The 142661-nt window shown below is 48.4% G+C and overlaps 3 protein-coding genes across 9 annotated transcripts; 2 read left to right on the forward strand and 1 right to left on the reverse strand.

Annotated features, from left to right (window-relative positions):
* Positions 1 to 6727: 6727 nt before the first annotated feature.
* CIBAR2 (CBY1 interacting BAR domain containing 2) lies at positions 6728 to 17905 on the forward strand. Its single transcript, XM_019747096.3, has 9 exons — positions 6728 to 6888; positions 8702 to 8936; positions 10744 to 10812; positions 10893 to 10994; positions 11101 to 11106; positions 11909 to 12013; positions 15207 to 15320; positions 16633 to 16734; positions 17568 to 17905. Exons 1-9 carry the CDS (start codon positions 6869 to 6871, stop codon positions 17709 to 17711), a joined length of 897 nt encoding a protein of 298 aa, XP_019602655.3. The 5' UTR covers positions 6728 to 6868; the 3' UTR covers positions 17712 to 17905.
* Positions 17906 to 19349: 1444 nt separating this feature from the next.
* On the reverse strand, positions 19350 to 76499 carry KIAA0513 (KIAA0513 ortholog). Of its 6 annotated transcripts, XM_019747109.3 has the most exons (14): positions 76341 to 76493; positions 75449 to 75588; positions 44317 to 44802; positions 42081 to 42180; positions 41153 to 41226; positions 38119 to 38189; positions 35887 to 36094; positions 35031 to 35071; positions 34459 to 34537; positions 32469 to 32546; positions 31183 to 31212; positions 28027 to 28107; positions 27417 to 27511; positions 19350 to 26342 (listed from the first exon to the last, which is right to left on the reverse strand). In XM_019747109.3, exons 3-14 carry the CDS (start codon positions 44643 to 44645, stop codon positions 26293 to 26295), a joined length of 1236 nt encoding a protein of 411 aa, XP_019602668.3. In that variant the 5' UTR covers positions 44646 to 44802; positions 75449 to 75588; positions 76341 to 76493; the 3' UTR covers positions 19350 to 26292. The 6 variants fall into 6 exon arrangements, with proteins under 6 accessions (XP_019602668.3, XP_019602667.3, XP_074170594.2 ...); XM_019747108.3 differs by lacking the exon at positions 75449 to 75588 and having other exon boundaries at positions 76341 to 76499; XM_074314493.2 differs by lacking the exons at positions 75449 to 75588; positions 76341 to 76493 and adding an exon at positions 76210 to 76340.
* Positions 76500 to 85596: 9097 nt separating this feature from the next.
* ZDHHC7 (zDHHC palmitoyltransferase 7) lies at positions 85597 to 114778 on the forward strand. Of its 2 annotated transcripts, none has more exons than XM_019747114.3 (8): positions 85597 to 85859; positions 99315 to 99400; positions 102476 to 102807; positions 110008 to 110132; positions 110366 to 110462; positions 110965 to 111046; positions 111856 to 111986; positions 112646 to 114778. In XM_019747114.3, exons 3-8 carry the CDS (start codon positions 102493 to 102495, stop codon positions 112820 to 112822), a joined length of 927 nt encoding a protein of 308 aa, XP_019602673.2. In that variant the 5' UTR covers positions 85597 to 85859; positions 99315 to 99400; positions 102476 to 102492; the 3' UTR covers positions 112823 to 114778. The 2 variants fall into 2 exon arrangements, with proteins under 2 accessions (XP_019602673.2, XP_088656333.1); XM_088800207.1 differs by lacking the exons at positions 85597 to 85859; positions 99315 to 99400; positions 102476 to 102807 and adding exons at positions 103596 to 103652; positions 104000 to 104026; positions 107743 to 107751.
* Positions 114779 to 142661: the final 27883 nt, after the last annotated feature.

Here is a 142661-nt window from a genome sequence, read left to right on the forward strand (position 1 = left end):
GGATACTGTACGGGTGTTTAGACCTTGTACCCTGGTGTATGGGATACAACGGGCTGTCCAGGGTCAGAGGAAAAAGCCCAGGTGGAGGGAGCATTGGAACATGGCCCTAAAGGTAGGAACAAGAAGAGCAGATTGGCGGTGCAGTGACATCATCAGGCACTGTGACAAAGAGCTTCACGGATATTATTTTACAGACGGCCCCACATACTGACCCCAGTGGTGCAGGCACATTCCCTCTCACTACTCGGGTGAGGAAACCAACCTCAGAGAGGGTAGGTGCCTCCCTAAGGCTCCCCACAGAGCTGGGTTTGGACTCTGCACTCTGGCTCCTTCCTGAGGGTCTGTGGGCTGAGAACAGCGGCTCAGGCAACGGGAAGAGCAGGAGCAAAGGTCACCCAAGAACACACCAGGGGAGTGGTCTGGAGCTTAGGTCCAGTGCCCAGGAGGGGGGAGGTGGGATAGGCCAGTGAGGGAGGGCTGGGCCCCCAGGATTTGAATTATTTCTGTGTCCTCTTGGGTCAGCCCCAGAGATGGGGTGAATGACCGTGCTTTGAATTAAAAAGGAGTTTCCTGTGGCTGTTGTAGCACATGAACCTAAACTTGGTGGCTTAGAACAACACACATTTATTACTTCATGTCCTGGGGGTCAGAGTCAGAGCAGGAAGCAGAGTCTGAGGGTGGGAGGGGCCTGGAGAAGGAGACCCCCTGCCTTCTGGGGCTTCCCATTGTGTGGAATGGAGACACTCTACTTGGTTCTTGAGTACTCTTTGCCAATTCAAGGCCTGAGGTTGGGAAAGCACCCCCTGCCTATGCTTGCTTGACCTGCCTCTGCAGCCACACCCCCTCCCTGAGCTGCCCCCCCAGTGCAGCCCATCTAAGGCAGAGCTATTTCCTAGGGCCGGACTATCCCATTGGTTTCACCAACAGACCCAGCTGGGTCCTCTCAGCATATGCCCTAAGCTGGACTCAGAATCAGAAAGATGTTGGGACTGATTGTGGATTCTGTAGCAGCCCTGGGATGAGCCCCTTCCTGAGTTCATGTACCAGCCTGCTGGCTTCGTGCAGTCTGAAATGTCAGTACAGTGTGATGTGCCGTTAAAAGAAAAGCTAGCTCAATCTTTGGCTGCATTAAAAATGTCAGAGCCTTGGATCCCGGGAGGGAAGAGCTCCCTGAGTCCAGGGTGGTCAGACCCACATGGAGCTGGGGGTCCTCCCGGGCACTGGCAGGCCATCTGCCAATTGGCCCCTACGCCTCCATCCTACCCAGGGGTACTATGGGGCCCCTCCCAGCACCATCTCACTTCCTCCCTGAGGTGACGCTATCAGGGTGGACGATTACTGTCCCCACTTCACAGGTGAGGAAACCAAGGCTCAGAGAGGAGTCCCGGCCTGCCCCAGGGCCCAGCTAGAAGTAGGGAACCTGGACTCAGTCCCCTGGGCAGGAAGCTCCATGAGGCAGGGACCTGTCCGCCTGTGGAGGGCTGTATCCCCGCAGCAGCCCACGACCAGGGTGGAGGAGACGCTCAGCAAACACCTAATGGTGGACGGACGATGACTGGGCCCAAAGATGATGCTTTTCGGGGGGTGGGGGACAGGGCTGGACCTGCGGGGGTGTGTATGTGTGATTAACCTGGGAAAAAGCAAGTCTTCCAGGGAAGACTGTCGTAACACAGGAGGACCCAGGACCACCTCTGGGGGCTCCAGGCTAAGTGTTTAACCTGAATCAGTGTCCCAGGAAACATAATGGCGCCTAAATGGAGCGATAGTCCCCAAAGCAACTGGCCCGGAGTCTACAAAAATGTCAGCACTGCGCCCGCTAAAGACAGCAGGTAATCCTGGCCTGGGTCCTGGACCAGGAGAAAACTGCTTATTGACTAAAATGATATGATTGGGGCAAGTGTGAAATCTAAATAAAGTCTGTAGATTAGGTCATAGAACCCAGTAATACGTAACAGTGTTAATTGTCCGATTTGATCTGTATAGTGTGGCTGTGTAAGAAGCTGGTCCCACTCGAAGGAAGCATATGAAATACTTGGGTACAGGGGCATGGCCTCTGCCACTTGCTCAGAGGATAAAATACACATAGAGAAGGAAAGGGAGAGAGAGAGAGAATGATAAAACAAACAGTAAAATGCTAACATTCAGGGATTTGGGTAAAGGAGTTCTCGTGTTATGAGATGTCAGCCCTGCATCCGTGTTAATTTCCTGGGTGGTCACATTAGGTCTTGCAGGAGGATGTCCTCCTCTTCTGAGGTGCTCGCTGGAGTTTGGGTAAAGGGTCAGAACGTCTGCAACCCTCTCTCATGCGGTTCAGCAAAAAATACACTTATAGGAAAGAGAATGAGAAAGCCTATGTATTCTACACAGAGGGTGCCCTGAGGTTCACGCAATTTTTCTCAAGGACACAGACCTGCACGCTCACTCCTGCAGCCTAGGGCAGGGAAGGGGTCTGGGGTGGGGGAGGCGGCCGGGAGGGGGCCTCTCTCTCCCCGCCCCCAGCCTCTGCAGGCCCAGCCTGTCTCTTAGCCTTTCTCTCTCTAACCACAAGATGTCTCCGTCGGGCCCTACGAGAAGGTGTTTTGCATTTATTAAAATTTCTTAAAGTTTCTAAGATGTGAATTAAACCATTGCCCTCTCTCTCCCACTCGCTGCTTTTTCTCCCATCCTGGGTGAAGAGTCTTTTTTCTGGGATGTGCTTCCCCTGGTGTGTTTCCTGGGGCTCACCCAGCCCACTTTTCCCTCCACCATCGAATTCCCCATTAGCAGGTCTCTGCTGCCCTCTGGTGTCCATTGCCTATAATACCAAACCCAATAATCCAAACCCACCCTCTGAGGGGCAGAAACCTGAAAAAGCTTTGCAGTTTTTCCTTGTCCTGAAGGAGTTGGAGTCTCCAAAGAAACAGAACCAATGCGATACCTGAGGAGATTTACTTTAAAGAATTGGCTCATGCGATTGTGGAGGCCGGCAAGTCTGAAATCCACAGGGTGGGCTGGAAACTCAGGTAGGAGGTGACCCTGCAGTTTTGAAGCAAAATTTCTTCCTCTAGGAAACCTCAGTTTCCTCCGGTGACTGGGTGAGACCCATCCCCATTGTCGAGGGTCACTTCCTTTACTTAAAGTCAACTGATTGTAGATGTGACCACTGCTACCAGATACCGTCACAGCAACCCAGGTTTGTGTTGGATGAAATGATTGGTACTATAGCCCAGCTGAGTTGACGCCGAAAACTGACCATTGCAGTTGGTTAACAGAAAAGATTACATTTTAAAGGGAAATTTCCTGTCTCAAATTATGTTTTTCTGCTGGTTTCCAACTTCCACAAAAAAAAGAAAAAAAGAAACCACCACTCTTTGCTAAGAGAAGGTGCCTAGTATGGCTTCCGAGTGTGAAGGGTGAATGAGAAAACAGACGAACAGGGTTCCGAGCTGCCTGTGACAAGGCTGGCCCAGTAGATGTGGCCCAGTATTATTATTATTATAATGGGAATTTCCTGTTTGAGTAGTTAATGAAGTGGGAAAGAGGGAAGGAGAGAAGAAGGGAGAGCGCGAGAGAGACATCATAGTGTCAAGGCTAGGGGTCACATTAGAGCTTTTCTCCAAATGTGCAGAAAGTGAAAAATACATGGTATCAGAACGACTCCTCTATCTCTGGCTCAATCAGAGATATAAAGCAGCGAGGTGAGGGGAAATGGAGCTGAGTAAGTTGGGGCCCTTCAGACATGCTAAAATCCACTTTGAATTTTCAGGGCATGAGAAGGGTCCTGGCAGGCTGTCCAGTGGGCAGTGGGCATGTGCAGAGGCCTGGGGAGTTGTGATGGGAAGGGGCCAGCGCCTCCACCCACTGGGGGAGAAGGAAGAGAGGGCTCAGGAAGGTGTGATTGGCCTAAATGCTAGGGGCTGGGATCAGGACTGAGAAAGGACATTGGATTTGGTGACTGGAGATGGCTTGGTGACCTCAGAGGCAGTGGCTGGAACGGCGAGTGGGAGGGGAGGGAATGGCGAGCGAGGAAAGGCCACTTGTTTGCAAAGTTCTTGTGAGAAAGGGAGTCAGAGGAAGAGGAATAAGGAAATTGTTTGGGGAGAATTTCTCCCTACGGAGAGGATGCTTGTGTTGAAGCTGATGGGAGGAGCTCGTAGGGACAAAGAGACAGAGCAGAGATGCTTGTTGGACCAAGGACCTGAGAAGGTGCCAGGGGTGGGATCCAGAACCCCCCCCCCCCCCGCAGTGGGAGGGTGTCTCCTCGGCAGTGGCACTTCTTGACGCAGAGGAGACTCAGCAAGGCTTGTGAGTGAGGGAATTAACCAACGGGATAATCAAGAGTATAAGGCACAGTCCTTTCTCTCCAGGAGCTGGCCTTTCAGTCTGGAAGTTAGAGCACCGCCCTTGATGAAAGACAAGAGGAAGCCCAGTGGAGTGTTCCTGGTAAGTGGGTGCAGGGGACGGGGGGGCTGCAGGGAGCCGTGGCATTGGAGGGGAGCCGGAGAGGAGAGGAGAGGACAGGGGACTGAGGTGAAGTGAGAGGTCCCAGAGAAACTGCAGGTCGGCCCACCCCTGCAGGGAGAGTGTGAAACGCAGCAAGAGCATCGTGGAGCTGTGGGCAGTCTGCTCTCCCTGCACCCAGCGTGAGTGCCCTGGGGCTGCCATAGCAAACTGCCACTGACTAGGTGGCTTAAAACAACAGACTTATCCTCTCTCAGTTCTAGAGGCCAGAGTCCAAAACTGAGGTGTCAGCAGGGCCGCGCTCCCGCTGAGAGCCCTAGGGGAGGGTCCTTGCTGTCTCTTCCAGCTCCTGGTGCTCCTCTAATACTGGTGCTGCTTGGCTTGTGGCTGCATCCCTGCCGTTTCTGCCCCTGCTGTCACATGGCCGGCTTTCCTGTGTGTGTATGTGTGTGTGTGTGTGTGTGTGTGTGTGTGTGTGTGTGGTGTGTGTGTCTGCTTCCTCTTCTATAAGGACCCCAGTCAATGGATTAGAGCTCTTCCTACTCCAGTATCCAGTATGACTCAGCTCAGCTAATCTTATCTGCAAAGACCCCATTTCCAAATCAGGTCACTTTTTGAGGTTCTGGGTAGATGTGCATTTGGGAGACACTATCCAGTGCGGTGCAGCCCCCAAGGGTGACAGGTCCGAGACTGTAAGAGGATTTGGTTGTGTGCAGGAACAGTTGTGCCGCACAGAGCAGGGGCACAGGACACCCCCCCCCCCAACACATAGGAAGAGCCATGTAATGACCCATAGAGCTCAGGGGACTGGTCAGAACCACCATGTGGGAAGTCAGGGAATGTGGCATGCCCAACACAAAGCTATCGCAGGAGGAAGAAGCTAAGTTATGTCTATACATTACTCAGTGCTCCTGCAGGGAGCACCAGACACAGAGAAGTGTGGGGAGAGGGCTGGCCACCAGCACAGCATGGGAGGCGCCTGGGACCAGCCACGGGGGAGCCATCACCACCCTGAGCCCACGTGCAAGGAATAGCAGGGCTTTCTGGCCCATGCCCTGTCCTTTTGCCCTCATACCAGGGACTTCTCCTAAGAACAAGGCAAGTAGATAGTGTCATGATCCCACTAATAGGGGAGAAGACTGATGGCCAGAGAGGTCAAGTGACCTGCCCAAGGTCACACAGCAGGGCTGGGGTCTGACATTTGAACCTGTGTTTAGCTGACTCTAAAGGCTTTGCTTTTATATATGCTTTTTAAAAAAAGGCTCTTCATTATGAAAACCTCCAGACATATGCAAAGTGAACAGACTTATACAATGAGTCCCACACAGCAACAGTTACCAGCATTCTGCTATTCTTGTCTCTCCTGTACCTCCTCCCTCTTTCCACACAATCTCTTATCATCATTGTGGTTATTAGTTTCTTATTTCTTTTCTTTAGGTAAAGTGTAGGTACACAGAAATGCATAACTCTTGCAATTAGTAAAATGTACTCTATTTAATTAGTACAATTTTATACATGCTGTTATATTTTCTTTTTGTATTACCTCTATTTTCTTACTTTTCTAACTAAACAGGTAGTTTTTATAATAAGGAGGAAAAAAACAATAAAATGATGATAAAAATGTTTAAGATGTTCCTTTGGGCATGTGCCCTGTCCCCTTCATCCAGCTCTAAGGCCTTGAGACATTCCCTCCCCCCCCAAATTTACTCTGTACTTTTTCACACACCCCTCCTGAGAAACTGGGTCTCCTAGGACCCTACCCACTAGCCCACCAGGGGAAGGCCAGATGGCCTGCTAGCAGGAGGAGGGGCCTCCACACACAGGACCCACAAACATACCGTGTTTCCCTGAAAGTAGACCTAGCTGGACCATCAGCTCTAATGCGTCTTTCGGAGCAAAAATTAACATAAGATCCGGTCTTATATTATATAAGACCGGGTCTTATATTATAGTAAAATAACACTGGGTCTTATATTAATTTTTGCTCCAAAAGACGCATTAGAGTTGATGGTCAGCTAGGTCTTATTTTGGGGGAAACACCGTAGCTGGGCCCAGGACAAGTTGCCCTAAATCCAATCCCTGCCACCTCCTGGGGAACCACAACACTACCCGGTTCCACAAAAACCTCCATCTTCAAGGGGTGAATAAGTGGCTCTCTGGGCGCCCCCTGAGTCAATGCAAGTCTGGGCGAGGCCCTGCTAACCTGCTGGGAGAGGCTGGCCTGGGGAGGGGTTGCCAGGCAACCAGCCTGAAGCTCCTCCCAGGGCAGCTGTGCGTGGCCCTGTTGCCCTGGAACCAGGTGGCAGCGTCCCTTGAGCCTGGCCCAGGCAGCTGCTCCCAGCCCCGCCCTGCTTCCTTGGGGCCTGCAGGACCCCTGGGGCCCTGTCCTTATTTCTCAGGACCAGGACAGCTGGTGCCTCTGGTCACAATGAACACTGTTCTCTTCAGGTAAGTGGCCCCGTGCTGCTGCTGGACCTGCTGGGAGGGAGAATGAGCGGGGTTTTCAGGGCCTGATGTACCAACACAGATGGGGCAGCTGGGATTGCTCGGAAGGGGTGGGGGTGGGGTGATAAGGATGGGCTCCCTCTCACACCACACCCACTGCAAGGTTGAGGGATCACAGAGGCTTCCAGAATCTGGCCTCTGTTTCTCCAGCACTACTGCCCACAGCTCTGGGTAGCCAAATTCCCAGAGTCCATCTCCACCTTCCCTCGCTGGAAAACCCCTCTTCATGCCCCAAAGTCCCACCAGGCATCACCCCTTCTGTGGGTTTGTCCTGACCCCACTGCCTCCAGCCTCATCCTATCACCGCTCTCTGGCAACTCGCTGGGCCCTCATCCCATTGTTTCTATGCCTGTTTCCTCTGAGGGTGGCAAATTCGAGGGTGTCTCTGCAGCCCCCTGGGCCTCACTCACGAGGATTCTGATTCACAAGTCTGGGCTGAGGGCCTGGGTAACTGCATGCTTCACTTGGGCCTCAGGTGATTCTGATGGAGGGGGGTCCAAGGACCCCACCTGGAGGAACTGATACTTCAGATAGCTGTGTGATCCGGAGCAAGAGACGTCACCTCTCTGGGCCTCAGTTTACTCATTTTAAAATGGTGATAGTAATACAGCCTTACTTACGGGTAATGCATGTGGAATGTTCTGCAAACTGGGAAGTGGTGAATGAGTTAGGATTTGTTAGGAGGAGGACACAGGGCCCTCCTCAGAGTTTCCAGCTTTAGGGATGTGATTGGAGGGCTGTGCACGGGGACTTTGGTCAAGCGGAGGAGCAGGGGCTGCGCTAGAGAGGGGCCGGGAGGGAGGTGAGTACCAGCGGCTGTTTAGGGAAGACGAAATTCAGCGGGTCCTCCACTCTTTCCACACACTTTCACTGAACACCTGCGATGGAGAGACCCCAGGCTGGCAGCACAAAAAAATGAGGCAGGAGGCTCCCGTCCCACAACACTGAGGGTGACAGAAACCAAGCACAACCGGAAGTGATCAGGGACGTGCAAGAACAAACTAAAGCTTCAGGTTGGGGGTGGGCGGCAGGGGAGTTGGGGACACATGGAGGGAGCACGGGATTGTAAGGCAGTAAGACTCCTCTGTATGACACTGTGATGGGGGACCCAGGGCATCAGGCCTTCGTCAGAACCCACAGAACGCACAGCGCCAAGAGTGAACGCTCGTGTAAAGTATGCATTTTAGTGAATAATAATGTGTCATCACTATTGGCTCATCTTTTGTACAAATGTCTCCAAGTCATGCAAGAGGTTAGTGACAGGGCAAAGTGGGTATGCTGGGGGAGGCGGTACACGGGACATCTCTGTACTTTCCACTCTGTTTTTCGGTACACTTAAACCTGGTCCCCAGAAAGTTCATTAATGTAAAAAAAAAGGCTTCGGGATTCAGAGAAGGGAGAGAAATTTGACAGCTTGGGGAAAAGTTAGAATTGGAGGAATTTCAGAGGGAAGGGGCCATGGCAGCTAGGGAATAAGGAATAACTCTGCCAGGGAGACAAAAGGTCCTCTAAAAGGTTGCAGGGAGGGAGAAGGCCCGGTTTGGAGCCACACCACCTTGGCATTCCCGCCTGGCCACGGGCCAGTTCTCTGACCCAGTGGGTCTCCTGCATCCAGCTTGCTGAGCTGACACCTAACCTTGAGTGTTGTCCCAGGGACCAGATGTCTGGCATGGCGCTTGCCACCTGTAAGAGAGGTGGTGGGTGGGTGAGCCCTGTGTCGCTGCCCAGACGACCCCTCAGGCCCCTGCCTTCCCAGGGACAGCCAGGTGAGGGTGATGGAGAACACAGTGACCAATGCTGAGAAGTACTTTGGCCAGTTCTGCTCGCTCCTGGCTGCCTACACCCGCAAGACGGCCCGGCTGCGCGACAAGGCCGACCAGCTGGTCAAGCAGCTCATTGACTTCGCCAACACTGAGAACCCCGAGATGCGGGTCACCCTGAGGAACTTCGCCGAGGACCTGGCCAAAGTACAGGATTACCGGCAGGCCCAGGTGAGTGGGGTGGCCGAGGACCTGACCCCATTGCCAGGGTCGGGTCAGAGGCTTGGAGCCGCCCTGTGGGAGCCACAATCCATACACATCTCCTCCCAAGGTGTCCCCAGAGGTTGGGCACTTAACACTATTCCCTCCCTGGGTGTGTGTGTGTGAGGGGGGAGGTCACACCTCCCTTTACAGGACTGGGAGCCGGGAGGCTTTGCAGAGTTGGACGAAGGGTGGACAAGGCAAGAAGACCCAAGAAGCTAGTTCTAAGGGCTGCTGCTGTGGGCTCCCCGAGTGCCAGGCAGGAGGCACATTCCCCAAGGCCCAGAGGACCTGGAGACGGGACAGACATGGTGGGGGCTGAGGCTATGGAGGCTGCAGCATGTTAGGAAATCATTAAAAACAAAAATCTGCCAGCCCAGAACACTCCTCTCTGTGATTGTCGAAAAGAACAAAACAGCTTTTCTTCTGAATGAGCATTAAACCAGACAGGCGATCCGATTAGTGACGGCAAAGATAGACAGAAACCTCACTCCCCACACAGCCAGGCCAAGAGAACCCCTCCCATGCACATTCTCCAGACAGGTGGTAACTTGTCGTCAGGTGAGGGGACAGCACCATTTGTCACACAAGACTTCCTAGTTCCACTTGGTGATTGGGCAGCCACCTGTATTAACTAACCACTGTTATCGGAAGGAAAAGTAAAATTTCTCACCACTTCTATGACAAGCAGGGGGTTATAGCCTGGAGCCAGGCACCAGGGTGAATCTCCTTAGCCACTAGCACCTTGATGTTTACCTTTCAAAGATATGACTGCCATTCCTGGGTTGTAAAACCAGCAAGAGTTTTCTTTAGCTTTTAAAATGGTTTAGATCTGTCTCAAAGGGACAGAGAATGGAGTCACAATGGCAAGTTTTCTAAAAGAAATGCTTTAAAGCAAGGGATGGGAAGTCGCTTTCCCTTTTGGCACCTGGGAAAATTCATTTTTTTAGATGTGTATTTACCTTTCGAGGGTCATAAGCCTTGGTGAAGGAGCAGGGGCTCGGTGGGGAGCGCAGCTCTCTTGGTTCAGCTGGTGAGCCAGATTTTCAGGGGCGGCCATCCTCAAGGCATCAGCCTCACCTGGGAACTTGTTAGAAATGCAGATTTCCAGGCCACACCCTTGACCTGCTGCTGAGTCACAATGGCTGCCGTCCCACAATCAGGGTTTTCAGGAGCCCCTTGGGGGCACCCCTAGGCCTGCTCTAGTGTGACACGTCCTGATTCCCAACAATGTCGGCAGCAGGGTAAGCACTTCCTCAGCATTAGCTTTAATTGTGATTATTACTATTACTGATGTTGTTTATTAAAGTGCCTAGTATTAGGCTTGGCATGGAGACAGTAGCTCAGCGCATCCCCCTTGCCCCCTGCTGCGAATCCCAGGCTGTTCTGTGTCCTGAGCAGGTCTGTCTAGCCCCCCCCCCCTCACCCCCCCGGGGCAAGATCCTAAGGCAGTTTGGAGAATGGAACTAGTGATGGGTCTCATGGAGCTGACATGGTGCCCTGGATGGATACAGTCATTACACCCATTTTACAGGCGAGGAAACAAGGTTCGTCAAGATGAACTGTATTTCACGAGCCCTTGGGAGACAGAGCCCTGAGCTAGACCGGTACTCCCAACCCTGAAGGGTGAGGGAGGGTGAGGGTGCCCCCCACCCACACACACACAAGCTCCTACCATGCAGCTCTGTGTGTGTAGACGGCTCTCTATACATGCAGGCTGGAGGCCACGCAGTCACCAGGCATCTCCCTGGCCCTGCCTGCTCTGATTCTCCCCCAGGTCGAGAGGCTGGAGACTAAGGTCGTCAACCCCCTGAAACTCTATGGGACGCAGATAAAGCAGACACGGGTGAGCAATGGCACTGCAGAGCGTCTGGGTTTGAATGCACTGAATCCCTAGAAAACGGCCCTCTTTCCTTCTGCCCTTAGGCCGAGATCAAGAAATTCAAACATGTCCGGAATAATGAGATCAAACAACTGGAAAAGCTGGAGAAACTGAGGCAGAAGTCGCCTTCCGATAGGCAAATGATTGTATCCTTCCCTGGAGTTGGGCCTGGGGCCTCTGGACCAGGGTGGCCATGGCGCCCTCTGGTGGGGGCTGCTGGTTAACCTGGCTCCTTAACAGCATTTTTCTTAGTCTCAGGTGAGGGCCACATGTCTGTCTGGGCAAGATAGAATTGCACACAGGTAATGAATGACCTCACAAAATGGCGAGGTGAGCTTTTCCTTGGGCAGGTGTGTGCTGGACCCTGAGCTGGGGATGGGAGAGTTGGAGGGGGTGTGGGGGGAAGCTGGGGGCCAGGAGCCCTGGGCTCTGTCTCACCACTGACACTATTCAGCAGGTCAGCAGTCACTCCCCTTCTCAAGTTACCTATTTAACACTCACTCCAGGTAGGCACTTCTAGATGAGGAAATCCAGGCTAAGAATGGTAACTTCTCCAATGTCACACGGGTGAGTTAATAGGCCAAACCTGAGACTCAGCTGAGGCACCTGACTCTAAAAATCTGGGTTCTTCATGTGCCTGTGTAAAGTCGGGTCATATAGATGTCGATGGAAGGAACCAAGGAATTAATTACCTTAGAGTGTTCCACAGGCTAGAATTAATTATTGTCTAACGTGAAGCCCTGTTGTAATAAAAGCTCAGCTAGTGCCCACTGTTGAACTCTTACAACAATCCTCCAAAGCAGGTCTTATTACTGTCCCATTTATAGGCCAGGAAATTGAGGCTCAGAGAGGTTAAGTGAGTTGCCCAAGGTCACACAGCTAGCAAGCAAGTCTGTCCAAGCAGCACCTGCCCCTTTAGCGGTGGTTATACTTGGCCATTCCTTTGATGACCAAATTGGCAAAAAACACCCAGGAGGCAGGAGAGCTGGCCCACAAGCAGGGCAGGAGACAGAATGATCCAGAATGGAACCACTGCTGATACTTTTTATCACTGGGGCAGGCGGAGACTAGTGTGCAGAGGGCCTCGGTGGATGCCAGCCACACCACCCACCAGCTAGAGGAGACGGTGGACGCCTTTCAGAAGCAGAAACTGAAGGACCTACAGGTAGGGGTGGTCGGTCCTTTGTTGGAGGTACTGGGGCCTGCCTCATGCATGTGTGTGTGCCCATGTTTCCCCTGTGTGAGTGTGCACACATGTGTATGTGTGTGTGCACATGTGTGTGTATGCTGTGTGTGTGTGATCGTGTATGTGAGCTTGTGGCCACTCAGCTCCAGGACAGTTAATCCTGGTCTAATCCTGGCTGCAGGGGTAAGAGGCCGGCTGCTCAGGGCAGCTGTCCTGCACAGCTGGCCTGCCCGGAAGCCAGCATTCAGCAGCCCTGCCCTCTCAATACCCAGGCCCAGCTCCCCACCAGGAGAACTTGGCAGAGTTTATCTCCCCGGGCCCCTTTTGTTTCCACACAAGGACCCACATAACTTGGCATGACTTCCTCCATGAAGCTCTAAGCGCATGGGCGCTTCCCTCCTTCCCCTGGATGCTACCCCACCGCAACCCAGAACCCTGGGCCCAGAGCCTGGCCCCTTCTTATAAGAGGGCCTCAGAACATTGGGATCTTGAAGGACACACTGATCACAAAGGCCCCTCACCCACTTGACCCCTCTCTAGTCCATTTACCAAATTGCAGCCCCAAGGATCTCACAAAAGGCAGCTCCAATTTGTCACTCCTGGGTTCCACACAGCCCCGTGGCCTCCCTTGTGTAAGGATAAAGGCTGAAATCCACCCTGTGGCTCCCGAAGCCCCAGCCCAACCCTCCAGCCTCATCATGGACACACCACTCCAGGCTCAAGTGCACTGAGCCCCTTGGCACCTCAGGGACTTTGCACAGGCTGTGCCCGGTACCATGAAGTCTCTGCCCTTACTCTGGCTTGAGCTGTAACACTCCTCATCCCTCAGGAAACTCGCCTGACCTCCAGAGTGGTCCAGCCCCGTTGCTGATACCATGCTCTGCTCCCTCCGGGGGCAATTAGCCCAGTGGGTAGATTAATTGTATCTTTAATTCACTGATTAATCTAACAATCGTTGAATACACACCTATTATGTGCCAGTCACTATGTCTGAAGCTGAGGACACCATAGCCAGCAAAGTGAGGCCCCTGTCCCCATAGAGTTAACACCCTGCCTTGCCACAGGCCCCCAGTGTGCCACGTGCCACTCATCAGGGAATGGAGGGCATAGTGGAAAACTTGCTGTCCCATGCCTGCCTCCCACACCACATGGCCACAAGGCAGACCCCTGCATGTCATGTCCCCTGCTGGGTCTCGGGCACCAGGTCCAGGGTTTGGCACTTAGCGGTACTCAGTTAATATTTGGGAAATGCATGAATAAATGAACAAATACACAAGTGAGTGAAACAGTGGTAATTAATGCTCCAACATCTACCCTGTTTCCCCGAAAATAAGACTTAGCCGGACAATCAGCTCTAATGTGCCTTTTGGAACAAAAATTAATATAAGACCGGGTATTATATTATATTAGATCCGGTATTGTATGATATGATATGATATGATATGATATGATATGATATGATATGATATGATACTATATGATATTATATTATAGACCCGGTCTTATATTAATTTTTGCTCCAAAAGATGCATTAGAGCTAATTGTCCGGCTAGGTCTTATTTTCGGGGAAACACGGTATGTTGCAGGCAGGACCTAAAACCACCAGCTGACCTTTTTTAACCCCTGATGTTTGTGAGGCCTGAAAGCGCGGCCCCACGGGGTGCCAGTCAGAGCACACCAGATTCTCAGCCCCCCCCACGGTAAGGGCCCAACAGAAGCATGCCGTTTAAAGTGGGTATCCTTTCCACTTCTGGGGTTAACTTTGTAAGAGAAGCTTATCCAAACCACCCGCTAAAAAGCCTTCCAAATTTTAAGAGAGAAAATCCAGACCTTGAAATAATGATTACCACTATATTGGTTTTCGGTCCCACTTCTAATAAAACGATTACATTTGCAGAACAGCTCTCCAGCTTATATAAAAGGATGTAAATGACGCTTTCATACAGGGGTTCACATACCTGAGTGCACATCAGAAGTCACCTGGAAGCTTCCTTAAAAATGCAGACGATGGGTCCACCTTGGATTCCCATTGGGTGGGTCTGGGTGGGCTGGAGAATTGGCATTTCTGACAAGCTCCCAGGGGGGGCTAGTGCTGATGTGGGGAGCACGGACTGAGGGCTAACTAAATCTCTGTGAACTGGGGCCACCCTATCCCTAAAGTGCAGATAAATAAACTGGGGCTGGAGAGGGAGAAATCATTCCCCAGGCCCCATGCCAGTAATGGCAGGATGAGGCCTTGACCCCACCTCTTGATTCACAGCTACTATCACCAGCACTGCCTCCCAGGGGCAGGAGAGGAGGAGGCAGGAGGCAGGTAATTCCATGAGTCTTGGGCCTGTCTTCTCTTACTTCTCCCAGGCTGCCTTGCAGACTTCCTCTGGCCCACCTCTCCCAGGTGCTTCCCATGTTACCTGAAGTGCCCTGTTTCCAAACTGCAGGCTCCTCTCCCAGCACCAAGCCTGTGTCCTGGTAGGACTCCACACACAGTGGGAGCTTGTGCCAGGTTCCCCCACACACATACACATAGTAGGAGTCTCCTCTCAGGCCTGACACACAGTAGGAGTTTGTGCTAGGCTTGCACACAGTAGGAGCCCACACTGGGGCTGAACATGCCGTAGGAACTCTGTAAGAGCTTTCTGAGCCAAGACAAACCATCTGATCAAAAAGAGGCCAACATCTCTATCACTAATTACGTTTTGACAAGCCAACTCGTCAGGCTGCAGCGGGGCGGGGGGGGCACTGGGCCGAGCAATGTCAATCAGCAGCAACCCCTCCCTATCCTGGAGGACCCACTCCAGCCCATGGATGACAGAGGCTGAGGGTCTGTAGCCATCAACCTTTGCAAACACCTGTCCTCAAAATGAGAGGAGCAAAGGCTGAGTGGATGAGCCCAGGTTGACAGAGCAGAGAAAAGGATGCCCTCAAAAAGTCTTTGCTGAGAAACAAGGCCTCTACATTTCTGGAACAATCCCTGTGCAAGGCAGCTTTTGAATGGGGATGCATTATCTGTTCAAACAAACACAAATTAAAAATGACATACTGACCAAGGGCCTGTCCCCATAAGGACAACTAACATCCCTCACCCGCCAGTCTGTCTACATGCGGGGTCACCGACCCCAGGACTCTCCTTCTGAGAGTGTTCCTTCTGTGTTTTGGGCTTCTCTCCCCATAGAAAATTTTTTCGGACTTTGTAACTATTGAGATGGTCTTCCACACGAAAGCAGTGGAGGTATATTCCAGCGCCTTCCAGGCCCTGGACAACTATGACCTGGAGAGAGATGTAGAGGTAGGTGACACACGCCCTCTGTTCTGTTTGGTGGCACCATGGGGCTGAAGTCGGTTTAGGTTCTGTCTTGATAGAAGCGGTTTCTGTTGGCAACATTTTGCAATTTTTATAATATGGAAGACTCATTTTGATGAACTATTTTAAACATCTGCCCCTGGGTGTCAAACCTAGAGCTGGGGAATTTCCAAACACGTTCTCGCTGGAATATCTATGTGTCTGTCATCACTTGGGTGTTTAAATCCAAACAAATGAGTCAACAACGACAGAAAGCCTCTCCAGACTGATGATGCTCAGTATTGTTTGGATATAGACAAGGTGCTTGTTACCCTGCCTGAGCGGGTGAAAATCCAGCATGCACTGTCTGAGTGACTATTGCGCCCCACACCGCACAGCAGTCACTCGTGATTTCCGTTTGTGGCTCCGAGGTTGATAGGACCAGCTCCAGGTCCTCCTTTGCATCGGTTTTCGGTCAGTAGCTGGGGCTGCAGTCCTTTCACAGGCTTCTTCACGCATGTCTGGTAGATGATGGCTGTCACCTGGGTCCAGGACGGACCACATGATTTGCAGAGCTCAGTGGAAAATGAAAATGTAGGCCCTCTGTTCAGCAATTATTAAGAATTTCAAGATGGTGACAGCGGGTTCCTTCTGAGCTTGGGGCCCTGGACGACTGCAGGAGCCATACACCCACAAAGCCCGTCCTGTCTGGGTCCTCAGTGGGGTCTGCAGCTCAAAACCTACCTGTGGCCTCTCCATGTGGCACGGGCTTCCTCACAGTGGATCTTGGACGGCCACTGGTCCAAGATCGATCATCTGAGAGAGCCAGGCAGAAACTGTGTCACCTTTTATGACCTAACCTTAGAAGAAATTTAGTGTCGTTGCTTCCGCCACATTCTATTCCTTACCAGTGAGTCACTACGGCCCCATTCAAGGGGAGACGTGAATTCCAAGACTTTGTAGGTAAACTTTAAAACCACCCCAGGCAGTTAAAGGCAGATCGAATGCACTCTTGTGCATTCACTCATCTCTGTGATATTCCTTTAGGGGTAAGAGTGACCTCTCATTTTCCCTGTGCGACCACGGGCATGTTACCTAGCCTCTCAGGGCCTCCGTCTATAAAACGGGATGAAAATGCCCACTGACCGGGCTGTTGTGGATCACACAGAATAACCAACAGGAGGCTCTCAGATAGGTCGGTGCAGGTGGGGGCTCCAGCAGTGTTAGCTGTGCACTGGCCTTCTTGGCACCATCTTCCCTTCCCAGCCCCTCTTTGTTTCCTGATTGGATCTAACCCACCTGGGTCTCTCCTCGTCAGGATTTTAGAGCCAAGATGCGTGGAGTTTGTGGCCATTACAATGCTCAGCCGCTCACGGATACCACCCTCTCAGCAGCGGTCCCATGGTCTCTCCCAGCCCAGGTGAGCACTAGGGGTGGGGCTGTCAAACCTGTGACAAAGTGAAGTGACCTCGGGGAGGCCTGCTGAGAACATGGGTTGGAAACGAGTCGCTGAGAAAGAGGCGCTCCTGGAGGAGTGGGGAGGGCTGCTGGCGAGTCTGAGCTGGACTTATCTGGAAGAGCGGAATCAATAAACCTCGGAACCCAGGGTTGCTGCCGCCACGTGTCCCGAGCGCCCCCTAGAGGCATCCTGTAGTATGTCCACTTGAGGAGAGGGCTCTGGAAGGCGCTCTTCCGCCTCCTAGCGCTTATCCCGGTAGGTGTCAGAAGCCAGCATTTCTCAGACTTTAGGAAAGTAATACGGTGCATGTACTACTGTGACCTCATGAGCCCAGTGAGGCCTGCGATCAGGCACATTTATAGTTCTGCAGGAAAACCTCTGAGAATTTAGCCAAGTAGCTGAGACTCTAAGCACCCTCCGGACAATTGGGTAGGTTCACTCACTCAGTGGGTGGGAGGCGAGGCAGGAGCTTGCCCCACAATGTGTGAAGGGGGTACAGGGTGTCTCTTAGCTTTCTGAATAATTCTCTCTAAAGGCAGTGGCGGAAGTACAGCCCTCAGCCAGGTTGCCTGGGTCCACACCCACTGCTCCAAGCTGAGTGACATTAAGAAAGTTCCTTAACCTCTCTGTGCCTTAGATTCCTTACCTGCAAAGGGGGTGGGGGTGGGGGGCTGATAACAGTACCCCCCTCATAGGGTTGGACAAATCTACACGAAGCACTTAGGAAATGCTCGATAACTTGTGGCCTCATTATCACTGATGTTGCTGTGGTGATGCTGCTGCTGATGATTTAGAGGGATCGGAGCATCATACGGAGCCAGAGGAGAGAAGAGGAAGCGAGTGAAGACCATCCTGCCGAGGAGGACCCCGTGGAGGACCTCAAGGGACTGGGCCGGGACTCCATCAATAGGATGAAAACTCCCCACATGGAAAAATAGGGGCCGACCCTGAATGCTCAGGGGGCTCTGCTGTGTACCCCCAGCAAGTCACATGTCCTCCGAGCCTCAGCTTCCTCACCTGGCAACAGGGACAATAGTACTCACCTCCCAGGTCACTCTGGGGATCACTGTGCCTCGCATGGTGCCTGATGCATAATAGGTGCTCAATAAATGTGGGGTGCACCTCAAATTGACTTGGGCTGGCTCTCATTTCTCATCTATGACCTGGGGATTTGGGTGTTTAAACCCTGTGTGCATGTCAGCGTCCAAATTCCCTCCTTTTATAAGGACACAAGCCCCAGTGAAGTAGGGATCCACCCTATCTAGTATGATCTCATTTTAACTAATTACATCTGCAGAGACTGTGTTTCCAAATAAGGCCACATTCGGAGGCCCTGGGAGTTAGGACTTCAATGTATAAGTTTGGGGGGGAGACATGATTCACCCCATAACACATGAACATGATATGCAGGGATTACCTTGGGACAAGCAACACATCATAGAAGTCCAGGGAGGTGGAGGGGTTAGGCAGGTGAAGGTAGGGGTGGGTACATGATTTTCTCATCAGCAAAGTGGGGAACACAAAACCTTCCTCATGGGATCATTGCAGGATTAACGTCCTCACCACGGTGACTTTTATTACCCCAAATTCAGGTCCATGGCACCTCCTCAGGGAAGCCCACCCTGATTCTACCCAGGAGAACACTCCAAAAATAACTAAAATATTCTGTATTTTCTATATAATAGATAACTTATAGAATAACATATTCATTGATTGTATTATGTAGTACATATAGTCACATTTTAGGCTATATGTTTTCTCTTATACTTTATAACTGTAAGCATATGTATGTGCACACACACACACACACACACAAATGTACTTTTTTTTAACCTCAGCTCTGTCCCAACCCCACTGCTAGTTTCTAAAGGAAAATAACCTTGTTTATTCATCTGGTGGTCCCGGACCCTGATGGTGCCTGGCACATAGTAGGTGTTCATTAAATGTGCCCTCTGGCCCAGTGCACCCAGAGACCAAATGTTCCTAAGTGCAGGGTTGGCTAGTTGGCCAAGAGCCTTCTCCTGCACTACTATCTCCTTGCGGGGGGGGGGGGGGGGTGTCACTTGGAAAGTGGCGACAAAATTTCTACTCTTTTTTGGGGCCACCAGGTGGGAGGTGGCATGGGCAGGGACAGAAGGAGCATGACTTTTGGGGTCTCTCTGAACTACTGGATTGACCGTCTTCCTCCCTGTGCATTTCTTGCTTTTCACTCCTAGTTACTGAGAGCAAACTCACCCCACTTCTCCCTGAGCAATCTGTGCAGATATCTGAATATGGGAGAAGAGAGCAGTCACTTCTCATGACATAAAAAATGGCTTCATGAGTAAGACCCTGGTCCCACATATGGGAAGAGCTGAGATGTTTCTTTAAGAGAAGCAGAGCTTTTCTGGCGCTGTGGCAGGAGAGAGCCTGGTAACATGGGGCAGACAGGCGCGTTCCACAGGAATTTAAGGGGAAAAAGTCACTCAGAGTGTTCCAGAAATATCAGTGCAGTTTTAAGCTTCAATAAGGTCAGAAGTAAAGGTTACAACTTGAAAAACAAACAAACAAACAAAAAACCCCCACCATTTGAAAGCTTGTTTAAATTTCTTTTATGTTTAGTGTTGTGATTTTTGAATAATACATTTTAAATTTGTGCCTGTAAAATTTAAACAGAATACTTTGGTTCTTTTTCTTTTTTCTTTAATGGGTAGGACCCTTCCTATGGGTACACCTCCCTGGGTTTATCCTCATCGGGAAAATGAGGGAATGGATTGGACAGTGATAAGCACCATTCTGCCATTTGCAAAGTACGTTTGCATATACTGCATTTGATTCTCACAGGAGCCGTCAAGGATAGGTGATGATTTCCTTCCCATTTTACAGATGAAGAAACTGAGGCTCAATTATTTGGTGAAAGGGATACAGTCAGTTGTGCAGGAAGTAGAACGGGACCTGACCTACCACCCTGCCCCTGCTCTGCAGGGTTTTAGTGCCCATCAGAAGGGTCCTCCCCCTTCCGTGACGTTGCCTCTGAATCCAGTCCTGAGCTACTGCTTGTGGGATTCTCCTAGCACCAGAGGAAACATCCAGATGTGATGTCCCAGAGCTGGGGGCATCTGCCACCTGGTCCCTCCCCTCCATGTTTGGTTAAGAGCGGGCAGGGTGGTAGGTCAGGTCCTCAAGACTGGGTGGGAGAGCTGGGGCCATGGAGGCCCCGTCTCCCCGAGCACAGGGAGAGGTACTCCAGCCTATCTCAGACAATGGGGAGGAAGGTAACCTGCCTGTACCTTCGTCTGAGCCTGTTGCCCGGGTACCGAAGACTCTTCTCCCAGGCCCTTTGCTGCTCCTCAGCGTCACCGCTCAGATCTGTTTAGGCCAGAGCATTAGAATGCGATGCAGCTACTGACCTCCTCTAATCAGAAAAAGAGAAAGCCCAAACATTTCATAAAATGCATCTGTCGCACCAAGTGGGAAAGGACTGATAAAGGCGTCCTGTTTGTATGAGGTAGGAGCTGTCATCAGTTTCCATTTACAACACTCCAGCCCCCAAACGCAAGAGGTGAACAGCTGGGGCTCAGCGGATAAGCAGGGTCAGGATTCCAGCTGGAAAGGGTTCGAGGCATCTTAGAGGCCTGGACTGAGATCCCGTCCAGGAGCGGGGCCACCCAATCCCTACGATACCCCCAAATGCCCAAACTGACAAGTCTGGGCTCCATAGCATTCAGAGGAGTGCTGCCTTTCTTAGCATTTCCCATGACACACACACACACACACACACACACACACACACACACACACATCTGGACAAGACCCAAACACTCACCCTAAGTGACAAAAACATTCACCCCACTAAAAAAAGTTTTCTTCTGAAAAGCCACTGATGTCACTGAGAAGATTGCAAATTCTGTGAAAAGTCCTCACAGATATGTGAAAACAATAATTAAAGAGACAATTTTTTTTCTCTAAAGATAATTTATTTCAGTTTCCACCTTCTGACAATCTGAGGTGCGATATATATATAGACATATATATATATATTTTTCTTCACAGGAAACAGCTTGATTTTAGCACTGTTCTGAGACCCTCAACCTCGAAACTTTCTCAACCTTAAAATACAGTTTGTACAACATCACCAGATGTGACACAAAATTGCATAACTGAGACACATAAAAGACCTGCACCACTGAACTCTACTGTGGGGCTACTAAAGGTGATGTCTACATGTGGCAATGCCAAGTGTAGGTCTGAGACAAACTGGGGTGAAAGGGAAAACAGACTGTACCCCAATAGAAGCCACAGTTTACAACAAAGGCGGCTGACTGACCATGTTCTAACACATTTACATATTTTAAGGGGATCTACGTCTGTTGTTTGACTTTCCTGGTATTCAGACATTTGGCTTGTCTTTCTCAAGGCGTCCACGGAAGCGATGGCCCCAGGCTGGCTCCCGACCTCGGGGGCAGGAGACCCCGAGCCTTACTGTCTCCAGCACAGGAGCGATGGGCACCCCACCTGGGTCAGAGCCTCTGTGGAGATGGTGCCCGGTGAGCACGCCCCTTTCTCTTTCCAGAAGCACATCGCCCAGGGCCAAGGAGAGAATCAGCAGAGTCCCCCCATTCTAGGACTGACCCACAAGTCAAAGGGGATTTACCAGTTAGTCCTTTCTAGTTAAAGTGCAAACACTGCCCAGGGAGCTCCAGGGGTGTGTGCCGGGTGGGGGTGGTGTGGCGCTGCGGTCTGGCTTTGCCTTGTCAAAGGCTGGAATCTGCAGGTTCAGCCAGGATCTGGGTTCTCCCCCATGGCACAGATGTCCGGCGGGAGCTGTGTATGTGGAAATGACTGGAAAATAGGCAAACCCAGACCATTCTGACTCTCTCCTGGAAATGATACATATCCCTCTTTCCAATAGGAACGAAGGACAGGCACCGGGAGCACCGCTCCACTTGAATCCCGGGGAGCCAGCTAGGGCTGGGGGTGCACTCCTCAGCTCTCCACTCACCCCCCTGCTCAGAGCTCAGACAGACTGGCCAACATGGGGACACGGGCTAACACCAGGTTACCCATGGAACAAAGCGGGCTGGCCCCTGAGGTGTTCCTTCCACCCCTCCTGACAAGCAGAACACGCAGGCCCTGGTTGGGCAAGGGAGACCCAGGCCCAGAATGAGCCCCCCCCCCCCCCCCCCCGAGCCTGCCTTGGTCTGAGCATTGAGTGTATCCACTAAATGTGAACCATCTGGAAATGATTCATCCATTTGTTCTCCAGAGAACCAACACATTCCCATTCCCGGCCACATGGCAACAAAGACGTACGTGCTGGGACATGTGGCTGTGTGGCTTGAGTAAACCCTGTTCCTGTCGGGGTCTGAACATTGCACAGTAGTCCATTAGGGGCACTTCCAGCCAATACAACTTCCCTTTACCGTGAAACTCGGCTGAAAGCTTTTCAAGTAAAACCCAGCCTTGAGAATCATAAAAAGGAATAAATGATTTACAGGAAAGCAGGGTGAGATGGCTGAGTTGTAAGAGCAATGGTTAAGGAAAACGAAAAGGCTGGGTGGGGGAGGGAGGGGGCGAGAAGACTAACCCTCGGAACTGAGGGTCTGTAGGGACCTCCACCCAGCAGCTTTGTCTGCAGTTGAGGAAGATGAGAGAAGAGACGAGCCTGAGACCGCTGTGCTGGGCGCAGCGGCAGGTGGCTCACGGCACCGTCTCCAGCAGTCGGGGCTGGGCCTTGAGCCCTCCTACCTTCCCTCACTTCCCAAGTCCTCATCATTTTGGGCAAAGGACTGAGCCCCGTACTGCACAGTTGTCTGAAGTTTCAGGTGACTGGTCATCAAGCTGACCTAACCACAGGTCTAGCTGGATGCGCCCTAATTAAAAAGCCAAAGGTTAGGGTGCTGTTACACCCAGGAAGACCAGGCTTGCAGCTTGCGGCCCTGGCTTCCAGTTCCAGACACCTGGGTTAGACGAAACCTCTTACAAACTCCTCTGTGGAGGGAACGCTGTACCTTTCACATCAGGAGGCTGGAATACCAGGGGCCCCGGCTGATCAATGAACCCACATACAAAAGTCCCGGAAAAGCACACTTCAAGCTGTTGCCTTCTTGCCACACCGTGAAGCCCACTGTCTCACTGAGTGTGGAGAAGTGAGAATAGGACCCAAAGTTGGTGCTTCTGATTCTCGCCCAGGCTTCTGTCCTAGACCCACCACGGCTCGCTGGGTTAACCGGAACACCGCAGGCTTTCATTCGGGTACAAAATTCAGGAAGTGGACTCTTTCAAGTCCTCCTTTTGGTACTTTAAGAGCGCCTCAGCCCACTTTTTTTGTTTTGGTCTTTTGGCAACAGGAAAATCAAAGTCTACTCCATTTCACTGTACAAATAACTTACACTACCAGAATCTGGCTCTTCTGCCTTTGGTTAAACGCGCACGTGTTCGCACACACACAGCAGATGCTATCTGAATATCAACGTGGCCCCTCTGGATATACCGATATTGCTAACATTATAACAAAGGCTAAAAACACATCAGGCCGCGTCTCAGCCTCATCCTGTTTTCTGAGCGGGGAACTTTGTCCTTGAGAGTGAGCTGTCCTTTGGCTCACTATGGTTCACACAGCCCTGAGGGACCGACGGCAGAACATCTGAAGTGATGCGGCTAATGACAGGCCTTCGAAGCTCCCAGCTTGGGACACGCCACCTGCTGGTACTGGAAAGTCCCTTCTTGGATATGCTCTGTGCTTCCTACACTGAGTAAGGTTCCTGAGTTGATAGGAAGGGCTACCAGAGCTCTCTTTGACCAAAGCGTCCTGTGTGTGCACTGGGTCACCAGTTCCCCATGCTGGGTGGCACCTCAGAGGGTGTGTCTTGAGTCTGCTCTGACCAGGCGGAGGGAAGAGAATGTCACAGGGAGGGGAGAGGGAATATCAGTGAGGCAAGCTCCCAGCCCCCTTCCAGGAATGCTGTGCTTCTCCAGGTGACACTGGCCAGACGCACTCCACGATGAAATGCTCAGCCCCAGGCAGCTGCCAACAGGAGACAGGCAGCCACCGAACCCCTTGCACTGGTCACACCAAGGCGGCCCGCTGACTCTACCAGTGTCCCCTTGTGGGGCTGAACATGACAGGCAGTTCCTCTGGGTCACACTTACTCCACCCTGAGGAGCTGGATTTAGGAGAACAAGGAGTGAGGGGAAAAACCAAAGCAACCCTTTGCTTCTACCTTCAACTGCTATCTCAAGAGGTTTATTAAAAAAAAAAAGAAAAGAAAGGTCTCCAGATCATGTGTGAAGTTAAAGTGCTTGAAAAAGCCCAAAGAAGTTGAAGCAGCATTTCCTTCCAAAGCCTGTGTGCTACCCCCGTGCCCACCAGCACCCCTGGAATCTACTTTTCTTCCTCTGGAAATCAGACTGAATCCAAACTTCTACACAAGAATCTTAGATCTGCAAGGATAAATCTTTTGGGCGTCTCGAAGTCTTAATGCATTTCCACCAACTACTGAGAAATGAATACTAAAGCCGACAAGGGCAAGCTAAAGGGGGGGCTCTATGGGGGCCCTGCGGGGGCCTCGAACAAGCGGCTCGGTGTGGCCCTGACTTTAGAGGGGGAAAGGAGCACAGCGCATTGGGGTCACAGTTGACCATTTAAAGGGGGGACGCATTATCTGAAGGAGGCATTGGGGGGGCCACAGACCCATCAATGTGTATTCAGTAGAGACATGCACCATCATGGGGCCCCAACAGTGGGGCTGGGGGCTCACTACACAGCCTGTGTGACCGGCCCTGGCATGGCACGCAAACTGGCAACAGGGCTGTGCTTTCTGTATAAAGACATCACCCGCAAGGCTGACGTCTCTCTCCCTCCATCTCTCTCTCTCTCTCTCTCTCTCTCTCTCTCTCTCTCTCTCTCACACACACACACACACACACACACACACACAGACACATGCTGCCATCAGAAAACAAGCTGGGTTTCTGAAGCCCCGCTCCCCAGCTCTTTTGGCGGGCAACAGTTCACACCACACGCTCAGAACAGACCATGTTTCACGGCGCCTCTCTTATGATTACCCCGATGGGCATTCAACGGCTCAACCAATGCCTGCTCTTCTCTAGAACATTCTAGGGAGGCATGCATTCTAGCAGGGAACCCTTCTGAGCAGTGGCTGGGTAAGCGACGATCAGGTATCTATTTGCTACGCTCAAGAAAAAACCGCAAGGTAATGTGATTGCGAGTCGGAGGAGGTAGTAGGGAAAACAGGATGGGCGAAAGAAGGGAGAAAAGAGAGCCCCACAGGCCTATTTCAAGGTCAGGGCCCAAGAGTGATGGGCAGGAGGCAGAGGAAACCAGGCTGAAATATTCCCAGCAGAGGAGCCAGCATGCTGGAGGCTTGGGGGTCAGACTTCAGTGCCCTCAGGCTGGTACCAAACCAGGGAGGAGAGCCGGGCTTCCTAGCCTCCGGAAGTGAGATGAGGGGGGGTCTGTGCAGAGTCTGCAGGGAAGAGCTCAAAGGGCTGGGGCTGCAGAAGGTAAGGGCACCTTCCCGAAGCTGCCAGGGAGTGCAGGGCCCAGCACGCTCCGAAGTCACTCCGCCAAAGAGCCAAGTACAGCTGCCACCAGGAGCCACCTGGGCCCAGCGTCTGTAACACCAACAGATTTTCCTGCCTTTTTTGAAATGAAGAGCAGCACTGTTTGCTTTTAGAAAGGGTGGCTGTCTTGCAGCTACTGAAGACACTTTTCTGTGCTGCTTCCTGGGACAGACAGCCCGATGCTCCTCCCAGGGAGTGAGTGGCAGGGCTTTTTCTGCTTCAGAAGGAAGCTGTCAGCTGCCCAGGAACAGTCCAGACGGCCTGACACAGACACCTCAGTGCTGGTGTGTCTGATACAGTGATGTCTCCAGGGCACTTCACAGCCTGCATGTGGCCAGGCCTTCTGCCCACAGGAAGGCATGTCCTCTGCCCCAGTCTCTCTCCCTCCCTAAAATTGGAGGCGTCTCGCTCCTCCTCGAGGTTCCTGTGACTAGAGCCTGTCACATGGAGGGGGAGCCAGGAAAAGGCCAGCACCAGCCGTGGACCGACACTGAGAGGGCCCACGTCATCACCCATGACTGCCCCGTGTCACTGGTGTGTGCCCTCATCCGTATTCCCACAGGCACCCCACCCTCTCCTGCAGGGGGCTGCAGGCACACCCTGCCCTGTGCCCACCCCAGCTGGGCCTCCTTCCTCCTCCTCCCTCAGTCCTATGTCACAGGCCTGACACTTGGGGGTATGGACAGTCACCTCGTTTTAGCCATGTAATCCTGGGAACACTTTGGCACGTGGATAGGGGAGCAGACACAGGCAGAGAGGAGGCGGGGAGAGCGGGCATCGGAGTCTTTGAACTGCTAGTTCTAGGGCAGCATGGAGAGGCTGTAGGTGCTGCCGATGTCACGATGTCACGGATGTCATGCAGGGTCGTCGGGTGGGGTGACAGCCAGGCGCTGGCCCAGGAGAGGGCGTGCCCCTCAGTCTGCCCGAGGGGTGCCTTGGGCGCCCTCCGGTGGCCTACTCAGTGGCCATCTGTTCAATGTGGTCGCTCAGCAGCTTATATTGCTCTGGAAGAGAGAACAACGTTATTTCGTGGAAGAAAGATGGTGGCACGGACAGGCACGTCTTGCTCTTCTCCCTGGGGCAGTGACAACTCAGAACTCCTTCAGGAGCAGTGAGTGCAGGCTTCTGAAGGTGCGTGATGACACAGCGCTCGGCCACCAGCGCGCTGCATGTCGGGAAGTGCACTCCTTGGAAGCGAGGAGCCGCCTCTCATGGAAACGATGCCACAGAAGGTGGCCGCACGGCCCTGCTGGTGTGGGCAGACAAACTGTGTCACGGGAGCCCCCTTTGCCACGGAGCCTGCACAGGGGCCACGTGGTGCGAGAGGAGACAGTGTTTGTGCCCTTTGCTGGCTCTTTGGTGGGGCTAGTGACAACATCTAAGAACATCTGGAGGCGCCTCTAACACTCTCCCAGCACTTGAGGCCATTCCTTTGCGGCTCCTTTAACTTGGTGCAGGAGGAAGTGGTTGTTTTTTTTTTTTTTTTTTTTTTTTAAAGATTATTGGTCAATCCAAATACACATTTAAGTGGAAGGCTTTGGAGGCCATGAGGAAGAGCTGTTTGTAGCAGGTGGGGTGATGCATGAAGGTGGACCTAGGTGTAGATTAGGGAAGCTGACATCAGCAGCAGATGCCCTTTTGTGACAGAAGTCAGAAACTCCAGAATAACCTCAAGACCCCCCTCCACCTACCATACCACCCCCGTACCTCATGGCAGTGTATTTCAAGAAACAAAGGAAGGGCACACGGTGGCCACTGAGAAGGAGGGCAACCTGTGGCCAGAGTTGGACCATTTTCAAGTTCAGAGTCTGAGCAACACGTTACATCTTTACATTTGGACCTGGCGAGCTCCCCCTAGCCCCTGGCAAACCCTGCTTAGCAGAAACGGATTTCCAACTGGAATGAAAAGCATCCGTGCATTTACGTAGACAGGAACAGGAGGGGGGACCCAACCATGTAGTTTACCATCATGTTTCTCATTAAAATAGGAACCATCCTTTCAGCAGGGTGAGAACTTTCAGTCTGCAGAGCATGTGTTGCTAACACTGTGCTCCTTCCCACCTCAGGCCATCACTCACCTTCGTCCAGGTTGCCGATCACAGCCTGCTTCTTCAGGAAGTCATTGCACAGCTTCTTGCTCAGACCAAATGCCAGCATGTTGTGGGTGAACGTGCTGGAGGGAAAAACACCCATGAGCTAGCACCCCTCCCGCCTCCCTGGGGAGAGGGAACCGGGACCCAGGCCCTTCTCTCCTGGAGGCCCAACATGCAGGCCACCTGGAATAGTCAGACAAAAGTCAAAACAAATCTTCCCTTCTTCAGCCAGACAACAACACTCCCTGTGAAACTGCCCGCCACCAGGTGAGCTGACAGGGTGAATTAGGAACTGGAAGCCGGGCCAACTGTCATCAATCCTACGCTTTTGAGCTGCTTAGGACCATACAGTTGTACTGACATTGTGTCACGGATGTGTGACATCGTGAGGGGTGGCGCTCCCCTCACGGAGCCCCCAGGTAGAAGTATCTACCTCAGCTAGCGGTCCCCTCCTCCCCAAGTCTGGGTGCCAGTGTCAGCACCTCACTCTGCCCTGCTTTCTCATTCACAGATGACTTGCTGTGGGAGAGGCACGGGTCCGGCCCCCGATGCGTCCCACTCTCTCTCGGTCCTGAGGGGCCCCCAGCGCTCTTACCCCAGTTGCCCGAAGGTAATGTTCTCGTTGAACCTCAGGCTGTCATCACGCTCCTCCTGGGTCATGTGGCACCACTTCTCCCTGGAAGCACAGGAGGTGACAGGAGAGGGTGTACAGAGTGCCGTTGCGTGCCCAGCTACTTACCCCTCCCCTGCTCGGTCCTACAGGGGTCAGGGGCACCCAAGGGCAGCCTCCCTGATGTAGGAGCCGTTCACTTTGCTTTTCCACAAAGTCTGCCAGAGTTCTGACACTCTGCCTGGGGGGCGCGAAGCACAAACTCATTTATAGCATCCTTCCTGAGATGACACGATCCAAAAGCTCACGTGCTTTCTACTGAGCAGAGATGATACGTGCTTAGTGGCTGCCTAGAATGTTCTCTAGGAGACAAGAACGCCATCCCTCATGTTTTTCTCTACATTCAAGGATGGGAAGTCATGGCCCCAGTTTAAGGTGGAGAAACACGCAAAGGAAAGGACCCTGCCGCTCCCTGTGGGGAGTGGGCATGCAGACCGCGGCGAGACTTGAGCTATGTCTCCATGCCTCACCGGCTTTGGTGGCTCTACCCTGCCAGTGAGGGGATGGCCCGCTGTGGGAGGCAGTGCCCACAGGCTCTCCTGCCAGGAGGCCCAGGGAGCAGGGAGGCTGGAAGGCTTCTGTCACCCACACTGTCTGGTCAGGCAGCCTCAGCTCTGCCGAGCGTCACCTTCTTCCGCTTGGTTTCCTCACAAATGACGCTGACTCTCCATGCCCCTCCCAGAGTGCATGGACCAGACCCACAATTTTCCGCACAGGGAACTGTGACCTGTGCCCACCAGGAAGACAGCACAAAGCCTCTAACACAAAGTGCGAAACTCCAATGAGAAAGGAACTCGGTCTGCGTGCGTGGCTTCACGGGTGGAACTCTGGAGAATGAAACTGCCTGTCTGTTCTCTGTGGAGGAATATTAGTGAGCACAAGATTTGGGGAAGCAGATGTTCTTCTGAGTGACACTAATTCAGTGCCCCTCCATGAAAGTCGTTTCTCCCTCCCCTCATGGCAGAGCATCTTTGTCCCAGGGGGGTGGGGGACTGTCCCACTCCTGCACTGTTCCACCACCGTGTCCCCCAGGGTAAAGAACATGACATGTCTATCTGAGAAGTGTGATACCTGCAGGAGATGCAGATGGTGAGGAAAAGCTCGTTCTAACCTACTGCCCCTTAAAAATTAAACTCTGGATGATGCGTCTGATTAAAACAAGGTTAAGAGAAAGACCAAAGAAAAGGGAGAGAGGAGGCAGTATGAGGGACAAGGGGTCAGGATAATGGAGAAGCCAGAGGAAGAGAAACAGAACCAAGGACATCAACACTTCACCTCTCCACCCTCCTGGCCCAGGGAGGCCACTGGTGCTGCCACAGCTCAGCGAGAAGCCATCACGGGCCTGACAGAGACAAGGGGCCGTGCAGCTCCAGGCTCCTCATGCCGATGACAGGACACCCGTGAAGATACCCAGAATGTGCTTCCAGGTACTATGCCAACCCCTCCCATCCTCCTTCCCACAATGGCCACGCTTAGGATGGTCCAGGCATAGATCCCCCCATCACCACCAGGCCCACTGTGTACAGTTGTGCAGGCTACAGACTGCACAAGCCCAGATCGCGTGGGAATGGCTCTCTTAGAATCATGCAGCACAGCCGCCCTGACCTCCATTCCTCCTGACCCGGACAAAGAGGTGACTCTTTTCTGTGGTTAGGAGTAGAACTGGGACATTTAATGGGATCTCTGAAGAAAGAGGTGGAAGGTCATTAGCAATCAGCAGATCAGGTGATGCTTGTAATCAAATCAATTCCTCTAAACTGAATCGAACACCCAATGCCAGTTGAGATGTCATACTGCACAAAGGGTGGAACATGTGTCTACATTGCTGCAGTGGGAATTGGGACCCACAGCCTGCAGAATGGGAAGCCTCTGCAATGGAGCCGTCTCTGCCTCTGAGAACAGAAAGGACGGCAATGGCATGGTCGGCAGAGTTTACCAAAGAGGGAAAATAATGTCGGTGGCATGAGGTTGTCCTGGACTCAGAGCCACCCTTCCTGCCCCCAGTCTTGAATCAACCCTGCCCCTCTTTCCCGGTGAGGCCTGGGGCATGTCTGGGTGTCCCCGGGGCAGGTCCAAGATGTGCGTGGTCAGACCACATCTGCTCCAGGGAGAAGGCCTCTGAGGCCCAGAGGCCGGCCTGCACTCGCCAGCTCAGCACCGGCGGCTCGGGGACCATAATGCTCCCACCCTCTTGGGCCTGGCTGTGGTGCTAAGAAGCATTGCTCCGGAAACGCTGGTTAATCACACTCACGCAGAGATATGGTGGGAACTCCAGGGCTGTCTATTAAAGGAGGTACTGGTTATACCTAAATGCTCCTTTTAGAGCCATAATAAGGCTGCGTAAGAAACAAGATTTCTCATAAAACAATAAGCATTAAAAATATATCACATGATTACAGCATGCTTTGGGAAATTTCCATGGGGAAAAAAAAAATCACTGTATCAGAAATGATAGTTTGAATAGGTCTTGAACTCTAAAAATATACTATAAAAGATATCTAACAAATACGAAGTTCCAACAATTCAAGTCAGACCCCTCACACACAGGCTCTCCATCAGGCTGGGAATGAGACAGCCACTGTCCATTCTCCGTGATGCCTCAAATTTGTTATTGTGGGTCTGACAGGCCCCTGCACACCTCTGAGCACGTGACCAGACAGACAGATCCTCTGCACCCAGCTGTGACTTCCAAGCTGGGGTTCCGAGCGTGACACAAGTGAAGCCATGGGTGTGGTTTCAAGGTCTGCCTGGAAGGGGCCGGCACAAAGCTCAGTTCCCTCAAAATTGGAGCCGACTTTCTGGACTTCACTGCTCTCTCCTCTCTGAACTCCCACTGGGCCTTCTGGGAGGAATCGGGGTGCCTTATTTGCTTCCTGTCTATTTTGGGGTGCTCTGTGCTTGACGAGCTCTCACCCGGCACCCGCCTGCCCCAGCGCTGGGCTTGCCTCCCAGGAGTGCCCTCACCGCCAGCAGCCAGCGCTGAGTTGCACCTGGGTCTGGGCTCTGCCCTCCCCGCCCTGAGGTGGCCCTGGAAGGGACCCCCCAGCACTGTAACATGAACAAAGTCCCGTGGACACACACCTCTTCTTCTCCTCCTCTCCAGCATCCCCTCTGGAGCGGCAGCAGAAACAGGTCAACAGAGGAACATGTCAAAGTCATGCAAGATATGTGAATGGAAAAAGAGAACAAGCGAAAGAAGGAGGGTTATTACAGGCAGAAACGGAGAAGAACAGAGAGCGACAGGGTATTCGAGATCAATCTGTTTCCTAGGAGTTTGAGCGCTCAGCGACAAGAGGAACCCCATTCACCTACAAGCATCTAAGCATGTCCTTCCCTTTCGTTTCCTGGCAGAGCATAGAGTTCTCTCTCTTGAGTCCTCGGGAAGAGTGTCGGTGTCCCCCACACCTGCACCCTCTGCCCCCCCAGAAAATGCAGCCACAGCAGATTGCTGTGGGGTACAGGCAGGCTATCGTGCCCCCACTAGGGTTTAGCTGCCCCCCCCAAACAGAAAGATTTCACCTAAGATTGCCCCACGTGCTAGTGGACTGAAATCTTATCTTAAACAGCAGAACCTGCTGTCTCCGTGCCAGGGAGGAAGGGGTCTCCCCAGGATTAGAGACGAGGGGATCCATCTTGTTAATGAGGAGAGGTTCAGAGGTGTCACAGCCCCAGGACTGGCGGGGCCGATAAGGGGACCCAGGACTGGGAGGGCTGCTCCCGTCCTGCCCGGCGCTGTGTGCCCGCGGGAGGCGGCCTTACTTCGCTGTGGCCAGAGAGAGAACTGAGAGCCAGCCCCACAGCGTCAGTGCCCGCCCCTCACAGCCGCCGCGTGCTCTGCGAAATGCTTCACCAAAGGGGTCTTCTGAAGTGGCAAGGCCACCCTCAGCGAAGCTGGAGAGGTCTGTTCAGGCTGCAGACCAGAGGAGTAAGTTGAAAGCAGCAATTGCATTTCTCTGGATGTTAGAGCAAAGTCTGGGGGTGGCGGCCAGCCCTGCACCCCAGGACCCTGTGGCAGTGGTTCGTGCTCAGGATTCTGACTTTTTACAGGGAATAGGGAGAGTGGGTCTGAGCGGGTCCTGATGGTTTCATTCAGTGGGAGTCTGCGTTTCTCAGGAGGGTCAGGTCAAGTCATGCCAGAGCCCCAGGACAGGAAGCGTTCATGCAAGCTGACGACCCCCACCCCCGCCACGAAGCTGTGCGCCCCGGACCCTTCAGGCAGCTTGCAGGGCACTGCGCCAGACAGGGTTGAAGGAGAAACACAGACACATGGACTCAGCCGTTCTTCTGCTCTCCTCTTCAGAAACAGGAAGAGAAAGTTCTCCCGGGTCCTCTTTCCCGAAGAAAGCAGGCCCAGACTTTGCTCCTACCTGGTCGTGGGGGACCGCTTTCTCCTCTCACAGTGGACAGCATCGAAAAAGGCCGCATTCCAGAACCTCAGCGTGTGCCTGCGAGAAAGAGACACGCGTCAGTTCTTTCCAAGCGACGTGGGAGAGGCAGCTCTCGGCCCCCTGAGGGATGAGAAAGCCCATCTTCCTGCCACATCTGGAGGAGCTTCTAAAAGCCCCAGGGAGGTAGGTCTGAGAAAAGGAGCACCGGCCTTTATCCTCAGTCAGGTGCCTCCCTGGGGTCCCTGGCCAAGCATCGTGAGTGCAGCTGCTCACCTCTCCTGGGGGGAGAGAGCCTAACAGCTGAAGTGCAGCCAGTAAGGTGAGAGGTGGAGCTGGGTGACCCTGGATTCTTCAGGTCAAAGCTGAAGCTGCCACAGGCGGGATGCAGACAGAGGCCGTTTCCTGCTTCTCCGTCTCCCATTGAGGCTCCCAAGAGAAAGCAAGGGGTCGGGGAGACCTGCTTTTCTAGAGCAAGTGCTAGGAACATAAACGGGAACGTGGCAGGGACAGGGCACGGGCAGACAGCAAGCATGTTTATAGGGACATGCAGGAAGATACGTTCCTTTTAAAGATCAGGAGTCAGCAAACTACCGATTTGGTGGGTGGGCCTAATCCAGCCACTGCCTGTTTGTGTCAATCAAGGTTTATAGGAACACAGCCCCGCCCATTCACTTACATATTGTCTAATAACAGAGTTGGATGGATGCCTGCAAAGCCTAAAACAGTCATCACCCAGCCCTTTAGGGTTGTTGTCCTGTTGCAGATGATATGACGGCCCCCAAATCAAGGCCCAGAGGGGCTGAGCTGAAATCACTGGAGAGGAGTGACAGGGGCCGGTCAGCTTTCCCTTTGGCTTCCTTCTTCTTGCACCTGGCCCAGCTCAGGTGGAGCCTCCGTACAGAGGTTCCTGGACAGCTCCAGCTCAGCCCTCCCTGGCCACATTCCTCACATGGCCCTGGTTTTGTTGCAGTTCTCCCAGGGCTAGACTGTGATCTTTGAGGGAGGAGAACATCTGACTCCCTTTGGGTGCCAGGGGCTAGCCCAGAGCCTACTATGACTAAACACAATGTGATGATGGAGACGCTCTGGCGGGATTACAGCTGCACAAGTGGTCATCCACAGAGTAAGATTTCCCCTGGCCACTGGCCTCTCACTTTTACCACGACCTTCATGTAAATAAAATAGCATTTGGGGGCTATAATTCACATAACCCTAACATTTTCTCTTGTGAAGTATGCAATTCAGTGGTTTTTAGCATATTCACAGAGTTGTGCAACCGTCACCACTATTTCCAAGACATTCTCATCACCCCATAAAGAAACCCTGTACACAAGCAGTCACTCCTGGTTCCCCGTTTCCCTCAGTCCCTGGCAACCACTAATCTACTCTGTCTCCAGGGATTTGGCTATCCTGAACATTTTATATACGTGGAATCATACACTATGTGGTCTCTGGGTCTGGCTGCTGTCACTTAGCAAAATGTGTTCCCGGCCCAGCGATGCTGGAGCATGCGTCAGTGCCTCGTTCCTCTATGTGGCTGGGTAACATTCCGCGGTGGGAATGTATCACCTCCGTGCACCCACATGTCCAATGCATACGTCGATGGACATTGAGGTTGTGCCTGCCTTTCGGCTCCTATGAGGAACGCTAGTATGAAGACAAGTGCACACCGTTTTGCTTGACTTTCGTTTCCAAGTCTTTCGAGCACATTCGTAGAGTAGAAGTGCTATGTCAGAGGGTAATTCTGTTTCACCTTCCGAGGAACTGCCAGGCTGTCTTCCAAAGTGGCTGCCCCACGTGACAATCTCACCGGCAGTGTAGGAGGGTTCCAGCATCTCCACATCCTCACCAGCCCTGGCGATCGCTCACCTGTCCTATTTGGGCTTCCCTAGTGGGTGTGAGTGACCTTGGTTTCTGAGGGAGACCAAGTGCGGTGACCGCTGCCCCACCACTGCGAGGTTGGTCTTACCAGATGGGCTGCTGCTTCAGATGCGTGTACAGGTAGATCTTCTCTCCCTTCCTTTCCTCTTCTGGGCTGTACACAGTCACTGCAGGAAGGGGAGAAAGACTGAGCGTGGCTCTGGGGGCACCCACATGGGGGCACACCCTACAGTGACGCTCCCAGCAGCCACCGCCTCTGCCCAGGGGCCACAGAAACACATAGCTGAAATTGCACGACAGCTTGTCTCCCACCCCTGGGCAGGAATGATGCTCCTCACACCTGGCGATGAGAACCCCTTCTGAGGGAGGGATCCCTGAAAGGTTCCCGCACCCCCGGCAACACTTCCCTTCACCTCCCTGGGATGAGGAGCTTAGTTCCTGCATCCTCTCCATAGAAAAGGGGCTCTTCCATGGAAATTCCGTAAGAAAACAGACAGGAGCTGAGAGCAACTAGAGGGTCACCCACGGCAGCACCTCACGCTCCCGTGGAGCCCCAGGACAGTCATGGACCTGCTTGTTGGTGCTGCCAGCTAAGGTGGCCTGGTTTAAGAGCCCCGAGGAGACCTGGGTCACTGGGACTGGATGGCTGGGAGGACTCACCAGTCTTCTGAGGCTTGTCCTTGGCCTTGCTCTCCTCCTCCCTGGGGAAGAGAAACCACAGCTGTGACACTAGGACCCCCACACTCTCTCAAAGAAACCACCTGACATTGCTGAAACGGGATTCAGTCTCATAAGCAATGTGTGCATTTAACATGGTTTCCTCTAAAATATTTCTATTAAGCCAATGCTGCATTTGTCAATTGCCGGTCTTGTAGAATTTAGGCTTCTCTATGCCATTTTTTCTGGACCAGAAAAGGAATAAAGCCAAGTCACCCGGTTGTAACCCAGCCATCGGAGGTCAAGACAGGGACCCCAGGGTAGCCGGCGCAGGCACTGGGCCCAGGGCTCTCTTGTTGATGCGCCCCTTTTTCTCTGTGGAAATCTGAGCTCCTACACGCCTGTTATCGGGATCCTGAATTTCTGTGGGAGGACCGCTGTCTTGGGGACAGTAGTTTCTTCTGAGTCGACCTCGCTCCTTTAACACAAGCTCTCGCCACAGTTAAAAGAGAAGGGAAATTGTCCTGCCAATTGACAACTTCCATATGCTCCTCATCTGTTCTAGAAAACATGGACTCCCAGGGGACATCCCTGCATGTCAGCAAATGGAATGGCATTTGGAAACCTTAGAAAACTCGGTGGGGGTTGGGGGTGGGCAAGGAGTCAAGCTGGGCCGGCAGCTGTGCTTCTCGGGAGCGGCTCTGGGGCCCCCACCGATCACCAAGCGTGGACAGATTCTTCCATTACCAGCCCGGTGCCTCCTTGTCCCTTTGGGCTCAATAGGCCTCTGCCGGTTGTCACGCCTGTGTGCCTGCCCGTCTGCACAGACACACCGGCATGCACACGAGGGGACACTTACTCATTTTTCCTGACCAGAGGTGCCTTGAGCTTGGTCTCCAGCCCCCCGAAGAACCCCTTGACGTTCTCCGTCTTGGCCGACGTGTTCTTCAGCAGCCGCTCGGCAATGTCCTTCTTCTCCGCTAACCAGCTGTTGGCGGATTTCAAGTAGGAGTCAATGCTCCCTGCGGGCTTCTCCTTGGATTCTGAGGGGAGCAGGTGCGGTTTACCTAGAGACGGGGGGAAAGAGAGCAGGGATAAGAACCGGGCTGTGTGGGAGCAACAACAGAGGGTGGGAAGGAACCCCTGCTAGCTGCTGGAGCTGCTCTGGGGTGGTGGGGAGGCCTCCTTCTGCAACTGCCAGAAACAGCAGCAAGAAGCCAAAGGCTCGCTCAGAGGCGCCCAGGAGAAGACGGGGGCCTGGGGGGCCTTCTCTCTCAGGGTTGTCACTAAGTACTGACGGTGTCCGAGAAGTCAGCCAGGTGCCACAGGGGCTAAAGAAGAAACACGTGAGGATCCAGCCCCAAAGAAGCGCACAGTCCAGAAAGGAGGTGAGCAATGCACACGCACAGCAAGAGCATAAGATAAAAAGCAATCACGTGGTGGTGCAGCCAAGGGTTAGCGGACAACAGAAAACTCTTTCCTTATGGTGGGAGGAAGCGTGCAGACTCCAGGCAGGCTTGATGGCACCTGGATGGGACCTGCAGCAGGAGAGTGCTGGACCAGGGAGATGGCGGGAGGAGGGCATCCTGGGAGAACGGGAGGAGGGCATCCTGGGAGAACGGGAGGAGGGCATCCTGGGAGAAGGAGGGGTGTGAGTGGAGGCAACACAAGGAATGCCCCTTTCTAAGCACAGTGCATGGACGCACCTTCAGGCCAAGGCGTCCCTTACAGGCTAAAGTGCCTTCTACAAGCCAAGGAGCCCCCTACAGGTCAAATTACCCCCTTACAGGTCAAGGCATCCCCTTCAGGTCATAGGTGTCCCCCTCAGGCAAGACGTCCCTTACAGGTAAAAGTGCTCTCTACACGTCAAGGTGCCCAGTGTCTCCTACCGTGTTTCCCTGAAAATAAGACCCAACCGACAATTAGCTTTAATGCATCTTTTGGAGCAAAAATTAATATAAGACCTGGTCTTATTTTACTATTAACATAAAACCGGGTCTAATATAATATAATATAATATAATATAATATAATATAATATAATATAATATGACATGACATGACATAATATAATATAATATAATACAGGGTCTTATATTAATTTTTGCTCCAAAAGACGCATTAGAGCTGATTGTCCAGCTAGGGCTTATTTTCGGGGAAACATGGGACTAATTTAAGCTGCTCTGCACAGATCTGACTCAGACAAGCAGTGTCTAGATGTTCCTTGAGAAGGAGGAGCCACACGTCGGATGAGAGGTTCCCATCTGACCCAAAGTCAGCCGATGAACGGCCTGGCCGAGCTAAGGCTGTCAGACCAGCTATTGCCAACAGAACAGGAGGGCGTGGAGAGGATGGGCTGCTGGGAGAAGGACAGGAGGAAGCCAAGTTGCAGAGGATGGGGATACACCAGAGGAGCGAACCCATGGGTCCTGGGGGGAGTTGGAAAGGGAGGCCGGTGCCAGCACTGCCCTGACCCAGCTCTACTCCACGGGCAGGCCCCCAGCAACCTTCTTCCAGGGGCCTGAATGACACTGTTGTAGCAGCTTAACACAGGAGCCCTCAAGCTCCAATGTACCAGAAAATTGCAATGGAATGAGCCAGAAGAGCTGTCAGAGCCTCAGCGTAAAGAACAACGTGCACTCTTCACTAAGGCACCTCCAGCCCATACCTGGGAATGCTTTCCAGCCGAAGATCTAGACCGTTCCTCTTAGCTCCCTTCAACAGCCAACCTGGTGTCATGTTTTGCTAAAACCTGAAACTGGTGTCCTCATATCCAGCAAGTCCTGTGTCTACCACGGGACGTCCTGCTGAATGTGTTGATCGTCTCACTGCCTAACAGCGGGGTGGTTTGCTTCGTACCGCGGACAGTCAATGTCTCCACCACGATGTAGACCACGTGGGTCTTCTCCTCCTGTCCTAGGAATCTCACTCCTTGCTCCTCCCTTCCTAACATCAGATTTCACTGTTTCCTGGAAGTCTCGTTCAGCTTTGCCTTAATCAGGAAGAAATCCTCATCTGATGCCCTGTTAGAAGCTGACATGTCTTGAGGCTCCAAGCTTGCCCCCCACGTGAGCCACACCCCTGGGCCTTACCGATGTGATAGTAAGTGAAGCACATGGTCATGAGGTTCTTGGCAGGCCCAAAGTCATCCATCTGGTGACACCTAAAATGAAGAGGAGGGTTGACTGGCTGAAGAGTTGTTTGACCCGATTTTCTCACTGCAAGTTCATGCAATGAGGCCAAAATACTTTACAAACATGTCTACATTAATAGCTCACTCCCCAGATGCTAGCTACATAGGAGAAGCAACAAGAATAATCCTCCTCGATTCAATTCGGTGAACTGCCCACAGGCACATGGCAAAGCCTGGGTCTGACTCTGGGCAGGAAGGAGTTCATGTCTGGCAGCCTGGCCTCCTTCACTTTCAGGGTCGAACAACCAAGGCCCGGGAAGGTCCATCTGCACCCAGGAGCAGCGCCAGGACTGGAAGTCGGGCCTCAGGTCTCAGGTCAAAGGCAGTGGCCCTCCAGTCCCTGCTTCTCAGGAATCATGAGTTAGATGATACAGTGCAGTCAACGGTGCTCAGGCTTGAGCCGCATCGGAACCACCTTGAGGGCAGGGGAAGATGTGGATTGCTGGGAATATGTACACCGACCCACCCTAGGTCACTTGCTGGAAATCAAATGATTCTATACCAGAATGTTTCATACACTAAAGAATGTTCTATACATGTAAAGACTTATATCGACTATGTTATATCCTACTTACTATATTATTAGGTTGGTGCAAAAGTAATTGCGGTTTAAAAGGTTAAACATAAGTACAAATTAAAAAACCGCAATTAGTTTTGCACCAACCTAACACGATCCTGAGATACCCAGTCTCTTCAACTTAGCAAACAAACAAACAAACAAACAAAACAGAATGAAAATCTTCAAAAAGAAGGCTTGTACTGTTATCGTCACAAAAGCTACCGTGGGTCCACAGTAGCACCGTGAATCAGAGAAGAAAAAGAAGAGGGACAACCTAATGCCATCAACAGGTCATGAGTTGAGTAAATTATGGTACATGGATATATTAGAATACTACACAGCTATTACAGATGCAGAATTGTGTGTAAATGTAATGCCTTTCTTAAAAAAATACATTATTTGCTAATGTGTGCATTATTAACAGTGGTTTTCATTGGAAGATGAATCCATAGTGAGAGAAAGGGTGTGTGACAAGCTTTCCTTTTCACTGCAGCTTCTGCACCTGTGTATCTGTTCTCTTTTGTACTTTTTTTTCATATTTAGTTTTTAACCTTGGACAAATATTACTTACAAATAAAAATCAACAGAAGTGATCTAGATAGTAGATTAGGGCCATTTTTGTTTATCTTTTTATATAATCTAATAAATTCAAAGAACTAAACTACTAACAAAACCATAAAAGACTAAGTAAAAGTAAACACTAAAGATACTAATAAACTAAAAATGATAAAACTCATATATTTTAAAAACTAATAAATATTTCAAAATATTGTAGGGTTTCTTTTTTTTTTTGCAAGCATACAAAAATATACAGAGGGGGCCAAAAAAATGAAAAATGTATACACATTTTAAGAAAGGAAAACTGTATTAAAATTGTAATAATATATACCGATAACAAAAGATGAATACAAGTCACGTTTGACTTCTGCAATTACAAGAGGTGCTCAAAGTGCTTACCATCAGCGTCCTGACACTTCTGATTACGACGAACTACTGCTTGAGCAACGTTGACCAAAGTCGTCCACTTGTATACATTTTTTTGGCACCCCCAGTAGATGCTCACAAAGCAATGGAAAGATTTTGTGTTTGGGCAGGGTTAGAAACTGAATTTAATTTTTCCCCAATTTTATTTATTTAAGGAAAAAAATCAAAGAAAATTTGAGAATTAGGTATGTTACCATGTGGGACAGGCCCAATCAACGCACTCTATGGGTTCATGAAAATTCCTATAGACGCAAATGTCTGGAAGTTTAAGTGTATTCAGTGCCCGAGGGCATGCTGCATACAACACAACCTGGGGGCTGCTTTACACAAGCTCCTGATGTGCTCCCAGCTGAGGGGGGGGGCGGCACACCCAGATTCCCCCCTTTGGGAGTATATCCTGAACCTGGGATATTCTGAGTAAGTGCAGGACAAACACAGATTCTCTGCTCTTTTGGTCACTTTCCTCTAGTCCATGCCCCATGTTCGTGGCGGAATACAGAAAGGTGAGGAGACACCAAGACGCAGGAGAATTGAGATTGAAGAGAAGAGCTACATTTATGTTGGGGAAAGACAAAACAGACATGGGGCCAGGAGGAGGTGGCCATGGCAGAAGCCACGGCACAGGGACCTGCTTTGAGGCCACACTGAGTGACTGTCAGATCAGGGCTTCCCTGTACCCTTTCATTTCTTACCCACGATCTGCCCCCCTCACCTGGATCTATAGCCACGGCTCGGCTTCCTCCAAGCGGAGAACGTCCCCTAGATTCATAATTTGGAGGGTATGTCGCCCGCTCTGATGCAAGTCTGAGATGTCTAAAGTGGGTCTGGCAGTGCTAGGGCCACAGGGCCTCAGCAGGAGAACCCCAGGAGGCTCCCGGCCGGCCTCCCACAGCTACACAGAAGCCGAGGGGGGCCCCTCCCACCCCCCCACACTGCCTACGAATGCCTGTGTGAGAAAAGGCTCCAGCAGTGTCCAGTTTGTACTCAGGGCAGGCTATGTCATGCAATCATATCATTAAGTGGGCGGTTACCCAGTTTCAAGTACTTCACAACAGGAAATCAAGAAAACTCCAGATCTCTGCTGGAGGAGGGAAAGGCCGACTTGTATAATCACAGGCCTGCCCTGAGGTTCTGAGAGGAGGAATTTACTCACACCCAGCTGCGGTCCTCTAGGCTCTACTCCCAGGTAGGACCGCTCGCTAATGACTCCCTCCCGTGAGATGCTGGTCACCACATCTCCTTGGAGCTGATGCCCAAAGTTGCTGCTGTCACAGCAGCTTTGAGTGGATGACTCGTGCAGCTGTTACTCACACCTGGGTTACTACGGGGCAGGTCAGGGAGGGAGGGCAAGCTCCATAGGACAAGAGCTTTGAGCAACGGCATTACTTACTCGAACAGGACCACAGCAAAAGACTGCACCAGGCGGTAGAAGGTGGGCTCGGAGACACACTTGGAATTGCAGCGCTGTTCAGGAAGAGGGCAGACATGTCACTGGGACGACCAGGCAGCCGCTCAGAGAGGCTGTGGGCCTCTGCTGAGCATCTCTCAGCTCAGCGCAGCAGCCTCCCCAGCGTAACAGCCTCCCCTGCTCTACAGAAACCAGGACCCCAGCAGAGAGCTGGCACCTGGCACTCCACCGACCGCCGCTTGGCAGAGCACGGGCAGGCAGTTTCCTGCATTTCCTTATGAGAGTCTAACAACTAGGAACTTCACACACTCACCCACACACGGAAAAGTACAAAGGAACAAAACCGCCAAATGACAACACTGGCTATTTCTGGGTGGTAGATTTATGAGTAGTTTTTCCGTTTTTGCTTATCTGCATTTTCTAATTTTCCTTTGAAGAATAAATTATCTGTGATAAAGATATTTTAAGAATGAAGAGTTTAAGCCACGTTATAGGAAAAAAAGAAACTACTGGATATTTACAAAACTCAATTCCTTTCTGAACTTACAAGGTTGTCACTGTCATGAATATATTACTTTACAAAAACTGAATATTGAGTGTTATTTAATAAAAAGAGGCATGGACGGAGCCCACATGCTTGCTTTTAAAAAACTAACTTTTATGGAATTTCATGTAGTTGACAGGTCAGTTTGCCCACTCATTCCTTTCCGGGGGGGCATCCAAATGAGCTAGCTATTTCTCACTTCCCACTGTCCCTAATAGGCCTTTTCAGAACATCTTTAGATAAATGAGTTTTTTTTCCTTTTTTCTGTTGGGTCATTTCCCTTGACTCTTTTCTCCAGAGGGAGGAATTGAAGAGACAGCTAGGATGCAACGCACCACCAGTTTCCTCCCCGTCACCTGCCCTTACCTGGGCGCTCACGTATCGAGCAAACCACTCCCGGCCTTTCCCACTTTCACTGCTGCAGTACTCCCCAAATTTGGCTTTCTCCTCCTGGTCCAAGTCCTCCCTGAGAAAAAGAGCAGAGGGAAAAACAACTTTCAATCCTCTGGAACAAAAAAGGTTATAGTAGGGGGAAGAGGACAAGGAGAAACTCGTAAGTTTTGCACCCCAGCCACGGACAGAGCCTGATGGACATCAGCTCATCTCTCCCTCTGGGAAACCCCACGAGGAAATGGTGTTATTTCTATTTCAAAGATGAGGAGATAGGCTAAAGGATCCAACGCAGCGGGGGAGCTGCAAACGGGGTCTCAATCCAGACTTCCTGGCTCTACAGCCCACGTTCCTTCCCCCGTGTCCTCCTATCTCCAGTGAGGTCCCGGCACAAACCAGAGCGACCAAACCCGACCCTGTGGTCTTGGTTCTCCAGCTCAGCTGACTCCCACTCATCTTTGGTTCTGAGGTCTTCATGGATCGACCCGCTGAATTCAAGAATTCCTAACGTGCTCAGTCTCAGCAGGACATATGGGTCTGACGCCGCCTCCCACCAATCAGAAGGAGGACGTGGTTGCTTATTCCTCTGAGCTCGTGAAAAGCCAATCTGCTCACCTCAGTCCTGCTCTATGAGTGAGGGATGGAGACCAAGGGACCCCAGGGGGTCACTCTCTCCAGAGTGGACAAAGTGCTCACTGACCCCAAACCACTTCTGATCACACCTGGTGGGGGGCTACTACTCTACCCCAAATTTAATGACAACAAAAATGAAGCAGGGACTGAAGACCAATTGGCTTATGCAGTGTTTCATTTATTTAAGGTTCTGTAGAAAACATCTCGGACTCTGATCCCTACATGCCAACATCAGGTGAAATACGAGAATTTGCCAGCCATTTGCAGTGATTTTTGGCGTGCTCCTGAAAACCCATCTGACTCAGTTGTTCACGTTCCACATGGCTGGCAGGCTGTGGCAATTAGAGACCAGCCTTCCTGGCAAGTTAGCAAGCTTCTGGGCTCTCTCCCCTTTTCATTAACTGGGTGTGCTCAGAGAAAGCTGACTAATTTCCATGTTCGTCAAACAAAATAAGTAGGAAGCCACAGCTACTGCTCTCTAGAATGCATTCAACGTCAAACATAAATGCATTTTTGGATCGTCAAATATTTGGATTATCATTGAAAACTTTCCCCCCCTTTTTGAACTTCATAGAAAATTAAGGCACACCTAAAAAAGGCAGACACCCACCTTGCCAGTTTACACACAAGGGCCTTAAATCTTGATGGAAAATAACGTACTCTGCAGAGTGGCAACAGGCAGAAATTCTTGCTGCTTTAATGAAAATGGAAAATTTCCCCTCCGTCCAGAGCTCCTCAGAGTGTAATGTGTGTGTGAATAGTCTGGAGACCTTGTTAAAAGCAGATTCAGGGGCAGTGGGGCTGTGTGGGGCCCGAGACTCTGCATTTCTAACAAGCTCCCACTGGTGCTGATGCTTTGGGCCCACAGACAACACTCTGAGCAGCGAGACCTTGGACGACGAGTGTTTTCTGTGGAAGATGCAAGACCACCTGTCAGCACCGGACACCCATGAATTTGGGTTTGTTTGCCTTCCCTTGCGCCTGGTTGCGATATTAACACATGAGGGCAGGAGAGCGAGAAGCCCATCCACAGATTCCCTGCTCCTCCATCTGCAGGCTAACTCCCACTTCCTCTTCCTGCTGCTCCAACTGCCAATGCTCCTTACCTACCCCTCAAGGACCACAATAGAAAAACCAGAAAGAGGTGAGAGCAAGGGTCCCCCTCCTAGCAGCTGCTACGGTTCAGCTGCCCGTGGCATCACAAGGCGGGCAGGTCACTGAAACCTCTTGTCTTACTTATATTGCCCCTAAGCTTAATGTCAGCTAATCATTGCGGCCCTCTAGTCAAGTGAGACTCTGACGTGGAATGCCCACCAGGAGCTAACCTAGAAGTGCGCAGATACTGAGAGAGCAAAAGCAGTATCGTCTTGGATTCAGCAACGATGAGGTGAGGGCGTCAGTGGAGTGGTCAAAGCAGGGGGTGGGAGGGAAGCAGGGATGACATTCCCCCAGTGGTCTTATCTCTAGCCCGGGGTGGGGTTGCCAACCACCGGGCTGGTGAGGGCCTGGAAGCCCTGGCCTCAGGTGGCACCTGGCGCGGGGGACAGAGCAGAGAGAGCAGACCGGCCCCGGGCCTTACCCTCCCGAGAAGATCTTCTCCACGTAGCTGCGCATGAAATCCCTGAGCTCCAGGGCCTCCTCATCCTTGGCCGACTCCGTGCTCTGGTTGGAAGAGAAGGAGTCGTTGGAGGAGGAGCGGCGGTACTGGTCCCAGGACGGGTGTGAGGGTGACTCGCCCATGTCGTTCTCGCTGTCCGCCGACTCCGTGGTCTCACTCTCGGACGCACCGTCTCCCTGGGAGCTGTCCCCATCCTGCAGCTTTGGTGGCAGCCCCTCCAGGGGCGAGGAGGCGGATGGCTCGGTCCCAAAGTCAATCAGCGAGCCCACAGGGACCTCTGAGGACTCCATGGCTTGCGTGGGCTGCTGAGAAGGACGCCACGTAGGAGCTGGCCGCGTGGATTCCCAGGAGTGTCAGTGGGAGCCCGCCAATCACATGTGAGCTGCTTGGCAGCTGCTGGCCACCAGGAATGAGTCCGCTGGGGCAGCTCACATGGCCCTAAGGCATCTAGGACAGAAGCACATAAACACGATCAGCGGGAGAGCACAGCCCTTGTGTAAGGGGAACCCAGCGCTGAGAATCCAGACTTCAAGGAATAAATCAAGTCTCCCATGCCCTATAAAGAGAAGAGCCTCCAAACTTCCAGAATTTGGGACATCTCTACACTGCCGTCGTTTTCCTCTTGTCCACTTTACTGTTAAACACCTGGTATGCACGTGGCAGGCACTCAATAAATCTTTGCGGAGTAAATGAACTAATAAATACCAACAGTCAGGATTTCTCCAAACTAAGCAAGTGGACTTCAAGAGGGCAGCGTCTTCTGGCCCTCTCTCCACTCTGGCCTCCCAGACTGAAGCCAGTAAAGAAAAAGGCAGACCCTAGACTGGCATCTGGAAGTCCCCAGAGACACACCTGCACCTGACACCTGCTGTCGTTGGGATCAACAGCTGTGAAAGATGGAGTGGGGGGAGTGGGGCGGGTAGGAGGATGTCGTCAGACGTTATCAGGAAAAGCGGCTAAGCACATGGGCCCCTCACCTCCTGGGCTCACAGCTCTTCCTTCCTCATTCTTAACATTCTTCCACTCAAGACACAGGACCTTCCCAGGCTTCAGATACATGGCCTCTCCCATCATCCCTCTCAAGCCCCCTGAAGGTTTCTAAGCTGCATTGGCCACCGGGACCCAACCTCTCCTCCCTGCCCTTCTCCCTACAGCCACCCTGGATGCTGGCGTCGCCTTCCGGTGTCTGTTCCTTCTGCTCTTTAGGCCAGGCGGTCCTCTCCGTTCTGTTCCTTCTTCACCCCTGCCCAGAATTCTATCTACCCCTCAAGGCTTGGCTTAGTTACCAGATCTTCTGAGACGCTTGCTTCCACCCCTATGCAAAACAATGTACTGAGTCCTCTGTGGTGCCCGGCATTCCACTTACACTCATTTATAGTCCAGCTTGTAGACACTACCCTGTTTCCCCGAAAATAAGACCTAGCCGCACCATCAGCTCTAATGCATTTTTGGGAGCAAAAATGAGTATAAGACCCGGTCTTATATGATATTATATGAGACCCGGTCCTACATTACATTAACATAAGACCGGATCTTATGTTAATTTTTGCTCCAAAAGAAGCATTAGAGCTGATGGTCCATGTAGGTCTTATTTTTGGGGAAACACGGTAGTATTAATATTTCTGTTTGCCCACTAAAGTAAAACCCCTGGAGGCCTTAGCCACCTTTGGAGAAATCCGAGTGCAGAGTCTTGACTAAATGAGTGTTCACTGTACGTTTGTTGAATGACAAACAGATCTGATCGTGAACGTGCTCTAAGAGTCGGGGGAGTCGGCGACCCAAGCTACACAGCGGCAGAGCTGGGAATAGAATCTTCGCTTCTAAACCAGGCCTCCTGACAACCAGTTCAGGTGTCACCTGCCAGTTCTGGGGCCCTCCCTTTCCAGGGACGAGTGGCAGATAGTGAAGCAGGAAGAAGCAGCCCTTTGGATGCCTCAGCAACTCCGGGCTAGAGCACCCCCTGAGCCTGAGCCAAGTGCCTCTCCTCCCCCTTCACAGACCCAAATATCTAGGACAACACCTGGCAGACAGGTGGTTGCCGATATTGATGAACTAATGCATCTTCGGAGGGTAGTTCAATATCAAAACTGCATTTACTGCCTGTTAAGAGCTTAATGTTCCCAAAGCGCTTATGGGTTCCTCCAAATTCCCCAGCCCAGGATATTTTTAAATGCCCCGAGTCAGAAAGATGGGATGGCTGGCTCCTTGTCAGCAGAGTGACAGCGACACACCTTTAGCAGAGTCCTACAAAGCTTGCCTTGATTTAAAACAGAGAAGCATAAACCTCAGCACAAAAGAACTTTCGGGGCCAGGAGCGCAACATGGGCTCTTAGGAGCTCAGACAGCAGGACGCTACCACTCAGAGGGCTCGAAATTAGAGCGTGGCAGGCCGGGGCAGCCCTGGCTCCCCTCCCACCGGCCGTCAGTGAGCCGGGGCCTCTGCTCTCTGGGCCGGGGTCTCCCCATCTGAGACATCACGGCCAGGTTAGAATGCTAAGGTCCTTCAGGAAATCATGTTCTCAGACTCCCCTAAAACCAGAAAGTCACACCTATAATAACACACCTGATATTAAAATGGAAAAATCACACACTAGGAAAATGTTTGCAGTCACTATAAGAAAATTGAGTCAATCAATTTATATTATAAATTCACCCAATTCTAACTAAAAAAATAAAAAACTATACGCTAATGGATATACAAACTATTCAAAAGCAAACAAGAAGAAACACCATTATTAAATGCTTCATTATTAAATGACAATTTTTCAACCCATACTAATAACCACACATATAGATAGGCAACTTGAAACAATTAGGTACCACCTTATACTACTAAATCAGCAAAAATTTAAAAATTACAACCCAAATGCCAATGAGGTTATGGTAAAAGTAATAGTCTCAAACAATCCTGGTAATTGGGATAAATAAGACCTTAGAAAGCAATTTCTATAATTCTTATTTTTCTCTCCTCTGATCCAGGAATTTAAATGCTTGGAATTTATCCTAAGAAAATGATTCGAAACACTCCAAAATAGTTATGTGGGGGAAAAAAACGCTCACGGCAACAGTACTTCTAATTCTGATAAATTGGGGGGTCAGGGGGAGAGGGGGTGAGGGAATCTAAATATAGTAAAATGGCACTGAGGTAATTTCCCCTTTTTTATTTTGTTCTTTACCATAACAATGCAGTTTGCAATAACTAAAAATTCAGAGGGAAAAGGAAACAAGTATCTTGAAACGTTTATAGTGGTCGGAAGGGCTGCGTCTATTTAGCAAAGCAGAACCGCCACAGCACAGGACGTTCAAGAGCAGACCAAATCATCACGGCTATTTCTGGTCTACCCTGAGGCTGGTGAGCCGCTCTCCCAGAGCCTTCCTAGCTCAGAAATTCTGGGAGCGCATGAGTCATCCTTCCCCAGAAGCCTCCTCCATAGGCTCAGAAAGGAGGGGACAAAGTGACAGGGAGAAGCACAGGGTGAGGGCCCAGTGCTGGACCCCGTGAGGGCATCGCGGGCTTCAGTGCGCAGGCCCTGGGGCCCTGTGCAGTCATCTCATTCCACTGCCTCCCACCCCCGACCTCGGGCCCCGCAGCCCAGGGATCTCATCTCTCTCAGGACTGAAGGTGGGGGTGCCAAGCCTGGTCATGGAGCTAAAGCCAGGGTGAAGGGGCGGTTTGTGCTAAGGGTCTGGGAAGCAACCCCCCCTTTTTTCTCTAGGCAGGAAACCTAATTACAGGTGCAGGACAAGGTGAGCACGCGAGGATCACACACCGCACATGACTGTCTGTGTTGAGACAGCCAGAGAACACAGAGGAAGCGGGCCCAGGGGGACTGTTCAGAACCAGCCAGGTGTTGCCGTGTAGGATCGCGGGCCCAGCGGTATCAGACCTACAGAGCTTTCCAAAGAACGTTGAAATCCACAGTGTGAAATCTTCCAGTTCTTCAACCCTGGCAACTAATTTGTTTCAAAACACATTGTGGGCCAAAGAAAACACATGTGTGGATTGTGCCCCGATCCATGTGCTTTGTTCTGCCCATAAAGAGGCTCTGAGCCCCCCCTCCCCCCCCATAGATCCAGACTCTGAGACTCAGGGTTTTAAATCACGGTGGAATTTCTGCAACTACAGAACATGAATATTGAAAATGCTTTTCTACAGACCCAGAGCAGAACAAACTTTCCCACGTTGGCACTTTTACAATTCATTTCCTAAACCTATGGCAGAAGTTTCTACTAACCAAATTAGGTGAAAATTCTAAGTCAACCTATAACTTCCAATGACCTTAATCACCCATTCAAGTACCGTGCAAGGAGCTGGGAAAACAACCATGAATGAAGCCCTATGGAGCGTGTGTGTGTGTGTGTGTGTGTGTGTGTGTGTGTGTGTGTTGGAGGGCAGGGGGAGGGTAAGAGAGAGTTAATAAAACAAAAACCCAGAGACGGCTCAAGGCCACGTCCCCGAGAGCACTGAGTGGGGGGCTTTTCTGGACTGGGGATCTGGGAGGCAGACATCGGAGCTGAGACGGAAGAAGGACCCGCTGGGAAGACTCCAGGGCCTGCTGAGCAGAGTGGTCGGGGCAGAGGCAGCAGCCTGCACAGAGGCCCGAGGCAACGATGACTGCGGAAAGTTGAAGAACTGGGAAGGCTGATGAGGTGGAGAGCAGCTGCTCTTGGAGAAGAGGACGGCCAGATGTGCAAGGAGGGCTTGTCCGCCCCGTGGGCACCTGGAATGTCTTCCAGGAGCGCTGGGCAGCCACGGGAGAACAGGGTGAGAGCAAAGGGGCCAGTGGAGGCAGGTCTGTGGGAGGTTTCCTGCCCTCCCGTGGCCGCCTCCGCCCCCCAGCCGTTTCCTGCCGCAGGGGGCCCAGCTGCAGAAGGAACTGGGAAGGAGATTGCCTTCTTGCGGCTGCTCAGCCACATCCCCACAGGGCTTTGCTCAAACTCTGATTTCCCCAGCACCCCAAAGCCACCAGAAGGAGGACTTCTTTAGCAAGCTGATCTTGAGCAATCAGACAAAGTTCCCTGGGGGAGAATCCGGAACTTTCTATCTCTGCCTTTTGCCATAGACCTCCGGCAGCTCCCTCTTTTACGGTCACCAAGAACTAAGAGACATGCTGTTCCTCCCACAAAAAGAAGAGCGCGCAAACAACTCGCTGGACCAGCACACGTACATGCATGGCTGCCATTCACGTCCACCTAGTAAATCCAGGCTTGGCGCGGCTCAGCAGGGGGCCCACCTGAACTCAGCTAGGAAGTGATGGCTCACGGAATCCAAACACAGGTCGCCTGCAACGCCCAGGCTCCTGACCCCCATGCTGTCCCCACGTGTCTAAGAGCGTTGGGCAGCCACGGGAGAACAGGGAGCCAGGAGAACAGAATGAGAGCAAAGGGGCCGCCTCCCTGATGCTCTCCTGAGGATACATTTCTAGAAGGGGAGGTGCTGGGTCCAAGGTTTGCACATGATGAAAGCTATGATGGTTTCGCCAAATAACCTTCCCTAAGTCTGTGCTGTGGCGATACACACAGGGTGGGTGTTTCGTCTGCACCTTCATTTCAACTGGAGGTCATAACTCCACCTAACCCCACATTCAGAACTCTGATCTGTTTGTTTCACTCGCGGTTTAAGTGCAGGGTACTAACAAGGAAGGGCAGGTGCATTTTGCAGACAAGGGAACTGGGACCTGGGAGGCCAGCTGTGTCTCTGGGCGGCCAGGAGACCCCCTCACCCCCGGCCTTTGATGAAGACATCTGGTTTGATTGCTTTGCCTGATGACTAGTCCAAACCAAAAACAAAACAAACAAACAAACAAACAAAAAACAAAAAAAAAACCACTAGTCTCTTCTTCCTTGAAGTTCAGCTCCACTCAGTCAGACTGGGAGAATCATTTAAATCTGTACCAGTTTCCTATTTTTGGAACTTGTGACTTGGAATTTGTTTGTCCTAATCATTTGGATTATTACCAAGTAAAGGAGCTCTCACACATGGCAGGCGTTAGAAGCAGCCCTTAGGGAGATAAGCTGGCCCCTCCTGGCTCACGGGGGGAAGCTGAACAAGACCCCCTGTAACAACATGAGAGGGCTGAAAACAGAAATCGAGGCTGACATTATCAGCGCAGTTGATGCTTTCCAAGGCACAAAAATATGTAAAAATGGTGCATTCTCAACCACTCCATCAAGCTGCTGGGCAGTATTGCGTTTTTACCTCCACTTTAGAGATGAGAAGCCTGGGGCTGGAAGAGGGAGGTGTGTGGCAGTGTGGGATCACCAGGTGGGTGGGAGCAAAGCAGGACCACCTATTGTTCGGACTAGAGGTCAAAGGTCCCTCGCAGAGGCTGCCTGAGCTTGGGCTATATTTTGACCTCTCTCTCACCACAACTTGAAGGCCCTCCACTGGGGCCTCATGTAAAGCAGTGAGCTTACCTCCCCATACAAAACCTCCCTTGCTTTGCCTAAATGTGGTAGAGGGCCAGTGAAAATTATGAAGCAGAACCGCGCCAAATGTGGATATTAACAGACCCTTTACTCAGAGACCCCAGTTCATAAGACTGTCAACCCTACCTGCCCCCATGCAAAGGTTCTGTCCAAACAGAGAGAAGGTGAGGATCTTGGGTGGGAAGCAGAGTAATAAACTCTCCCCTCACACTCACCAGACTTATGTTAACATAGGGATTTAAACCTTAAAGGACGGTTCACTCCCTAGATAGGGGCACCCTACTTCATGCAGCTTTCTTTGAGTAACACAGCTACTGATCAATTGAATGCCCTCTGTGGCTTTTCAGTAGATGTCTTTCAGGAAATATGCCCAAAGATCCCAAGAAAAGTCAGTCTTTTCTGCCTCCGTGGTTGTGAGCAGAGGGCATCCTGACGCGCAGGACTTTGCATGACCTGTAAGGGAAGGGAAGGGTCCGTGTGACCGGCTAAGGAAGACAATGAGCCTTATTAGCCCATCCGGGAATGGGGCCAGGGCTCGGCCAGGAACAGGCTTTGGATCTGATGGCATCTTCTTAGCTTGACGTCTCAGCTGCATGCTGCCCAGGAGTAGCAGACACAGCCTGGCCAGGAGGAAGCACCCAATTCTCACCACATGAGGCCCAGCCTAAGGGGCCCAGTGGGGAGGCTTTTCACCTAACGTTGTGGTTCTCAAGCTGAGCCAGGGCACCGCAGACACCTGAGCAAAGTCGTAGGGATCCCACAGGGGTACTGTGGGATATTTCAATTTTTGGAGGGAATAAACGGTAATAACTTGACACCTGCTAAACACATAGCAAGCGACTAGCTTGACGTAGTTCACAGTTTCACCATCAGATCACACTATATTCCTGTTGATGTCATATCCTTGTGAAGCTGGATTTTCAGCAGTTTATAATGATAAAAAGCAAGTAGGGCACAAAAATCAACGGGACAGGAAAGGAGAGTGGCTATGTCCAATCTGATTCCATGGACTCGAAGTTGTGCACAACCCAAAAGGCACAGATGTCCCATTAGTAAGTAATTAAGAATGAAATGCAAATATTTTTTCAAATGGTGTGGTACCCTCGCAAACGTCCATGTCCTAAACCCCAGAACCTGTGAATGTTACTTGACATGGCCAAAGGGCCTTTGCAGCTACGATGAAGCTCAGAGCCTTGAGATGGGGAGATGATTCTGGATTACCCCCTGCAGGTGGGACCAACGGAATCACAAAAGTCCTTACAAGGGGAAAGCAGGAGGGTCAGAGTCAGAGAAGGAGATGCCACAAGGCTAAGATGCTGGTTTTGGAGGTGAAAGGAGGGACAAAAGCCAAGACATGCCGGGTGGCCTCTAGACTGGAAAAGCCAAGGGCATGAGATTCTCCTCTGGGGCTTCCAGAAGGAACTAGCCCTGCCGACACCTTGACGTTAGCCCACTGAGACGGATTTTGAACTTCTGTTCTCCAGAACTGGAAGATAGCAAACTGTTGTTTTACGCCACTGGGTTTATGGTAATTAGTTCAGGCAGCCACAGGAAACTCACATGAACAGCTAGCATGTTGTTAGGACATCCATACTTGAGTTGCTAAGACTATCAGGTATTTGTTTTAGCCTAGGGTGCCACGGAAAATGAGCGAGACAATCAGGGTCTGTGAAAGTTAGAGAACCTTTGGCCTGGAGAGAAGGCCTGGGGCCCACGCCCAGCAAATCCCTTATCTGCCACTTGAGCTTCCAACCTGAAGTAGGGTCTCACATCCACTCAAGTTCAATGGATTCTTCCCGGCACTCATTAGCAGGTGGAGATCACTTAGCTTTTATTTCCCTTTATTATAAACATATTGTCAGAGGAAGGTTCAGAACGACAAAAGGGAGGAAGAACCTCTTGATCCCACAATCCCATCTCCATTTCTGTGTATTCCTTCCTAGTCTTTGTTAATAGGCAAACATTTGTTTTGACTGTTTTGACGCCAAGAGAAATCTGAATGTTTGTTTTGCACCTAGCCAGCGGCTACCCCTCCTGTGACATCTACAAACACGAAGGTGACCCCATGAATACTGTTCGCTGGTCCTCTGAAGAGTGTTGTATTTCAAACTGACCTAATAGAGATCAACAGTCAGTCTGGGTTTGGCTGGAGGAATTAGGGGAGACTGACCCCGGGCTTAGATTTCTGGTCTCTAGGGCTGCCTTGAGATAAGTGACCTCGATCAATTATTAGATTACTGTTATCTGCTTTTGTTCAGCTATTAAGTGACAATAATGAACGGTTTCCAGGAAAATCATGCCTCACTGAAATAGTTGGAGGAGAGGAGAGGGAGAAGAAGGAAGCCTTTCAACACACTGCTAAACGCAATCGCTCTGTAAGGAAACTGATGTGAACGTGAGGGATGAAAATGTGAACCAACCGGGTCCACAGACCCTCCTCAGCTCCCCTGTGCACCAGTCTGCGCTGGCCGTCTCACAGTCACAGGGATGGGAGCTGCTGCCCCCTCCCCCTCCGCCTCCCTCCGCCCACCCAGCCTGCCACAAATAATCACCTTCAGCAGCAGGGGCAGGGCTCCCTCCTGCAGCTCCATCTGCATTTGTTCAACACACTCCACACTCCTGCAGGTGCACCTCTCCCCTTGCAGTCACAAGTCAGAGAAGGACCCCAATGGACTGGCGTGCGCAGGCTGTGGTAAGGACGCCCCAGGAGCCCCCCTGCACGGCACGGCCTTCCAGCATGCCAGCCAGACCAGCCCGACCGCAGCTTGGGCTTGCAGAAACATGCTTCCTGTTGCTCAGAACCTCTCATACTGTGAGACCACAACAAGGAGACTTCCATCTGCCTCTGCCAGGGGCTGAAGAGCTCAGTCCTAAAGCTACTGACAAATACACCAGCTCATCACTTTCTGGCCGGCTGATAACTGACTTTGCCTTGGAACCAGGAAGAGACTTTTGGGCCTTGGAGGCTAAGGAGCAATAGTCGGTCCAACGAATGAATACATGTTGAATAAGATGAGATGTCACTGATGTCCTTTTAGATGTCAGTGTATTCCGGCAGCTGTTCAGACACAGATTTATATCTAGTCTTTGTGGACCTAGGGCTATGTACAGGCCAGTGCAATCAAAGAAACCCGTTACATTTGGGCAATGAATGTAGTGGTGTTTTCTGGCAGCCAAAGCAAAAACGGGAATTACCCTGGGTCATAAAAATCTTTCATTGTGACAAATTCATTGGCAGACTAACTTTTCCCAGACACTGAATTTAAAAATGAATTTGTCAGTAAGGTCCTCACATGAAACGACACTGATGATCATAGTGAAAACCTCTAACAAGGTTCTGTAAAAGACAGAGATGTTGAAACATACATTTTAAAAATGACTCTCCAAGGGACGGCCCGGTGGCTCAGGTGGTTAGAGCTCCGTGCTCCTAACTCCGAAGGCTGCCAGTTCGATTCCCACATGGGCCAGTGGGCTCTCAACCACAAGGTTGCCAGTTCAATTCCTCGAGTCCCGCAAGGGATGGTGGGCTCTGCCCCCTGCAACTAAGATTGAACATGGCACCTTGAGCTGAGCTGCCTCCCGGATGGCTCAACTGTTGGTTGGAGCGCGGGCTCTCAATCACAAGGTTGCCAGTTCAATTCCTCGACTCCCGCAAGGGATGGTGAGCAGCGCCCCCTGCAACTAAAATTGAACACGGCACCTTGAGCTGAGCTGCCGCTGAGCTCCCGGATGGCTCAGTTGGTTGGAGCGTGTCCTCTGAACCACAAGGTTGCCGGTTCGACTCCCGCAAGGGATGGTGGGCTGTGCCCCCTGCAACCAGCAACGGCAACTGGACCTGGAGCTGAGCTGCGCCCTCTGCAACTAAGACTGAAAGAACAACAACTTGAAGCTGAACAGAACCCTCCACAACTAAGATTGAAAGGACAACAACTTGACTTGGAAAAAAGTCCTGGAAGTGCACACTGTTCCCCAATAAAAGTCCTGTTCCCCTTCCCCAATTAAAAAAAAAAAAAATGACTCTCCAAGAATCTGACGTATTCATTACACTAATTCAGTATAGGTGTTTGTCTGGCTGGAACACGCTGCTAGGTGCAGATGAGATTCCCCTGGTGACACAGGGACGGGGCATCACATACCTGGGGACCTTGTACTGAACATGCCCATGAGGGCGAGGGCCTCTCTCCCTCAAATACCAGATGTCCCAGAGGGCTTCCGGCAAGCACCGGATCACAGACCATTCGCGGCTGATTTCTCTGAGAGCGCCTCAAGTGCCCACATTCTGATTTAATAATCAAAACAGGATCGATGTGCTGATGCTCCCAGTGGGAGAGGATTGTCATTCTGTCGTGACCCTTGAAGGGGCCGACTTACTTCCTGGGATCCGGAGAGGGCAGCGTCTTAGGCAGCTGCAGAGGGACTCTTGTGGGGAGTGTTACCCAGGACAAGAAGGGCAGTGGCAGCTCCACCCTCTTTCTCCACTGCCGCCTGCAGGCACCCCGGGGTCGCCCACAGGATGACCTGCCTACCGGCAGCTGGCTGGAAAGAGGTAACCCTCTACCAGGGAGCATGTCTGCACTGGCGTCTGACAGGAGACGTCTACTCCTGTCTGCCAGGCCTACTCTCTAGCTGGCTGCATCTCTCCGTGGTCCAGAATTAACCTCACAACCTGCTCCCCCATCAGAAGTTCCCCAAGAGTCAGTAGCCTTGTGTGTTTCCTTCACTGCGGGATTCTCAGAGCCAGAACAGTGCCGGCAAGAAAGAGTTGCTCAGGCAATATCTGTTGTTGTTGAAAACTCACAGGTCAGAGTTCAAAGGTGATCTCCCTGGCCACAGGCTGCTTCCCCCACCCCTGCAGTAGTTTGTCAAGTCATCTGGCCCAACCCGGCTTAATCACTACCACACATTTCCTGCCACTGCCCTTGGTGCTCCGAGAAGGGAGAAAACAGCTTAAGAAAGACTGTCAGAAAAACCCCTCACTGCCAGTGTACTTAGAGAGCTGAAAGGAGAAAAAGCTATAGGATCACTTCTTGATCTTTCAGTCAATGAAGTTTATGAGCCGTTCTGCTAGGCTGCACAAGCGACCACCACACAATTCCTGACCTCCACGGACTTCCGATCTCACCCACGAGGCAAAGAAAACTCATTCGAAAACTGAAACACAAACCTGCTTTCTGCGTAGGGGCTGTGTGCAAAGCACGATGCAAAGAAGAGTCATTTATAGTCATTTAAAAAGTGCACACCTAGTAAGAAGAATAAGACAAGTATGTAAGTAATTGTGTGACCGGGCAGAGGGCACCAGCAAATGGGGTACCAGGGCTGGAGGAGATGGTGGCTCAGGAGAGGCAAGACCACATAGAAAGGCAAGGGAATTGTCAGGGAAGACTGCCTGAGCTGCATCTCTGAAAGCTGGGTCAGTTACTGCTAAATAGACCTCAGAAGGGAGGCATCCCCGGAGAGCGATCCACGTCAAACAAGCGCGAACACTTCCCGTGGGGTAGGCTGTGAAATGCGTGTACCTCCCTTTGGTGTGTGGAATGTAATGAACTAGCACTGCAGTGTGGCCTTGGGAGAAACTTACTTATTCTGTCTTGAACCAGGGACTTCCATGGCATTTCAAAGATTTCTGATGGCAAAGTGTTGAGACGTGGCCTGCCAGGGCTGGGCTTTTCTAATATGGCTCTGACTAAAAGGGGCACAGGGTGGGAGGTTTGGGGAGGGTCACGGGCGCCTATGGCAGTTCAGAACCCACGTTCAGGACCCTCATGCCATCCCTCGCAACACAACCCCCAGCTCCCTGAGTTCAAGGTGCCTGCTGGGATGCGGACCGTTGCAACCGCTCAGCTATAGCTCCCAGGAGAGTCCAGGCCAGACGTGGATTTGGGGATGAGGAGCCAGAAGCAGAGAGAAGCACAGAACCACTTAGAGAGCAGAGAAGGGCTGAGCTGCACTGCTGACGAGGACAGCTTGGGAAGCCCGGGGAAGGGGCACCTGAATTGCAGAGTCGCTGTTCTCAGGAGAGCGAGCACAGATCGCCCCCAAAGCCCTGCACAAAGCACCAGCATAGGGGTCTAAATTGCACTGAGAGCCCAAGCTGGTCAAGGAGACTGGAATGGAGCACACGGCTGCCACAGTGATGAATTACGACTCAGCCTTTACAAGGGAAGTCTCTGAATCCTGATTGCTCATCTCTGAGGAAGCCACGGTAACAGGGGGAGAGGTGAGAAAGATCAGACGTAAACCTCATTGCGAAGAGGAAGACGAAGACAGCAGACTCTGTGGAATAGATTAAGGGAGGTAGCCGTGCCAGGGGACACCTTGAAGAGGTTACTAACAGGAGGGTTCTGTGGGCACCACGGAAGGGAAGTGGTGAGGACAGGTCAGAAGCCGATGCCACGCTCTGCTGCAGCGCTGTCGTGTTGTTTCTTATAGACTCGGAGATCAAGAGACACTGTGTAAGGAGTGCACAGGTCTTAGCACGGTCCTCGACAAATGCATGACAGCTTTGAGGTCAAGACAGAAAAATCTGGACTGAATATTGTGTGATTAAGTGCATTTATAAATGCTGGATTTCATTACCCCAAAGTGCACGTTTTTGAATTTTTTGTTTTGCATTCTATCATCTCTGAAATTGGATGTGTCTTACCATTGCTCCAGCCAGGCCCATCACGATACAGCTGTCATTGTCTGGAGATAAGAGTGGACCCTCTTTTTTTTTTAAGCAATTAAAAAGATAAATTCAAAATGTACACAAATCCTAATCATATCACTCAATGAATTCCCTCCAAGTGAATATCCCATGTAATCACCACCCACTTCAGGGAGCAGGACGTGCCCCTCTCCATGGGGCCCCTCCCCCAGGATGCTCCTCCTCCCCAAAGGGACATGGACGGAGCACCATGAAAAGAGCATGCTGATAGCAGAGAGCAAGGTATTTTACAGAAAGCCAGGGACTTCCAGGGCTCTGCGACAAATTCAGAAGAACGGGTCTATGCATATGAAGAAGTTTTACAAGTCCTTTAACTGATTTAGCTTGCAAATACTTTCCTCTTTATTATGGACAAGAATGATATTTGATAATAATCTATGTCTAAGTAATTCTAAAGTTCTTTCAGTAAGGACAGAAGAAAAGTTCTAAGTCAAAAGCAAGCATTGTGTGATAGTTTAAATGGCAGTGTTTAATCTTTCCTCATAGTGCGGAAAATGATGATGAACTTTACAGCTGATGAGGTCTTAAGTTCAATGAACGATGGTGGTTGAGCCCTTTACCCAGAGTCAACTTGGAAAGATGTCTCTACTGCTAATTGGCAAAGGCCTCCCGTCCAGGCTCTACCCTACACCGTCATTAAATACTTGTATTTGAAATGAAATAACATGTTGATGGAGAATGTGGGGGACACAGAACCAGAGGGATAGTTAACTCAGAGAATGACACAACTGGGATCCAAAAAGGTTTTGGCAGACTTCAGAGGTGGGCTGAGTCTAAAAGACATCTCTTCAAAACCACAATGAGATATTATCACCTCACTGTTAGAATGGCTATTACCAGGAAGACAGAGATAGCAGATCCTGGTGAGGATATAGAGAAAAGGGAACACCTGTACACTGTTGGTGGGAATGTAAATTGATTGGTATACCTATTACGGAAAACAGTATGGAGGTTCTTCAAAAAATTGAAAATAGATCTACCATATGACCCAGAAATTCTACTTCTAGGTATTTACCCAAAGGAAATGAAATCACTATTTAGAAGAGATATCTGCCCATCATGTTCACTGCAGCATTATTGATAATAGCCAAGACATGGAAACAACTTGTCCATTAATGGATAAATGGATAGAGTGTGGTATGCTACACACACACACACACACACACACACACACACACACACACGGAATATTATTCGGCCATAAAAAAGAATAAAATCCTGCCATTTGCGACATGGATAAAACTAGAGGGCATTATACCAAGTGAAATAAGTCCGACAAAAAAAAAATACTGTATGATCTCACTTATATATGGAATCTAAAAAAACCAAACTCATAGAAACAGAGATCACATTTGTGGTTGCCAGAGGCAGGACATGAAAGAAAGGGGTGAAAGTGGTAAAACGGTACCAACTCCCAGTTATAAGATAAATAAGTTCTGAGGGTGCAATGTATAGCCTGGTGACTATAATGACAATACTGTATTGTGTATGTGAAAGTGGCTAAGAGAGTAGATCTTAAAAGTTCTCATCATAAGAAAAAAACGTTTATAACTATGTGAGCTGATGGATGTTAACTTAATGTGGTGATCATGCCACAGTATACACATATATTAAATCATTATGTTGTACATCTTAAATGTACACAATGTTTGTTATCTGTTAATATCTCATAAAACTGAAAAAAATTAAATAAAAAAACACCTCTTGATAGGAAATTTGTTCATTCTCTGGGTGCTTGCTGAGGGCTTTCCATGTGCTGGGCATACTGTGCGAGCAGAGGTGATGACATGATTTCTGCCCTTGGAAACTCATAAATTATTAGTGAGGGAGTCCGATATTTTGACCCAAAGTTATACAAGTCCAGTAGCGAAAGGCAGCTCGTCAGTTGACAGCACGTACGCTGAGTCGTGTGTTTGATGCTAACAACAGAAAACGCTCCACTGACCTTCAGCTGCATTGACAAAAGTACCTGATCCAGAACAAGAGCGACGGTTTCACTCAACTCTGCTTCTGCCAGTCGGGCTGTCCAAGCCACACCTTGAAAGGAATGCTCAACCTCTCGTACGGTGAGTAAACACATCCAAGAACCCACAGGCATCGTTCTCCTCAACCGTCAAGTCCAAAGCAACCCATTAGAATGTGTCCTTTTCGAAAAAAATAATAAACTTGCCAAGACATTTTGATTTAATAAATGCTGGTGAGACTTTAAAAAACAAAGGAAAGGAAAATGGAGAGAACTATTGAGACTTTGAAGAGCATGCAAAAAAAATAAAAATAAAAAGCAAAGCCTACCCGTTAATGGTGTCACATGCGCAGTGGTGAGGAAGGCCAGGACGTGTAGTGTGGGCAAAGCAACTTGGGGGACGGGACGGGCGGTCTTCAAATGTTCGAGGAGTGGCCACATAACCGAGGATCAGATCGTTCTATGTGGCTCCAAAGGGAAGAATGAGCTTCCCAGTGGAGCCCTGGCAAGGCAGAACGGTCGCTCCAGAGTCCCCTTGTCAGGGAAGCTGGAAGCGGAAGGTGGACATCTGCTGTTAGCAGCTTAGTAGTGGGAGAGGCTGCCGGACCGCTAGGGCTTCACGCCGTGTCCACTGAGATATCATTTTATGATGCTCAGTGCAGGCTTTTCACCACCGCAGCTGTCATAATGGTTCTACCTGACAGTAACTTCTATTTTATGACCTCCGGGAAGAAAGAAAGGTCTGAAATGTTCATAGTGCACAGGAAAGAGATAATGGACCACCTGCTGCTTCCCCAATGCAATGAGAGAACACGACGCGTCATTCTCCATAAAGACTTCCTAACAAAACTGACTTTGCTGGATCAGTAAGTGCTGGGATGGAGCCTTGGAAGAGACAAATTCCCTGCCTCACGGAGCATGCGGTCTGGTGATCCTGTCTCCCTTGGTTCAGGAACAGTGCAGAAGGCTCCAGAACAAACCCCAATTCACCACAGTGCCAAAGCCCAGAAGGGTCCAGGGGTTCAATTATCCCCAGTGCATTAGGGAGGAAGGAAAAGGAATATCTATTACAAACCAGTGGCTCCTCCACAGTCTAAGCCTTTGATGTTTCTTCATTCTTCAAAAGTTGTACTAAGTCCCAACGCAAAAGTCACCTCACACAAGCATTTGGATGTACATTTTGCACTTCACTAATGTTTAATGTATCCTAGGAAATTCCTCAGAGAATTGGTGAGCCCTCTAGTTTAAAGCAGAAAGGAGGGATTTGGTGACAGCTGTTTTCCATTAATTTTTGCTATTAACTTACTGAGTTGGTTCCACTATAACCAAATGTTGGAATTTACTGCAAGGCACACCCCTCCCCCCCTTGGTGAGCAGCTGTACCTCTTTAGTAAAAGAAGGATACAGCTGACAATTCAAGGACAGCTGGATTCAATTTGGATAGAAAACCCCTGGCCTTCCATCCTTTTGGGTAATTTGGCAAAATAAATGCATATGGCCCCAACCCCTGGTATGACGATAGCTACACGCTCGTGGATTGGGTTAGGCTGCCCAAAAGATCTGAGACGTGGTCCTTCACCAAAGAACCCGAGGGAGGTTAGAGATGGAACTGAACAAACGTCTATTTTCTCCCAGCTTGGTGCTTTGCTTCCTTTGGCCCAATAAAGGGCTAAAGCAAAGAGCTGTGCACACCGGACACCTGCATCTCTGGGGGAGAAAAAGGCTCTGGTAAAACCCTCCCGGACTCGGGGATCACCTGGCGGGTTGCAGAAAGCCTTTTGCTACAACTGCCCGTGTTCGTCACTGCTTCACCATGACATCCGTCATCTCTGGATGGTGGTCACGGCGCTCTGCAATCTGGGGCTGCTCAAGGCTGCCCACGCAGCTCTCCAAGGGCCACATGCAGAAGGGGACACTGCCACTATTCAAAAGTGACCTTGCATAAGCATTTGGTTGTTGGTTTCTTCAAGACGGAACTTCTGCTTCAGTCAGGCTAGTTTCAACTCTCTCTCTCTCTCGCTCTCTCTCCCTCCCTCTCCCCTAATGCTTTCTTCATTTCCCTAGACACACTACCCACCTCTCTCTGGCTAAATCTCTTGGCACATCCTGCGCCTGCTCTTCAACATGGAGAAATCTGAAAATTGTTATTGTGCTACGCTGGTGTTTTGCATAGGTCATTTGTGGTCTTTTGAAATCCTCCCTAATGTTGAAACATGTTTATTTTAAAAGTCTATCTATTTAATCTACCCTAAGGAAATAACCCAAAATATGGCCAAGAAACATATATGCAACATTACTTATAACAGCAAAAATTGAAAATAATCCAAATGCTCAGAAAGAAAATTGTATATAGCCTGTTATGTTGGTTATGGCACTTCACTGAACTATTACGAAGAGCAATAATGACAACGTGGCATCATGAAAATGTCTATGTTAAATGAAAATGAAGTGAAAAATGAAAAAACCAAGATATAAAATTATGCTCTCCCCATTTACAATGATGTAAAAATAACACAGGACAATGCCACCGCTCTACTGTGTGCCCTATACTCTTGCTATAAGGATCAAATGAGCTAATTAATAAAGCAAAAAAAGAATTGTGAAATGACGAAAGTACTAGACAAATTGTAAATGGCATTAATATTAGGCATTTGACGAACGTTCGGTACCTGAATCAACAGGGCAATGGAAACTTTAAAGATCACAGCATATCAGAGGCCCTGGAGGAAGTGGCCGCTTCAGAAGTTCTGCTTTACAATTTGCAGGTGGTTTTTGTTTTCATCCATGGCAATGTGTGTAGATGGAAATGTGTGTGATAGAGTTAGCAGCGTCAGTAGTTCACTCATTTAGAAAGTCTGTTAACAAAGCAAGAGTTATTCTTGCAATAAAGATTTTGTTTTATTTGAGTGAATGTGTGCCTGGGTGAGAGTAAGAGAGAGAATTACTACTCATAAAGAGTTAATCTACTTTATGAGATTAACTTGCTTATCAAGCCCCGGTCAGATTTTGCAGCATGAGCTGTACACACTGGTGACTACCTGGATACAAACGCTTGATATTCTAGATTAAAGACTCTTGATGCTCAGAGCAATCTTTCTCCACTTCTCCCTGTATACTCTCCCTAACATTCCCGGTGGGGGGAAATAAAGCTCATTTGCTTACCATTCACTTCAACCTGGCAGCCTGAGGGGTGCTGAGGAACCCCCCCCCCCCCCCGCCCCGCCGCAAGGGCAGAGATGTAAAGAGGGGAATAAGGACATTTCCAGGAACAGGATTCCACAAGTCCTTTATGTGACCCTGCATAGCAGGTATTCGTGTCAATACCTACCCAGTTTTTCAACTTTTATTTTCCTCTTTCCCCATACAAACCGCAATTTTCCTGAGCTAGATACAGCCTGACTTCCTCATTTCTTTGGTGAATGCCTCTACAACATACGTCTTCTGGCTTCCTTATGGTCCTGAGCAAGATGGAGTGACTACCCGCCACCCTGTCTTGCCTATTGATTGCAGCCATAAGACTTGCACAGAATAAGCAGAGCAGGTATTTGAGGGCTCTGAAAAGTAAACAGTAGCGGGCAGATGAGTGAAGACAACCAGAATTTGAAGTACTTCCAAAGGGATGGTGAGTTTGCCATCTCCCACTCCAGGACCCCCAGCCTGGACTGAACACAATCAGGTGCCCAGGAGTGAGCATCAGCGCAGACAGCAGAGCGCCACAGGGAGACACCTCGTCCTGGCTCATGGAGCAGGAAGGGGGTGGCCTAGTCCTCGGAGATGGTGGGCTAAATCATAGGGTTTTTCCTTTTTTCATGCCTCTGTCTTCTCAGCTGTCTTGTGTCCCCGTCCCCCTGCGGGTCCGTAGCAGTAGAGGCTCCACAGGTGCCTGAAACTGTGAGGGATGGAATCTTCCTTTGCGATTGGAGATGCTGTGGTCTCAGGAGGGTGAAAAACCTATTGGATTTTCTCTCAGTCTGCCTCTCGCTTGGTCATGGATGTGAGCTAAGGAAGAGGGTAGCAGGCCAAGAAGAATAAAGCCCCTGCTTTCTGGCTGAAGGACCAAAGGCAGGAGACCCCAGGAACTGGTAAGTACTAGAGAGATTGCCAAGAGGGAAGAGCTCAGGAAAACAACCCCATAAATCTGTTTATGAGCTCCTGGGCTCACCCCTGAGCTAAGCCTGTGTAGATATAATACAAACCAGCCTGCCATAGACTCTCAAGTTCAGGAGAGACCACTGCCCAGGACCCACATGGGCCTGGAGTGGCACACAAGGGGCAGATCTGAAGAGTACCACAAAGACTTTGAAAACGCCACGGATACTGAAATCCACAGAATCCACACTCAAATTGGTTGAGTCTCATAACTTAATATTCAAAATATTCAGAATCAACCCCAAATTACCCCCATCATACAAAAATATCAGGAAGATCCTCAACTTGCCTGGGACGAGATATTCAACAGATGCCAGTGCCAAGATGACAGCTACTGGAATTAGCTAAGACTGAAAAGCAGTTATAAAAAATACTCCACGAGGTAAGAGGAAACATTCTTGAAATGAAGGGGAAGATTAAAAGTCTCAGCAAAGAAACAGAAGATATAAAAAAGAATCAAAAGGAAAATTGAGAACTGAAAACGAACCGCTATCAGATCGGCTCAACAGCAGTATGAATATGACAAAGGAAAAAAATCAGAGAATAGGAAGACAATAACTGATAAATAAAAATGATTTAATATGAATAACAGAGTAAAAAAGGTTAAAAAAAAACAATGAACAGAGCCTTGGGGACCTGTGGGACAACACTAAAAGACAATGTGTGTGTCATTAGAGTCCCAGAAGGAGAGGAGAAAGAAGGCAGAAGGCAGTACAATATAGTGCAATATATATATTCTTCTACACATAATCCATTGGTCAAAAAGGAAGCCTCAAGGAGAATTAGAAAACGTTGAACTGAATGAAATTGAAAATACAACATAGTAAAACCTATGAGATTCAGCTAAATCAGTGCCTAGAGAGATGTATTAGGTTGGTACAAAAGTAATTGTATTAGGTTGGTACAAAAGTTTAAAAGGTTAAAAATAATTGCAAAAACCGCAATTACTTTTGCACCAACCTAATACATAGCATGAAATGCTTATACTAGAAAAGAAAGGCCTTAAATCAATAATTTAAGCTCTACCTTAAAAACTAGGGAAAAAAGCAAAATAACCCAAAACAAGCAGAAGAAAGGAAATAATAAAGAGAAGAAATCAATGAGATTGAAAAGGAGATACAATGGAGAAAACCAATAAAACCAAGACTTTTTTCTTCGAGTAGACTGTAAAACTTGATAAACCTCTAGCAAGGTAGATCAATAAAAAAAGAAAGACACAAATCATCAATAGAATGTGTCTTAATAGAATAAAGAAGGGGATATTACTAGAGATCCTGTAGACATTAAAAGAATGATAAGGACAAACTACAGACAACTCTACACACATAAAATTGACAAGTTAGATAAAATGGACCAATTCCTTGAAATCACCAACTACCCAAACTCACCCAGGATGAAATGGAGAACCTAAATAGTCCTATAACTATTAAAGAAATTAACTTCATAGTTTAAAATCTTCTAAAAAGGAAATCTCCAGGTCCAGATGGATTCACTGGCAAATTCTACCAAACATTTAAAGAAGAAATAATACCAATTCTACAAATCTCTTCTTGAAAATTCAACAGGATGTAACACTTTCCAATTCATTTTATGAGACCAGTATTACTCTCTACCAAATCAAAGACAATACAAGACAATGACAAGGCAATATCCTTCAAGAATACAGATGCAAAATATTAAATATTAGAAAATAAAATACAGCAACATAGAAGAAGAAGAATATACCATGACCAAGTAGAGTTTATCCTTGGAATATAATGCAAAAATCAAAAAATGTCACCCACTGTATGGACAGTCTAAAGAAGAAAAAACGTACGATCATATCAATTCATGCAACAAAACCAACAAAAAGCATTTGACAAAATTCAATCCCCATAAATGATAAGTGTTCACAGCACACAGGAATAGAAGGGAACTTCCTCTACCAGATAAAGAGCATCTATAAATACTCTATATGTCACATTATACTTAATGATGAAAAAAAAATGAATGCTCTCTCTGTCAGACTGGGGAGAAGGTAAGGATATCCTCTCTCACCTCTCCTATTTAACACAATATCAGAAGTCTTACTTAGTGCAATAAGGCAAGAGAAAGATATTAAAAGGCATTGGAAAACATATTGAAGAGGAAAAAATAAACCTGTCTCAAGTCACAGATAACATATTGTTTAAGTAAAAATCCCAATTCTTTTTAAAAATCCCTAGAACTAATAGGTGACTTTAGCAAGGGAGCAAGATACAAGGTTAACACAGAATTCAATCATATTTCCACTTACTAGCAATGAACATTTGGAAACTGACGTTAAATACTCAATGCCATTTACAAGAACTCCAACAAGTAAATACTTAGGTAAAAAATCTAACAAAACATGTATAGTATTTATATGCTGAAGACTCCAACACACTGACGAAAGAAAGAAACCAAAGAAGACTTAATAAAAGAGACACTTGCCACCATGTTTGTTGAGGATGGGAAGAGTCAATACAGTAAAGATGTCAATTCTCCCCAAATTGATCTACAGATGTCATGCAATTACTATCCTAGAAGAACTTCTTAACAGACATAAACAAGTGTGTTCTAAAATTTATATGCAAAGACAAAGAAACTAGAACAGCTAAAACAAACTGGAAAGAGAAGAACAGAGTTGGAAGAGGCCTACTTTCTGATTGTAAGGCTTACTATATTAGCTATGGTAATCAAGACAGTGTGACGTTGTGTGATAGCCATACACATCAATGAAACAAGTCAGAGCCCGGAAATAGCCCCACACACGTATAGCCAACGGTTTTTGACAAATATCCAAAAGCAATCTGGTGGCGCAATGATAGTCATTTCAACAATCAATGGTGTTGAAACAATTGGACACCTGTAGGCAAATAAATAAATAAATAAATAAATAAATAAATAAATAAATAAATAAAAAGAACGTTGACCTAACCTTCACATCTTATACAAAAATTAACTTAAATGGATCAGACCAAATGTAAAACATAAAACTATATAACTTTTAGGAAAAAAAAACAACAACAGGCAAAGAGTTCTTAGATATGACATCGAAAGCACTATCCATGAAAGAAAAATTTGATAGACTTGATAAAATTAAAAACTTTTGCTCTATGAAAAATGGTGAAGAAAATAAAAAGACAAGTTACAGACGAGGAGAAAACATCTGCAAATCACATATCCAACAATGGACTTGTATCCAGAATACAGAAAGAACTCTTAAAACATAACAATCAGAAAACAAAGAAGCCAACTTAATGGGGGGAAAAACAGACACTTAACCAAAGATGATATGGATGGCAGGTAGGTAAGTAAGTCCATGAAAAGATGTCCAGCCTCATTAGCCATTAGGGAAAGCACATGGAAAGAGACAGACAGGGAGACAAAGAGACAAAGAGAGACAGAGACAGATGAAGAGACACAGAGAAAGACAGAGACAGAGAGACACACAGACTCACTGCTGGATCTAATGGGCGTCATCCATTCTACAAAGCGGTCTGAGATGTGAAACAAGAGATCTCTTAACCCAACATTTGAAAGATTTTTATACCACCCATTATAGAAATTATATACAATCACATTTTGCTAAAATTTTCCCACCTTACAAATTCATATTTGAATAAAAGGGTGGCATTTTCAGACATCTCAAAAGAGTCACTGTTCCTGCGTCTCACGTACTCGCATGAGATGTTCTGTCACACCTGAGTGCTGCCCTGGTCCCTGGTGTTACATGCTCTGTAGAAGGTCAAAGCCACAGCTTCCTACTGCTGCTTCGGTTCATGACAATGGTGTGAGAAAGCCATGACGGTTTGGGCTGTTCTTTCACACAATGCTAACTATTACTATTAGTTAATACTTTTTAATAATTAAATGATAATTACCCCTAACATTCATTGTATGTTCACTACACACCAGGCAGAGCTAATGTTTTATACTGATAACCTGATTTAATTTTCCAGTAACATATGAGCTGGGTCTCTTATTAGCCTCATTTTATGGCTGAAGAAACTTTAAGGCTTAGCAAGGTTACATAGCAAGGTTAAATAGATAAACCCGTGCAGAGTATGACTACACAGTCTTGCTATCATGCAAATAGGTAACGGTTTGCTAATTGGGGGTATGGCTAAGGACACTCCAAATAGCCGTAGAAGACTGTGGATTGACACTACTTTGCCAGTCTCTAGAGAACTCAATCTATAGGTCTTCCCGTTTGCAAGTGACGCAGGTAACATCTGACTCAGCAATTTGATATTTACTCTAAAGCATTTAAAGTTTTCTAAATTCCCATTTTAGTAGAGATTGGCGAACAAGGAGGGCTTAGCACTTTACACCCACCGAGACTGGTTTTCATAGAGGTTACTCAGTGCCTAAAGGACAAACTGAATGACTTAAAAATAATCATGAAAGAATAAAGGAGATACTTGCAAAGGAACAAAACAGTTATGTACAAAATAATTCTAGACTTTATTTTACTCAAATGAAATCACAAGATGATAGGGTCAGAAGAGACTTCAGATTTCTGGAAGACGGTGGGGAGGGAGTTGGGCAGACAGGTAACAATAGGACAGGGGGACGGAGATCCCGGGGAAAGGCACAGACTCATGGAAGTGTTCTAAGATGGGAAATTGAGACCCGGAGAAATGAAGTGACAGGGTGACATCATGTGAGCAAAGTCACAGGGTGATTCATACAGAGCTGCGTCTCGAACCCACCATTTCTACCCACAATGTCACCAACTGGTTAAAACAGAGAATGAGGGCAAATGCAGGGCCACTCTAGACAAACCCTGGATGGTTTGTCACGTCTCTGCTCAGTGCCAAGTTCTGGAACTTTACCACCTGAGGCCTCAGGTTTCATTAATAATTTTTATATTGATTAGATGAAGAAATGATCATATTTTGGATATACTGGGTTAAATAAAATCTACTATCAATATGATTCTGCCTGTTTCCTTTACTTGTCCAGTGTGGCTGCTAGGAACTTAAGATGACATACGGGGCTCACCCTGTATGTCTACGGGGCAGTGCTGAGCCAGAGAAACGCGACGGAGGCAGGAGCTCCTTCAGCCTGAGACACCAGGGAAAGTCACTCCGCGATCTGGAAGACCAGCATCCCAGCTCGAGGAAAAGGCAAATTCGTGGAGCTCTGCGGTGGGAATGAACCCGGCTTCTTGGAGCCGCAGTCAGGCAGTGTGGCCCAGTGAGAGGGGTAAGGAGAGGGCGGGAAGGAGCTGAGGCTGGCAGGGCCGCAGGCCTGGCACTAGGCAAGAGCCTGGAGGCTGAGTTTCGGAGTTGGGATTCCATGCCAGGAGCCACGGGAGAGCACTGGACGGTTACATCAGGGGAACACCACTCTCGCATTTAGCTTTTGCAAACATGCTGCAGGCTGGCGCCCAGGGGGGAGAGAGAACTGGCGTGCAAGCCAGGACAGAAGCAGGGCTACCAGGCAGGAGGCATCAACCTCATGGGACCCCCACAGCTTTTGGCCACTCCAGGTGACCTCAGACGAGGATAGGCGACAAAGTCAGAGACATTGCTAGCTCTCTCGCACAGGATACCAAGTCTTGTTATATTTAAATTTGATTCCATAGAATACTGCTTTCCTCACAGGAGCAGATAAAGGATGTGTTTGTTATCCAAATTGAGCCTGGGATTCTAAGAGTGATCCCACGCTGCTTCGTGGAGTTCTGCATAACGTGCCTCCTCAGAGAAGAGAGGGTATTAGGCTAGCTGCCCTTTACCCACTGGTGTCCCATTTCCTTTGTTCCACCATCACCACACTAGTTAACTTTTTAAAAAATTGGGGGGAAGGGTCTTAGGTTTGTCGTTTTGATTTCATTTAATTCTTTTACTTCATTCTTGCTGTTTATAATTAATGGAAAATTTGGTTTACTTCTCTCATGAGGCTTCCACCCCTTTTAACTGGGCCCTATTTTTGTGTTTTAGCTTCCTGGGTTCAGCCCTGAAACCCCCTTACTCACGATCTGTCAGCTGAACAGCAGCCCTCTAAGCTCATTTGCTCTGGCGGTTTCCACGAACCATTTGCTCTGTTGTTTCTCGATTCTCATTTCTTCCCTAGCTCAGTGGTCATTTTTGCCACTGGTGAGTCATCTGCTCTGAGTCATGCTTGGCGATGATGCAAAGGCCAGGAAAATGCCTCAGAGCACACCTGCGTTACAAAAGGATGTCACTGAAGGCTACTGTCTGCACCCACGCACATGTTTTCCTCAGCGCATTCAGTACGTAAGAGAAAAAGATAGCCCCCTTTTCTCTTTTTTTCCTTCCAAATTTACCATTTGTCTCAGCATTTGTTCGAGATTATTCCTATGGTGGAATGAGTCTTAGTCATTCGTTTCAGACTTTCAGAGGCAGGAGAATGTTCCTGGAATGAGCCCAGAAGCCCCCCGAGGATGAAAGCAGGTTTCCTTATGTGCCGTTCTTCCTCCATCGTACCACATGGACCTTCACACATGGCCACGTTTGGATCACTCTTTCCTTTGAGAGCTATGAAGGTGCTGTTTTACACAGGGGCCACCAAACTGTACGTAAAAAACTGTCCCTCATCAGAGGAGACCGGGGAGACAAGTAAATGAATTGTGCCCAGCCTGGATCCTGGAGCAGAAAGACAAGCTATCTGGGTCTGCGTGCCAGCTCTGCCCTCACAAGCTGTGTGACGGGAAGCAAATTACTCTGCCTCTCCGTGCCTCAGTTTTCTCATCTGTGAAATGGGGATGGTAATATTGACGACCCCATGGTGTGTTTGTGAAGATTAAAGTGACAACCTATAAAGCACATAGCACATCACTGGGCATGTCAGAGTAAACCCAGTAAATATGAGATGGAACAACAAACTTCCCCCTCAGGAACATAACATAAACTGCCTTCCTGCCTTTCTTCTGTGAGAGCTCTATGCTTGCCTCCTTGTCCAGGCTAACTCCGAAGTTTAAGGAACTTGACTCTGAATACCATCCCATAACTATAAGCGCTTTCCCCACACTCTGGCCTCAATTACAGACTCATTTCTTCCTTCCAAATATAAAACTCTTGGCAGAGGTGTTGTCATCAGTTCTTAGCACATGGGAACAGGACAGCCTCTCAGGTCCCCACGGAAAGGGATTTGAAAAAGCAGGAGGAAGAATGGAAAATCGGGATGAAAGCACAGCCCACAGGATGCGGTGGGGATGGCACTCAGGGACATTAAAGGACATCTAAAGGAGACGCAAGAGAATGGTGGTGACGGTGCCACTGGGGCGCTGGGAAGCTGGAGGGGTACGGAAGGCAGAGCCTGAAACGACTTTTCACTGGACAGCTTTTTGTATCATTTGAATTTTGTACCATCCACATGGATGTATTACCTAGTCAAAAATTAATTAAATGAGGGGTGGCCGGTTAGCTCAGTGGGTTAGAGCGCTGTGCCTTTAACAACAAGGTTGCTGGTTCGATCCCCCCATGGGCCACTGTGAGTTGCGCCCTCCACAACTAGATTGAAACAACTACTTAACTTGGAGCTGATGGGTCCTGGAAAAACAAACTTAAAAATAAATTAAAAGTTTTTTAATTAATTAAATTAAATTAGGGAAGGGGCATATTGGGTATCTGGGTGAGACAGAGCAAGAAATATAAAGTTCTCTGAAGGTGAAAGTGGAAGTCATTTCAGATATTTTGCTGGCTTGCTCTCACTCACTCCCCTGTCCCCCAACCCCTGATCTCCAAATACGAAAAGTTACACTCGATGGATTCCTGGATGGCTCATTCTTAGAGTATCAGCAATACTTTTTCAGGGTCCAAAACAAATCTGAGACACTGAAACCCAGAACCCTTAAAACCTTATGAAAAAACCCATCAGGAAAAGCTCCACCAGGGAAAATGCAACTTCTAATGATATCACCTCCCATCAAAGCTGCTGCGTGAGGTCTAATGCTGGAGCGCCATGTTCAGCTGTATCACTTATTTCACTACTGGACGTCAATAAGTTATTCCTCCAGCACAAGGACAGGGTAAGCAAAACACTAAGGAAATAGTAAAGGCAATAATCCCTCGGGGGGCCTCTGCAGAGCCATGAAAGAAACCCCACATCCTACCCTGGGCTCCTATTAAGATCTATTCACTAGCAGGGGGGTGGGGTAGAGAAACCATGGGACACCAGTCAGGGGATTCAGCTGGTCCTGTGCGAACTTGGCCAAGTCATTCAATTGTCCCGACCCTCATCCTCCTCACCTGTGACACATATAGATCACCACTTACTTTGCAAGTTGTAAGAATCATAGATGCTTTGTGTATAAATACCCAAATCATGTCATTACCCCTACAAAGAACACAGCACCTCCTGCCAGTTTTCCCCTTTAAAATGTCACTGGATTTTGAAGTTGAAAGGTGTTGTGCATTGAGTTGTCCCCCTAAAAAGATATGTCAAAGTCCTAACCTCCAGAATCTGTGAATGTGACCTTTGGAAATAGGGTCTTTGCAGATGTAATTAGTTAAATTAAGACAAAGTCATAATGAAGTAGGGTACACCCTAAATCCAATTTGACTGGTATCCCCGTAAGAAGAAGCAGAGAGACACACGTACAGAGGGAAGGTGACGTGAAGGTACAAATGCAAGGTCACATGGGAGAAGGTCATGTGACCAGAGGCAGAATTGAGAGTGATGCAGTGGCAAGCCAAGGAACACCAAGGATTGCTGGAAACCACCAGAGGCTGAGAAAGAGGCATGAACAGATTCTCCCTCTGAGCCCTCAAGAAGGAACCAATCCTGACAACACCTTGAATTTGGATCTCTGGTCCCCACAACTGTGAGAGAATAAATTTCTGTTGTTTTAAGCCACCCAGTTTGTGGTACTCTGTTAGAGCAACCCTAGGAAACTAATACAGGAAGTTATCTAGTTTTACTATCTAATGCTTGAATGCTTGAATTCTCTTGCCTAAAGGTCAGCTAGCCAGCTTATGTATGACTGACTCTAGTAAAAAAAAAACAAAAAAACACACACACACACACAAAAAGAAACAAACAAAAAACCTAACTTAATATCTACCAAGGAAGCAATCCCTCCCATGTACGAAAAGTTCTGTCATAAATACCAGTCGTTCAACAAATATTTATTGAGCACCTACTACATGCCAGGTACTGTTGTTTGAGGTACTGTTGATACAGTGGTAAATGGGGAGCAGACAAGAAAAGCATTCTCAAATAAGGTCATTTTCATATTGTTATAAAGAAAATAAAACAACATAACAGGATAGAAGGAGTGGGTTGGGAACTAGAAAGGAATTATTTTGATTGTTAGGGAAAGTTCCACTAAGGATGTGATATTGGAGCAGTGGCTTGAATGACAGGAAGCCAGTCATGGGAAAATCTGGAAGGAGGAACAGCCAGTGCAAAGGTCCTGAGGCAGAGCAAGCTAGACATGCTCAAAGCAGAGAAAGAAGGTGGGACTTCTGTGAGTAAGAGAATGGTAATTAAAGAAGCTGGAGAAACAAGCAAGGTCAGTCAGTACTCATAGACACACCAGCAGACCAAGGTAAGAAGTTTCAGTTCCATCCCATGAGTACTGGGAAGCCACTGGAGAGAGACATGATTTAACTCCGTTTTTTAAAGATCACTCTGGCATGGTTTTAAAGTTCTTAAAACTGGAGTGTTTCTCACTATAACTTTTGTCCTTTGGTACTTGGGATCTTAAGCCTCTACAGAACAAGTTCAATAAATGACAGCCCTGAACCTTCTGTAATCCTGGCTGCCAAGATCCTCCTGGCTTACCAGCTCTAAATCACTCACCACTGTAGCATTTCCAATAAATATGCTTGACTTTTTTTTTTCTATGTCCTTCATTAAATGTGATGTCCAGAAAAGAACACAATATTCTAAGTGTGGAACAGATGGGAACTAGCACTTTACTCAGTCCAGGTCTATATTTCTATTGACGTGCTTCAGGATTGTCTTGGCTTTTCATTCTGGTTTGTACCACTGTCCTGCCAAAACATATTTCCAGTAACCTTCTGTTGAAGTCCTTTTTTTGATGCTCAAATCTAGAAAAAAAATCATTATCCCTAATGAGAATAGCTGTGCCATGTTTTTTTTTAAGTGTCACTATTACCCAAACAATGCCACATATAAAAAAATGGATAAAATAAACAAAACGACTGGGTCAGCTCCTGAGGTTTCATAACCACTGCATTTCTCTTCCGGATGGAGGACAAGGAAAACTATTATGGCAAGTTTCTCTACCCTTGCTTTGGTTTCTTGCATCACACAGCTGAAGACACCTATGTGGAAATACTGAGAACTTGAGCAAAAGACACTCCCTGAAATCATACTTCCTACTAGATTTCTCAAAGACTTACAAACAAATCTGAGTAGACGTAGACTACCTCGAGCTTGGAGTAGGGAGAAGAGGTGAAGGTGCCTCTATACCAGTAAGCTAAGCTGACTTCGTAAGCAGGGCAAGGGGTGGGAGAGAAGGGTGTTCTGCCAGTGGATGCAGGGAAAGCGCTGGGGCCGCGCAGATGTGCGTATCATCTGCCCAGATCCTTCCCACATCCCTTTCCACACCTGGTGTCAGATCGCTAGGTTTAACACTTTGCTTTGACCCCTAGTACCTAAGTGACCTTGGACAAGTCACTCAGCCTTAGTTTCCTCATCTGTGATCCTTGAATGAGAACACCACCTATCACTCCATGTTTATTGTGAAGATCAACTAAGATTTTGGGTGTGCAAGTCCTTTGTACTGTCATATAAAAGTGAGGGGTTATTATTGGCTGTGGGATTTTTACTGATCCCTTTGCAGCTCTTTCCTGCTGCCAGTTGACTTTTCATGACTTTCTAAAAAAATCTTCCAAGGCTGCTTTTGATGTTTTTTTTTTTTAACCTGATTATTTTCTTTTGGAGGGAGGAAGAGAAGGAGGAAGGAAGAGAAGGAATGAGGGAGCGAGGGAAGGGAGGAGGGAGGGAGGGAGGCGGAAAGGAGGGAGGGAGAGAGAGAGAGGCACGTAGCATAACTCATCCCACCCTAAGCCTTTCCTAAAGATTGTCCTAAAAGAAGTCCCTTCAGAGCCATTTGGCATGACCATAAAGCAATTTACCTCTGAAGAACCAAAGTGATAGCCATGAAAAGAGAATCCCAGCTAATATGTATGGATATTCTCCACTTTCTGGAATTCTGTAGCAAGTTTATAAGATTGGTGATTTACTCAAGTCACTGAGTAGCTTTTTGTTTTGTCTTTAGTTGCTACATTCTCCAATAATACAAACTATCTTTATATTAACTGACACATGCCATGCAAAAGACAAACACTGCAAAAAACATAGGAACACATTCCAGAATTAAATGAGAGGCTAGAGATAATCTGCCCATCACTAAGAGTGCCTATGTGTGCATCCTCAGCCATCTTCATTTCTTTAATGGAAAAAGAAAACCTCATGAGTCAACTTTTTCATTGTGAGCCGATCTCAACAGCCTGTCGCTTTGAACTTCAAATATACAAGCAGTCCAATTTCTGAACAAAGTGGAAATAAAAATGAGTGACAGCTGAAGGGAAACACTCTGAACAATGGGAGGATATACACACTTCCAAACAGAAATATGAAAAGACGGGCAGGAGCAGTGCCACACAATACAATCTAAATCTCTTTTTTTCTTTGCTTAATCCAGTGTTAAGCATCTTATTGCCCTGGCTTAGGTTTAGGGAGCCGATGCCGCTCATGAAATGAATCCGAAACATTAGCATTAGGTGACGATGGCCTGGATGGCAGCCTGGCTAAAGCAGCCTGGTCCCTGACAGCTGTCAGCTCGCCTGGAACACTGACTCACCACAACGGCAACCTACACCTCCAGGCGCCCTCACCTGTACCTGCTCAGAGGCAAGTTCCTGCTCATTCTGCGGACTGGCACCTTGCCTAGCACTTAACCAGAGAGTTTGAGGAGCTGGCTGGTGCCCACTGCAAAGTCCTCTTCCAGGTTTCCTTCTCCCAAATCCAAGCAACGTGCAACCTAGGGAGGCACAAACCTCGTATAAGGGAGGAAACGTTCCCAGCTCCAGGACCACAGCCTGTGTTCTCGAAGACCCTGGTCACTGGCGTAGTCCGCCCTGAACGCAGTCCTACACCTGGCTTCTAACCGTGCGTGTCTACTGCTGCGCCCGCTGCAAACCTCCTCTTTTCTTACCGACACATGGGGAGGAGTGGGGGAGCCCGGGAAGGCACGGCGGGATCGATGCGGCAGGCACCCCGTCCAGAGCCTTTTCTCCCTCGCCCGCACACTTCGCCAGCCTGCCACCCCAGGAGCAGAGGGGCAGCAGATCTAAGACCGAACGCACACGCACAACGTGGCAGGTGTATTTCTCACGGCAGGCGCCGGCACCCCCTCCCCAGCGAGCTCTTCCAGGAGTCTGGCGGCTCTTCTTTCCCACGAGAACGAAGAACCGGCTCCATCTCGGAGCCACTTGGCAACACCATCTGCCACCGGGATGGGGACACCTTCCCGTCCCCTACACCGTGGGCTCCCGTTCCCATTTCCTCAACCCCCAGCAGACGCGGACCCTGCAGAAACCCCCGAGGCCCCCGACTCCGCGTCATTCCACGGCCCCCTCTCCCCAGCCCTACCTCCCCTCACCCGCTGGTCCCCGGAGAAGCCCGTGCTGTCGCCTCGGGCGCTCCAGCTGTCGCCCCTCGCAGAGTCCCCGCGCTGCCCGGAGACCCCGGAGTCCGCCTTTCCCCCTCGGGCGCCGGTGTGACCCCTCTCACCGCGACGGATGCCGACCGGCTGGCGGAGCCGGGAGCGAGTGGGCACTGGTGGGATCCGCGGTGAAGCCACAGAGCTGGCGGGAGAGCCGGGTCCTTCCGAGACGCCGGTCCGCGCGAGCTGTCAGTCAGCGGACCGCGCCCGCCCACCTAGTGCCGCCTGCGCAGGCGCGAAGGCAGCCCCGGAGCGGCGTCACGTGACGCGGCCGTACTGCTGCTGGTTCCCAGAGCTCGTCAGGGTCTTGGCTCGGTCGGAGTCGCTTTGGGCCCCTCGGCGAGAGGCCTGGTCCCCTGCCCCCGGGAGCACGTTCGGAGACGTCCCGTGGGTCGCTGTTACGAAAGGTCCTGGGAACCCCGATTTCCTGGGTCTGCTCAAAACGGGTGTTTTCCCGGGCCAGGAAGAGTTGGGTGGGACAGACCGCTCTGCCAGCAGATGAGTAGGGGCTTTGGTGTTTTTAGTTGTGGTGGTGGGGAGCTCCGGCAGGGACCCAGGAAATATAGCTTGTTTTTGGTTACTTCCCAGCCCTGAGTGTCCCCACCTTTAAAACAGGGATGCCATTTGCCATTTCCTGCCCTCAGTAACGAATATACTTTCCAGTCATAGCATTAACGAACATACGTTTAAAATAAGTCAGGCAAGGATGCATGTTATAGAAAGGCATTTTGAGGCTGAATTATGTTTTGAAAAGGGCATCTTAAAGGCTGATAAGATTCCACCCCACCTGCTCCCAAAGTTCTAGGCCAGGCTGCATCTTTTTCAGCAAATACAATAAACAACTTTCAAGCCATCCTGTTCCTTCCACATACCTGCAATTAAAAAGAAAAAAGAAGAAAACAGAAGAGTTACCCTGAGAAACTGAGTCCCCCTCACCCCACCCCACCCCCATAAGTTTGGAGTTAAGTCAAACTTGGTTCCAGCACCTAGCAAAATAAAGAATCTGATTCCGGAGTGTGGGCTCTGATACCTCAAATTCTAAAGACATTTCCACAACTACACTGCTGAGCTATCGTGCTCCTTCTGGTGAAACAGGAAGAACTGGAGTTCTGTCACTTAGGAGAAAAGATGAGTTATGGATTGATGATCAGGTATCTTTTCTGTGCCCCAAGCACGGAGCTGTTGGGTCCTGGAAGAAGACCTATTGAACTTCAGACTTGCTAGGGAAAGTTTAAGGGAACTACAAGAAGATGAAAACGCTGGGAGCTGCAGTTTCACAGGTCATAGCGCCATAGGTGCTTCTGGTCCATCCCAGATTTGCTTGACAAGCTTGGTATGGCCATCATGTGTGAGAAACTGGATCTCTGGATGTTTCAAACTTGATGTGAACTCAGGAAGGAAAGGGGTGTAAGGGAGCCTTCATTCCCTCATGAGACACTACAGATAGGTGGGCATGCTATTGGTCCCTGTAAGGTTCTGTCCAGCAGAATATGAGCCCGTCTTGCATACTTTATGAAAACAGAGGGTTGCATCTGTAGCTGGAGAACGTCCTCTTCTAGTTCAGTGAGTGAACCTAACACAAAGCACCATCTCATGTAGCCCTGACCTGACTCTGGCAGTAGCAGCTATTCAGGGAAATCGAAAAATGTGAGCTCATTCAGGGTCAGATTCCATTTGAGGGAAACATCATTTCTCAAAAGATTTATATAGACCTTCTCTCTCCCTATCTTGCCAGAAGGTTGGAGAGAGGGAGATGGCATAGCCATTTAGAAAAAGGGGAAGAAAGTTAAGTTCTGCAAACCACAGACCAATGAACTTGACATTGGGCTTGAAAAATATTGAGGTTACTCGCAAAAAATATTTGTACCCCTCAGAAGAGGAAGCACCGATGAAAAGACCAAGTCATGCTAGATTAGCCTTATTTCTGTTGTGAAATAGGTATAGGCTGCTAAATCAAGGAAATACTGTAGAAGTCATGTGTCTGGATCTGGAAGGTATGTATTGACCAGGATTCTTTCAGTTATAAGTGACAGAACTCAATTCATACTGGTTTTTTGAAAGGGAATATATCGGCTTCCGTAACTGAAAAGTTCTGGGATTGGCCCAGCAGGATCTCGGGGCTCAAATGATGTCATCAGAACATAATCTCTTTCCCATCTGTCTGCTTCACTCTGAGTTGGCTTCATTCTTAGATTTGGTTCTTTCTAGAGTGGTCTCTAGCAGCAACAGGCTTATATTCTCTCAACTTAGCAGTCTCAGTGGAAAAAAGGATTCTCTCCTTCAGTATTTCCAGCAATGGAAATATTGCTGGAAATATTGCAGGATGTGGTCAGAGTGGACTGTCATTGCTCAGGTGCTTATCCCCTTGAACTAATCTCTGAGGCCAGGTTGTTGGGATAACTGGATTGACCACATCTGGACAGAGGTGAGGATCAGCAAGGGAAAGGTGGGTCCCCACAGGAAACCGAGGTGCTCTTGTGAGGAGAAGGGGGACAGATTCCGGGCAGGCAAAGGAAAGCAACAGCGATCCACACAAAGCATTTGCTAAGATAGCTCATGATATTGTATGAAGGACAGGAAGACAAAGAGGGAGAAATAGTAAATTTGCTGGATGACTGAATTAATATTCAAAAATACTTTCATTAGAGAATGAGTCCAAAAAACAATTATACAAGATAGAGCTGGTGGTGTGATTTCGCAGCAGTTCTGCTGTCCACCATGCCTATTTCCCCCTCCCCCTTTGTAACATATCGCCACACACTTAGTGGCTTCAAACGACACCAATTTATTCTCTTACAGTTCTGGAGGTCATGTCCTAAAATCGAGGTGTCAGCAGGGCTCGTTCCTTCTGGAGGCCCTGGGGGAGAATCATTTCCTTGTCTTTTCCAGCTTCTAGAAGCTACCAGCATTCCTTGGCTCAAGGCCCCTGCTTCCTTCGTCTTCAAATAGTTCGTTTCCTCTGGAATAGTTCCCAGCTTTTCTTTGTCCTTCATGACACGAATATGTATTAAGGACCATTGTTTTGTAGAATGTCTCTGTTTAGATTTTCTGATTGCTCCCTTATAGTCACGTTTTTGGCAGCAGTACTGTAAAATTGATGGTCGTCCTCAGTGTATTATATCAGGAGGCACAGTTTGTTTCATTACTGCTGATCCTATATTTGACCACTGGTTGAGATGATGATGTATTTCTCTATTATAAAGGGACCTTTTTCCCCTTTGTAATTAATAATCTGTGAGGAAGATACATTGAGACTATTTAAATATCTTATCATCCAATGAACTTTCACCCAGTGGTTGAACATCCATTAAAAATAATGCTATGCTTTTTGCAAAACGTGGTGTGTTCTAATTCAATAGCTCCATCGGCGTTTACTACTTGACATTTCCCTGTATCTATGCTTGCCCTTCTCCAATATGTTCTCCACAAAAATAGATGGAATGACCTTTAAAAACCACAAATGTGATCAAAGCTTCCAGTGGCTTCCCGCTTCCCCTCAGATTCTGCTGGAATCTGCTGGAATCCCTCATCTGTTTGTTAGGGTCTTGCATGACCCGGCCCCTTCCAAGCTCCCCAGCCTGGGCTCAAGCCACTTCGCCCTCACCCTCCACACACAGACCCCTTACGGAATTCAAACAGTACAGGCCACTTTCTCCTGAAGGGCCTCCCCACCTACTCCTTGGCCTGGAACCCTCTTCCTCCAGCCTCTGCATCCTTTGCTTAGCAAATACCCAAGTGTCCTTCACATATCACATCCTAAAGGGAGCTTTCCACATGACCTCCAGACTAGACCAGATTCCTGGGTATACTCTCTTACTCCACAACGTCCTTTTCCTTTATAGGAACACACCACACACGTCTGTAATTCTGCACTGAGTTATTTCATGAGCTTCTGAGCTAATCGACATGACAGGAACTTTGGTTTTGCGTGCTCATGTGTCTGCAGCACCGAGCATGGCACCAAGCACAGAGTCAGTCATTAAATGCTTATCGAACGAATCAATATGAGACTAAGACAAGGATGGCGGGGAGGGAGGGACAAGAAAAGAACCGAGTTATTGGAGCCAGAGCACCAATGGGCAGGGGCTTGCTTCCAGGAGACTTGGTGGATCAAGTCCTGGCAGCAGGAACGGGAATCACGCCACAGGCCAGTCCTTGGAGCTTGGGATAGAGCTGCACTGGTGTAGAGCATGGCCTCCAGCTCCTTCGAGAGGGAGTGTGGTACACTGTAAAGAGAAGGATTTTCATAGACGGAAGGAGGTCTGCAGGCTGGCTGTGCTTCTCTGGTTCCTTGGGGCACTCATTTAATTCTGAGCCTCGGTTTCCTCAGCTATACAAAGAGATCGTACAACTTCACAAGGATGTGACGATGAAGTGAGTCTGTGAGGCGGTATGACCGCAGCAAAGAGCAAGACATCTGGGTCTGAAGCCTGGCTCTCCACTCCTAACCTCACTGGGCCTGTTTCTTCATCTATGCAAGGGGCCAACCACGCATTGGTGCTCATTCACCCAATGCGTGACTGAGTGCCTACTTTTTGACAGGCGCTGGGGAGACAATAGTGCCCAAGCCCGACAAAACTCTCTCCTTTCGTGAGGCTCGCACTCCACTGAGGGATAAACAGTGGGATAACGAAGTGAAAGACACAGGAAGTTAACTGAGATGTGACAAGGAGCAAAGCTGGGAGGGGGAAGTGAAATGTTGCAGGAATGGGAGGGAGGGAAAACGTTTAGATGTGGTTCCAGGGAGAAAGATGCCTTCCAAGTCAAGTCCCAAAGGGCATGAGAGAACGAGCTTAGGACATCCATAGCACCAAGACCAGATCCTGGCACTCACTAAGTGCTCCATACATGTCCACTAGCGACATGCCCTCCCACCAGCGGCTCTACCGATAGCTGGAGGCACAGCTGCCCACTGAAGAGGAATTCAGGAACACTCCATACCACTTTGGGTTCGTTAGACTTCCTGGGCCTTGTCTAACACCATGGGCTGTTGGAAGCCTCTCACTTTCCTAGTCTGGCTGTTGCATGCAACACCACAAACTCACAGGAAAAAATAAGAAACAACCCAAACACTCTTCTGCAACAAACCCGATTTTCCTCTGTACAGCCTTTGTCTCTGTCCCCTTTTGCCCCCAGTGTTTACTTGAAGTACAGCATACAAATGTGAAGTGTACCTGGCTGGAGGAAGTTTTACCAAGTGAGCACGTGTACAGCTGGCACCCAGACCGATTATTAGATCCCTAGATTCCCCCCTCAGTGGTAACCATTGCCCTGCCCTGTGTTTGTACAACCAAGATCCATTTTGCCTTTGAACTTATGATGAAATCATACAGTACGTACTCTTTCGTGTCTTGCATCTTTTACTCAGCATCATATTTTGAAGTTGATCTGTATTGTTGTATGTACATTGTACTTTCCTTCTGTATAGTATTTGATAGTATGAATAGACCCCAATTTACTTATTCACTCTGTTGTTCATGGACTTTTAGGGTTGCTTCCAGTTTCGGGCTGTTACAGAGATGCTGTGTGAACATTGTAGGACACGTCTTTTGGTGAACACAGGTATGGTATACTCTGCTTCGGCGGACACTCCCAACAGTCGTCCAAGGCAGTCTACACCGACGTGCCCACCCACAGTGGACGGAGCTTCTCGTTACTCCAGTGCTTGTCAGCACTTGGGGTTTTTCATGTGATCCATTCCGGTGGGTGTGTGAACAGTATTTCATTGTGGTTTAACTTGGCATTTCCCTGATGACTAATGAAAATGAGCATTTTTTCATGTTTTGGACAGTCTCTTTTGTGAAGTACTTGTTCAAGTGCTCTGCCAATTGTTCTATTGGGTTGTCCCATTTACTTTTCATTACATTTGTAGATATTTAAAAATGAATACATGGTTAAAAAAAACAAGTTACAGATCTGTTTGTTGTATTTTTTTCTGGGGATATTCTATGTACATATGTGTCCCCCACTTTCCTTTTCTCCACAAATACACACACTGTTTTACACAACAGACTTAATATACCTGGAAGACCATCCACACACATAAAAATCTGCCTCATTCTCTTCTTATAATTGCACAGCACAGAATTCCATTTTATGCTCACAGCATACTTTATTTACTATATGGATGGGCACATAGGGCGATGCCAGTTTCTTGCTTCTACAAACATGCTACTGTAAATAATTAAGTGCAAACATCTTTGTGCAAATGGGTGAGTCTATCTGTAGGATAAATTCCTAAGAAGGAAAGTGCTGGGTCAAAGGGTATGTACGCACATTTTTGTGATTTGTATTGCTAGCTTGCTCTGCAAAGAGCTAAACGAATTTACTGTTGCACCACTTGGGTCTGCCTTGCCAACACAGAGTACCGAAAAACTTTTGTATTTGCCAATCTACTAGATGAAAAATGGGATCTCCATGTACTTGAAATTTGTGTTCATTCCTTTTACTCCGAATGAGACTGAGCCTCTTTTCACATATTTGAACAGAGCCTCCACTTATAAAAGGGCTGTTTCCTGGAATGACTGGTTAGCTGGAAACTTGCTCCTGAGGGGTAAACAGAACTAACCCTGGAGATGGGATGTTGTTACCACCCTTGCAAAGGCCACCAATGTTAGGGGGTTTTCTGTTCCCAGGGTCTCAGTGGAATCAGGGAGAGGCAAAAACCTCTGTGTTGAGCCACAGTCTTCAAAACAGGAAGAAACCTTAGAAATCTAGTCTAATCTTATGTTTTAGAGATTAAAAAAGAAAAAGTTGAGGCTTGGAAAGGGGAAATGACTTGCAGAAGACCACATTATCAATTCTGTTGAGAAAGAGACGAAAATCCTTGATAGGAGTTGAATTGTTTTTGTCAGCTGCTGCCATCCCTGTTAAATATTTTAATGAATGACTTTATTGTACTATTTCCTTAGCAAGGGTGTAATTATAAAGTTACAATAAACAAGCTATACTAGTAATTAACAACATAGGCAACATAAACAAGTGTGGGGACTCAGGAAAATTATGGGGTGAGGATCCCCCCCTCTTCATTTTTGGTGAAAGACTTTGAAATGGGTTAAAAAGCTTACTGGGTGTCTTCAATGAACAACTAGGCATTGTCTGGCATACCCTTTTTGGGTTATCTGGTTCCATGATGTTTTTTCTTTTCTTTAAACTATTTATAATCTATAGGTTATAGAGAATTGATAGCAATGCAAGTGATTCTTCCCCACAGATAACAGACAAATGAATCTTGTATGGTAGAAGTTCAACTGACTTCCCTCCGCCACAGTAGAAGAAGCCAGTTTTGCATCTATTAAGCAAATTTATCTGAGCTTTCCTGATTGTACATATAAGGGCCTGCCTTTTGGATTCATCTCTCAACCATCTGTATCATCTTCCATACTTTCTCATTAATTAGTGAGTTAAATTAAATCTTTTACATGTGTTTACATTTGTATAAGTCATAATTTAACTTTTTTTAAAAAAAATATATATATTCTTTGAACATTGCTTGTAGCAAGTGTATCTCAAGTATAGAGCCACTTACAGCCTACGGAAAAGATTTGACCACTGATTGGACGCCTACCTCACTTCTCTCCCTTGTGGAAACAAAGATACCAGGTGTTAGGAGGCTCAGTGAGGGGTGACTGAATGCAGAACACCATTTTGAATGGAGGTGCATGACACTGTGGGTGAAAAAAGGGGCCACACACTAAACCTGACAAGTTCAGGGAAACCAACATGGCGGCCCTACAAACTCAGAGACTGAACATAACCACATAGGATGGTCTGAACGTGAAAATTCCTAACTAAAAGCGAGTCATGGCGGGAAGTCACATCTTAGGCCTGTAGCTTCCTTGACAAAAGTCAATCTTTAACTTAGGTGAGCCTGTCTAGTGTCTTTTTTTTTCTTTTCTTTTTTTTTTTAAGGAGGGTGCAGCTCAAAGTAGCCGATGTGGGGATTGAACCAGCAACCTTGGTGTTAGGAGCACCGCGCACTAACCAACTGAGCTAACCAGCCACATTCTAGTGTCTTTTTAAATCTAAGATAACTTACTTTAGAAATGTCAGCATAGTTGGGCACAACCTCCTCCCCAGGGCAGGAGACCACAGAACCCCCCATTGTTATCCTTTTCTTGCACAGCATCTCTAGGTGCTGTAAATGTTAATTATTGACTATCCTGTACCCACCCATATAAAAGAAGTGTGTCTCTCTGTTTTACTGTTTATCCAATCTCAGTGATTCCCCCTCCTTTGCTTCCTCCCGCCCCCGTCATCAACTACCAATGGATTTCATGTAACCATCCTTATATTTCCTCCTTTGACTCTAGTGTATAAAATAAGCTGCAAAACTATCATTGTCTGGAGCATTTTCTCAATCTGTTGAGATTTTTGCTTCCTGGCAATTGTCAGCAGTTTGGCTCAAAGAAACTCATAAAAATTCTCTACAGGTTTGGACATTTCTTACACTGACAATATGCTAACAAAATTATAAACGTTTTAAAGCTGAAATTTTGATGGTTAACTCAATGTACCCCATCCTTCCAAAAGTTGCTGGAATAAGTTTCTGGGAGCAAGAACAGAAAATAGTGAGAAAGTGGCTTGCAGACAGTGAGATTCTGACAGGTTCCTTAGCTGTAATTATTGCTTTCATCCATCTTAATTACGGCTTCTCATCAATTTAGTGGCGTACTCACCAGTTTAACAACAAACACTAACGGAGCACCTACTTCCCAGCCCGGCGGAAATTGTCCCAAATACTATAGGAAACCCAAATAAATAAAAAGCATGTGTCTACCTTTAAAAAAATATATGGGACTTATCATCTGGAAAAAAATCGTTGGTGTCCTGGTCCCTCAGAGGGAGACCAGAGGCTCAGGACCCCAGGAATCAGGCCTCCAAACCCCAGGCCAGTATGTTTCGCCCTTTCCCCCACGTGCTTCCGCCTCTGTCGTTTCCACTCCTGTCGTTTCCATTTCCCCATTTTCTGAGTTTTCATTCCTGCATACCGTACAGGCCACACCTAAAGGTGACAGTTCCTTGAGACGTCGCCGCAGGATCCGTTCACCTGGGTAAGAATTCTCCACCGAGTGTGACAGCCTGACACCGCGGCTTGGACCTTGCGGCGGCCCGTAGCCCCCATCCTTTCCCTTCCGGATGTCAGCTTGGAGGGATCCCTTTACTTTAGCGAGCGGAGCTTGTAACTAGAAGCTGCCTTTCTCAACGAACCGTCAGTGCTTAAGAGCCAGTGTTCCAGAGGAATCCTGGCTCACATTTCCCCGTAAACCGCCTCAAGCCCCGCTCCGCCGCTAGGAGGGGGGCGGCGGGAACTGCGCAAGCGCGGCGCCGCTGACCTCGCGGGGTTAACTTCCGGGGGTCGCACCGCCTGCTCTCCAGGCAGGGCTCCGGGCTCTCGCGTGTGCTTTGCCGCCGCCTCCCTGTGATCGGCCCGGCGGGACCGACCCGAGCCGAGCCATGGGGCCTGCGACGGGCCGGCCGTGAGCGCGGCCGCATGATGCGTCCCTGGCTCGGCTGCTGCAGTCGCCGCCGCCGCCGCCACAGGTCAGGAGGAGCCGCAGCGCGGGGCGACCCCGCCCGGGCCTCGGGTGAGTGCGGCTGGCTGGGCTGGGTTGGGCCGGGCCGGGCCGGCTGGCTGCTCACTCCCAGGTCTCCCGGCCACTCCCAGGCCCCTGCCCCCTGCTCCCTGACCTTCACCCCGCCGCGTATCTGCGACCTTCCCAGATTCCTCGGGGGCACTTCTGTGCCTGCACTTGACTTCCGCAGGTGTCTCCTTGTCACTCCTTAGTTGATCTTTCTGGATAGGGCCCGAATTGCAGCCCCAGCTTTCTGCTTGACCTTGGGCATGACAGCTCCCCGAGCCAGGGTTTTCTTCTCTAATAACCGGGTTGTTCTCAGGGCTGGAAGACAGAGGGCTATAAACCGTTCTGTAAGCTATAAAGAGTTAATGATAGGCACACATTACAATGGCCTTTCTCCCACATCGTCCGTGGCTTCTTGAACGCTCTTGTTCTTCCCTTCCTTAAGTTTTATTTTTACTTTTCTCCTGCTTTGCGCATCGTTCTCATTATCTTCCCTTACCCCTGTCACTGATCTTTGGAGGGGTTTCCCGCCGGGGCATCTGGGACAATCAGGTCAGCCCTTCAGGGCCATCAATGTCTGCATCTGTTCTTAGTGCAGCCAAGGCTCATCTCTCCTGAGGAGCCATTGCTGCTGGAACTGAGTCTCTTTCTGCTGTTAGATGGACACTATTCACTTAGGAGCCACCGGTTTATCATGGTAGTTACATTGGAGTGTAAGGACAACTGTTGATGCAGACGCCTGGCTTCTTTTGCTGTCCAGGTTGTATACAGTGCTTTCCACATTGATGCTACAGTGTTACATTTGTAATGTGCTTGGTGTATGTATTTAATCCACATATATGTATGTATTTTACTTTTACTGCCTTAGATGGTCTAGAAATCTCGCTCAGTATATTTCTCTTCCTAAACTCTTCACCTCATAGATGATGCATTTAATTTCTTTGATACTGTCTCACAACTTTTGCTTCCCTAAAGTCACCTTTTAAAAAGTCACCCTGTTAAATTTGACGTGTTAGGAAGTTACAACTTGGTTGAAGTGAATGGCTCTCAGGATATTTGAAACATGGAATGGGACACACGTGATAAATTGCATTTCTTGAACATTGGCAAAATGGAAGGGTTCGATTTTATTGAAGTTGTTTGGATTATGTACTTTTGGAGTTAGACCGGTAGATTCACGTCGACTTTTGAGTTGCGAGGTAGAGGAGAACAAGACCATCTGAAGAGAGAATTTCCTAACGAATTCATAAAACAATTGGAACTCTTTCTGCAAATGTCTCATACCAAGGTAAAGTGGGTAAAAATGTATACGGAAGTGTTCCGTTCCCAGTGACTCAGAGCCTGCCTCAAATTACAACGAGTGAATTGGAACTTTATAGCCATGCTAATGAATGCAGTATAAAAGCAGAAATCCTCTTCTAGAAAGGACAAGGGCAGTCACATGCCACTTAACAATAGGGATATGTTCTGAGAAGTGTGTCGTTAGGCGATGTCACTGTGAACGTCATATAGTGTCCTTACACAAACCGAGATGGCCTGTCCTGCCACACACCTAGGCTAGATGGTGTAGCCCTTTGCTCCCAGGCTATAAATCTGTACAGCATGCGACTCTACAAAATAACACAAGATTAAAGCAAGCACAAGAGAAAAGGATGCAATCAAGAGATGGGGTAAACACGAGATGTCTGAGGCTGCTGCCAGGGTAACACAGCATGCTGTTTTACAGCAAACTTGTTTTTATAAGTAGCACGAACATACTCTTAACAATAAAAAGTACAGTGTGGTAAATACATAAACCAGTAACATAGTCGTTTATTATCAAGTATTATGTACAGTACAAATTGTAGTATGTGCTATAATTTATATGACTGGCAGGCAGCACGGGTTTGTTTACACCAGCCTTGCCACAAACACATGAGTCATGCATGACATGCTCTACGATTCACTAGGCAATAGAACCTTTTCAGCTCCATTTGAATCTTATGAGACTGACGTATATGCAGTCCGTTGTTGACTGAATCATCATTATGCAGCACGGGACTGTATTAGCATGGAGAGAATGGCCCTCTCAGTGAGGCCGTAGTGAAAGGAACTCGATGTGAGACCAGTCTTGATTCAGTCGAAAGTGTGGATATACTTTTACATTCTTCTGAAATTGTCCCTGCAGGCTTGGACTCCTTGGTGATCTATGTAATATAGTCTTTGTTAATTGGAGGAAATGGGACTAGAAATAAGTTCACATACAAAGTTACCATTTGGGATGAATTGAGAAGTAGTTTTCCTGATGATTCCAGAACTTCCCGCTCCAGTCCATGCGGAACAGCTCTACGAGATCGTTTTCTTGAAGCACGTTTCTTACAAGGAATGTTTTCATTATAAAAGCAATACATGCTTATTTTGTAAAAAGTTTAAATAGAGCAGAGCATAAAGCATCAACACTCATTCACACTCCCTCTTCTCCCCAAAACCAATGTCCAGGGTCAGTGTTAATTAACAACTTGCCGCGTGACCCTTCAGCTGTAGCACCTGAGCGTGTAGGCTAACTGTGAAAGTGAGTCAACCACAATTTTACAGAGAACAGTCGCCACAAGACCACCTTCACTTGTGACACCAGCTACAAGTTTGGGGGTTTCCCAAACCACCTTATATTTGAGTAGTAGTTAGAAGGACTCACAGAACTCACTGAAAGCTGTTATACTCACAGTTATGGTTTATTACAGGTAAAGGATACAGACTGAAATCAACTAAGGGAAGAGGTTCGAAGGACAGAGTCCGGGGAAGTATCAGAGGTGGGGCTTCCGTTGTCCTCTCCCCGTGGAGTCAGAACATATTACTTTCCCAGCATTCCTATGAGACAGTATGCATAGGGTATTGCCAACCAGGGAAGCTCCTCTGAGCCTTGGTGTTCAGTCTTTATTGGGGTTCCGTTACATAGGTGTGACTGATTAATTGCTCACATCGTTGATCTCAGGTTCCCGGTCAGTTCTTAGTGTGTGACCCAAACGCCCACCTTAAATCCAACCGTTAGTCTCTCTGGTGTGGCCAGCCCCCACCCTAAATCATTGTCAGCCAAGGACAAAGGCCAGACCTCCTTTGGGGCAAGGTTGAATTCTTTACTACACAGCATCCTTCCTTTTCTCATGGTCCCATCCTTAAAATGACACTTTTCTCTTGCTTTACCATTGACACATGACTCACCCATCTAGATCATGGAGGAGACAGAGACCACTGGGAGAGTTCTTTTAACTGTGATTCCTTTCTAGGTATCAAATCTGAATATCCATCAGTCTTTTTCTTCCCCTTGCCTCTGAGGAAGAGAGAATCCCTCTTTCCCAATGCTAACCGGTACGTGTCCTTTGGTCTTCCTGTTGTGGGACACGCATTTAGTCATTTACTCTCACTTGCCCCTTTGATTTTCTTCTCTTTTACTGACTCTTTGTCTCTTCCTACAGCCATGTTCATGTCTTGCTAATCTTAGCCTTGCTTATACTTCATTCTATTCTCAAAAAACCTTCAGTAAACTCGCATTGTCTCATAAAATCCAGACTCCTTACCGGGCCAAGATAATGCCTTGTTCTGGTACAGCATCTCCTAGTTTTCAAACACGTATGTTATCTGACAGCGCCTGGTACGTGGTGGGTGCTTGGTAAATGTTAGATTAATGACTAATTTGCCCAGGCAGAGAGAGAGAGTCTTCTGATTGGAGGGAACAGCAGGAACAAAAGCACAGAGGATGAAAGGGCATGGCAGGGGGAGCCAGAGTGAGCGCTGTGTGGAAGCGAGTGCTGGAAACTGAGTCCGGAGAGGTCGGGAGAGCCGACTCAGTGGCGCCTGGAAGGCCGTGGTCCCAAGGTTTGGGACCAGATCGAGTTTGTGACCCACGTGTGATTTTGACCGTAACTCCTGCAGCCACATAGAGGGTGTTTGAAACCTGGCGACACTCTGAGGTTAGGATTCTGCACAGGTTCAGGCCAGAGGTGAGGTGCCTACGTGTGGGTTGTGGGAAAGGTGAGAAGGGAAGAATCAGAGCTGTCGGTGGGAAGTGTCTGTCCTCAGCATGGAGGAATGAGGGAGGAGGAGGCATTGTGTGCCTAGAGGTTAAAAGGTGCCTAATAAATACGGGTGGTGTGAGGAGTGTTGTCAACCAATGGAAGGAGAGGCCAGTTCTCTTAAGCTGGTGGTTTGGTGCCTTCTGGGAAATGGTGCAGCTCACTTGCTGCACCCAGTAAGCAGGGGGCAGTCAGAAGAGAGAAATTTCCAGTTTCTCTTGAGACAGTCTTTTACAGTCATTTCTTTGTTGAAATGTTTTGAATTCTTAAAGTTCCATGTTTCCCGAATGCAATGTATTCATTACAGAATGCATTTTCTAAAACCAAGTGCTGTGGGAGATAATTGAATGGACGAACATGGGCTTTGGAGTCAAAACAGTCCTGACTCCACCCTTTACTGGCTGTGAACTTGGGCCAGTTACTTCAGCTCTAAGGCTCAGTTTCCTCATCCCCAAAGTGAGCTAATAATAGTGCCTAGCTTTTAGGGTGGTGGCAGGAGTAACTGTGATAATGTATAGAAAACTCCTGACACACAGTAGCTATTGGGTAATTGGCCTTGCTTTTCACCTCTAATATTTTACACTGTCATTAACTTGCAGCTCAGAGTTAAATCTATTGGCATGTCAAGTGTTCATGGTGTTTCGGATTTGGGTGAGTCTAATGTTATAAAAATTCACTTCATATTAAACAAGGAAGCCCTATTTAGGAAAATGTGGAAAGAGGTTGGGATTCATCAATCTTCAGGTTCAGCTATTCCCTAGGACAGGACGGTTAAAGAGGTTTGTAACTCTGGGGCTCTTTTTTTTTTCTTCTAGATTTAGGATTCTTGAAGATTTACTAACCATGTTTGTCTGTTTAAAAGTCACGGCTCCATTTGACATTCAGAGTCAGGCTGTGGCTCTAGTACAGGGATAAAATGAAACCTTTGGTGTGTGTGTGAACACACCTTCGGTGCTCCAGGTGACACACCTGAAATTGAGACTTTCCCATAAAAAGCCCTACGAGTGTGGGTTTCTCTCCTCCTCCCCTTCTCCCTCTCTTCCCTTCTCCCTCTCCCCTTAACCCTTCCACATTTCTCCCCTACTCTTTTTCTCCAAGGGTCCCTGAGCTTGTGATCCACCCCCCTGCCAGGCCTCCCACTTTGATCCTCTTTCATATTCCTTTCATGTGGCCGTGGGCTTATTGCCTGCTTTTTCTGGTCTTCCTCAAGCACACTCCCTGATGCTCTCACTCATTCACTCAACAAATATTTGCAGAGCGTGTAGTGCGCCAGGGGCGTGCTGGGCATGAGGAACATTCTGTTGAGGTGAGGACAAAGGAACAAGACAGCCAGCAAGGGAGGATGGTGAGATGTGAGGTCAGCAGGCTTCAAGATGGGTAGGATTTTATAGGCCACGGGGAAGCCTTTGGTTTGTATTCTAAATGCAGAGGCAGTCATCGGATCGTTTTAAGTGAGGGACTGGCTCCGTCTGATTTCTAGCCGTAAAAACATACTCTGGGTGCTGCATGGGGAATGGATGGCAGGGTGAGTGTAGAAACAGCACTGGGTAGGTGGTCTGAGTCCTGCCCAGGTGAGGGCTCACGTGCCTTGATCTAGCTGGGTGAGGAGGTAGAAGAGAGCGTCCGATTTGGGTCGGCTTTGGTGGAAGAGCCCACAGAACTTGCTGATGGGTTAGATGTGGAAGTGGGGGAAAGCGTTAGATGAGGGATGAGTCCTGGAAGGATGATCAAACTCGTGAAGGGTGAGTTTTGACCTTGGCAACTAGGTGGTGGTGCTGTTTGTCGAGACGGGAAGAGTGGGGTCGTAACAGTGTGGTGGGTGGGTGGGTAGTGTTTCAGCTTTGACCTTCCTACAGTGGAGTGGAGTTGTTGAGAAGCCAGTTGGATATACTCAATGATACATTATTAGCTTGGGAGTTTCCCAGATGCACTTTTTTTTTTTTTTTTTTTAACGGGCACACAACTCACAGTGGCCCATACACAGCAATCGAACCGGCAACCTTGGTGCTGTTAGCACCACGCTCTAACCAACTGAGCTAACCGGCCACCCCCGAGATGGACATAGTTTAAACGACATGGGACTGGGATCCTATGAGACCATTTAGAGAGCATCTAGAGAAAGGGGAAAACCCAGGACGGAGCCTGGGCACTCCCAACATTTAGGTGTCTATGGAGGAGAAAGACCTAGTAAGAGACTGACATATGGCTGGTGAGAAAAGAAAGAAACTCAGTGTTGGCTCCACCCCACCCCCACTCAGGAGACTGACTTTCCTCTTCTAGTCCCATGGCTTCTTGGTGCGTTTCCATCCTTTTGATCTGCGGTGTCCGAGTGCTATTTTTGAGTGACTGAGGATTTTAGTGTAAAAGATCTTTGTAGAAAGGTTAAATAAGTTGACTGTTCACGTTAAGGATAATGTGCCCGCATATTATTGAGACTTGGCTTTAGTTCACTTAATATTCTGTTGGTTTTTTTTTTCCTTAAAGGTTATATTGTGTTCTTCAGAGTCAGTAATTTGAGAAGAAAATAGTGGTTTCATGTGGCATCCATTATTGGTTGGTTTTGAAAGCACAAACTAAATCTTTCATGATTGTAAACTGCTGGAAAGAACATTTAAGAACATAATTGCAGTAAATACACTGCAGTAGATTGTCTGAATGCTCCGTTCGTTTACCAAGGTCAGTGAGAATTCTGGCTCTTTGGTGATAACCTACCCTGACTCAGGCCCCATCCGGTTCACTATCATTCATGTAGTTGATACACCTGCGACATTAATGCTTGACATGCTCCCTTCACTCCCCTCCTGTGTAGCAACCTGTTTGCATGAGATCTGAGCCTTCGGCTGAGTGGTACCTCCTCCGAATTCTGAAAATTCCCCCTGGTGACCCTGCCTCAGGCCACCTGGCTACCTTGTCACTTCCTCCAAACCTGATTCTCAGTCTCACCTTGATGTTTCCCTCTCCAGTTCCTTGATGTTTCCTGTTCCTGGCTTATCAGGCCCCCCCCCCCCCCTTCATCTTAACACTGGTTAATCATTTCATCCCAAGTCTTGCCTTTGACACCCTGCTGTTCTATCATCACCTTTGCTAATGTCCACCCCAGTCAGCATCTGTAGCGCTGGGCTGGACTTTGCATAAAAGGGCTGGCTGTTCCCATCGCTTTATTAGGAACCAGAGGTTATCAGCACTGTCTGCACCCACAGTGTTGGGTTTCGGTCCTTTCTTGGCTGCCCGCTCCCTGCCCCGGCGTCTTTTTTCTAGTCTTAGGAGCTATTAAGCTTTCCTCCACTTTGCCACCCACAGCCCCCTCCGTACTCTTCGCTCAGAAAACAGTGTTAGGGAGTGTGAACCTCTTTAGCGCCAGTGCTTCTTCTCTGTAGCCACTGTCCCCTCCCCCACCTCCCCTTCCTCCAGTCCAGGGAAGAAGGGTCATGCGCTCTGTTAGCCGTCTTTCCCCTGAGTCTGGAAACTTGGACCCTCATTCTTTAAAAACAGAAAAAAGTGAGCCTATATTGCTTTTGCAGGAAAAGTTCACATAAGTACAAAATTAGAAATAAAAAAGAAATGAGAGCAAGCATGGCAGGGCCTCTTGGTTTATATTCTCTTAGCCCGAGAGCCTGATTGGCTTACCTAGGTTTATATTCTTCATGCTCTTTACATTCAGTCACTTTTGGGGCTGTCCTAGGCTTGTTTTTATTATTTTTCTAAAACTTTAAAAAAATTCATTTAAGTGTGTTTTTCCAGGACCCATCAGCTCCAAGTCAAGTCGTTGTTTCAATCTAGTTGTGGAGGGCGCAGCTCATAGTGGCCCATGTGGGGATCGAACCGGCAACCTTGTTGTTAAGAGCACCGCACTGTAACCGACTGAGCTAACCGGCCCCCATCCCCAGGCCTTTTATTTATAGTGTGGCGTGGTCAGGCCAAGATGAAACATGGTGGGATTCTCGTGGAGTCCCAGGGACTAACTGTGACTTTGGGTGGGTCCTTAAACCCTGTGGGTCCAAAGTGGTTCAGCTGTAAAATGGGGAGACCAAGTACTTCTTGAAGATTATCTCAATTTAAGTGAAATGATACATGAGAAGGGAAAATAAAAAAATGTTTTTCCTCCACTTTTCCTTTAGGCTGCACATGTCCTTCATTTAATTGCATTTTTTTTTTTTTTTTTTTTAAATTGCTTCTTTAATTTTCTCACCACCGAGTCCCCAAGCTTTTGGCAATTTACTGAAACTGAGCCTGCCTCGCCTCTCCTGGCTCCCTGTGTGGTGTGCTGACTGCTCCCAGCTTCCTTCCTGCCCTTAGCTTCCATTCCCGGCTCTTCTTACCTCTTTCTCCGCTTTCACGCCTGTGTTCCCCAGGGGTCCAGCCTCACACTCTGGCCTTCTGGGTGATCACATCCATTCCCACTTCATCCGTTTCCTCTGTGCTGGTCTCATTTCGTAGGTCTAGGGAGGGGGCTGGAGGAGGTCAGAGACTAATTGTCTGCTAGTCTCTTCTGTAGGTACCTCAGAGTCCCTGCGCCCCAGTCTGGGTGCTTTCTCCCCAAGTCTGCAGCTCCCACGTTCTATGAGTCAGCCGGGGCAGTCATGCCCGAGTCCCTTTTACTCTCCTGTACTCTGTCCCGTCTGCTCCATCTTATTGGTCACTGCTGTGCCTTTTCTTGCTGTGACAGCCTCTCAGGCAGCCCCCTTCAGGCCCCTGCTCCCCTCTGGCCTTGGCCTGAATCACTTCTGCTCTGGGTCACCGCAGCAGCCTTCTGGTTGCCTGTCTTCCTCCTTTCAGCCTACTCTCACTTTGTTGTCAGTTGTCTTTTTTAAAGCATCTGTCCGTTTACTTAAGTTCTGGTGCTTCCCATTCCAGCAGAATCCAGACTCCTTAGCTTTGCATTCAGAGTGCTTTGGACCCCAATCTGTCCTTGGGTTCCATTTCCCCTCTCTTTCCCCCACCCAACTTAGCCCTGCGTGGGGCGCCCTTAGGTGCATTGTATTCCCCTCCCGGGGTATGTACCTTCTCACACTGTTCTCTCCTTCTTCCACATCTTGGTCATCAGGGCCCACTAGGCTTTCTTCTTTACTGAAGCTCTGTCATCTCTCTCTCTCTCATCACGCCCTGCTTCTAATTTGGGGATAACACTTAGCACGTTATTTACAAGGCTGATTCCCACCTCTGCTGCTCTGTGAGCCCCTGTGGGCACAGCTCCTGTCTGTGGTTGCTGTAGAGGAGGGGGCCTGGAGAGCCCCAGGTTTGAATTCAATGGATCTCTCACGGCTGGTGTTTGCTGCATATGCTGCTTCTGTGCCTGAAGCAGGGGCTTGCTTGTTTCTGTGTTTTATAGGTCATCAGTGGGTGTATGAACAGTAAAACAAGGATGAGTTTCAACAGCACTTGAATATAAACACGAATACCAGACTCTAGGGCAGACTTCCTTTTTTGTTGCCATAGTGAAATCATTGTATCTTGATTTTTTTTTTGTAGTAACTGATCACCACAGAATACAGGTATCTTTCGTTTACTTACTTGTTTTCAGTTTGTTTATGAGAAATACATTTTCTGTTTATAAGTGAAGGAAAAAGGTGAGGGGAAGAGATTAAGAAAGAAGCTTAACCAAAGATACAGTGAAACGTAAATCTGAGGCAGGGTCTTGACTCCTGAATGCATCTCCTCTAGGAAGAAAGCTGTTGGGCAACCCACCCGTTCACACCTGCCACATGGACCTGCACTGGTTATTTTCCTCTTCATTTTTTGTTGTTTTTTTTTAGGCATAATTGATATATAATAACATGAATACTTTTAAGTGTGTAGTTCATTGTTTTGGATTTTTTTCTTAACAGCTCATTGAATTTTATTTTAACAAATGCGTATGCCCGTGTAGCCTACTTCCCTATCCGGATACAGGGCATTTCCATCAATTCAGAAAGTTACCCTGGGGTCTTCTCACTCCTTCCCCCCCTGGGCTCAAACCCCTGTCCTGTCTCTTTCACAATAAAGTAGTTTTGCCTGGTTTACTGGGCCATATAGATGGACGCACACTGTACATCTCCTCCGTCTGGTTTCCTTCTCTTTGCTGTTATCCATGTCGTTGCATGTAGCAGTAATTATTTTGTGCTAAGAAGTATACCATGATATGAATATATCATAGTTTGTTTGTGTATCTCCTGGGGATGGGTATTTGGGTTGTTTCTGGAATATTATGAATAAAGCTGCTGTGACCAGTTTCGGACGTGTGTTGTGCTCATACTCATTTTTTCTTGTGTAAATACCTAGAAGTGGAACTGCATAGGGTAGGTGTGTGTTTAACGTTGAGAAAGTGCCCGACTGCTTTCCGAAGTCGTTCCTGTGTTGGCTACTTTTTTAAATTTATAAAAGTAATGGGAATTTGGTCTCATTGTAGAGAGTCTGCTGTAAACCCAGTGCCTGTTATTGGCAGTCTTGTATTTTGCAAAGCCAGTTTTATTCTAAAGCATTGGTAACATAAGCTCATTTTGAAAATATTCAAAATGAATGTGAATAGAACATTGAAAATATTAAGGCATAATTAGGCATTATTAGTTCAAAATATTATTTGGCATTTAAAGTTGTTGGCTATTGCATAGCTATTTGAATAAAATTACTATCTATAAGTACCATGTTTAGAAAGTCACCACCATTTGTTTAAACAACTTGGCATTCCACATTGTTATTATCAAGTTCAGAAGGACCTCAGAGCTGGAAATATTAGGTTGGTGTGAAAGTCATTGTGGTGTTTGCAATTATTTTTAACCTTTTCAACTGCACTTACTTTTGCACCAACCTAATACATTAGGGTTGTGTGTGTGGGGCGTGGTGGGGAGGCGGGGGGGTGGGGTGGGGGCGGGAGGCTGTCCCGCTGAGTGCGGAGGGAGAACCAGTCCTGCGAGACTTGCAGTGGATGGTGTGGGCAGGGGAGGCTGACAGCAGAGCCTGGCGCAGAGTGGACGTGCGGCAGACAGGAAACAGGAAACACCGGGAAGCTTCTGGGTTACTGAGAGGAGCACCAAAATCTGTTTGGTGGCAGAGGCTGGGGAACCATGCCCTCCCCTATCTCTTCACCCTCTTCCATGCCAGCCTTCTGGTGTTCAAGGTAGGGGTCCTGGTGTCAGAAAACAGACACTATATTTTAATTGGATTGTTTCTAATTAAAGAATGGGCAGAGGACCGGAACAGACACTTCTCCCAAGAAGACGTACAAACAGCCAACAGACATAATGAAAAGACGCTCAACTTCACTTGCTATAAGAAAAATGCAAATCAAAACCGCAATGAGATACCACCTCACACTTGTTAGAATGGCGACTGTGAATAAGACAGATAAGTGTTGGGGAGGCCGTGGAGAAGAAGGAACCCTCCTACACTGCTGGTGGGAATATAAATTAGTACAGCCGCGATGGGCAACAGTATGGAGGTTCCTCAAAAAGTTAAGAATAGAGTTACCATACCAACCCACAATCCCTCTTTTGGGAAAAAATTGAAAACACTTATTTGTAAAGATATAGGTACCCCTATGTTCATTGCAGCATTGTTCGCAATAGTCAAGACATGGCAACAACCTGAGTGTCCTTCAACAGATGATTGGATGAAGAAGATGTGGTGCCCATAGGTGATGGAATGTTACGCAGCCATAAAGAAGATGAAATGGCCATTTGCAACAACATGGATGGATCTTGAGAAAAATCATGTTCTAAAGTGAAATAAGTCAGAAAAGCATAAGAACCTTATGATTTCACTCGTAGGATATAAAACAAAAAGCAAGAAACAAACTCAGGAGGTTGGCGGGATGATGAAAAGGGTAAAGGGGGTCAAATACTGTTTCCCCGAAAATAAAATGTAGCTGGACAATCAGCTCTAATGCGTCTTTTGGAGCAAAACAATATAAGACCCGGTCTTATCTAACATAATATATTATAAGACCGGGTCTTATGTTAATTTTTGCTCCAAAAGACGCATTAGACCTGATTGTCCAGCTTGGTCTTATTTTGGGGGAAACATGATATATGGTGACGGAAGGTAGTCTAGACTTTGGGTGGTGAACACACAATGCAACATACAGATAATGTATTGTAGAATTGTACACCTGATATTTATATGTTATTAACCAATGTTACCCCAATAAATTTAAAAAAGGAAAAAACATCAGAAAACAAACAGACACCACCTGAGGGTTTGCTTAAGCAGAAAAATAATGTATTGGAAGGATATTGGATAAAAGCAGAATGGACAGGCTATAAGGTGCATGACCAGGCAATAGAATGGAAGCCAAGCTGTGTAGGAAGGATATTTGTTTGGCGGCCGCCTCTGCCAGACCTCCTGTTTACAAGATGGACCTCCTGGACGGGTCCTCTAATCTTATTTTATTTTCTCTCCTAAGGGCTTTCTCTTTGACTTTTAGTTCTCCTTTCTGGGAGATTTCCCCACTCTCTGGTCTATTCCTATTTTTAAGATTTCAAAATTCTTCCATCATATTTTTATTTTTCAATAACTAGGAAGTGCTCATAATGTTCCTCTTTTTGTTTCACAGATACAATTTCTTGTTTTTGCTTAAGTTTTCGTCTCTGTACATCGTGCTTGCTCTGAATCCCTTTCCCTCCCTTTCTTTTATGGTCTCTTGTCTTTCAAGAGACCTGTTTTGGGCTTTCTTCAAAACACCTGACTGTTGGCTGTTCATTCCTATGTAACAATGAGATGTGCCGAGCGCACGGGGCCTCTGTGTCCATGGTAGGGAGTCCTCTGGTTGCCCTCGTCTTAGGAAAATGTGGCAGTGAATCTGACCTCTTTGTGAGCGTTCCCCTGCCTCTCGGTATCTTTAGGCCTTTTCTCTCAGTCTCGATGAGTGCTTCTAGAGAGCCTGTGTCCGTTCACCCGCCTGCCAAGTAGGAGATGAGAACTGGGAGTGCCTTCATTCAGTAGGTGGCCCTCACGCAACTCCCACCATGTTCCTTTCTGTGACTCAGCCCCTCCCTCCAGCATCTCGCATCTCTTTTTCTCACTCTCTCCCTCTTTTCTGTAATTCCTTTGCTTTGGCTAGTAAAACAGTTGTTGACTATTGAAATGCAGGCTGGTCCGATTTGGTCTGGATTATCCCCTGGGGTCTTTCTCAAGAGATTTTGGCGTAAAGATTTATATTTAATACTGTGGCTAAAATAGCAGGAGGACAAAATGGACAGACTTAAAATAAATGACTTAATTCTCAGGATCGCCGGTCAATTTACTAGCAATGAAACCTTAGGGGAGTAATGATTTATAGTTACGGGGAGTTCTCAAAAAAAAAAAAAAAAGGGTAGTTCTCAATAACAGAACTTTATGTGTAAAATGTTACGCTGGTTATATACGCTCCAAAAATTAATCATACCCTAAGAAATTATAAAATAAGAAACTTTTCTAATCAGATTTTCTTGTCTTTCAGATCCTATCACATAGGACAGCATGCACCTTAAGATCCTGAAGAAAAGGCGCAAAATGTTCAAGTAATGTTTCGAAATCAGTTGTGAGGTAAGAGTGTGGTTCTTTATTGAGGAGTAAAATCACTGCTTCCTTTCTGACAGCTGACACTAATGCTATACTATTGAGAAGGCAAGATGGACAGTACAAGAGGCCAGCAGCCACAGGGAAGTCTTTCTCTCCACCTTTTGTCATTGGTTCGCTTCCTGCCTGTCCTACAGGGACGCTGTATCTCCGGAGGGGGGGGTGTCCAGGAAGTGACCTGAGAAGTTAGTTAGCAAGTGTTACAAGATGAGGTGAATGTCAAGTGTAAGTGTAATGGCAAGGTTTTGCTTGTGTGGTTGTCACCTTAAATAGTGGAGGTCTGCAGTGCAGCTTTTCATGTTCTGGGAAACGGGGCTTTGTTTCACATGAGGACAGACAGCTTAGGTACAGGAGTGCAGACAAAGATCTCAGTAAATTGGTCACTCAAGTAGGAAAATGATGATATGACATCTGCTTGGCCCGCGGTCAATGCATAGCGCTTTCGGGTTTCTCCCGGAAATGATCTACAGGAGTATTAAATCGATAGCGATTTTGTTATTCAGTGAAGAATAAGACTGCAGCCCTACCCTAACGGGTGTGTCCTTTTTAATATTGCTTTGCATATTGCCGTGCCATGGCTCTCGTGTTCCCAGTATTTTTATATCAGTACAGAGTAAAGGAATTGTTTCTTCATTTCCTCCCCTCCCTTCCTGTTGCATTAATGAAGTGTAAATACAGTGACTCAGCGGAACGCTCGTGCAGTTTATGACAGAATTCGAATGCGTCCGTCCAGCCTAACCTTGCCGTGTCCGCTGATGGCTTTCTTGAAAATAGACTTCTGGGTGTCAGATGGTTTTCCCTTTGTCTTCTAGTGGATGTTACGAATTTGGCTCTGAAGCTCAGGAGCATTGTGTACCAGCATCCTAATATGCACTCCTGGGAATGCCCTACCACGCCATTGGGTGGTGTCTTTGTGGTTGCTCTTCCTGCACAAACAGACCTGCCGTCTGCACCCCCAGCAGAGGCCTGCACCCCACCGCACGGCTGCGTCCTGCGTTGTCTGGCAGTTCTCACCAGGACCTTAACCGGAAGGTTATTCATGCCTTTAGAAGACGTTCAGGGGCCTGATTTCTGGCTGGAACTCAGACTGCACAAGTGTTGTACTCTGACAAAAGGCTAGTCTGTCCCTGGACATGTGGCTGTGCAACGTAACACCTGACTGCCCAGCAAGCAAGCACCTGTTTCTTGTAGACAGCATCCTACTGAGGAGTCAGCAGAAAGCAAAAGGATTCTGGTCGGAGGAAATTTTCAGCTTAAGGTCTTGATGTGCAGTTATGATTCACTTAGAAACTCTTATGGAAATCACGAGGAAACTGTTCAAATCTGAGAGCGGTGCCAATTTCTTGTTGTTGCATCTGTCTATAAACAAACAGACACTTGCCAACAGCATGCCGGGACTGAAAGGGAGCACAGGGAGAGACCCTCCATATTGCGGCGCTGGCAGTCAGGGAGGGAGACACAGAAGCTCGCTTATGGTAGAAAGTGGTAACTGCACTGCAAGGAGAACTGATGAATGTGCCCTGATAGTTCAAGGGCAGTAGAGAAGCTTCCAGGTACTCTCTCGGCCCCTGACAGAATCAGGTTTACAGTGGTATAGGCAGAACCAGTTGTACCCTCTCTAAATAGTCATGTCTGACGTTCAGAGACCCTTTTCTAAGTGCCTCTCAGAGGAAGGAGAACTGTTTTTTTGGGGATGACTTGCTTGGAAGAGAGAAACATTAGGCACTACAGGGAGAGTGGGGTTAGAGAGAATGGACTCAGTAGAGGTGTTTGCAGGGGAAGGAGGGCAGACAAATCTGGGTGATGTCGGGTTCAGTAAGTGCTAGCTAAGAATGGCTGGCTGAGGCCTCCCCAAATTCTTGTCTTTGTTTCTTCTATTTCACTTAAAAAAAATTTTAAAGCTATTTTTGTCTGATCTAAGAGCAGGGTTCTTTTACTGACCATGGGGAACAATTTCTCTCTTGTACCAGTCAGTATTTTTAAATTGAGAGGGAATTCTGCAAAATATTTCTAGAATGGACTCTCATTAGGAGGTGCATTCATTCATTAAATGTTTTCATAATTACTGTGCTCCAGTTGCACTTAAGAGAAAAACGCCCAGATTCGAAAGACTGTGCTAGTCACCACTTGCAGCCGATTCCAAGAGCATTCGCCCTCATCACTCCTGCTCCTTTACGTCGGGGAGGGTCTCTGGCTCCGTTGTTTGAAAGATGAGCAGCGTGCCTGCGCTGAGGAAGCACCTGGGTGCTTTGATAAAAAGCTGTCATTGTTTTCTATCCCTTGTACAAACACTGAGGCCAAATGATCTCTGACTTCATTTCCCTTGTCTTTATTTATCACGAGTATTAGTACTCTTACATCAAACCCTGAGAAGAGAAGGTCGTATGTTTAAAGAAGCAGCAAAACAAGTTACTAGGAAAAGTGCAAGTTTCTCTTTTGTTTGGTTGGACCCTATTATATTACCGGGTATCGGTGACTTTAGGAAATACAGGAAAGGGGTGAAAAGACTGGATTAAAGAGTGAAGGAAAGTTTAGAATATTAAAATAGAGAGGAAAGGCATTCTAGAAACAGTATAGAGTTGAAGAAGATAGAGATTAAAAATGGGAGCCTGCATCAAAAACATGATCCCATGTTACCAGAGTTAAAACGAGGGAGAAAGGAAACGGAGAAGCGCATTGAGAAAGGCCAGGTAGGAACGAGGAGCTCAGTGTCTTGCAGGCCAACATATGAGTGAGCAGAGAAACAGTCATGTTTTCATCACCATTCCATCGTGCCGGTGGTCTGTGTGTGCGAGAGCTGTCAGGTGTACGGTGAGCCCCAGCACAGACAGATGCGGCTGCCCGGGACGCGTGGGCAGTGGATGGCAGCGGTGGGAAAGCTTCGTGTCCACCGCGGCGTGGGCACTTGGGTTCTGTGATTCCGCCTCTGGCTTGTTCTTTTCATTATCTTTGTCCATTTGTCCCCTAGGGGGGACATAGCCAGCCTTAGGGGACGGTGTGTTCCTTGGGAGCCTCATGAGCTCTGTGTCCAATCCCCTCCAGGGCGCGTCGGGGAAACCATGCCGTCATCAGGACACCGGCTCCGCGATGTCGAACACCATCCGCTCCTGACGGAAAATGACAGTTACGACTCCTCGTCCTCCTCTTCCTCCGAGGCTGACGTGGCCGACAGGGTCTGGTTCATCCGCGACGGCTGCGGCATGATCTGCGCCGTCATGACGTGGCTTCTGGTTGTCTATGCAGACTTTGTGGTGACGTTCGTCATGCTGCTGCCTTCCAAAGACTTCTGGTACTCCGTGGTCAATGGGGTCGTTTTTAACTGCTTAGCGGTGCTCGCCCTGTCTTCTCACCTGAGAACCATGCTCACCGACCCCGTGAGTACTCCCTGTCTCGCGGGATTTTTCTCGTGTCCGGCCTAGGGTGACACCACAGACCATGTGGCGAGGGACTGCTTGCTCCTGGAACCTCAGGTTTTTAGTAATTCCCGGATACGGGCTTGTGGCATTTTTGCAAAAAAATAAGCATCGCTCAAATAAACGCGGTATCATGGTATGTTAATGAAAAATATCCCCAATGGGCTGTTTATTCACAAGGAGAGATTGCACTAATTTCTAAAATCCCTCCTAGTTTAAATATTTTGTTTCTCTAACGAATGGACTGAAAGCTCAGAAATCTGGGATCTAGGTTTAATCACTGTACTAATCTCTTCAGTCGCCTTTTGACCACAAGTAACTAATTGAACTTCTCTGGACTGAAGGTTAGCTCTCATTTCTAAGCCCCTAGTAGAGGTCTTAGGCCCAGTACAGTATTACAGACCCAACCAGATGGGCAGATGGGAGCAGCACTTAGGGGACAGCTCGGAAGCTAAGTCTGCCCGTGGTTTCGTGGCCTCACCTGATTGTGCAGTCTTTGACCGTAACCCAAGCAGATATCCCGCAGAGATTTTTAAAGGACTCTCTTCTCCTTTCCTTTTACACAGCACAGCCTCCCTCTGGGTACCAAACCCTGCTCCTGAGCCCTGTGTGTCTCTGTCCCCTCTCCTTGCTGCAGCAGAAACACCACACATCAGGTACTCAGGCCACAGAGAGTACTGTCACAGGGATAGGAGCCAGAGTAATGATTTCTACTCAAATATTCAGTGTAGGAAAAGCTTTGTTAGTGTCGACCATCTTCCTAGATGTTGAAAACCAGGCAGGGTCCATCCTTTATAGGCACTTTGGTGATGGGATCACCTCCATACGATGGTCCCCACTTACGAGAGTGCACAGGGGAAGGGGGGGCTGTGGGGGAAGGAGAATTGACCAGGCTGAGGTTCCTCATCAGAGTGTGTTTGTTTCTTCTACCAAGTATCGTCGTCCCTCGCTCCTTGGCAGCCCAGCTCCTGCACCCACCCCCTCTCCTCTGCTGGAAAAAGGCCTCAAAACTTGTACAGGAAGCCCCAGGAGGAGCTGGGGGAGATGAGGTGGTGAGGAGAAAGTGTGTGCAGGACGCCGCCTCTGTTCCTGGTGGGCATGTTCATTCTGCTTGTTGCCTCACAGCAGAGAGTCTCATATGGGAGACTGAGAGGGAGGCGGTACCCAGGAAGAGGAGAAGGTTGAGATCTTGGGTGCCAGACTTTTTCAATTGAAACTTAACTCATACACCACAGAATTCATCCTTCGAAAGTGTATACGAGTAGTTCACTGATTTTCAGTGTAAGTCACAGAGTTGTGCAATCATTATTACCATCAATTTTAGACATTTTATCCCCCCCAAAAAACCTTGCACCCTTTAGCCATCACTCCCAGTCCCCCCATTTCTCCCAGCCCTAGGCAACCACTAATCTACTTTCTGTCTCTGTGGATTTGCCTATTCTGGACCACTCATATCAACGGAATCATACAATATGTGGCCTTTTACATCTGGCTTCCTCCACTTAGCATAAGGTTTTCATTGTCCATCCATGTTGTAGCATGTGTCAGACCCTCATTCCTTTTTATGGCTGAATAATATTCCATTGGATGGTTAGACCCCATTTTGTTTATGGAGATCATCAGTTGATGGACATTTCGGTTGTTTCCACCTGGGGCTGTTATGGATATTGCTGCCATGAACATCTGTGGACAAGTTTTCGTGTAGACTTATGCGTATGTTTCACTTCCCTTGGGTAGACAGATACTTAGGAGTGGAATGACTGGGTCACATGGTAACTCTACGTTTAGCTGTTTGAGGAACTGCCAGACTGTTTTCCACAGCGGCTGCACCACTTTACGTTCCCACCCGCCGTGCATGAGGGACCAGTTTCTCCGCCTCCTGATGTTATTGTTCGTCTTGTATTATCACAGGCACCCTAGTGGGTGTGAAGTATTTCACTGTGGTTTTGATTTGCATTTCCCTCGTGACACTGAGCATCTTTTCATGTGCTTTTTGGCCATTCCTATGTCTTTACACAACTGTCCATTCAAGTCCTTTGTCTATTTAGATGTCACTGTTTCAGCCGTGCTACATATTAGGACTCAGGTGGCAAGTGACAGAAACCACTGAGGAACCCAAGGGCAAAAATCCCGCCAAGAACCCTGGCAGGCTACAGAATTGGGATGTGGACGCTGTTAGGCAGAGTGAGGAGAGAGACGGACAGGCCCCTCGGGCTTTCTCAGAATGTCCCTGCGCATCCTGTCTTTCTCAGTGACCTCGCTCTCCCTGCCGCCCAGTGAACAACAGTAGCCCCCGCAGACCAGCTAGAATGGGAATCGTTAAGTTCCAAATCCACATTCCTAAAGAAGAGATTTCGTGGCCCAGCAGAGTCAGGTGTCCACTCTGTCCTCTCAACAGGGAATTTGCTTTCTTCTCTCTATAGAGCACGGCTTTACCGTCTCAGCGTATAGTCTGGGCTGAATTAGAACCATCTCGCCACCCCAGGGCAGGGCCGATATCCCAGTGGGACTTCATGTCATCCTATTAAACCAGTAGGACCAAGCCAGTCTTTACTAGCTTTGGGTTTGGTTGTTACTTGAGAAAAGTCATTGGTACTTTGAGGAATAGGAAAGAAGATGGGTCCATGACATTCGATGGAGCAGAGATTCGATAATAAAACAACAAGCTCTACTGTCGGAAGATGAGACTTTCAGCAGTCTTAACATTCGGAAACACTGAAAACTTAAAACTGTGAAGGGACACCGACTGATTGAAAAGGGGCCACTCGCTACCCCAGAGCCCCCAGGCCCTCACCCAAAGCCCCTACCCTTTTATTTTCATCAGCCTTCTCAGCAGGTATTTGCCGATTATCCAGTGAAGGGCTCCCTTTGAGGAGCCACTGGTCCTGTTCCAGGTAACCTGGCATTCTTTCTTTAATCCTCCAGCACCTGGAAGAGGTGGGTGGTAAAGCCATATCCGAAAACAAGACCCCACAGCTAGTAAGAGATAGAGTTGGGATTTGAACAAGATTTATCTGTCTCCAAAGCCCCTGCTTTTTGTTAGTCTTACATTTCAAACACATACAGAAATAGAGAGAAAACAGTGTCACGAACCCCAGTTACCACCTCATGGTCAGTCTTCTTCAGAGACACCCTCACCTAACTCCCTCTCTTTCCTTTCCCAGAGTATTTGGAAATAAATCTCAGATACTATAAAACTTTATTTGTAAATATTTGTGTTTAAAAAGTAAGGGCTTTTCTGTGTAAAAGCAGAGCCATGATGCCAGTAGGTCACGTGGAGCAGCGGAATCATTCCTTACTCCCTGTCCACGTAGGGTTCAGATTTCGTTAGTTGTCTTCAGTTGTTTCACATTCGTCTTGTTTGAATAAGGATCCAAATAAGGTCTGTACTTTGTGGTTGGTTGATGTGTCTCTTATATCTCTCTTAATCTCTGTGGTCCCCTTTCTCTTTTTCTCTTGGGATTTTTAAATTGAAGAAATCGTCTTTGTCTCATGGCTTTCCTCCTACTCTGGAATTTTCAGTTTACATCCCTGTGCGTATTTTAGCATGTTCCTCATCCCCTGTGTTTCCCATAAATCAATAGGGAGCTATAGGGGAAAGCCCTGTAACTTTTCCTTGGTTAGGTCCCGGGGATCCAGAATGCACGACAGGGAATTGGCGGTGGGGGTGGGTGGGGAGAGGCGGGGCTGGCTGGTTAAAGAAGAAAGTATATGAGAAAAAAAAGAAAGAAAATGTGCTTTGAAAAGTGTCACTTCCCTGGATATGACGTAGTTGACGGCCCTTTTCCTAAGCGTGGGTATCTGGTTTCCTTCTCCATGGTGGATTAGAGGTAGATGAGGGCAGGGTGTGAGATCAGGCGCTAGAGGAGGCAGCAGGAAATCCAAAAGCCTTGAGGAGCACTTTGTGCAAACGGGGCGTGGTGGGGCTCTCTGGGCTAGGAAGCAGCCCTGAGGCGGCCTGGTGCTGGGACGCAGTCCTGGGAAGATGGGCAGGACACATGCCAGGTGCGGCTTAGGAAAAACATCCCCTGAAAATGGTCCAAATACAAATGTGAGCTTAAGGAATGTACCTCAGCTATTTGGAAGGTTTGTTTTGATGGAATGAAGAGTAGCTGGTGGGGAAGAAACGGGCACTCTTCCTGATATGACCTGGCCAGGACCCTGGTGCTGAGCAGGGAGGTGGACTGTGAACAGAGCTGGCTACTGGTAGTACGAGCCGAGCCCGGGCCAGCCCTTCTGCTTGGTGTCTGGTCTGTGAAAGCACACCTCGAAAGACTCAGAATCAAAGTGTATGTCATGGACTGCAGGGCCTCGAGGAAATCCGTCTTGAAGCCTTGAGGAGACATGGCCGTGAGGAGCTTCGATGCCTACCCAGGGTCCTGAGCAACAAAAAGCAATGCCTGGCACCAGAAAACGCCTTACACACCGGCGTGGGTCTCTAGTCGCTGACTATCACCTAACGATTGTTTGTGGCTGCCCCTTCGAAATACACAGCTTTCTTCAGTAAAAGAAGTCATAAGCGATTTCCTAAAACAGTGGGTGGTGTTAGGGTGTTCTGCTTTCTAGAAGGAGGGTATTCTATTACTTTTTTTTTTTTTTAACACTCTGAAAGAATACATGTGTGTCTCATAAAAATTAAGGTGTGTGGAATTTTAATAATTCTTTTCCCCCCTTTTTCCGCCTCCCCCACCCCCCACTCCAGTTCAAGCCGTTGTTTCTCAGTCTAGTTGTGTAGAACACAGCTCCCTGGCCCAGGCTGGTATTATGAGCCTTGCACTTCCCCTGGCTGAGGCAGTCGGTCGGCCACTCACCGCAACTCACAGCAGCTCTCACCAGCTGCTGGCCACTCACGCTGGCCACCAGCCTCCCATGGCAGCACACAGCAGCCCACAGCAGCTCACGATGGTTGCTGGCCACTCATGCTGGCCACCAGCCTCCCATGGCAGCACACGGTAGCCCACAGCAGCACACAGCAGCCCGTGGCAGCCCACCGCAGCTCACGAGGGTTGCTGGCCACTCAGGCTGGCCACCGGCCACTCATGGCAGCACACGGTAGCCCATGGCAGCACACAGCAGCCCACCTGCTAATCACGCTGGCTGCCCACCACTCACGCTGGCCACCGGCCGCTCTTGACAGCACACGGTAGCCCACGGCAGCACACAGCAGCTCAAGCGAACCTCCCGCTGCTCACGGCAGCCCAGCTCCAGGGAGAGCTGTTGTTCACAATCTTAGCTGTAGAGAGCGCAGCTCACTGGCCCCTGTGGGAATCGAACCGGTGACCTCGGCGTTAGGAGCGCGGTGCTCCAACCACCTAAGCTACCAGGCCGGCCCCAGGTGTGTGGAATTTTAAATCTGGCCCATTTCTTCTTCATATGGAAGTGTGTCATGCTGAACTGTCACCAGGAGTATATATACAACATCGTGGTATTTTGTAAAACCATAACAGTGTTAAGACTGGATTTGTGGAGGAAACGTGAAACTCCAAATTCTGGTATGTAAATTAAGTAAAGTGTTGTAGCCACCATTCTGATTTAAATGTTCACAACAAGAATGTAAACCCTTAACTTTTTTACCTACTTAAGGAGACATTTTGAATGTTGCAAAACGCTAGGACCTTGACCACGACAGCTTTCCCATGTCAGGACGATGAAACTGCCTGATGCTTGTTTGGAGGAAGTCAACTCTAGTGGAGAGCTGGAAGGAAACATTCGCATTTTGCCCGAAGTCCTTCCTGTCCCCACTTCCCCAGGGCACCTCCTGGAGGCCTTACTTCCTGCTGGTGATGGGGCTCCACGGCTGGCTCACTGGGGGCCTTGGAGCCGGGGGTCCTCAGTCTTCAGACTGCGGCACACTCGCCTGCAGACCTCTTTCATGTTGGGTGTCAGCTCTCACCCTGCAGCGGTTTGGAGCTGGCTCCCGTGTCCAGCCTGCACGCGCAGGCTTTAAAGAGCTCCAGTGCTGCTCCTGCTGGTCAGCCCGGGAGCCCCTTGCCATCCCTTTCCCCTCCACCTCCTCAGGCTCCCAGGGCTCTTAGTTCCCGCCCTTGCATCTCCTCGTGCTGCTTTTCCTTATGCTTCTTTATTACTGTACCCCTGGCCTGCTATCCTACTGGCTCAGTGGGGCTCCTTCTCCAGAAATGTGCATTTCTGCATGAAGTACAGGCCCCAAGGGGGTAAGAAATGGGATATAGACCTTGTTCCCTATGTTGAGACATTAGAACAATCCCCCCAGCCCCCCGCCATCCACTCTAGTCAGGTCACTTAGTCCACCATGCCACCGCGCCCAGAATCATCTTCCAAACATGTGTTTCAGGCGTGTCTCCACTGCCCAAAGAGCAGGCCCACTCAGGCCCTCACTGCCCACTGCACAGGCCTCACTTCCCTGCGTCTGGCCTCCCGCCTACGTGGTTCTGTGGGGATGACACCTGGCCGTCAGCGCTCTGCCTCCTGCCACCAGTTCACATTTCCCTAACTGGCCCTCCCATTGCTTCCTCATTGCTCGTCTGTCCCCAGCTCCCCCAGCACTTGGGACATGCGTAGCGTACTGTTACAACCCAACCCCATTCCAGACTTGGAGTTGGGTTGGGTACTGGGGCCACGCTTCCCAGATTTCCAGATTTCAGTATGTGTGCTCTTGAGTAGGTTGGCAGTCACGGAGGCATTACATATGAAAACACGAGATCACCTCCTTTGTGAGATTGTTTTGTTCAATGTTCCCCTGCGGCAGTTGATAGGAAACCATGTGGGCAGTGTTATCAGGCCAACCCTGCCCATTAGAATGGGCCGATAGGGAAGTGGTGTCAACAGAACGTACTGGCATCCTTTGAGGACAATCAGCTGCCCTTGAGTTGGCTTAACCAGCAAAGCCTGCCTCTGGTGTGTCTTGCACTAGCTAGAAAAAACTCAGGTGACTTACCAGTTTATGAAGGATAATGACGCATTTATTTTGAATTCGTTTTAATGCATGTTATTTTTCATGGAAAATAAAACTTCTGGTCCTGTCTGAGTAATAGTTATTTTTCATATTAATTATGCTTTAGTGGCAACTACAGCAATACCAATATTTTATGATATGTAAAATCTAACACTAATTCCTACATTTATTGATTATTTTTAACCTTTCCTTCTCCCCAACTAAAACACATTCTTATTAAACTGTAGGGGGCAGTACCCAAAGGAAATGCTACTAAAGAATACATGGAGAGTTTGCAGCTGAAGCCGGGAGAAGTGATCTACAAGTGCCCAAAGTGCTGCTGTATCAAGCCTGAGCGTGCCCACCACTGCAGGTACCAGCCCCCTTCCCTGGGGCAGCCTGAGCACCCACCACTGCAGGTACCAGCCCCTTCCCTGGGGCAGCCTGAGCACCCACCGCTGCACGTACCGGGCCCTCTTCCCTGGAACAGGAGGTGTCCCTCGGCAGCTTCTGACCAGCATTACAATTCCCATGTACGGGACCTGTGGCCTGGGCTTGTGTTCCCTCTGAGTAGGGAATACTGAAAATCAAACCTGTCTTTTTCAGTATTTGCAAAAGATGTATTCGGAAAATGGATCATCACTGCCCGTGGGTGAACAATTGTGTAGGAGAAAAGAATCAGAGATTTTTTGTGCTCTTCACTGTGAGTAGAAATATTTATGTAATGACTTAAATATTGAGTTTTCAATTCTTTACCTAGAATCTTGCCTGGAACTAGTAAATTTATCCTAACATCAGACCAGTTTCTCTGTAGCCTTTTCTCCCCAATTCAAATTCTAATATTGTTCTGTGATTGGTAGGAAGTCATCCAACAGATAAATGTTGCTTGCTTTGTTTTAGGTGTTCTACTAAAACAGGAGGGAGGTGTCATTTAATTCTCCCTCCGATACCTTGAATCACAGTTCTTAATAGGATCTTGCTGAAATGTGTTAGAACTTATTTCCTACTGCATATGTTTCTGTAAAATTATTTTACTTGGTCCAGTGTGATCTTGGGCAGGCAGTCGTCAACTACCGCGAGTGACGCCTTCCCTAAACATTTTTACTGACGAATGAAATGGAGGAGTCAACATAAGATTAAGCGGCCTTTGCTCCTCGAAATACGAAATTGCTCAGCAGTTGTAACCAGTTTCTCCCTCGTTCCAGATGTACATCGCTCTGTCTTCAGTCCACGCTCTGATTCTCTGTGGGCTCCAGTTCATTTCCTGCGTCCGAGGGCAGTGGACTGGTAAGTTCAGGTTGTGTGCGACCTTCCTGGAAGTCGCACTGCGGGGTGAAGCGGGGAAAGCTTTAAAGGAAGAACTGATTTTCCAGTTTTGAAAGAAATCCTCACAGTTATTTTAGGAGTTAATTTTTTCTTTTTTAAAGAAAAGAACGTGGGTAAGTTTTAAAACACTGCCTTTTTGCTTAGTGTAACGAAGCCAAATATATAACTGTTCTTCCTTAGTCAATGAGTAATTTGTATGAAATAGCCTCCTTTGTATTTTGCCAATACTGAGACTAGATGGCAGTTAGTCTTGTTCCCACCAGACCTGGTGTTTGTTTGCTGGTTAGCTGGCTGGCATCACCCAGAGCACTGCTGCATGGCTGAACGTGAGAGTAGTGAAGAGGGGCATGAAGTGTTCGGCCCTGGACGTGCGGTCGGGGCCGACAGAGTCGTCCTGCCCCAGGGGCGGGTGGGGAACGGCCGCGTGTACCGCCCGTGTGGAGGTACGCGTGCCTCTCTCCTTCTTCTGGCTTTGGTTGCATTTTCATCAGCACTTTAGAACACAGGTATAATCTTGACAGAAACCTCAGGTAGTACGGAATCTTTGCAAACTGCTGACCAGGAAATGGTAGTGGGAACTTTTGCTTGGAAAGGCTGACCTTGTCCGTCCCTCGGTGAGCAGTGAAGGTGCCCATTACAAAAGGAGCAGCTTCTCCCTGGAGGGCGACCCAGGGGCTGTCACTGTGAGCTAAGCATGCTGACGTCCTGCCGTGGGGTGGTGTTCGTTATGCTTTGATGTGCAGTCACAAACTCCTCTCTCCTGTTCACAGAATGCAGTGATTTTTCACCTCCAATCACTGTAATCCTGTTGATCTTCCTGTGCCTTGAGGGTCTCCTGTTTTTCACCTTCACTGCAGTTATGTTTGGCACCCAGATCCACTCAATATGCAATGATGAAACGGTATGCTTTGTTCTCGGCCGTGTTTGCTTAATATTTGGTGAAAGCTTGAGTAAATGGGAAAACCTAATGTCAACAGCAGGTGCGTGTGTGTTAACTCAGCAGGTTAATTGGGCAGCTTTGATGACTTCTGGTAGGTTCGCTGTATTTGTTCTTCCTGTCATTACGCGCAGTGCATATTTCAGGGATCAGTGTGATTTGAGAGTCAACAGAGCCAGGCAGGTTCCCAGTTATGAGACCTAGCCCCTGGAACAGCCGAGTGAGTTGCAAGAAATTGAATGCCTTCACGCCTTTGAGCTGTAGATCTAGAGCAGGCACTCAACAATTATTTGTAATAAATGAATTAAAGGCTGCCCCTGGCCTGGAGGACCAGCTCCCTCCTGCACCACTGTGACTGCGTGGGCTGTCCAGCTAGCTGGTGGCCACTGCCCAGCTGTCTGACATTGGTGTGGCCAGATGGCTACAGCCGGCCTGTGCTCATGGAGGCCAGGGGCGCTGGCACCAGGAAGGAGAACCCGCACTTCCCCTAAATGCCTCGTTCTCAAATGCAATGGGACGGTACAGTGTGGTGGCGTTTCCCCGTTTTAACTGCTCGGCCTAACTTGGATGTGTTGGGGGTTTTGCTGGCACTATCACCCACTTACTTTTCTTTCTGCTCCTAGGAAATCGAGAGACTGAAAAGTGAGAAGCCAACTTGGGAACGGAGGCTACGATGGGAAGGGATGAAGTCTGTCTTTGGGGGGCCCCCCTCCCTCCTCTGGATGAACCCCTTTGTTGGCTTCCGATTTAGGCGACTGCAAACGAGACCCAGAAAAGGAGGCCCAGAGTTCTCTGTTTGAGGCCCCTGTCATCGTGCTGGAACCTGTGAATGGACTTTAAGTTATTTATTTGGGGTCTGAAAGGGTATCAATAGCTCATCTGTGACCAATAGGGCAAATGGAACCTACACAAACCAATTGCTTGCAGCAAGCAGCGTTTTATATAAATTTACAGTCACAGATTGCAGATTTTCCAAACTGGTAACTGGAGGATGATGCTGTCATCAGTTTTCACCTGTACAACCAACGAGAGGGATGTGGCCACACGAAGAAGCCAAATGTCATTATCTTCCTGCACAGTTAAGATTTTTGTTAAGAGTACTTTGCATTTTCTAACAAGTCGTGTGGAATATTACATGGGTTATTAAAATCCTGTGTACTGAGCTGCTTTTTTCAATCATGAAGGAAAAATGTTAATCCAGTGAACAAGAATTCTCCGGTGAGTGGTTTCAGGGAGTTGCTGTCGGCCCTGTGATACCCCTTGGTCAGGAAGGGGCGTTTACGTAGACATACATTTTGGTCTCCATTAGCTCTGACACTTTGCACTGAAGTTGCAAAATATCTGTGCACTGAACAGCGAAGGCGGCATCAGGTACACGTAGGCCCACTGCCCCAAAAGAGGCATTCTTTGACCCTGCAGCATATCTGTGTGTGTGTGTGTGTGTGTGTGTGTGTGTGTGTATGCGCGCGTGCATACGTGTTTTAAACTTGACAGTGTCGTATAGGCAGTGTAATCATTAGTGGTTGTGTGCAGCAAACAAGCTATTTTTTAGAAACCGACGTTTCAGGGAAGCGGGGAGAGCTGCCCGGGGATCCTCCTCCCGTGGGGCTCAGTATGAATGTATTGCAAACTGGAGAATATCTTGATCCAAAGAACAATCATTCCTATGTGGTCCTTTGTTGCCCTCCTGTTTTCATTTTATCTTAAAAACCTTGAATGTGTGAGGGTCTTGGAACTGACTTTTCGTTCCCAGCCAAATGAGCAGTGTGCGAACGGCACCTCAGTGAGAGAAGAACAAAGTCTGTTGCCGGCCTTCACCTTGTGCACCCTGAGACTCCTGCAGCTTGCTGGGTATGTAGGACGAGGGGCAGGCACCGCAGCCATGAAACACAGGGAGACAGGTGTTGGCCTTTGGGCATCACCGAGATGGTGAGGGGACCGCAAGGCAACAAGCCCTGGACTCCGTATCCCTCATCTGTAGAGAATCTGAAGGATGGCAACAGCTTGTTTTTTTTATGTTGTTTTTTTGAGGGGGGTGGTATCGTTTATGTTTGTTTCCCTGCTCACGTCACAAGTGATAAAATAGGACCTTTGGTGCAGAGCTTAAAATTATGCCAGAAAGCAAACAGCTCCCCTCCTTGGGGACTCGCCTTAAACTTGCCTGGTCTGTACATGTTTTGCGGGACTCACAAGGACCCTCAGGTGACAGTCTGAGGGTCTCCCTTAAGCTTGCCTCCCACGCTGAGAAGAGTTGGTGTTTCCCTCTTGGGCTTCACGCCTTTCTGTTCATCTGTGAACCGTTTCCTTTTTGTTTTTAATTACTCCATACCCTATCCTAATCAGGGCTTCTACCACTGCTGATGCAAAACTAAAGGGACCTACTTGAGACACAATCAGCCAACTGAACAAAGCTGTAGGGTGTTTTTAAAATGGACTAAGTCACTGCAGAAACGTGTGAGCTATTAGGAGATGGACGGTGACAGCCAGGGGGACAAAATGCAGGAGAAGATGAGTTTCCAGAGATTGTTTTGCATATTCATTTGCACATCTGTTGTCTGGGTTGGACATGTGTATTGGGCTTCAATGTGAGGCTTTTAATATGTATATCCTGTTCATGAATAAAAAAAAATTATCCAAGTGGTTGAATCCTGTGAGACTTGGCAAGTATGTGAAAATCAAGTATACTTGACTTTTCAGCCTCTTCTTTCAATGTAACTTTTATATGAAATAAAGTCACCAAATTGATGGTTCTCAAACAGTTGGTTATGTGGCCCAGTGCTTGGTGGATTGTCAGTGTGTTTTCGGTGGCTGGCTTTTCCTTGGCTTATTAACACCAGCCCTTGGGCTGTCTCTCCTGTTTCCAAAGCCTCCAGACAACTCCAGTGCCCATGACAGGGGATGAGCATTCAGGTACTGCTCTCACACACTTGCCTATATTTAGTATTTTACTCTTAAATGGACACACATCAGCTTACTTTGCTTTATCCTAAACATTTCTGTCATTTTTTAGTGCTCTTCAAAAAACCACAATTTTAAACAATAATCTCTCTTCCATCCAGAATCTTGGCTACCTACAACTGCATCAAATTCGTCTAATATTTGTGCCTGAGGAACCCGGAAATGCACGAAGAGGGTCACCGTGCCCTCTTCCCATTGCTGGGCAACTATATGAAGGACCAAGTGTGCGCGCCCACGGGGGTGTCGCACACACACTGTTCCATGAGGAAGCCGCTGGCCTTTCAGACACGCACAAACAAGATCCTGGACACGGAGACGTATCCGTGAGCCTGGACGCTAGGCCAGCAGCAAGTCGCAGGTTCCTGTTTGTGGCGGCAGAATTTTGCTACGATGTTCATTTGTATTCCTCCTATTTAGGGTGTTATGTAGGCTCATCACAGAGACATTCGCATTAAAATGGAAAATGAAAATGGTACCCAAACAAGGTGGCTAAATCTATGATATATAACTTCAGTTTGGCTGCTTAAGCAGAGAAAAATATCCTGAAGGATAGTCTGGGAAAAGCATGGGAACAGCGGGATGCCTGTGGAATCCACAATGCTTCCCAAGTAGCATTCAGGTGGCTCCATGAAGGCGCAAGCAACTCGCAATATTGACTGAGGATCACTTTTAAAACCATATTGTTCCCTATCCATCCAACTGATAATTTAAGCAAAGACACCACGGGGAGAAAGATAAAGGCCGCTTCAGTTAGCTGAAAGCTGAGCCAGTTTTTGATCTGTAAGATAATGTCTTGGCTGCCAGGCCTGATGGAAAGGTGGAAGAATATGGAAGAAGGTTCTACTACCTACGATGCATTTTCAATCCAGAGAACACAAGGTTTCCCAGAGTTCCCATTACCCCTGGATTCACCGCCTGCTCTCCCTGCCCCTCTCCACTCACCCAGTACATGTACATCCCATGTTTGGTTCATTATGTAGTTTATATTATGACTATCTTATTGCTAAGCCAAGTAGGGTCCTGTGATGTCCAATTTTTCCCTTTCCCCAGGGATAAAATTGCCTCGTGCGTGCCGTGTATATCCATCACTCAGTCTCTACCCCAGCAAGCCTCTCTCCGCCTGCCCTCCCCAGCCCTCCACTCCCGCTTCTGCTCCTGGCTGCCTTGGCTTCCCCCGATGCTCAGCTGTCTTTCTGAGACTCCTGCCTTCAGCCTCCGGCTTCCTGGATCCCGCATCTGGTACAATCCATATTCCATAGTAGTTCCTTGAGAAGAGGTGCATTATCCAAAATTGTCAAGATTTTAGCCTGTCCGAAAAATGCCTTATTTTACCCTCGCCTTGGGTCGATGGTTTTGCCAGATCGCGGATTCTCTGTTCACTACTTTTCATTCAGCAGACTGCAGACAACACCCTGTCATTTCCACCTCCCAGAGTGGCCATTGAGATGATCCAAGTCCTGGTTCCTATTTATGGGACCTAGCTTTTCTTTTCTTTTTTTTTTTCTTTCCAACTCTCAGGATGCTTTTAGTATCTTCTTTTTAGACCTTAATTCCTCAAATGTGACAATGATCTGCCTTGGTGCCCTGTGCTAATGGATGGCGGCCCTTTTCCCTCTGAGATACCTGCTCTTTGATTCTGCAAATGTGCTGTGTCACAGCTTTGGGACTTTTATCTTCTCCATCTTTTTATTTTTGTAACTCTTACAAACGAACATTGCACTGCCTGGACCACCCCTCTCATTTTCTCTTATTGTCTGTTTTCTGGAACATATCCCGAACGTGGTCTTCTAACTCTTGTACTGGATACTTTATTCAGGCTGTGAGAACTTTAATTTCCAAAGGCTTTTTATTGTTCCTCGGTCCTTTTTAAAAAGCGCTTAATTTTTTTTCAGAAAGTTTTAGGTTCACAGCAAAGTCGAATGGAAGGTCCAGAGCTCTCCCATATACCTCTGTCCCCCCACCCGTCAGTATCCTCACCACATATACCTCTGTCCCCCCACCCGTCAGTATCCTCACCACATATACCTCTGTCCCCCCACCCGTCAGTATCCTCACCACATATACCTCTGTCCCCCCACCCGTCAGTATCCTCACCACATATACCTCTGTCCCCCCACCCGTCAGTATCCTCACCACATATACCTCTGTCCCCCCACCCGTCAGTATCCTCACCACATATACCTCTGTCCCCCCACCCGTCAGTATCCTCACCACATATACCTCTGTCCCCCCACCCGTCAGTATCCTCACCACAGTGGTACGTTGGTTACAGCTGATGAACCTACACTGACTGACACATCGTCGTCACATTAGGGCTCCTGGTGTCGTACATACTATGGGTCTGGACTCATGGATAATAACATAGATCCATCATTATGGTATCAAATAGTATTCTCACTGCCCTAAAAATCCTGTGCTCTGCCTGTTCCTCCCCCCCGCCCCCCCCCAGCAACCACTGATGTTTTTACTGTCTTCATAGTCTTGCCTTTTCCAGAATAGAGTTGTATGGAGCCTTTTTAGACTGACTTCTTTCACTTAGTCATATGCCTTTAAGTTTCCTCCATGTCTTGTCATGGCTCGATAGCTCATTTGTTCTCAGCACTAAATACTATTCTATAGTCTGGACATACCACAGTTTATTTATCCATTCACCTACTTAAGGGCATCTTGGTTGCTTCCAAGTGTTGGCAATTATGAATAAAGCTGCTGTGAGCAGAGTTTTGTGTGGGTATGTTTTCAACCCCTAATGTGTTCTGCTAGGAGTTTTACAGTTTCAGGTCTTCTGCTTAAGTCTAACCCATTTTGAGTTGGTTTTTCTGTATGGCGTAAGGGTCCAGTTTCATTCTTTTGCATGTGGATATCCAGTTTTCCCAATACCATTTATTGGAGAGACTATCCTTTCTCCATTGTGTATTTTTGACCAACATCAGTTGACTATATGTGCATAGATTTATTTGTGGTCTCTCTATTCTGTTCCATTGGTCTATATGTTGTCTTTGATTACTGTTGCTTTGTAATATATATTGAAATCAGGAAGGGTGATGCTTCCAGCTTTGTTCTTATTTCTCAAGACTGATTTGGCTATTCATGGTCTTTTATGGTTCCATATGAATTTTAGAATTTTTTTTTCTATTTTTGTAAAAAAAAAAAAGCCATTGGGATTTTGATTGGGGTTGTATTGACTCTGTAGATAGATTTGGGAGTATGGTCATTTTTTTTTTTTTCCCCCACAATCAAAATATTTATTTATTTATTTATTTTTTTATTAAATTTATTGGGGTGACAATTGTTAGTAAAATTACATAGATTTCAGGTGTACAATTCTGTATTACATCATCTATATATCCCATTGTGTGTTCATCACCCAGTATGGTCATTTTAACAACATTAAGTCTTCCACTCTGTGAACATGGGATGTCTTTCCATTTGATTGTGTTTTCTCTAATTTCTTCAATCAGCCACTTGTAGTTTTTCAATATACAAGTCTTTCACCTCCTCAGTTAAGTTTATTCCTAAATATTTTGTTCTTTTTGGTGCTATTGTAAATGGGATTGTTTTCCTTATTTCCTTTTCAGATAGTTTGTTGTTAGCGTATAGAAAGGCAACTGATTTTTTTTGCATGCTGATTCTGTATTCTGCAACTTTACTGAATGTATTAGTTTTAACAGTTTTTTGGCAGAATCGTTAAGAGTTTTCAATAGATAAGATTATGTGATCTGCAAATGGAAATTTTATTTCTTCCTTTACAATTTGGATGCCTTTTACATCTTTTCCTTGCCTGTTGCTCTGGTTAGGACTTTCAGTACTATGCTGCATAGAAGTGGCAAGTGTGGGCATCCTTGCGTTGTTTCTGATATTAGAGGAAAAGCTTTCAGTTTTTACTGTCGAGCATGACGTCAACTATGGACTTTTCATATGTGGCCTTTATTATGTTGAGGTGCTTTCCTTCATTTTTATATTTATTTTTTAATTGCAGTTGACATTCAATATTATATTAGTTTCAGGGGGACAGCGTAGTGGTTAGACAGTTACATAAACTTACGAAGTGATCCTACCAACAGGTCTAGTCCCCACCTGACACCATACATCGTTCTTACAATACTATTGACTATATTCTATGTGCTGTACTTTACATCCCATGGCTGTTTTGTAATTGCCAATGTGTTCTTCCTCATACCTCTATCCCATCTGGCAGAGGTATTCTTTCTGTTCCTAGTTTGAGAGTTTTTATCATGAAAGGGTGTTGAATTTTGTCAAACACTTTTTCTGCATCTGTTGAGATGATCACACGATTTTTATCCTTTGTATAGTTAATGTGGTGTATCACATTAATTGACTTTCAGTTGTTGAACCAGTCTTGCATTCCAAGGGTAAGTACCACTTAGTCATGGTGTCTGATTCTTTTCATGTGCTATTGGATTCAGTTTGCTAGTATTTTGTTGAGGATTTTTGCATCTATGTTCATCAGGGATATTGGCCTACAGTTTTCTTGTGGTGTTTTTGTCTGGCTTTGGTATCAGGGTAATGCTGGACTCATAAAATGAATTTGGAAGTGCTTTTTCCTGTTCAGTTTTTTGGAAGAGTTTTGAGAAGGATTGACATTAACTCTTCCTTAAATGTTTTGTAGAATTTATGAGTGAAGCCATCTGGCCCTGCACTTTTCTTTGTTGGGAGGTTTTTGATTACTGATTCAATCTCCGTATTAGTTATAGGTCTGTGAAGATTTAATAAAAACCAGAAGTGAAAGAGGAGACATTGTAACCGATGCCACAGAAAGAAAAACAATCATTAAGAGACTACTATGAACAATTATATGCCAACAAATTGGATAACCTAGATGAAAAGGATAAATTCCTAGAAATATAAACCTACCAAAACAAAGTCATGGAAGAAATAGCATACCACTTAAAAAGAAAAAAAGCCAACTGAGATGAGTGCTGTGAATGGTTTTGTAAAGAGTTAATGTTCTAGGGAATGCAAACATATGCATTAGCACAACCTTTGTTTTGAGGAAGAATTTTTTTTTTGAGAGAGAGGGACTTGAGACCTCAGATTGATAAAGAAGCAACATTCAAATAAAATGAAATGTTTTGGGTTTAATTGTGCTTCCTCTCTTATTGCATCTCCTTATTTTTTGATTGTCATCCTTGAAAACATCCTGTGGAATGAGTTAAGAAGGGAGAAATGAGGGCTCCTCTCTAGCCCAAGATCAAGGGAACTATTTGGTGACAAGTGCTCCAAAACAGGCACAGGCACAGGCACAAGCCTGCTCCAGAACAAATGAACCTCCCAGAGCCTTACAGACAACGACCACTGAAATATTTGCATGCTCACAGGTGTGACGAGAACTTGGTCCCTGCACATTTTCCAAATAAAAAACACAGCAATTCCAGGAAAGACGAAACAATTGCAAGAACCAGCGATGGCATCATTTTCACTCCAATGAAGGAAACTTGATATTGCCCCTGTTACATGCCATCTCCCTTCTCATGCCCATCAGCCCATCATTTCTAAAAATATCTGGCCCATTTTGCAGCGGTCTCTCTCTTGACCAAGTTGAACAATAGATGCTTTGCTGCATGGACGTGATTTTTTTTTTTCCCCAGTGCTGGAACATGCCAGAGAAACATGACTTTGAAGGTTGCTGGAGATGAGATGGGAACAAACACTTACATTTCCTTGGGACCCTAAAGCCCCTCAGATTTTTCTGAATAGTAGTCCCACACACGGAAACCCACCAAAGTAAATGCCCAGCAAGGCCCCGTTCTCCTAAGGACATCACCGTGTTGTCCAAAAGCCTCCCATTCAGATACATATGGCATTTTACAAACTCTGAACTAGAACTCTCAAACCGTAATGTACACACAAATCCCCTGGCATCGGTAAATTTCAGATGTGTGTGGGATGTGGCCTGAGAGTCTGCATTTTTAACCAACTCCTGGTGACGCTAATGCTGCTGCTGCACAGACCGCACTTGGAGTAACAAAGTCTAATTATCAGCCAATGCGGGGAGAGTTGATTAACCTGTGGTAGCTACTCAAAGTATTAAACAACCAGTTGGCAACAGTGAAATATACTTGTGTAAGTGAAACAGACCATCTGCATTTACACACCTATGTCAAGATTCCTATACGGACACACGTCTAAAGTCAGAACAGGAACAAGAAAATAGGAAAATGAAAGCATTTGGACTTGAGGTGACGAGCCTTTTGGAGAATTTCCGTTTTAAAGTCATCGTATGTTTGTGGAATAAGCAATTAAAAAAAGTAGGTGATCCAGAAAAGAGGCTGTTGAGTTGAGCTGTTTGCAGTCTATTCTAAAAGGACATTTTCGAACTGACTCTTTTTGACAGCCGTTGGTAGCTTCATGAGAAAAGCCTGAAAGTTGATAATGGTTCATGTAGGAAGCGTGGCTGTGGGAAAAAAGCAGCTCTTACCATTATTTAATCAGGAAGAAATTCAGTCAGTGGAGGGTGGTCCCCTTCCAGGGAGTCATTTAGGGGGTGAGAATCATTTTCCTGCAGAGCCAGCGTCCTGAGTGATCGCGGATTTGGTGGTGTCCCTGTAGCGATGCTGTTCTTGCTGGCGTTCTTTCTTGGAACGACTCATGGCTGTGTCCCCAATCCCAGCCATCCTGAAGAAAGAAGTCACTCATCTCTGAGGGCACGTCTTTTAAGTTGCCGGACTGTTCTAAGCCCCAGAGGCATCATCAAATCAACATGGGGGTTTCCCGGGACCCTTTTGAAAAGAATCTGATCCTTTGGGTGCAGAAGCTCTGGCTTGTTGAAGACACGGCATTATCTTGACTTCCCAGTCAGGCCTGCAAGCTAGCGCACCCAGTCTGAAAGCCTGTCTCCTGACAGGTGCCTGACATGGGGCGGCTGAGCTCAATGTGTCATCTGGACACAGGTGGACATGTGGTGTGTGTCAGTAAACAGGTTCAAGTGCAACGACCGCCCTCTGACAAATCAGCTGGTTCATCGTCGCCTGGCCACAGATTTGCTTGAGTTCCAAGAAAAGCTCCAACTGCAAGTTTAAATAATAACGAGGATCGCCAGGCACCGTTTGGATATTTCCATTTTCCAAAGCGTCTTCCTCTACCTGATCTGATCATATCTTTGCTACAACCCTTTGAGGTAGCGAACGGTGTCTATAGTAAGTCCTCACTTAATGCCGTCAATAGTTTCTTGCAAACTGTGGCTTTAAGCAAAATGACGTAGAACAAAACCAATGTTATCGTAGGCTAATGGAGCTAAACAAGAGTGACGTTCCCACTTATTGCATCTCTCCTTATGTTCATTGTCATGACTGGCGTATTTCTGGTCACCAAAACATCACCAAATTTCTAAACAAGCACCGAAACACTTCCAATATTAAACACTGAAATAAATGTGAGCTACCCACACAGGTAAGAAAGATTCATAAATATTTCCAATTTGCTTAATCCAGTTCAGGGTCACAGGGGGCTGGAGCCAATCCTGGCAGCTCAGGGCGGAAGATGGTACCCCACTCTGGACAGGATACCCTTCCATGACAGGGCGCACACACCCCACACTCACTTAATCTGGAACAATGTAAACACGTTGATTCACCTAACTCGCACATCTTTGGGAAATGGGAGGAAACTGGAACCCCCAGAGAAGACCCATACAGACATGGGAGAACATGCAAACTCCATATAGTCAATGGCCCTGGCTGAGAATCTATTTTTTTTTCCTCATCAGTGTTATAACCAAACATTGAATGAAGGATGTTATTTGAGGACCTGCCGGGCCCATTTTATAGACCAAAAGACTCAGACTTATCAAGATTACATGAAGTGTACAGATTCCCACAGGGAAAGAGGAAGGTTTCCACATAGGCATTCTGGCTACAATAAAACCACTTTTTCTAATCTAGCTCCTTCTGTTTTTCTTAATTATTGAGTTTTAAAATGGCAAAAGCAATAATAAAAACTCTTCTTGAATAAACAAGGAAGTCAAAAATAGTAAAACAAAACTGTGTAACAATATTTTTCGTTCAGGGCTTTGAAGCGCAGAATATATTGTAAATTAACCTCTTCCTTGCTTCCAGGCTGACTCGATGCCGCCCTTGGAACTTGAGCCCCGCCTGTCAATTTCTCTGCCCCTTCACCCCCACCCCAAGGAAGCCTTAGTGCTGTATTTAACATGCATGCAGGTGCTGGGCCCGACGGGGAATTTCTGAGCTCTGCTCTGATATTCAAGCGCTGAGTGTTGAATGTCTGAGATGTATGTACCTATAGCTGAACATTCCCTGGCTCAGAATATAAACCCACTTGATCTTTCTCTGTGAGCTTTAATGCAAATCCCGGTGTGATGGAGCTGGATTAAAGACAGGGACATGCTCATCATGGTCTCCATCAAAGCCTGGAAGAACTCGCTGCTTAGGGCACCTGGGGGAGAGGGAAGGGACTCAGGCCCTGAGCGACCCAGGCGATGACTCGGAGAGGTTGCTCAGGGAACCATAGTGACCCTTTCATGTTTAATGTTGAGACAAGCAAAGAGTTAACAGGAGCGAGCTTGTAACCTGGCAGGAGTGAGTTTAAACATTAACCACTTGGCTCTAGCACTGTACCTGCAGGCTGACACGCGCCTTACCGTTCATCACAGGTGGGAACAGAACAGTTCCCAATCGCAACGGCGCCCCCCTGCAAGCTGACATCCATCCTAGGTGGGAACAGGGCAATGGTAACGGCAGCTCCCCTGGAAGCCAACAAGCATCCTACGTCCTGCTTAGAAAAATCCAAAACGAGCTAAACGGAAACCGGCCACAGCTGTTTCTCTCAGACTGCCCTGGCAAAACTTCTGCCAGTTCCAAACAGAACTCTCTCTCTCTCCCTTTTTGACTTTCACTAAATCTTTTCTGACTCTTGCAGAGTCTTGTAATTTTTTTTTCCATTCTGTAAACAACCAGGGGTTAATTCTACGCCGAGACATTTAACGTTATGAACTTTGTCTATTCAATAATATGGTCATGTACCACATAATGACGTTTCGGGCAACGACAGACTGCATCTGTGATGGTGGTTCCGTAATGGAGCTGAAAAATTCCTATTGCCTAATGATGTCATAGCTGTCACAATGTTGTAGTGCAATGCATTACTCATGTGTCTATGGTGATCCTGGTGCAAACAAACCTGTGCTGCCAGTTGTATAAAATTATAGCACCAACAATTACAGTAGCTACACCCTCTAGGTTTGTGTAAGTGCACTCTATTATGTTCGCAGAACAATGAAATGTCCTGACGACACATTTCTCAGAATGTATCCCTGTCATTAAGGCTGGGACTGGCTACATTACCCATTATATGACTGTAATGGCAATGGGAATCATAGTGACAATAAGAAGAAGAAGAATGGGAGGGGCTAGATGACCTCCAACTCACCTGATCATCCAGAAGTGACTCACGGAACTCCAGGAGGACCAAGGTCTGCCACTTCATGGACTTGCACACGTCACCAATGCTGGTCAGACCTTCTTGGTGGCCAGGTCTCAGGAGGCATGGAGCTGGGGTACCAGTGCTGCAGGGAGAGGAGAAAGGGGTTCCCCCTCAGTCTGGCATCTGCATATTGTCCACCAGAGAGCGCCATGAGACAACAAATGCCCCTATTTGTTCAGGCCACGAAAACAAATTCCCTCTACTGTTAGCTCGCCCAGCCTGTCGGTCCACAAATATTTACTGAACACCTAGTGTGTGCTGGTGAGACCTTTGCCCTCAATAGACACAAGTGCAAGAAATTAAATTATAATTATATACTGTGACACATGCTATAAAAGAAGAGAGCTGCAGGGAGAGGGAAGGAACATCAGGGTGGATTTCATGGAGAATGAGGAATCTGGGAGGGGGTAAGGACGGAGGAAGGAAGAGCTGTGCAAAGGCCCTGGGGCAGAGAAGGTCCGGGAGACATAAAGTGTACACACTACAGGCAGTGAATCCTAGTCCTTAACATAAACTTGGAATTGGAGCTGGTTAAAAACAAAGAATGCTGGGGTTAGTATATGACTCAGTCTACCAGGTTCAGAGAAGGTGCCTCAGGGTTCACACACACACACTAAGGGTGGGGCACAGACTCATCTGAGGTAGATTTCTTGGGGAAGGGGCTAATCATAGTCCCCAGAAGCCAAGAGCAAAGCAGACAGACTTCTGAAAATCGGTGACTTTAAAGGCATTTCCCTCTTGGGTGGGTTGTTAGGGGTCCTTGAGAGGGAACGCTGAGGCCAATGGGAACAGGGGTGGCATCTGCTGTGGAAAGCCACCTGGACGGGTGCAGGGGCAAAGGGACAAGTGGCCAGGAGGGGTCTGTGCATGGCCTTTCTTTGGCCTCGGCCTGGGTAAGACCCAGCCATCTGAGCACCAGGCGACAGATGCTTGCTGGGTGGCCGTGAAGGATATCTGGCAAGGGGTTCTGCTCCGCACCCCAGAAAGCTTAGTGACCAGGGGCCTCTGTCAGAACTGCTAAAAGGGCAGGTTTGGCTCTCAGTCTGCATAGCCATGAGATATGGTTGAAAGAGCCAGACAGATGTGGCTACAATTACCCTCCCTGCCCCCCTCCCAGCTGAGTGACCTGGGGTAAGTGCCTTCATTTCTCTGTGCCTCAGTTTCTTCTTCTGTACAATGACACACTAACAGCCCCTGCCTTATGCAACCATTGGAAGGATTAGGAAGAATGAACCACAAATGACCAGGATGCCTGGGACATATTAGGCACTCAAGAAACGGTAATGACTATTATGGGCTGGGCTGGTGAAGGGCTTTGCAGCCAAGGCAAGACCTCCAGCCAGACCCGACATGCAGTAGGCGGTCTGATTCCTCATCCATCTTGTTTATTCTTTTCTTGGTTTTTCTGGACTAACACGGTGTTCTCAGTCAAGATCGTCTTGTGGGATTTTTTTTTTTAAAACCAAATAAAAACTTAACCAACTAAACAAAACCAAGTCCATTTATAACAAAGTCCCACCAGCGCAAACATTTGCCATCCCTCCCGAAAGCGTCTGTCCATGGCGAGAGGCCTGTGGAATTTTAAAAGGCTGTAGCTCGTGTCTTTGAAAACCCCCTGAGTCCTCCTGAGTCCTGCCTGGGCCTTTCTTCTCTCCACGGGGAGGTACTTTTCCATCTGTCTTCCTTTCTCCCAGCAAAGCCCAAGGAAGTGGGGGTAGCTATCCAGGCATGTGGACCAAGGGTGGATGCTCTGTCCCTGCTCACTTTGGGCAGAGGCTGCAAGCTGGTGGCCGTGACCTGGATCTGGCCCCCAAGGCATTGGTAAAACGCCTACAGTAACTCCCTCACATCGACCAATCGGAAGATTTCATCTAGAAATGCAGATTCATCGTCTCCCTGGGCCCCAATTCTTACTGGGTCAAACTGTCTAGATGCATGTTCAGTCAGGATGGCATCTGAATTGTTTTTCTTTGTAGATAATTTGTTGATGTGAAATTCACGTAACATAAAACCGACCATTTTAACTATTCAGTGGCGTTTAGTGCACTCACAGTCTTGTACAACCTCCACGTCTGTCCAGTTCCAAAATATTTCTACCCTCCCCCAGACACCCGGGACCCAGTAGCAGTCACTCCCCATCCCCCTCCCCGCAGCCCCTGGCAGCCACTCCTCTACTTTCTGTCTCTGGATTTGCCTGTTCTGGACACTTCATATGGATGGAATCATCCAACAAGTGACTGGCTGCTTTTACTTAGCATGGCTTCGAGGTTCATGCACGTGATTCATTCACCACAGTATCACACACAGTCCCCAGGGCAGGGTGGGCTTTGCTTGGCCCCTCTGGGTCTTGTTTCCTCCCCCATCAGGCCTTGCTGGCTCTCTGCGACCCCGTGGGCTGCTCAAATTAGCAGCAGACGTCTTCCCCAAGAGCACGGTCTCAGAAGGGTGGCCGCCGTGCGATGTTGTGGCCAGTCCCTTCCCTGGGCTCACCCACACACGTATACGAGTATGTATGCTCACGTATGTATCTGCAGCATAATGGCAGCACAACACAGATTGGCGCTGTGTTGTTTTCACTTAACAATTTGTCCTGGAGATCGTTCCACATCAGCACACAGAGAGCACTGTCTTTCCTTGTGCCCTGCTGCGTACTATTCCACCACGTGGCTATGGCATACCTGCTGGGGTAAGGCCCCCAGACCCTTCTGGCTCTGTGACCTCAGGTGGGGACCAGCCCTACCAGCACTCTCATACTTGGCCTTGCCAAGCCCTGGGTTGGCCTGGAAAGACAGGTCAAAAATGTTCTCTATATTTTCCTGGCTTCAAACATTCCAGGGCCAACACTTTATGTGCCTTTGTTTTTCTAACACCTGATGCAGCATCTGTACTTTGTAGATGTGGAATTGATGCTTGTTAATCAGGTGAATTAAAAAATGAAGGGCTCAATGTTTAAGCCCTGGCTCAGACACACCTCCTCCTTGGAGCCTTCCTTGCTCACCCCAGGTGGGTTATGTCCCTCCTCTGAGCCCATAGGCCCCATATTCTCATCACAGCACTTAAGTTCACTGGGTGTGATTGACAGGAGCTGTGTTGGCAGCCACGACACTAGCCCCAATTTCTCCTGGTATCTCCAGGAGCTGACAGGACACCTAGCACAGAGTGGTGAATGGATAGCCAATGAATGCCTGGCACACAGTGAGGGAAAGGATGGATGGCCAATGTCATCATTATCGTCATCAATGCCACATCTGAAGCACGCCTAATGGTTTCAGGTTCCACTGAGCCCTGTGAGGTGGGGAGGTAGATATAATCACACCCATTTTACAGGTGAGGAAGCTGAGGCTCTATGAGATTCAGTGCCTTACACAAGGCCACACAGTTCCTAAGTGGGGGAGATGGCTGACCCCACCTCTCCAGCTCTTTCCCACCTGGAACCTTGTTCCCACCCTCCCCTCAGAGCTAGAGGCCAATCTATAAGAGCAGACCAAGCTAGGGATCTTAGGGAATAGGGTGTTTGGGGGAACGATGGGGTGGGGCTGAGGAGGTGGGAAACATTTCCTGGTGTCCTGGCACTCTCGGGGACACCAGCATGGAGGGTGAGGGCTGATCGGGGAGGAAGAGGTAACCCTCTGGTGGACTTTTATTTGAATACACACTGTGTAAGCACCACAGTTGGGGATCAACCAAGGCCCTTTGACAATGGGAAGAAAGAGGCTGAAGAATGGGCCATCCACTGAAGAAGACCCCCCCACTAGACCCTCCCAAAGCAGGGGGCTGCCACGTTGTTCTAGCCACAAAGATTGGGTTATAATTTACCCTTTCACTGAACTTTGGGGAGAGTGGGAGGGAGAAAAGAGCGTCTTCACTAAGGGGGAAAACTCTAAAGATGTTAGAAGGGCTTCGGTTAAAAGAGGAAAAGCCAGTGGAAGGGGAGGGGGGCTAGTGGTTAGTTAGAGAGTGACCCACACATGTGAGTACATTTATGTAATGGATCCCCCACCAATGAAAGTATATTTTGTCTTTGCCCACTCAGCTTCCTCCTGTTTTTTCCAGACTGCTTCCACGTTTTAGACAGGGCTGGGGAATGGGTAAGTGGAAACAGGACCTAGAGGCAGGAGAACACTGGTAAGGCTGCTCCCCTCATTCTGAGAATCTAGACTCTAGATGAGGCCATGAAAGAACAAGCAAAACTGGAGAGAAGAAGCTCATTTTCAAAGGAGAGCAAAGTTGAGAGGGAAAGGAGGCGGGGCTAGAGGCAAAACTGAAAGCTGGATTTTGGGGTGAGGTCTGGGGTGAATACATGAGGGGTTCTGGAGTCATGCATGGCAGGATATAAGCAAAGCTGGGAAGTGAGCAAGCAGGATTTTGAGAAATGTAACTGTGGGTTAAGGAATGGATCCCCTTCAATATTCTAGAGAAATGCAAATAAAAATCCAAATTCCTTCCTCTCCCTTTTTAGTGGCTGGACTTCTTCCGATGCCCTCTGAGCTGGGCGACGCAATCCTGGCTCATTGTAGGATTCTCTGTGCAGAGCCCATCTCACAACGAGGAAATAACTTACTCCTCAGCACAACTCAGAGAGGTTGGAGCTGTAATGACCCCACATCCAAGATGAGGAAACTGAGGCACAAAAGGGTCACGTGAGTTGCCGAGGTCCCAGAGCGAGAACGGGGCCAAGCCAGGACAAACCCCGTGTTTTCCTGACTGCAAACCCCAATCTCCTCTCTATCCAGCTCTGCCCCTGGGGAAGGATCCTGTGACACTGAATCGTCTCTTTTTCAGAGTTTACTATCCGAGTTCAGGCCAAATCTGAGTGAGGTTGGCTGTTTCCTCTGAGAAGTTTGGCCTGATCTCAGGGTACTGCTGCCTGGTCCTTGGCAAGAGTCCTCCGTTGGTGGTGATGGGCCAGTGGACAGGCTGCTCTGGGCACGGTTCAATAGAAGCTCAGATAACTCAATAAAAACTCTTATTTACCTTTGTGGCCAAATCACACAGGACAACGTTCGGATGTCCTATATGATAATGCCCAGTGTTGGCATGGCTGGGGGGTGGGCACCACCACCAGTCTGTTAGCAGAAGTTTAAATCTGCACAATTTTCTGGAGAGCAATTTGGCGCTGTGAATCGATTGTCTTAAAAATGCAAAGCCTTTGACTCAGCAACTCCACCTCTAGGAACGCAGCCCGAGGAACTAATGCAGCACAACACAATTGTTCTCATTCACACATCAGCCGGCTTGACTGCAAATTGAGGCTCCCAAATGGTCAATAGAACTCACATCTGATTGGTTAATTAAAGCAGTTGTTCTTCCCTGATCTGATTTTGTTTTCTCGCCAAATGGAAGCACATTTTGGCTATTTTGAAAACTAGTGTCTAATTATGCATACAAATTTCTATTTGTTTTACACAGCTTGGCTTGCAACTCCAAAGCCACAGAATTTTCCATCTGGAGGGGACCTTAGGGTTTTTTCTGTCCAACATTTCCCAAAGTGTATCCTACAGGAGGTTAAAGTGTGGCTGAGAAGCGATACTTTCATGATTGGATAAGCTCGGGGAAATGGAACACGCTTTTCCCTGCAGGACTTCTCAGGGCCTTTGCTGTATGAGGGGTATTGCCAAGTCTCCTCCATGTTTGGCCACTGCATTCATTTCTTGGGGCCACCACCAACTGGGTGGCATAAGACAGGAGACATTTATTCTCTCACAGTTGGGGAGGCCAGAAATCCAAAATCAAGGTGTCAGCAGGGCTGCTTCCTCTGAAGGCTGTAGGGAAGGAGCCTTCCTGCCTCGTCCAACTCCTGGGGGCCTCAGGGGTTCCTTGGCCTGTGGCCACATCACTCCAACCTCTGCTTCTGTCTTCACATGTTTGTTGTCCCTTTAGGTCTGTGTGTTGTACTGTGTCCAAATTTCCCTCTTCTTGTGTCATTGGCTATAGGACCCACCCTACTCCAGTATGACCTCATTTTAACTTGATTACATCTACAAAGACCCTATTTCCAAATAACATCACCCTTATAGGTTATGGATGGATGTGAATTCTGGGGGGACACTATTTACCTCAGTACAGATGGAAAGGCCTCAGAGGCTTCTGAGCAGGGGAGGCACAGGAGCCAACTGATGTCATTTTTCCAAGTTTCCCTCAGCCTGCTGTGTCGGGACGGACTGAGAGTGGTCTCACAGGGACAGCAGTAGGGAGGGGACAGCAGTAGGGAGGGGACAGCAGTAGGGAGGGGACAGCAGTAGGGAGGGGACAGCAGTAGGGAGGCCACTGCACAGTCCAGGTGAGAGGTGACAGCGTCTCGGACCAGGGGGAGGCTGTGGGGTACAAGTGACTGGACTCGGGCTGCATTTTGAAGGTGGCGTAATAGACAACCCCGCCTTTGGACACGAGATGGGAGAAAATGAGGCATCAATGGTGACCTCCAGGAGTTGACCCTAAGAAACCAAACGACAGCTGTGCCATCTGCGGAGAGAGCCCACTGGTTACCAGGCCGGAAGCCGGGTAACTACTCTCAGGAAGCGAGCGTGACGTGGATTAGGATGGAGAAACTGATCGTCTAGTGTAGTGGGGCCTATACACGTACACCCCCATCACGCCCCAGGTATAGTCCTCTTGTGTTTCCAGAAGGAAGTTCCAACTCCCAGAATGGTCCCAATGTCCTTTGTAAGCTGGCCTACACGCCCTCTGTCCCGAATCCTCCCCCCACACTCCACTCACACCCCAACTTCCTATGGACCCACCACATGCTCTGCAGGGCACAGCTGCCTCCCTGTCAGCTTCGGAGGCTGTAAATATTGGGACTCCAGCAAGTCACGCCTCTCCGGGCCTCAGGGTCCTCTTCTGAAATACGGAGCTCCAGACTCAAAGGTGGTCCTTTGGGCAAGTGCCCTTTGGCCCCTGTGGCGCTGCAGAAATGACCCTGCCTCCCCACCCCAAGATCTCCATGGGGCCTTCCCGGCAGCTGCTATGTGCCTGGGGCATTCTAGGGAGGGGACAGGCCCGGCCTGACCTCTTCCTGGGAGGGGGCATCCCTGTGGGTGCTGCCAGCCGACAACAGGGTCTACACAGTGCGGGAGAGGTCACTGGGTGGGGAGACTCCTGCAGCCACAACCTCAGGCCTGGAGCCCGTTTCTGTCGACAGGGTAGAGGGCAGTTTACGCTCATGAAAAAGAGTGGTGCTGCCCAGGCGGGAGTCACTCGCCAGTGCCGCACCACAGTCACTTCTCAAGCTCACCACACAGCAGGTTACAGAGCCACAGTCCACTGTCCTAACTTGAGCTCTGAAATTCCTTGTGGACCTCTCCCTTTTGCCGGGAATTCAGAGGACGTGGCCCAACATCTGGGCAAAAAAGGAGGCTGCCCTGCGTCCACAGAACTGGCTAGACTGGGCGGCAGGTGTGGCTGTGGGCTTGTTTGGGCAAGGTGTGCAGCTCAGAGGCTTGGTTTTCCCATCTGTAAAATGGAATACCACTGACCATCATCCCTTTGTAAAAGGATAGCCTGATCCCCAACAATGAAGGAAGGACTTAAGCTGGGCATAAAGACCAGTCCTTGAACTTGGATATATTCCGCGTGGAGGCAGATCTCCTGACTCTCATGTTTCCTCCCAACGGTGACTACTGGGAAATGGGCGACAATAGCCAATGAGTGTGTGAGTGTCTGGGGGCTGCCGTAACCAAGCGGCACAAACGGGTTGGGGGGTCTTTAAACAGCAGCAACGTATAGTTCTGGAGGCCAGAACTCCAAGATGAAGGTGTGGGCAGGGCCGAGCTCTCTCTGAAGGCTCCAGGGGAGGTTCCTCTCTTGCTGTCCCACCTTCCGGTGATGCTGGCAATCTTTGGCCGTCTCTGGGTTAGAGACGTAAGGCTCTGGCCTCTGTCTCCATCATCATGCAGCTTTCTCCCCCTGTGTCTGTGCCTACATTCCTCTCTCCTCATAAGGACATCAGTCATTGAATTCAGGGCCACCTTAATCCAGCATGACCTTATTTAATTACATCTGCAAAGACTCTAGTTTCAAATAAGGTCACACTCACAGGTTTGGGGGTTAGGCCTTGAATGTGTCTTATTAAGGGCACGAGTCAACCCAGCAGAATGGGTGGCATTATGGGGGTGCCCCCCACATTCTTCCCACGGTAACAGCCAAATGTGAGAGAGCCTGAGTCTGGGGACAATTCCCTCCTGGCTTTTTCTTTGAGGAGGGGGTGGGGAGGCGACCAGGGACAACTGGGGACACATGGGGTGTCCGACCTTCCCTCACCGCTGTAAGTTCCACATGCTTTCGTTTCAAGGAGCAGACAGCCTGAGGTCAGCCAGCTGCCCTCTGGCAAATCCAGGCTGGAACAGAGAACTTCCACGCTGGGCCAGGGCTGGGCCATGACCCGGGGTTCTTTCTGGGGAAGGAGCTCAAACTCTCAACCCCAGTCCAGGAACAAGACCCAGCCAAGGAGGGGCAACGAGAGCAAGAATTCAAGGCAGAGAGAAATCTGCACCTTTGCCTTTTGGATGGCAAGAGAGCTTGACCTTGACATGAAGGCCTCTGGGTGACCTCTCAGGCCGTGTGTACAGACACCACAGCAGCTGCCAGCCTGGTCAGTCCTCTGGATAGGGACCAGAGTCAGCTCATGGGCTCCCTGGAGGCTGGCACCACAGGGAAACTTGAAAATGCTACCAACCCGAACAACACACTTCACAGAGAGGTGCGGAGACCAGCCTGAGGTCACACAGCAATCAGGGCTGAGGTAAGAGGCCAGGGGCCATGCCTCCCTGTTCTACCAGTGAGAGCCTTATAGCCCTTTCCCCTCCAAGATGACATCCATCAGAGGAGGTTTCCACCCACGGGAACCCAGGGTTAATTTTGTAAGGTTTTATAGAAATAGTCAGGAAGAAAATATCCCCGGCTTAGCATCCAGGCCTGCTGGGACACCTGGTGTTTGGGAAGAGGGGTGAGAGAAGCACTACTGACTAAACACCTGTGACCTGCCATGCACTGACTGCATGCACACACACACATCCAGTCCTCACCTCACCCCGGGAGTAGTTACACACTCATCTTACCTGTGAGCAGCCAGAGGCTCAGGGCGGCCTGGAGTCAGCCAAGGGTTCCCATCCCTGCTCAGGCCCTCTCTGACGTCAGTTCAGCACAATGGGCTTCAGTTTCCTCATCTGTAAAATGGGATCACAAGCTCAATGTCACAGGTAGTCGTCAGGATTAGGGATTCCATCCCAGGAATGGGCACATAGTAGGTACTCAAGAAAGGTGATGGATTGGTTTTCTATTGCTGCTGTCATAAATTTCCACACTTAGCTTAAACAACACACATCTATTATCTTACAGTCTGGAGGTCAGAAGTCCAACACGGGTCTCCCTGGGCTACATCGAGGCATGGGCGGGACTGCCTTCCTTCTGGAGGTGCTAGGGGGTGATCTATTCCTTGCTGGTGGCCCATATTCCTTGGTTTGTGGCCCCTTCCTCCCTCTTCAAAGCCAGCAACACTGCATCTCTCTGCTCTTTCTTCCACTGCTATGTTTTTCTCTAACCACAGCTGGGAAAGGGTCTCTGATTTTAAGACGCGTGTGCTGACAGTGGACCCACCTGGATACCCCAGGCTCATCTCTGCCTCACAAAGTCCTTAACTTCAGAGTCTCCTTTGCCATGTAAGGTCATATGTGCATATGTTCCAGGAATGAGGGTGAAGACATCTTGGGGTGGGGGGGGCGTTCTTCTGCTAACCACAGGTGAGTTGAGTTGAATTTCATAAAGCAAGGGACGCCTGGGCTAGTCATTGGCAGTTCTTTTGGGAAGAAGAGAATTCCACTAAAACCAACTCATTCAAGGACCATTTCCCATCCTTCTGCTGTTTTCACCTCTCTTCAAAGAGGCACTGTCTAGCCAAGGAGATGGAGCCAGGGCTGCCAAACCTTTGCTGCAAAATAAATCCTACCAGGAAATTTCCATGGGATCAGGCCCTTTGCTTTCCCCACAAACCTGCCTGCAGTCCCAAACCAAGCAGGGCTTCTCTTAGAAAGGCCATCAGACTTCACTCTCTCCAGAAAATGGGGTTTTTGTTGTTGTTTTGGTGTTTATTTTCTTTTGTGTGTTTGTTTTTCTCTGTCAAACTAAATAACGTGAGGGTACTGATATAGGCAAAGTGAACCTGGCTTAGGACATATTCATGAGCGTAGGAAAGGGTTTTACACTTCTATCCTCAAAGGGTCCTGTCTATCATACCACCCAGCTTAAATTCCTCAGGGCGTCCTCCTCAGTGCCGTCAAAGAGTGCTGAGCTCTTTCGCTAGCTCTGCACCTTTTACGGGGAGCATATGCTATGCCAACACTGAGGCAGATACGTAAACCCCACTGGCCGAACACCCAGCATCCTTTGACTTTGATTCATCCAGAAAGTCACTGTTCACAAGTGGACTAGTGTCGGATGCTGTTGCACCCAAGACCTACATTTGTTTTGGATTCCTACCGGGTGTACAAGGACAGCTATCATCTCATGAATTCGCCCAACAATTCTAGCATTCCCACTTTCCTGAGGAGGACACAGGGTGAAACCAGGGAGGGGATTTGGTCACGGTCACTCAGCGGATGAGTGACAGTGCTGGGATTTGAAGCTGGGTCTTCTGATTTGAAATCGTTCCAATTTACTGTGGCAACACTCATGCTCTACTGTGATGTTGTGATAGAATAAGAAATATCTATTTGGTCTTCATCCTGGGTTCCTGGCTCCTCAAACTTATAACTTTCTGATAGGGGTGAGAAGAGCGTTTGTGGTTATTCCTAGCAAGCCCCTTCCAACCACAGCTGAGCTTACGCTAATGAAGTGACTTGGTGGGTCAACAGCTAGCTGCAGCATGGGGACTGATTGCCAGAGGAACCAACCACGTGACGAGAGGGTTGGAACTCGCAGTCCCATCTCCAGCCTCCAGGTGGAAGGGGAGAGGGGCTGGCACGGCCGGTGATTCCATCAATCATATCTATGTGATGAAACATCCATAACAACCTTAAATGAAGGAGTTCAGAGAGCTTCTGGGTTGGTGGACCTATCCACCAAGAGGTGACTGTTATGCGGGGTCTCGAGTTCCGCTCCCCGCACAAGAACGCAGGACATGGTGAGGCCAAAAAGGAACACCCATGGAGCCATAGGTAGGGGAGTCAGACCACTATATTCTTGCTGGCGGCTGGGTTGGAAACACAAAGGCAAACACCTGCCAGTTCCACTACGTGAGGTCTTCCTGCACTCCCGTCTCGCTGGTGGCCGGGTGAGACACAGGAAGCAGGATCAACACAATCTGCAACGTGCCATCCCCGCTTGCTAACCGCACTCGCTAGCTGCAATCCGCCGTCTGCCTCTCTGCCAACAAACCAACCCTTACTAACTGCAACCCGCGCTTGCTAGCTCAGCCACGGCAGTTATACCAGTGGCCAATGTCTAACTGGTTCAGCTGATGGCCAAATAGTCACAGCCGGTGGCCATCTACTACCCGAGCCAGCACCTTTCCATGTGAGGCCGAGAGCCTGGAAAATGCTCTCTGGGGCTCTGGCACTGCAGTGACACACCCCAAACTCCACAGGGACAGCCATTTCTACACTCAGCACCCTTCTAGACCTCACCCTATGCCCCTCTTCATTTGGCTGTTCATTTGTATCCTTTATAATAAATCAGTAAATGTAAGGCAAGGGTTTCCCTGAGTTTTGTCAGCCGTTATAGCAAACGATCAAACCTAGGAGAGGATTGTGGGAACCCTTGATTTATAGCCAAATCAGATAGAAGTGGGGGTAACCTAGGAACCCTCTACCTGTGACTGGTTTCTGAACTGGGAGTCATCTTGTGGGACTGTGGGGTCTGTTCACCTTGCCTACATAATAGACCCTTAACTCGTGTGGTCTGTGCTAAATCTGGGGAGTTAGGGTCAGATTGAATAAAATTCTAAGACACCCAGTTGTGTTCAGAATATTGCTTGGTATGGAAAACTCACATATTTGGTGTCTGACATGTTGTGAGTAAAACACAGATCTTAGTTGTATCTATTTTTATTTGTGCATTAATTCATTCAATGTTTAGAAAGTTCATTAAGTCAACTTTGTACTGGTGGCAAAGTGATGGACAAGAAAGGCTCACTCCCTACCCTACCTGAAAGTACTAAGAAGCGAAGCCCAGTCCCACCCCCCAAACCCACTCCCCCCCCACACCCAACTAGGATCACTGTGGAACTCAAAAACAGCAGAGATTCTGATTGAATTGGTGTGGAGTGGGCCCATCACACTGGTCATTTTTTAAATTTATTTTTAATTTAGGTACGAAGTAGGCTGAATAATGGCCCCCAAAGATGTCAGGTCTAATCCCAAGAACCTATCACTGTCACCTTATATGGCAAAGACTCTGCAGATGTGACTAAGGATCTTGAGATGAGAAAACCATCCTGGATTATGGGGGGGGGGGGACGGGGAGGGACGGGGAATCTAAATACAATCACACGTGTCCTTATAAGGGAGGCAGGAGATTTGACGCACACAGAGAGGGCAATGTGATCACAGAAGCAGAGATAGGAATGATGTGGCCACAAGCCAAGGCTGGACGGCAACCACCAGAAACTGGAAGAGAGAAGAAACGATTCTCCCCTAGGGCCCTCAGAGGGAGCATGGCCTTGCTGACACCTTGTTTTCACACTCTGGCTTCCAGAACTGTGAGAGAAATAATCTTTGTTCCTTTAAACTACCAAGTTTATTGTAATGTATGACAGCAGTCACAGGAAACTAATTAAGGAATAACTTACATACAGTTATACACTTAACTCTTAAGAGCACAGCTTAATGAACTGTTATATATGCATACACCCATAGGCCACTCAGATCAAGCTAGAAATTCCCAGCATCCCAGGTTTCTACTCAATACCCTCCCCAGAGATAACCTGTCTCCGGACCTCTATCACGATAGACTAGTTTTGCCTGTCCTAGAACTTAATAGACATGGACTCATACAGTATGCACTCTTGTGTGAGGCTTCATTTCCTCAATGAATATGAACGAGATTCATGCATGCTGTCGGTTTTTTCTTTCTTTATTGCTGAGTATTATTCCACTGTGTGATTATATAGTGATTTGTTCGTCTGTTGCTGAGTATTATTCCACTATGTGAATATATCGTAATTTGTTCATCTATTCTCCTGTTGACGCACATCCGAGCTGTTCCCAGTTATCAGCTACTATCAATGAAGCTGATGGGAACATCGTCCTTAGGCACATACCTAGGAGTGGACTTGCTGGGTCTGGATTGGTAATTTTCTGTAGCTTCCCAGGTGAAATGTGTAATCAGGAGTGAGAAGCACTGGTCTAGGACAATGGTTCTTAGCTGGGGGCGATTTTGCTGCCCCAAGGGACATTTGGCAAGGTTCGGAGCTGTTTTTGGTTGTCACAACTCAGAGTGGGGCATGCTAACAGCATCTAATGGATTGAGGTCTGGATGCTGTAGAACATCCTCCAGTACAGAGGGCAGCCCCCACCCCTCCACACATACAACAAGGAGTTCTCCAGCCCCAATGGTCAAAAGGATTAAGGTTGAAAAACCTGGTTATATGACAGTAACTCACAACCACACTCATGAATAACCCACCTGCGCATAAGCTCAGCTCACAGAGTCCAGCTCCTGCTTGGAGGGGTGGGATGGGTTGATGGTGCTGAGAGACAGAGGTCTGGCCACTCTGGGTGAACCCTGGAGAAAGAGGACAGGCTGCCCTGCTGAGACTGTGGAGAGGCTTTCTTGGAGCTGACCTCAGTTGCAGGCCTTTAGCTGAAGCTCTGAGGCAACGTCCTGCTCCTCCACAGGTACACTGTGTGGGTTTCTGACAGCATCTCCCTGCTCAGTAGTTCTCTCTTCCTGAGTCTGTTGGCTGCACAGACACAGAAAGCTCCCAGAGGATGGGAGGCATATCTTATCCATCACTGCAGATGTTTGCTAAATGAATGGATAAATGGGCTTCAAAGCCAGTCTTCCTGTTTCAGGTATAGGGCGTGCTGAAATGAGATAGGCTTTGCGGCCCACAGGACACAGGAACAAAGTTCCAATGGGCAGGTTTTCAACAAGCTCCATCTGCTGGGGGGTGTTTCATGGCGAAGCACAGGCAATCTCAAGAGGTCCGCCTGTGGGGAGATTGGCTGACTGTTCACTACACCCACTTCCTCTTCCTCCTAGGCACACAGCTGGACTACATTTCCCAGTATCCCTTGCAGTCAGGTGTGGTCATGTGACCGAATTCTGGCCAATGGAATCTGGGTGGAAGTCATGCACTTCTCTTAAAAACCTCCCACACTTGCTTCTCCCTGCTGTCCCTACCCACCAATGGGAAGCAAAGGGCTCCTGGCAGATGGCAGAGCCACAGACAGGAGGAAACTGGTCCCTAAATTACCCCTTGGAAAAGCCATCCATTTAACACCTGCTTTGCACTATTAAGTGGAAAACAAACTTCAGTATCGTTAAGTCGCTGACATGTGGAGATTTGCTTGTTACAGCAGCTAGCATGCCCTTGACTAGTACAACATGTTTCTGTAAACAGGGGAATCGGGTTTCAATTCCACTCCAGGTAAGAAGTGATTTCTCCCCCCAAAAAGGACTTAAAATACAGAATGAGGAAGAGGATGCTGAGTTTGCAGAAAAAGCACAGCTGCCAAAGAGACCACTGAAAAACGTAACTGTGGCATTGGCAGGCATTTCTCAACCAGCGCAGTGGGGTTGTCGAAATTTACACACAGTGACTCAGACGTGCAGAAATGACTGAATCATTCTATGCTATCATTTTTTAAAAATGTATATTTAATTTATTAAATTACACATACATATTTAAAATCACATTTCTTTAGAAATATGGCTGATTTCTACTTGCATGTTTCACAAAATCATTCTATTCAAACTGTTCTCTGGCTTTCACATCAGGACTTTGTCACCCTTAAAACCACGTTGTGTCCTGTCACCTGCATTACATTATTTGAGAGGTGGAACTCTTTGAATCCAGATATTATTTTGATCACTCCCAGCTTGGCTGTTCTGTGACCCTCGATCAGGGTCACTTTGCTCTCTATGGTGGTGACCCCCCTCCTCTGCCATGAGCTTGCCAACCTACCCCCTCAGCCACCTTCCACATTCCCCACTAGGGCATGGGAACTTTGCAAACCCCAGAGGCCATACCCGAGCCATGGGAAGCAAGGGTGTTCTCTCAGCTGCCAGGTCCCTTTGCCTGTAGATCCCCTCCTGGTCCTTCCCTTTCTCTGCATCATAGTTGGGGCAGTCCCCAACAGCTGCGTTTCCCAGGTGCCTGGGTCAGCCCAGTGAAACCAATGGGAAGCATGGGGTGAGGGTGGGGAGCCAAGTACTCCTTCCTTCCCTTCCGGTTATGTCCGGCTATGTGGCTGCTTGTCTCCTCCTGGGTCTCCCTTCCTCTGGTGAGGTCTCTGTGTTCTAGCTTCCATCTCTGTCCCTTCTGTTCCAGAACTGGAGGAAGCTTTCTGTGGTAGCTGAACTCGAGGTTATTTCACAGCTCTGTTTTGCTTCTCAGCCATTCTGTCACTGGCATAACCCATTCCCTGCTTTCAGTCCCTCATAGAAATGCTCAGAGGGCTATTTCCTGGTCTGGACCTCGATTGCTACGTGGGGCCCACAGTGAGGTTCTCTGCTGTGGGCCCCTCTTTCAAAGCCCACTCGGGGGAGTGGGGACAGGCCACCTGGGTCTCCATCTCTCTACCTGGAGGGCTGCAGCCAGGCTCTCGTCTCTCCCCTTACCCCTCTCCCCTGCTCTTACTCTCCACGTGTTGTTCTCCCTCAGTTGTATCTTGTATCTTCCCCTCTCTGATTTACGCCGAGGTCAGTCTCCATGTGCACTCTTCGGGAGAAAACACCCAGCTCTGGGAATTCCAGGAGCATTTACTCACACTTGAAAGCCTGGCTTTCAAGACCACTGTCTCACTAAAGACTTTTAAAAAAAACCTCAAAAAAGTTACTTCCATGCTCGAAACAGTGTTTATCCCTTTGTATCTGTTCTCTTCCTCCCTCCACACTAAACTGCATTTCATGGCCTGGTTGTGATAGCAGAAAGGGTGCTGTTGGGGGGCACCCCAAAAGAAAATTACTGAGCTATTTCATAATATTCTTCTCCTCTAGAAGTAAAGCCCGTACCCTGCAAGGAATGGCATATTCATGGGAGCAAAACTTTTGCAGAAAAAGAAGGTACTGGTAATTGGGAAGGAAAATGGGGTTTCTGGGGTGAGAGGAAGACTCAAGACCCTGACCGCCCCTGTGGCACTGTTATACTGGCCCATGTCTTACTTTCTGAAAACGAAGGGGGAAAAAACATCTCTTTCCAAAAAGTTCAGTTGGCTCAATTCATCCGATCTGAAATGAAGAAGACAATAAAGAAGAAAAACATCTGATAAAAGTCTCTCGTTTAAAAGCTGTACTTTGAGGAAGTACCCAAGCTGTGACTAATAACTCGAGGGCGATTTGTGATAAATATTTGCAGTTTCAAGGAGAAACAGGCCACAGGCATGTGAAGGAGGGTCCAAGCAGCCGCCACCAGATCCCCTTCTGCTGGCTGGTGGGGGTTTATCTGCCGTCAGTAATGCCGGGGATTTGAGTTGCTGTCATCTGCCTCCGCTCCTTGGCTGTTTGTCTGAACAACAGACCATGCACATCTAAGGGCTGAGAATAAAGGCCGCTCCAGGATGGTTAAGGCATTCAGGATCTCTCTCCTCCCTGTGCTCAAGGTCTGAAGTCAGACCCAAACCAGGTGCCCGTGGGAGAAAACCCAGGCCAACCAGCCCTCTCTCTGTCTGCGTCTCCTCCATGCCGCTTTGGCCTGTTCTCTGCTATCGCCTGGAAAGCATGGCTTGGTGGCATGCCACCTGAGAGGCTGGGCCCTCAAAGCTGTGTCCTCCAGTACAAAGGGGCAGGCAGTCACAGAGTGACTGTATCTATAGGCACAGCAAGGAAGGCTTTAGAACCAAGACCAGGACCCCTCCTGGCCGCAGTTTCTGTAGTCCTGTGCGGCCCCTGAACATTGAGGGTGCCACTCCTCGCACATCCACCAGAGGGCACTGTCCAACACCCTTCTGAAAACCTTCCATGGCTCCCACTGGCTCTTAGGACAAAGGCCAGAGTCATAAACCCGGCTTACAAGGTCAGGAATGAGCTGACCTTTCCAGCTACGTCTCACTCTCCATGCTCTCTGCTCCAGCAATGATGGCTCTCTCACAGTTCCTGGAAAAGACAGCACTTCCTGTGGTCACGGGGCTTTTGCAATCACTGTCCATTTCTCAGAAGGCTAATCCACTCATCATTCATTCACCTAGAGAACGCCAGGTCATCCTTTAGGTTTTATCTTAAACGTCAGTCCAGTCCCAAAGGGAGGCTTTCCAAACATCCCCATGAAGTCACATCACCCTGTTTGGCACCCTGTACTCCCCCTTTGCAGCACTTGCCATGGCTGTGATTAAGTCATTAACTCTGTCATGGCTTGTCCACTGCCTGTTTCCCCATCTTGAGCATCGGTGCTATCTGAGCCTACCTTGTTCACTGCCGACGCCCAGGTCCACACAAGGCTCGTTCGGCATTGGCAGCTACTAGAAGCCAGCTGTAGTAGTCAGTCACCAACTATTTCTGGATCTCACTCTCTGGGCACCTGGTAGGCTTACACGTTCTGCCCCCTTCTGGTGGGGATGGGGCATTCCTTCCCCTGCATACAGCCAGTCGAGAGCTGTGAGCCACTGCCCAGGCTAGAGCATTTAATTGCCAATGGACACTCTCCGGCAGGGTGCTGGGCAATAGTGGAGATGGCAGCTGCTCCTGTAGATGGGGTTTCTGAGTGTCTATGAATTGGTGTACAAAGTTTACGTCACTGTCTCACAGGTGAGAGTCATGACATAGTTCACATGGCTTGTGCTGTGCAAACCTCCAAAGCGCCAGCATCAGCACTCGTAGCATGGGTGCAAATAGCTGAGCGGAAAATCAAATGGTTGTGCAGAGGGGTTGAAGGAGGGGACGAATCAGATGTGAGAGTCAAAGGGAGCCTAGGCTACTTTCTCTCTTTTTCCATCAAGACTAAGAAGCCCTTCCGTCCCAAACTCCTCCCCATTTTAACATCTCTGACGGCAGCATGCATCTTACGTGCCATGGACTCTCATAGTTGATGAAATATGGTCATTGTGAAGGGGGTTTAAGAATCTATGGCTT

The sequence above is a fragment of the Rhinolophus sinicus genome, chromosome 8 (assembly GCF_057876585.1).
Source record: "Rhinolophus sinicus isolate RSI-liver-muscle chromosome 8, RSI-T2T, whole genome shotgun sequence".
Classification (NCBI taxonomy): Eukaryota; Metazoa; Chordata; class Mammalia; order Chiroptera; family Rhinolophidae; genus Rhinolophus; species Rhinolophus sinicus.

Excerpts from the sequence above, each read along its gene's own strand:
- CIBAR2 (XM_019747096.3), top strand. The coding sequence starts at position 6,869 with ATGAACACTGTTCTCTTCAG. Across the intron at positions 6,889-8,701 it reads ATGAACACTGTTCTCTTCAG|GGACAGCCAGGTGAGGGTGA; the intron begins GTAAGTGGCCCC and ends CTGCCTTCCCAG. Across the intron at positions 15,321-16,632 it reads ACCTGGAGAGAGATGTAGAG|GATTTTAGAGCCAAGATGCG; the intron begins GTAGGTGACACA and ends TCTCCTCGTCAG.
- ZDHHC7 (XM_019747114.3), top strand. The coding sequence starts at position 102,493 with ATGCCGTCATCAGGACACCGGCTCCGCGATGTCGAACACCATCCGCTC. Across the intron at positions 102,808-110,007 it reads GAACCATGCTCACCGACCCC|GGGGCAGTACCCAAAGGAAA; the intron begins GTGAGTACTCCC and ends ATTAAACTGTAG. Across the intron at positions 110,463-110,964 it reads GATTTTTTGTGCTCTTCACT|ATGTACATCGCTCTGTCTTC; the intron begins GTGAGTAGAAAT and ends CCCTCGTTCCAG.
- KIAA0513 (XM_019747108.3), bottom strand. The coding sequence starts at position 44,645 with ATGGAGTCCTCAGAGGTCCCTGTGGGCTCGCTGATTGACTTTGGGACC. Across the intron at positions 41,227-42,080 it reads CTCGATACGTGAGCGCCCAG|CGCTGCAATTCCAAGTGTGT; the intron begins GTAAGGGCAGGT and ends CTTCCTGAACAG. Across the intron at positions 35,072-35,886 it reads CCTCTGGTCAGGAAAAATGA|GGAGGAGGAGAGCAAGGCCA; the intron begins GTAAGTGTCCCC and ends TCTCTTCCCCAG.